Source organism: Magnolia sinica, chromosome 15 (genome assembly GCF_029962835.1).
Source record: "Magnolia sinica isolate HGM2019 chromosome 15, MsV1, whole genome shotgun sequence".
NCBI classification, from domain to species: Eukaryota; Viridiplantae; Streptophyta; class Magnoliopsida; order Magnoliales; family Magnoliaceae; genus Magnolia; species Magnolia sinica.
Window position 1 is genome coordinate 63,276,014 of NC_080587.1, and position 144,179 is coordinate 63,420,192.

Genomic DNA, 144,179 nt, shown 5'->3' on the forward strand with positions numbered 1-144,179 from the left:
TATTTTTCATCCAAACTGTTCATAAGATCACAAAGACATGGATGAATGGAAAAAACAAATATCATCTTGATATAAAACTTCCGTGGGCTCCAAAAACTTTTCAACGGTAGAATTCAATTCACACGGTTTCAGGTGGAATTCAATTCACACGTTTTCAGGTGGTGTGGTCCACTTGATCTTTGGATATGATTAATTTTTGTTGTAAAACCCTAAAATTAGATGATAAAAGAGATGGATGGAGTTGATACAATGCAGGAATGACAATAACGGTGGGCTCCACAGACTTTACTCATTTCGTTTACCGTACTGAGGTACTCAGTGCGCAAACCGCTTCGGTTTAACGTCTCCGTTACGGTTCTTATTAAATGTATTTTTTAATATATTTAAAAATTAATGGCGTGGCACTTACAATAACGTTGACCAATGAAAATGCTGGAGGCAGGGAATTCCTGCCTCCGGGAGGCAGAGGATCCGCACTCCTGTTGAGGACTAACGTAACATGGCTAACTGGATTCACTCATGCAACATGACGCAAGGCTCGGTTGGTAGTCGGCCACCGTTTTAAAAAATGGTAGTGATGCGTCCTCCTTGCACGTGGCATACTCGTGCGGCCATCCAGACCGTCCAAAAATTGTGGGCACGTTATGGATGGAGCGTAACTGGAAAATCATTCCGATTGAGCAACCACAACCATCCGATTGGCGGTCACCAAATGGACTGAAAGAAAGAAAATAGTGCGTGGTCTAAATTTGACCGGAAAAACCACAGTAAGCAGATGATATCGACCGTCTGATTTGAAAGGGCCCCACATTGAGAAGAAAAAGACAAATGGTTTGGATTACCCAACCATCGCCCCGCTCATCAGAATCAAAAATATCTTGAAGTCCAGAAAAAAAAAATTTAAAAATCAGCTTGATCCAAAACTTCTGTGGCCCCGTGAACTTTTCAACGGTAGCCTTTCAATCCTCACCATTTCCTATGGTATGGTTAACTAAAGCTGGGGCTATGCATTAATTTTGAGCTCATGCCCTAAATTGCGCTCGAAAAATGGACGGACAGTGTGAATATAACACAATTATCACGGTGGGCCACACAAAGTCCTGACACCATAGAGGCCCATGTCAGCAGGCAATCTGCCTCGAGAATCGATGGTTAGTATCTAAATGTTTCCTTTTATGTGGCCCACTCAAGTTTAGATTTGCCTCATTTTTGAGTTTATGGTTTAACATGATTTAGAAAATAGATGGATGGGGTGGATTTCTCAAAAACATAATGAAAAGGCCAAGCTATATGTCCAAAAGAGGGCAACGGAATTTAAATGAATAAAGGAAAGATAACACTTTAAACAAATCACTGTACGTAAATGTAAAGCAACCTCAAAGTTCAAGTCTAGAGAGGTTGATACAAATGTTGTTCTAAGGGCGACGGATCTTAGTCCGTCGCTAAATTCCGCGACGTTAGGACCGGATTTTCGATAGAGCTTGGTGATGGACTTTTTCATTAGTGACGGATTAAATTCGTCGTTAAATCCGTCGCAAAAATACATCACAAATTGGCCATTTTGGCGTAGTGGTTGTGGATGTCTCATTTTTGGGCCCATACCGTAAAATGATTTGGCCAAAGTGGTGAACAGAGTGAATTTGTTACAAGTGGGCCCATGAGTTTATTAAAGGATAGAGATTCAAAGGTGGACGTTCAGTGCCCACTTTTTGGTGCCGTGTGGCCCACTAAAGTAGTGGATCTACTTCATTTTAGGCCCACACTTTAAAATAATCTAGCAAGCGTGGTGGACAAGGTAGATTTGTCACAAACATAGCATTGATCCTATGAGTAGGTTTGTCACAAACATCACGTTGAGTCCCATGAGTTTTTCAAGGGAGAAAGTTTCAATGGTGGCTGTTCAATTCTCATTATTTAGGAACGTATGGCCCACTTAAGTTTTGGATCTGCCCAAATTTTGAACTCATATCCTAAACTGATATGACAGAACTAGTGGACAGTATGGGTTTGTCAATTGTCACAAGCATCAAGGTGAGACTCACGAGTTTTCCAGGAAGAGATATTCAGTGGTAGGCTTTCAATATCCACTGTTTCATGTTATGTGGTCTTGCCTTTTAGATTTGCATCATTTTTGGACCCATGCCTTAAAATGATCTAGCGATTTATCACAAACATCACAGTGGGCCCGTGAGTTGTTCAAGGGAGAAAGGGCCTTCATGCATGTGTTGTATCCCTGGAGCATGTGTTGGCACGACTGTGGGGCCCACCATGATGTGTGTGTTTTATCCATTTTATATATTCGTTTTGCTAGCTCATTCAAGGACGAGCCAAAAAATGAGGTAAATCTAAAGCTCAAGTAGACTACATCATAGGAAAGAGTGGGGATAATGACCGCACCCTCCATGAAACCTTCCTGGGGCATACCATGGTGCATGTGTTCCCCAATAAGTTTTCAATAGTAGGGTTTAATCACTACTTTTTCATGTTGTGTGGCCTACCAACATTGCCTTTGTGACATCCACTCCATCCATTGCATTTGCGAGCTCATGGAAGGACATAAGCCCAAAAACTAGGCAAATCCAACATTGGGGTAGGCTACCTCACGCAACAATGATTAATGGTAATTTAAATAGTTTGCATTCAATACCACTAATTTATTTTTGTGGCCACTTAAGTTCTGAATCCTCCACATTGGATGTCACTTGGACACTGCAGTTGCTCCACCAAACTTACCCCGAGGATCACACCAAACAATGCCACACAAACAACGCCTTGAACTGCTATTTGCTGCAAAAGGAAGTCCCAGCATGAAATGAGGTAAAACTGTGGAAAGCCACCGTTATAAAATGTAAAAATGCTATTTTGCCCACCTCTATCTAAAAGAGCTAACCTTCTATCAAAAGTCAACATATCCATAGGTTAAGACGTAGGTTATTTTATGAAAATAGTTTAAAAGTATGAAAATTTTGATTTATATATAACTTTAACAGCAGTTAACTATAAAAAAAAATATCTATTTTTAAAATTTCCTTTAAATTATCGCTAGATTTCCAAACTTAATTATAGAATCACTTTTCAATGTATGATTTTCAAACTTAATTATAGGTGCTTTGAACGGTGGATCTGCTTCATTATTTGGGCTCATATCTTAAAATGATCTAAGAAAAGAGATGTACTCCTGGCTAGAGATGAGTAGGGGTAGGACACAATCCAAAGAGAATGAATCATTATTACATTTGAGGAAGATTATATATTAAAATGTAATACTATAATTAAGTTTGCTAGAACACAACTATAGCCACCCCGGGCTCTAGCTTCAAACCTTTAGATCATTTGACTATTTTCCTTTAAATATGGATAGTCTCCTTAACTTTTAAATAATTCAATGGTTAAAATATTTCATTGTGATTTTTTTATTTGCTCATCTAGGATGAAGCTCATTATATAAATGGTTTGGATCACCAAAAGAGACCCATGTCTAGCAGATACAAGTCCCAACGGCCCTATATTGAACTATCCGGATCTCCTTCGGGCCATTTGGATACCACCAAAAAAGTTACTTTTTCTACTTTTCCAGCAATAGATTGGTAACTAATTTAAGATAAATGAATTTCATTTATGTTCAATTATAAATAACTTTTTTTTTAAATTACTTAATCACATTAATTTAATAAGTAGAAATTAAAATTAGCTACTTAAGGCATAAGCTAACTTATCTTAAATAATTTAAGATCCAAATGCTCTTTACATGTAGTCCATGGTGCATGGCCAATACCATTAAGAAAATGTTAATAAACTGTCACCTGATTTTATTATATTTAAACGAGGACTGGACCAAACGACGACTTCCTTCTCAAGGTATGAGACGGGACCACCTTTTTAGGGTATCCGTACGATCGTGGGCCCCACCCGTACTAGTTTTCAAACCATGATCCAATCACCCCTGGTTTCTTTAGGTCACCTTTATTCCATCTGGCATCTTTAGTTCACCTTTATTCGGTGTCAGCTGTGATGATGGCTATTTCCTTGACTGAAAATTGTGGGGCCCACCTTCCAGGAGAGGTGGCAGCATGTGATGAGGGAGAGACTACGTTCCCACCCTTTTGAAGTTGTGGGGTCCCATCCATCATAGACCATGCATAGGGTGACATGGAATCGCACTGTGGTTGGATAAGAGCCCGAAATTCACACCAATCAGACGATCTTGATCATATGATTCAGATATTAAATTGGACAACTGAGCATGATAACATTAATTGTACAATTGATGGTGAGGATCGTCCGGTCTATTATTTTTTTCCACCGACAGTAATAGGACGAGTAACCTAAATTGGTGTGATGATAGACAGCCATCTTTCTCACATAAGTGGGCCCGCCTAGTGGGGTGGATTGGCTCTTCCTCGCTGGGAACATACAGGGGCTCTGAGGGGCCACCGTGATGTATGGATTTTATCCACCCTCTATCCATTTTGCCATGGTACAATCCCAGAAATGAGGTACATCCAAGGTTCAGATGGATCATGCATGGGAGATTAAACACCTACCAGTGAAAACATCTGGATGGCCATAGTAATTTTGGGTCAAGCTGATATTTGTGTTTTTCCCTTCATCCAAGTCTATATGAACCTATGAATAGTTGATGAAAATAAACCATCGTGGTGGGCTGCTTAAAAAGGTTTTAACCGTGGGTGTCATTAATTATGACTACTGTTTTTTACGGTGTGGTACAATTGAGGCTTGGATCTGCCTCAATTAATTTTAGAATTATAGCCTAAAATAATATGGCAAAAATGAATGGACTGTAGATATAGTGGCACTCATAGCCCGTGTCCGTTCATAACTAGGGAAGGAGGAGTAACCGTTGATTGCATACACATGATTTATATGTCTTATCTATGTCGTCCATCTATGTTATCAACTCATTTTAGAACATGAGCCCACACTTGAAGCATATACTAATTTTAAGTGTACTACATTACCAGGGAAAAGCATGAATTTGTATGAATTTATACGGCTAACATTGAAAACTTTCATAGAGGTTATAGAAGTTTTGGATCAAGTTGAAATTTGTGTTTTTCCTGTACCTCTGCGAGCTTATGAACAAGCTAGATGACAAATAAACATCATTGTAGACCTTACAAAGATTTTAACGGTGAATATTATCATCCCACTCTTCTTTGTGATGTGGCATACTTGTGCTTTGCATATGCTTCAATTTTGAGTTCTCTCCCCAAAATGAGCGGGAAAAACAAATGGATGGCGTGGATAAGGCATATACATCCACGGGGACCCGGAAACAGGTTGGCTACTCCCCCTGCCACCAGCTGTCAAAATGGTTAGTCGGTGTGGATTTAAGGCACATCCAGTGAGCCCCACAGAATCAGGTCACCAAAGGACGCGGATTTCCTGCGAAAGCCTTTCGCAGGTTGTTCCTGCACAAGGTTGCTGGGTGGGGCCCACCACCATGTTTCTAGGAAATATATTCCGTTCATCCATTTGGGGAGCTAATTTTAGTACAAGTGACCAAAAATGAGCTGGATTTAACACTAAAGTGGACCACAGGATAGGAAACAGTGGGAGTTCATTGAGAACCGTTGAAGCATTCTTATGGCCATAAAAGTTTTGTATCAGGCTAGCGTCTCGGTGTTTTCACTTCATCCCATTGGGAATGACCTTATAAACGGTTTGGATAGCATATAAACATCAAGGTGGAGCTCAGGAATATTTCAACGGTGGGAATTTCTTTCCCCAATTTTCCCTTTCGTGTGACCCACATGAGTTTTGTATCCACCTTAATTTTATATTCCTATACTAAAATTATCTCTCAAAACGTAAGGACGGTGTGGATTTCTCACAAAAATATCTGTGGGCCCCACCCAGCATCCTTGCGCAGGAACTTCCTGCGAAAGGCTTTCGCAGGAAATCCATAACTGGTGGGGTGAGATGCACACATTAAAATGGGAGGACTATGGGGGAGCGGATTAGGTGTTACCATTACCGTGGGGCCCACGTAGGCGATGTATTGTATATCCACGCAGTTCATCCATTTCTCCATACCATTTTAGTAAGGTATCCAATAAAAATTTTGTAGATTAAGATATCAGACGGTCCATGACACAGGAAACAGTGGTGATTGGGTGGCTCACCGTTAAAAATTCCAAAGGGCCCATCACGAGGCTTTCTTTAAAAAAATTTTGAAATCTAACATCTTGATAATGCCAAGAATATCTACATGAAGGGAAAATGCAAATAATAATAATAATAATAAAATAAAAAATCTTGATCTAAAACTTTTGTGGCCCACAAAAAGTTTCAATGGTTATTCATCACTCTTTCTATTGATATGGTCCACCTAAGACATGGATCTCCTTAATATTTTGTATTGTGTCCTAAAATAATATCGAAAATAATATGGACGGGGTAGATATTCATAAAATATGTCAAGGTGGCCCCACATGGTTAGAGTAATACCAACTAAGGTGTTACCCGGGTAACACCTAATCCGCTCCCGGACTTTGGTTTACTGGCGTAGACTTTGACAGAAGTGCGCCTCTCGCGAGTAGCCATCAAAAGACCACTCTACCAGTGTACTCGCACGTGCCAATGGCGTACGTGACACAGATCCAGACCGTTAATAAGGTGAACACATCGTACATGCATTACATGCTGATGATCAATAACGTATGAATTGTATATGCGCCTCAAGTATAGGCTCAATGTGAATTGTCGGTCCAATATTCTTAAATACCATATTTTTTACTGTGAAATGGAATAATTTTCTGGCCACGGAATACGTAAGATAGGACCCACGAGATGTACGATCCGGATCTTCCAAATGTGATACATTGGCACGTGCGGAGAGAAGAGGATACGCACATCGGCTTTCGCGAGTAGCGCATGAATTTGTCCGAATAGAAAATAGTGAAAGGTAGAGTCCGCGTCCGTGAGAAACTATATGACGTCAGCATGCGTGATGCGACATACATCCCCTTCCAATCCGTGGGGCCCACTATATTAAGGATAAGTCAAAAGTACACTTGATTCGGTCATCATGAGCATTAATTAGACTGTGGGACTTTCCATTCTGTAGGAGTCGGGTCCCACGTGGACGTCTACCATATTGGAAGGTCTTAGCTGTCCGATGCTTAGCTTGTTAGGTTGAATTATCGTTGATGTTTGTTTTTTTAATCCCTTGAGACTGGCCACCGATTGAAGGTAGGGGTGTACCCGTACCGGGCTAGCTGGGTTAGCTTGCTCAGCTCGACTTGAAAAGGCTCAAATCGTAGCTGAGTTCGGGCCGAGTCAAGTTGATTTTTTGAGGTCAAAAATGAGTTGGAGCCGAGTTCGAGCAACCCTAGCTTGGCTCGGCTCGAATCGAATCTATTTTGAATCGAACTCGGATCTGTATGCACATGTATTTTACTGATTAAAAGAGAGGTAAAATCTGCAATAAACAACGTAATTTTGAATCTAAAATGATTTCTTTACCAGCCATGCATGACTACTGTCTTCTCAAATAAGTAGTTTCTCTGAAACTTCCATTGAATATAAGTGGGAATAATGATAAATACAAGGTAATTACCTGCATTGAACGTAATAATGTCCGCAAGTTAGCATTCTCTGTCATCAGCTCCTACTTCTTTATCTTATATGCATCTGCCTGTTGGATAAGGGGTTTTCTTTTTTCTCTTTATTTTTCTTGATTTTTATGTTGCTTAAAAGGTGTTTGATAAAACACCAGTAAAACCATCGCTCTATTTGTAAAATAGTGAGATTTTAAAGTTGCAGTTCAGAAGTGTGTGGAAATACCTTGATGGCGAACTTGGATGGATCTTGGCTCGAGCTAGCCCAAGCTATTGACTAAACTGAGCTGAGCTGGCTAGTCAGGCTTGAGGACCAAGCCGAGTCGAGTCGAGGTCAGCCAGTGACCGAGCCGAGTCAAGCTGAGGCTAGCTCGAATCGGTTCGACTCAACGTACACCCCTAATTAAAGGGTTGAGATTTACCGGTAAGAAAGATTTTTGATGCATGGGGCCCCTCATATCAACAGTTAGGGGAATGAACCATGGGCCCCACTTGAAACAAGATAAGATGAGCCATCCATGACGAAGGATGGGCCCCACTTGTGTACACTCTCTAGCTGAATGGGCTCATTGATGAGAGCCTAGGAGGACTGAATTTCTTTTTAATTTCCCGCAGCGTACTTAATTATACACTTTTGGAGGGAGCGGATTAGGTGTGGTCCTGAGCGTGGAGCCCACCTGGAAGTATATTTTGTATATCCACACCGTCCATTCGTTTTTCCAGCTCTTCTTGAGGAATGATGCCAAAATTGAAGCAGATATAAATATGAGGTGGACTATACCAAAGGAAACATTAGTGAATAATCATTAAAATAGGCTCGTGGGCCACGAAAATTTTGAATCAAACTGATATTTATTTATTCTTACCTTCATCTACATAAGCTGATATTTATTTATTCCTACCTTCATCTACATATGTCTGTCCTTATTAACAGGTTGGATGTAAAATAAACATTAGGGTGGGTATTTCAGCGGGCCCTAGGAAGTTTTTAATGGTGAGCGTTCAATCCCCGCTGTTTCATATGGTATGGTTCCTTAGATTTGAATCTGCTTCATTTCTCGGACCGTTTACTAAGATGATCTGAAAAAACGGATGAACATTGGATATACAGAATATATATATCAAGGTAGCTCCACATCAGGGCCGCACCGTGTTGGGTGTGGCCGAGCTGCACCGTATCCACTCCCTTCGTGGAAACCCCGTCGTTGTGACGATGAGACGGACTTCGATTGACTTAGACTATGAAAAGCGGATTAAAAATAAAAAATAAAAAAATAAAAAGAAGGGGAAGAAGAAAAATGACAACCACAACAACGACGACGACAACGAAAGTTGCAGCAGCATGGAAACAACAATAATAATAAAAGCCTAAAAATTCGGTACTACAGTTGATAGTCCGAAAGACCACCAAAGTTATCTGATCCCACTGCCCACTAATACAAACAATCCTAGGTGGGTATCTTGAAATATATCAATGGCTAGGTGTATTTTTCTATAGTGGACCCACTTGATGAGTGGATGAGGATGATTTTGGTACAACGTGATCCTAGGCCAACCAATTGGGGTGGGGCTTTCAGACCTCATCTTAAAACACGTGCCTTCCATTATCCATGTAACTTCTATAGATTTGACTGTCCATTAAAATCAAACTAAATAACAGGTACCGTCCATTCCACGGATGAGGGGGTCCCATCATGCCTCCCATTGTTTCCATGGACACAGATTGCAAACTGACCCACGCATATGGCCTGTGAGGTTTTTAATGGTAAGCCTTCCACCACCACTGTTTTCATGTGTTGGATCCTTTTTAAGATTTAGATCGGCTTATTTTTTAGCCCTAAAATAATAATCCAAAATGAATGGGCAACATAGGTAAACATATGCATTATTGTAGCGTCCACATAGCACTGTCTTGTCTTCTGCCCAGTCATTAGCAATCCCCTGGCTCCGGCATATCCCTATTGTTAGAAGTTGTGTGGCCCACAGTAATTCCCGCAACAAAATCACTCCCATCAGTTTTTAAAAGACTACAGTAGGACCAGAAGCTAAAAATAAATTAGATCAGGATTTCAAGTGGGTCACACTACGAAATAGTGGGAACATGACGTAGGGAAGGATGTGAGGTCGAGCACTATCTTCCTCAGGGTAACTGTTCCAAATCCAATCCATGGAACTTCTCTCGACGCCTCACAGAGACTTCAATTCATGAGGAAAACAATAAAATAAATAGGCTCACAACCTTTAAATAAGATACCAAGCAATAATAGAAATTTCAGAACCATATTACAACTAAAACTCTTAGAATTCGCAACCTCCTATAAATAGTAAACTTATTATTTATATACGGTTGTGATGTCTAAATTAGTGGAGTTAGGTGGCTAAAGTAACTCAATTTACTCGACGATTGTATATTTTACGTCATAACTCATTCCGGATTAGGAAATACGTTCGATTTAAGTTTTGACAGTCCAGATCACTTCTATCGTTGATTGGGCGTTTTTTGATCCATCTTGACCATGAAACTATCCGCGACCCGCTCTAAATCAGAACAAAAACATCCACCATTAAAACCATCTTCAAAATGATCATGATGTTTATATGCCATCCAAAACATTCACTAAATAAACGGGAAGCACAAATGTGTCTTTTCAATCCCAGCTGTTACACTGGGCATGGCCTACCTGAGTATCTGATCCGCCTGATTTGTAGATTCTTATCTTATCTTGATACTGTAAAACTGATGAATATCTGATCCGCCTGATTTGTAGATTCTTATCTTATCTTGATACTGCAAAACTGATGAACGGAGTGAATTTATCACAGCCATCCACGTGTGGGCCCACAGCTTCTGACCACCGGGAGTACAGGCAATCCGCTTCTTGGTGGAAACGTAACGCGCATTCCGAATCGGATCACCTGACCTCAGAGCACAGAGATCCACTGTTAAGGTGTGTGGGACCTAAAGAGATGCCCATGATAAATCCACTCCGTCCATCAGTTTTGCAAGACCACAAGATGGAAGATTTTTAAAATTCAGGAGATTCAAACTCAGGTAAGCCACACCAAATGAAACATTAAGAAAGGAAACGTGTGGTATGGCCGTCATGAATTTTAGATCTGTCTGAATTTTAGATTCCTGTCTCACTGTGATCTTCAAAACTGATGGACGGAGTGGATTTTTCAAGGGAAAATCTGCAGGGCCCACACTGCCTCCGACAACAGGTGCACAGGAATATCTCACAGGCAACCCCTTTCCTTTCCACGTTTCTAATTTTTTGCTCGTTTACTTGCGGGCAGAGTCATATGATCCTCGATCGCAGTTTGCCCCGTGATTTACTTAGTCTTTAAGTCATGGAAAGTGGGCCCGCATTCCAATCTTTCAATGATCTACGCCGTTGAATACATGGACCCCACTGTGGATGGGCTATTACCAAAAAAATCTCTTTGATGTCACAATCCAACCCTCGAATCAGTAGTCTAGAAATTGACGGTCCACCAGGAAAAAAAAAAAACAATAATAGTCCACACACGTAGCTAGAGTCCTCCCATTTATGAGTATTCTGATTACAGTCCAACCATAATGAAAAATAAATAAATTAACGATCAGGATTATTACAGAATCATGGCTCCACTTATCAGAGCTAAAACCCGAGTATAATGTAAAAATCCTCTGATCGAGGACCGAAATTCTTCGTATGTATACACATGCTCTGTCGCTTAGAATTAAAACTACCCGCCATAGCTCACGCACACACTCTCTTTCTCTCTCTCAAGCTTCAAAGTAGGAGTAATTTCTCAAGCATAAGGTGAGATCATTGTTTGATTTTGATGTGGATTTGATTTCTTTCAATGCCCATTTGAGATCATTACTTCTGGTTTTATATTTTGAAGGATTTTTTTGGGAGATCATACATTGTTTTTCTTTCGTTGTTGCATAGTAGTGTTCTTCAATCCTTTCAGAAATTTCTCAAGTAAAGTTGAGATTATTTGATTGATTTTGGTGTGTATTTGCTTTCTTTCAATACCCATTTGAGATTTTGTTTTCGTTATTGCTCTCTTTTTCCAAGGATTTCTGGGAGATAACAGAGGTTTTTGCACGGTGATGTTCTTAATTTCTATAGAAATTGAACTGGAATTTCTGCTGGAATTGAGTGGAAGTTCTTATGATTCTTCATAGTATTTATTTGTTTGATTTTTAATTCTTTTTATTCTGCATTAGAGATCATAATTGTAGAAGGTTAATTTGATTTTTCATTAATTGTATTTCATAAAAATGGATTTATTTATTTATTTATTTTTGAAGAATGCTCAAATTGGATATTTTGGTATTATATGGGTGCTGACTATGGTGATAGTCTGTCGTGATTTTCATAATGGTGGTGGTTTGTTCACCGTGAACGTGGCATGGATCTTAACCGTCTTAAATTGTGGAGCAGGTTGTGGATGGTGCATAGCCTCAAAGTCACATTGATCAAACAACCATAACCATTTGATGCCGGCCAGACAATGGCTGGAATCAAATGTTTGGGGCTGTTTGATCAGTGTGATTTTTCAGGCTATGTTGATCCATCCACAATGGGCTTGCCTATTTGGACGGTCTGGATTGTAGTACATGCTGGATCTAACTTCAACAGCCGGAATAAGATGATTGTGGTTGTTTGATTGGTGTGATATGTTGTGTAAGGGCCTATGAGGTCCTCTTGTAGGCAACCATTGGAGGATGGGTCCCACTCAAGTTTCCTTCTAATTAATTTCTCTACTTTATTATTTGTATTTTTGAGTTGAATTTCAGATTCAACATAAATATGATTGGGAAGAGGGAAAGATCGGATGAAATGGGATAATCTCTCGCTCATCGAAAGCCTCCCAGGAGGCAATCCCTCGTATAAGGTATCTAAATTCCAAGAAAAATACCTGAGAGAGATCATACTTATATGTTCATTTGGCCCACCTTTGGATGATCTAAGCCATTGATCATTATCTGGGGGGCATCTCAACCATAGAATCAGAGGGATGATCAAGATCCTCTCTGCTCCTTTAGTGGTTAGGCAGACCTCTAGATGTTTACAGCTCATCTTTGGCTTTATGGAAAGGTCCCAAGATTGTGTAGACTGTTGGATCATGTGGGCCCACCCATCTGAGCCATCTACAATGGGGCCGGCGATTTGGACAGTCCGAAAAGTAGTTCACACAAGCCACATGTATGGTGGATGAGTCACCACTGTTTTTGAGACTGCCAATGTTTCTTCCACCGTTACTGTTCTTGCGAACTTGGCATTCATCAATTCTGAGTTTCTGGTGATAATAATCTTTTGATTTTGCAGAATCATAGTCAACAGTTTTTTAGAATTGATATTACTTCTGTTATGATCTCACTGAATGCTTTTGTTTCTAGTTTTCTTGTCAATGGCTTAATAGGATGTTGATTTGGGTTTTTACGATTAACTCCCTTTTCAGTAGAAAAATCCGTATCTTGTAGTTCTTGGATTTGATAGTATAAGGTAGAGAATAGTTTGACCAAACAATGGCATGGGTGGCCCACTTTTGGTAACTTGAGCCATTGGTATGGTGGCCCCTGTGGTGGTATGAGCTATGGCCTAATATACCCCCTATCAGTTGATCCTTGCGATCCAATTAAAATAGACTCTACACAACGAGGTTTGGGCGAATGGTCTTCACCGTAGGTTTGCTCCCTATAGGTGAAGGTTCGATTCCCTTCGTTGGCTTTACCCGATACACGTGGTTGTGGGTGATTGTGTGTATCCGCAAGGATTAGTCTCACTTCAAAAAAGAGGTGGGGACAACCTGTGTCTTCGAAAAAATAAATAAATTAAAATAGACTCTTAAAATCAATGATCCACATTTAACACAGACCGAATTTATCATCTGATATCTCCATGGGCATTTCAGCGTGGGCCCCACCATGTGGGACCCACATGTACAGTTTACAGTGAAGAACAAAAGCTTGATCGAGCATCCTCTATTCTTATAGGATTTTGCTAGGCTTTGAATTCCATTCTACATCTTCACACCATTCAATGATCTCGAGTTTTCCTTTGTGTGACCCCCTATCAGTTGATCCTTGCGATCCAATCAAAATAGACTCTTAAAATCAATGATCCACATTTAACACGGACTGAATTGGACGATTAGTATCATCTGATATCTCCATGGCCAATCCAGCGTGGGCCCCACCAAGTGGGACCCACATGTACAGTTTACAGGGCAGAACAAAAGCTTGATCGAGCTTCCTCTATTCTTATAGGATTTTGCTAGGCTGTAAATTTCATTCTACATCTTCACACCATTCGATGCTCTCGGGTTTTCCTTTGTGTGACCCCTTATCTGGGTTTTTTTTTTTTTGTGTGTGTGTGTACTCTTTGAAGATTAGTATCTTAATTGTCAAGCTTTCTAATTGTTGTCGGTCTTTATTTTGGATCTTACAATGAAGATACCATAAACAAGACAGTTTGCTTCTTTCTTTTTTTTTCTTTTCCCTAATAATATCAATAACTTGAATGAACTCATTCCTACTAAAGAAGACAAAACCAAGACCATTAAGAAGGAGAATCTATGTATAAAATATCTCTATGGCCGTTGCACCCAGCTGCCACTGGTAGAGTTGTTCCACTGCCGACCATAATGATGGATGGACTGGATTTACCTTACATATCACAGCGGGCCCAAATAGTCTTGTGTGTTTCAACTATTGTGCTCTGCTATGTATAATGTTTTTTTACTCTAATTGATTCGTTTCTCATCTTCTATGTTCTTGAAGACTGCTTTTTTCTTATTTACGGATGCTTATCCTATGAATTGCGTAGGTTATTTTATAGGGCTGAAAGTTGGGCGGGTTCAACCTGCCCGACCCATAAACGACCCAACATTGGGTTGGGATTGGTCACGATATATCGGGTTTGGTCTCGAGATTGGGCTATATAAACACCAACCCTATAAAACTTGGGTTGAGCTTGGATTAAAGTCTCGGGTTGCCCAACCCTATATATATATATATATATATATATATATATATATATATATATATATATATATATATATATATATATATATATATATAAGTTACCTATAAATTATAATTGAGTGTGGATTGTTTGTGTTGAAGGCACATGGAATTTCAGTGCCGTTGTTGGGTCTCATTGGTCCAGACCATTTGCGATGACTCAAGCTACCAAGATGTGCTAGATTTCTCTCCCAAATAGATGGCGTGCTACACAACTTGACTTTTAAAGTAGTTGTTGTCCAATATTTTAGCTTGTTTGTTTAGAAAAAATAAAGTTATTATTATTATTATTATTTACAGTAAATAACTACACATATTATTAATAAAATCATAGGTACAAAAAATAAGACGTGTATTAAAATATAATAGACTAATGTAATAATAAAAATATTAGCATGTATCCACCCGACCAACCTCACTAACCCGACCGAGCCTGCTTGGGTTGGGCTCAGGTTGAGAATTGCCCGCCCGAGGTTGGGTTGGGGTTAAGGTACAGGAACCTTGGTTGGGCTAGGGTTGAGCACCAACCGCCCAACTTTCAGCCCCAGTATTTTACAACTTGAATAGCTTTGGTGGAAAGAGCAGAAGAAAATAACTTTTATGAGATTGTGTTCTTTGTGGTAGTTTCTCAACTTATGCGTGAAATCAAATGACTGTCTGAAGGTCTGTTTGATGCACCCAAAATGATAATGGATTGGAATGTTGCCCAACCCATGTGCATTTTGAGAAGCAGAGTCATTGGGCTCAAAACGCAAACTGCAAAAGCTACTAAAATGAGATGTAGTAAAAGCATGCTTGACCCATTATCTTCCCATTCCCAAATTGGGATGGTGGACATTTCAAACCTCCTCAATCTATATTGTATTTGGATAGCAATGAAGGACCTGTTTAGATGTACGAGAGCCTACCAATATGCATTTTGCAGAAGCGGAGCCATTTTGGTGAGCCTCACTTGGTGTGTGATGTGCTTAACACTCCCATCCAAAAAATCCACCTTGAATGAGAATGAGCTGAAAACAGGTCATCATGATCATGGCCTCACGTTTCCATCAGTATTTGGTTTATGAGCCCTTTTAAGGCTTGATTATCGTAATGGGTACTTTTGGTTGCATGAAATTTCATTATATTTTGCATGAAATTCAGGTTTATTTGGCAGCAGGAAATGGGAAGGATTTGTGGGGATTTATTTATTTTATTGGTCATTTGGTAGCAAGGAATGGGAGAGATTTGGATTTTAGAGGAACCAAAATTCCTCAAAAGAGCCCCCTTTTTTTTCCATTCCCACCTCAAAGCTGATTTGCAAAATCCCCTCGATTCCACAGGATTTAAAATCCATGCTGCCAAATGAGCCTTTAGACTGATAAATCATGAAGTATCATGAAATTCCTTAATTGTAAGAGTTTGAGTATTGTGTGTCTAAAGATTTTTCTAAATCTCTCAAATACTTTTAAGTGGAAGCTTACATTCTACCAGACATTGACTTGTTAACATATATCTTGCTGCTGTAGATTTTTTGTTGTTGCAAGTAAAGATGGGATCAGCGCCATGATCTTGTAATTGCAGAATGGAGAACTGTCCAATTGAGCTATACCATCTCAATCCCAACCTCATTAGATCAATTCAAACAACATGGTAGGTAGGACAATTAAGGTTTCTGGTTTCCCCACGAATGTGTCTGCAGAAACCGTGAAGGAGTTTTTGGAGAGATACACGGGTGGGGGAACTGTCTATGCACTTAAGGTTAGACCGCCAGAGAGTATTGGGCCAAGATCAAAAGCATTCGTGATCGTTCAATTCACGACGAGCAGTTGCGCAGAAGATATAACCTTTATGGCTAATCAGCAGCAGCTGCAGTATGAGGGTTCATATCTTAAAGCTCGAGATGGGGAGCGTGATATTGTGCTGAAGCCAAAGGCCAAAATGTTTAAATTGGAACATGTGATTCTGCATTTTGGTTCTCAGATTACAGATGGAAGTTTTTTAGCTCTTTGGAGGGTCGCTGGTGTTGAAGTGAACTCTGGTTTCGGTCTGAGGAAATTGGAATTCTTACTGTCTAGCCACGAAGTCCACTATAAGCTTGAACTCTTTTATGAGAGCATTTGGCAAATCCAGCTGCGCCGCTCACATGGACAAGCATCTAAGTTTCTTGTGATACAGGTATCCACTGCCAAACCATATTCTATTTTATTTTATTTCTTGATTTTGAGATTAGTAATTTCTCTTTTAGGCATGATTTTATATTTATTTTGTGTATTGAATAAGTAATTGCTCTTAGTTAGTGGGTCTGTTAATGGGCTTGATTTAGATTGGGTATCCTATAGTGTTTGTACCTGGGCTAACCAGGGTTTGGGTACCTGTTGGGTATTTGTTGGGTCTTTACATCCAGGCCTCGAGTTGGGTTCAGGACAAATAAGAGAATTTACATGGTCAGGCCCACCTAATGGATAGACTAGTTGCAGGTGCAAGTGCCACTTTGACATATGCATGGTGTGTAAATGGGCTTTATTAGATGTGTGTGGTTTAAAAAACCTCACTTCTCTGCTAGAACCTCTGTTAGCAAAACAATGGTTTTTTTATTTTTAATTTTTACACCCACACCCACGCACCATACACTCACACACCCACCCACACCACATGAGCACCCGATCCTTGGTCTCAATGTTGAAACAGAATCTATCTACCACTAAGCCATGGAACCGGACCCAACAATGGTTAAACGCTATATTTTCGAAAAAAAAGCTCGTATAATTGATTCATGTGAATTTTACGGATACTACCTCATTAATATACTATTTACATTATGTTGGCATTTTCAACCATGTTTTCAACAAATTACTGCATTAATTTAAGTAATTATCATTGGATTAACTTCCATTAGATTTTATTTTATTTTATTATTATTATTTTTTAACGTATGTTGGGGTTAGGCCATGCAACTAAGGGGTTGGCAGCTTAGGTGGGCACCACCGTGATGTTTATATGAAATCTACCTTGACCACCAAGTGCATCACCCCATCTTAGGCCTAGGGCGCAAAAATCAGCCCCCATCCATGATTCAGGTGGACCACGCAATTGGAAATAGAGTACAATGCAATGCTCACCCTCCAAAATGTTTCCTTAGTGTGACCCACCTGAATTATGGATAGGTACAATTTTTGGACCCTACAAGTAAATTTTAGTGAGGAACCAAATGGTTGGAGTGGATTTCATATAATCATCACAGTGGGCCCTATAAAAATCAAGGTTGGTTGTCCCTCTCGCAATTGTTTCCTTTGGTGTAGCCCACTTGAATCACACTTCAGTTTGATTTTTTTGTCCGCACAACTAATTAATGTGGGATTATACGTCTAATAGTCGGGGTGGATCTCGTATACACGTTAACGTAAGCTCTGTAAAACAATCAAGAGTGGGTGTCCCATGAAGTTATTTTTTCTTTTTTCTCCATTTGATTTGATTCATCAGTGTAAATTTAATAAATGTTGGGAGATGGTTGCTAGCCATTGATTTTTTAACGGGGCCCACCATAATATATATGTGAAATCCACTTCAACCATTAGATGTGTAATCCCATGTTAATCCCTGGGAAAATAAAAATAAAAATTGTGATTCAAGTGGGCCATATCAAAGGAAACAGTGGGGAGAGATGTCCACCCTTGATTTTTACAAGGCTCATTATGATGATTATATGAAATCCACTCCAACCATTTGATGCTACACTATAACTTAGGCCATGGCCCAAAAATCAGACATATATGTGATTCATATGGGCCACACAAAGGGAAACAGTGTAGAGGGTGAGTGTTGCCTTGTACATTGTTTCCAATTGTGTGGTCCACCAGAATTGTGGATGGGGCTGATTTTTTGGGCCTTGGCCCTAACATGGGGTGACGCACTTGGTAGTCGCAGTGGATTTCACATAAACATCATGGTGGGGCCCACTCGAGCCATTGACCCTTGCTTGCACAACCAACCTCAACTTCTGTTAAAGAAACATAGTGGAAGGTAGCCGATGATAATTACTTAAATTAGTGGGGTAGCTTATTGAATTTTTTTTTGAACAAGGTACTGGGATGTAAATACAATATTAATGATGTAGTTTATATATATATATATATATATATATATATATATATATATATATATATATATATATATATATATATAATTCTCTTGATTCATCATCATCATCTAAAGCCTTATCCGGATTAACGGATTAACGGGTTTGGCTGCATGAATCCTTTTCCACCATTCCACTTTATTAAGTGACATAACTTCAGTTAGACTTTAGGTCATCTAGTCTTTTCTTATGACCTCCACCCATGGAATTTTGGGCCTTCTGCTTGCCATTTTAGAGCATTAAACTTGTACCAACTCACTCTAATGGTTGTAGTTTTTTGGTCTCCACTTAACATGACCAAACCATTTAAGTCCACTTTCACTCATCTTATTACTAGGGGTGCATATTTAACCGGTAGAACCGTGGAACCGGACCGGAAACGACCAAACGGTCCGGTTCTAGAGTGCACTGGTTCCGGTTCCGATTCCAAAAATCAAAGAACCGGTGACAATGGTTCGGTTCTTGGTTTGGGGGTATGTAGAACCGAACCGAACCGTGAACTAATCCGTAGAACCAAACCGTGGATCCGATCCATAGAACCGAACCGTGGAACCGAACCATGGAACCAAACCGATGTATTTTATCACACCTTATAATTATTTTCTTTAGAACAATTATTTTCGTAAATGTATTTTTGCACCCCTTATACAATATCTAAACCATTCATCAAATGGACCACAACATGGATGGACATGGGCTTGCAATTGGGCTGGATTCTAAAAAGCCCAGAATCGTGGAACCGATCCGGAACCGAACCGGTTTTAACGGTTCGGTTCCGGTTCGGTTCTAGGGCGCCAACGGTCCAGTTCCAGTTCCGAATTTCCTAGAACCGTTAGGAACGGTTAGGTTCCAGTTTCACCCAGAACCGGACCAAATCGAACCGTGTGCACCCCTACTTATTACCCATCAGTGCTAATCCTAAATTTCCTAAAGTGCATTTATTTTTTATTTTATCCTTCCTTTCCTTGCCACTCATTCATGTCAACATCTTCATTTCAGTTACACGTCCTATGGTGACATGGTGCTCTTTAACTGCCCAACATTTTGTTCCATAAAGCGTGGCTAGATAGTCTTATAGCCATCTATAAAATTTGCCTTTTGAGTTTGAGTGGTACACGATGATCACATGAAACTCCAGAGGCACATCTTCATTTCTTCCACCCTGCTTAAATTTTATGGTTCTTTTACTACCCAACATTCTATTCCATAAAGCATGGCTGGATACTTTTGCAACCATCGTATAAAATTTTCCTTTGATTTTGAGTGGTACACGATGATCACATAAAACTCCAGTTGCACATATCCATTTCTTCCACCCTGCTTAAATTCTATGGGTACCATCCTTCTCAATCTCTCCACTCATGAATTATCGACCCAAGATATTAAAAGTGGTCATTTTGGGTAACTTCTTAGTCATCAATTGTTCACAACCCCAAGTGTAGGGTCGCGATGTAGTAATAATCTCGGTATGACCGAGGTCGAATCCACAGGGACTGAAACTTGTACATATTCTGAAAATAACTAGAGCTAGAACTAGAAGAAGATGAAAATCTAAATCTGGAGAATTTTAGAGAGTAATTGTAAATTATTTAACTAAAATTTGTAAAATTCAAAGGTGGGACACTAGGTGGGTCCTTACTCTTGCTCAGGTGGTAGACTCTCGGGAGTTTCAACACCGAGTCAAGGGTTGGAGTACCCATAGGTGGTGAAATTCCACTAAGGCGTGAGTGTGTGGGGGTGTGTGTGCGTGCGTAAAAAATAAAATAAAATTAAATTTAAAAAAAGGAAGGTGCAACACTAGGGTTTCCAAGGATCCACTTGTAGAGATCAGGGAGATCTATGCTTGATTCACAAACACAACTGGATTTAGAGTCCCATCTTCATCCAATTGGAAGATATTTCATTAAAAATCAATTATGAACTTCCTTTGATCTAGTTCTCAATGGATGAAAGGTATGAGAACTAGAATTGATTCCATCACAAAACCATGCTCATGAGACAGAGTAAACATCAGAATTTACTAATCCATAACCAGTCTGAGAGAATTGTGAGAGTTAGGGAGAATTTTATCATCCAACCATGCCCAAGGGACGATGGTGAACAACATGATTTTCTAAACTCACAATCACAATAATGAAAAGAATATACTCAAAAGCTATCGCAGATCCATTGTAATTTAAGTCACAATAAACCATTAAAAACTAAAATTATTCCTTATAATTAAACTAGAATCAAGGACAGCTCATGTTAAATATGAATTAAAACCATAGGAAACATCCCGTCACGCTACAAGCTTCACCTCTTAGCCCTAGCTAAGAGGTTTAACCTATCATAAACATGATGAACTAAAATCTCTTAAGGAAAGACATAAACAAAACCAAGAAAGGGAAGAAAACTCCTAGCTGGCTGGTCGTCCTCTCTCTTTCTTCCTCTTCCTTGCTCGCACGTCCTCACATCCACGGTCTGATGATCTCTCTCTCTCTCTCTCTCTCTCTCTCTCTCTTATATGCATGGCGCAAGTCTGTCGGTTGGGTTGGAGTCGGTGGTGTGCGTAAGCTTATGCAACAAGCTGTCTTGCGTGCGCAACGAAACTGTAAAAGCTTCTTGCGTTGGTTCGAGTTTTAGGACAAATGATTGTCCCAAACCTTGAATCTAGCTCCATGGTGGGGTTTGAAACCCCCTTTTTCTGCTTGTGGATGGTCCGGATCATCGGTCCGATCACAGCTATGGTCACACAATCGGCCCACAGTGGCCGAGCGGCGTCCGGAAGCTGCTTTCTCACCCACCTACGTAAATTCTTGTGCTGGTACATTCGGTGGGCCCATGATCAACGTCTGTGAGGAAATCCACTCCGTCCATTGGATTCTCCTCGGAATTTCAGTCAGGAATGGACATTTTTGGTTGTCCATTGATGCGGCCCATAGAATCTTTCTTCCTACCGTTCATGGGTGCACATGATCACCATGGTTGCGGTTGGTTACCCCTCCCGAACACGGTGGATGGCTCAGATCATCCATTGAAATGATGGTGGTGGGACACAACACATCACAGCGGACGCCCGTCCACTGTTGCATAAGAAGAGGCTAGGAGTCGGGTCAGCGCACGCTAACTGACTTCCCTGGTTCGATGCAATGCGGGCTCATGTGTGCTGTGTGCGCACCCAACCTAAGGTGGGGACCATCGTGATGTTTTTTGGTCAATCCATCCCATTCATCCGCTTTCTCATCTGATTTAAGGGGTTAAATCCAAAATTGAGGCATATCCAGATATCAGGTGGGCCCCAAATCAGTGATTTATGAATGATCTTTCCGTTAGACCACTTCCACAAAGATCCGAGGGCTGAAATTTTACATGTACGGTTACTTTATAATCCTCAGGCCGGATATAAAGTTTTGTGCCAAATGGATGGTGGGAACCTTGTGATCTTGCATTTATGATGATTTTCAAGCTTCTTTATCTTCAATAACTTGGTTTTCCCGGATCTTTGGCGTGTGAGTTTTTTAATCTCGGTCTCGTAAGATCCGTCCCTTCCCTTGGTGATTCTTGAGCATCAAATCTAAATTTTTAGTAGCTTTTTTCAATCCATGCTCCTAAATTCACCTTGCAACACAAACATGATTAAAATAGAATGTTAAGCATTATCATGTTCATAAAACCAAGTAATAACTAAGGTCTAATATGTAATATTTGACTCTCAACACAATCCCAACTAGCATTTTGCTAGTCCCGAGCAAAGTATGCGAAAAGCAATTCGAGAACCACATGATAATTTTTATAACTTCAAGTGGTTTTTGAAAAACAGACCAGATAATTGGATTCTAAGATACATCAATGTTGGGCATTACCTTCTCCTCAACTCAAGCGCACGGTAAACTTCATGGTTAAGTTCAAAGTATTAATCCCTTAATTAAAACAATTCTAAATATTGAGTTCCATTAGTGCATAGTGTAACCTCGACTTATCACAATTAAGAGTCCAATTGTCGATTTTTATGATAACATTGATAATCAAACAAGAACATTTCGGATATCAAACAATCCATCCCATTCCGGTAATCAAACAATCCATCCCATTCATCTGCTTTCTCATCTAATTTAAGGGGTTGAGTCCAAAATTGAGGCATATCCAGATATCAGGTGGGCCCCAAATCAGTGATTTATGGATGATCTTTCTGTTAGACCACTTCCACAAAGATCCGAGGGCTGAAATTTTACATGTACGATTACTTTATAATCCTTAGGCCGGATATAAAGTTTCGTGCCAAACAGACGGTGGAAACCCTGTGATCTTGCATTCAGGATGATTTTCAGGCTTCTCTATCTTCAATCACTTGGTTTTCTTGGATCTTTGGCGTGTGAATTTTTCAATCTCGGTCTCTTAAGATCCGTCCCTTCCCTTGGTGATTCTTGAGCATCAAATCTAAACTTTTAGTAGCTTTTTTCAATCCATGCTCCAAAATTCACCTTGCAACACAAACATGATTAAAATAGAATGTTAAGCATTATCATGTTCATAAAACCAAGTAATAACTAAGGTCTAATATGCAATATTTGACCCTCAACACAATCCCAACTAGCATTTTGCTAGTCCCGAGCAAAGTATGCGAAAAGCAATTCGAGAATCACATGATAATTTTTATAACCTCAAGTGGTTTTTGAAAAATAGACTAGATAATTGGATTTTAAGATACATCAATGTTGGGCATTACCTTCTCCTAAGCTCAAGCGCATGGTAAACTTCATGGTCAAGTTCAAAGTATTAATCCCATAATTAAAACAGTTCTAAATATTGAGTTCCATTGGTGCATGGTGTAACCTCGACTTACCACAATTAAGGGTCCAATCGTCGATTTTTATGATAACATTGATAATCAAACAAGAGCATTCCGGATAACCCAACCCAAACCGAAACTTGCCTTACAGTTCAACCTTTTTATTCTTCCAGCTTTTGATTTTTCCATCGATGGCTTCATGCTATGTTAACCTCTTTAAAGATCTTTAATAGGTAGTCGTTTTCAATGACAACTGTTTTTTTTTTGTTTTATTTATTTATTTATTTATTTTTAGCTGGGTATTCTGAGTATTTTTTTATATGCTCATTGAATGTGATGGAAAAATTCCCCAGGTTGGTTCCTTCTATGCTTAGTGATAACCAAGTTAACAATTCAATATCAAACGGACACCTTAACGTGTAAGCTAGATGTGACATGTGTGGTCATGACTCAATCAATGCTTAAAATTTCTAATCACGGATTTATAAGTCGAACTTAGCTGTGAAATCTAACAGGTAATTGAATCTAAGAGTCATAAATTACCAACATTAAGTATTTTATACTTCTAAAGCAAGGATGGCCTTCAAAATCACTTGAATTCATAAAATTTTCAGAAAAAATTTTAAAATTTTTTTACAATTTTTGCTCAAGACTGAGAAAACACTGATTAGGTAACTTAGTCTCCCATCCCCAACCAAAAATCTACATTGTTCTCAATGTAAAAGATATAAGCATGCAATGCACATGAGACAACGAAAATAGAGAAGTGATGGAAAGATAGTACCTGAGGAAGGAATCAAGAGGCTTTTTCCAAAGGATCTCAGTGTGATGGTGGTTTACCATAAGAGTTCATCAACCTACAACAAATTATCCTAACATAGCAGAAAACAACCTACCCTAAACAGCATAAAGCCGACTATCCTAAAACGGCATAAAGCAAACTATCCTAGAACAGAAAACAGAAAACCTAACTACACCTCCGTCAAACTAGGAGATCAATCATGATAAACAGGATCATTCAAAGTCATGGACATGTCCTCTAAATCAAATTTCTTAACAAATGGCTTTAATCGATGTCCATTCACTTTGAATTCATTGCCATTATTTGGATTCTATATTTCAACAGCCCCCATAAGGATAAAAATTGATAATAGTGAAAGGGACGGTCCAACGAGATCAGAGTTTGCCTGGAAAGAGATGTAATCGAGAATTATACAATAAGACTTTCTGACCTAATGCAAATGATTTTCGAAGAATATGTTGGTCATGAAATGCCTTCATCCTGTCCTTGTAAATTCTCGAGTTCTCGTACGCATCGTTCCGGATTTCTTTGAGTTCATTCAATTGTAATTTGCATAGCGAGCCAACATTGTCCAGATTGAAATTTAATTTTTTGATCGCCCAGTAGGCTCTATGTTCTCACTTCACAGGCAAGTGGCAAGCTTTCCCATAGACAAGTCTAAAGGGAGACATTCCAATAGGCGTGTTAAATGCAGTACGATAAGCCCATAAGGCATCTGTCAATCGGATTGACCAATCCTTATGGTCAAGTTTAACCGTCTTTTCCAAAATGTTTTTGATCTCCCTAGTGGAAATCTTAGCTTTGTGGGTGGTATGGAGTTCTCACCTTATGAGAGATGCTATATTTCTTCATTAAATTCATGAATAGTCTATTACAAAAATATGAGCCCCCATCACTAATGATGTCTCGAGGCGTTCTGAACCGGGAAAGGATGTTTTCTTTTAAGAATTTAATGATCGTTCGATGGTTATTGTTCCGGCATGGAATCGCTTCCACTCATTTAGTGACATATTCTACGGTGAGCAAAATATATAAATTTCTAAAAGATTGGGGGAATGGTCCCATGAAATCGATGCCTCAGCAATCAAATGCTTCTATAATAAGAATGGGGTTCAAGGGCATCATATTTCGACGAGACAATGCTCTTAACTTCTGACAACGCTTATAAGCCTTGCAAAACTCATGAGTATCCTTGGACATAGTGGTCTAGTAAAACCCACACTGCAGAATCTTGGCCGTGGTTTTTTATCAGAAAAGTGACCACCACAAGTCTGAGAGTGACAAAAGGAGATGACACTTTAATGTTTATTATCTGGCACACATCTCCTTAAGATTTAGTCTAGGCAATATTTAAACAAATACGGATCATCCCAGAAAAATTTGTGCACCTCGGTGAAAATTTTCTTCTTATCTTGCGTAGTCTAATATGACGGTGTGAAACCTATGGCAAGATAGTTAGCAATATCAGCAAACCAGGGTGAATGGGAGACTTTGAACAGTTGTTCGTCACGGAACATGTCATTAATATGTGTTGTCCCAGGGGAATTAGAGAGATTAAGGCAGGAAAGATGGTCAGCCACTATGTTCTTTACTCTTTTTTTTTTATTTTTTTATTTCTAAATCAAATTCTTGGAGTAGGAGGATCCATCTTATCAAGCGGGGCTTAGCATCATTCTTAAAAAGAAGATACTTGAGTGCCGCATGATCTGTGTAAACGACGATCTTGGATTCGATCAAGTAGGACCTAAATTTGTCCAAAGCGAACACTATGGTTAAGAATTCCTTTAACGTAGTCGAGTAGTTCACTTGGGCAGGATTCAGAGTTCTACTTGCGTAGTGAATAACGTAGGACTTCTTTTCTTTTCTCTTGCTTAAAACCACCCCAAGAGCATAGTCAAACACGTCGCATATAAGTTCAAAAGGAAGGCTCCAGTCGAGTGGCTGCACGATAGCTGCAATAGTTAACATGCCCTTAGGCTTAGTGAAAGCTTCCTGACATTGCTCAGTTCACTCGTATGGTACATGTAATGCCCCGACTTTTCAGAACCCGAGTATACAACCCGTTTCCCAAAAACCTGAGTGTTAACTTATAAAGAGCAAAATTCCATATATAATTTTTTTTTCTTCATCAGAGTTAACAGATAAGCATAGAATGGACAAGTCAGTATAAAGAAAAATTTGTATTTTATTTATAATGTACAAGAGGTTGCCCATAATGACTTATACAAACCAAAGTCTCAATATAACAAATACAAGAATTCACATAATTTAATACATGAAAAATAACAGAAGAATGTAACATAAGCCGCAAGACTGCGCACCTCCTCTTAGCAATACAATCGTGCATCCCTGACACTTGTGTCCGGCTCCTCATCAGTTTGAACCTGAAAATCACTTAAGTCACATGTACTACCTGTACGGTTATATATTTGATGGATGAGTAGCCGACTCAGTAAAAATTCCCCTCAAGATTATACACTGCCGTATTATAGAACAAACACATAAAACAATACATGATGCGGGTCTTATTAGATGCATGGATGCGTGAATGCAATCATCGTCCCGGGGATGCTCATCCGTGGGGACAGTGGGCTCGTCACCCATGCAAATCATCGACCTGGGAAAATCATCCAGTCGGAACAATAGATTGATAGTCGGTGGTATTGAAGCTAGCGAAAAGATACCCCGATGATCCTAAGGGCACGTGCTATATCATCCAGAATTAGCCCCCCATCATCACCAATATGCTATGGATGCATGATTAGTCAAACCATTATTAGTCCAGTTACAATCAACCAATTTAAATAAGCTCAAGGTCAGTACGGGGGCTCATCACCAACGTAAGCCAACAGCTCGAGCATAGGTCACATACCACCATCCCCGGCTCATGAGACTACCATCTCAGGATGTTTAATGGAAACCTGTCGACTAGTGGCGAATCATATTACAATATATGAGGCTTACCATCACATGGTTGCACAGTATAAAGCATCGAACCCGTATAGGAAAAAATACCAGAACAAAGCCACATAGGGCGATATCAAAACAAGCCACATGAGGCAATTATTAAAATAGGCCACATAGGGCGAGTAACAAAACCACACGATAAAAGATCATCCATGAAAACCACTTAGACATAACAACTCATTAATGCTAGGCCCACATCAATGATCCATCTAGACCACCGCTCAATAACCACTAGATCGATGGTCTATTACAATCACCGTCAATCGAGTTACATCCCAAGTATGGGTGTACATTTATAAGTGGGGGTTTCCCACTAATGTACCATTTAAATCCCAGAAGCAATCCACAAGTAATCTAATAGCATGAATTAAATATACAGGATAAACATTAAGTATGTGATGTAACAAATCAATTCCAACAAATAACACATGCGGTTATAGAATGGAGACATCATTTATGAATTAAAATAAAACTATAACTTAAGCTAATGGGAAAATGGAAAGCTCAAGGGGAAGAATCATCACCTTATATATCGGATCGCGACTAATGTCACTAGGAAGCACGTGTGCCCTTAAAATCAATTCCTCCCATGAATTGTAAAATTGTATGGTCAGATGCAAGTTTTATATGCTTCCTATGGTTAAGATCATAACCTAGGGTTCAGATAACTTAGATTTAGGGTTTCACCCAAGAGTTTAGGTCTGGACTTATACCTTAGGGTTGGGACCCTAGTTGGTGTGCAATTAGTTAAAAGGTTAATTTAATAGTGCTTATTAATATTAATGATACAAGTAATATTAGCTAATATGGTAATCATAATTATTATGATAAATGTTAATTTAATAGTTACCAGGTACTTACTAATATTAACGATACAATTAGTATTGGCTAATCTAGTAATCATAATCATCATGGTGATGATAATTAGTACAGTCCACTATCAATGATAATATTTAAGGATGGTAATTTAATTTACTACTATTTAATAATTGTGATTAGGCCTATAAGATTTAATATGAGTGTAGATAGTCTACTAATGACTAATTATGATTAATAATCATAATGATTATCGTAATAACAACTAATGGTAATTTGAACCAAATTTTAAAGAGAAAGGTTGACTTACATTAGTCGACTTGGTGGCTTGACTTGACGTAACTGAGTTGTCCCAACTCGACCTTAACATCTGGACGAAGCCCAAGCATAGCCCGACATTGGTGAAGCCCAGACCAGGCCCAAGCATGTTTCGGCCCATCTGGATTCAGTCCCAACTGAATTTGAGTCGGTTTCAACTGAGTTGACTCGACTCAACTCTTCTTCTCCTCTTCTTTCTTCGTCTTTCCTTCCTTCTCCCTTTTCTTTCTCTTTTCTTCCTTTCTCTTTTCTTCCCTCTTCTCCTACTGCTGGAAAATCTCAGTAAGGGGACCGACCGATTTGAGTTGGGATTCAAACTAAGTCGAGTCCAATCGACTCGCCAGCCAACCCCACTCAATCCTCTGTTTTCCTTCTTCTTCTTCTCTCCCTATCTCTCTGTTCTTCCCTTCCCTTTTCCTTTCTTCTTCTTCCTTTCTTTCTTCCTCCTTTCTTCTTCCAGATTCTTTCTTCCTTCTACTTCTTTTCCTCCTATTTGCCTCCAGCTATGCCTGGACGATGCTGGGCAAGGGTTAAAACTACTAGCACCCGCCGTTTTCTCAGTGGAGGAAAGACAGCCATTAATGGCGTCTTGCAAATGAGAGCTTCTCCCTTCCATCTGCTTCTTTCAGACGGTCCATATGGACCCTAGAAAGCTTGTAGATAAGCTTTTTAAAAGCTTTGGAGAGATTGGGTTGGTGGGTTCAGATTTGGGAGGAAGGAGCGGCTGGTTTGATTTTTGTTGTGGAGAAAAGAAGACCTTAGCCACTTAGCTGGAATGAACGGTTGAAAAGGCTCTGTTTGGGACAGCCTAGATGATCCCTTGCTTGCTCACGCGGATCGCCAATGTGTTGCATGGAAGACAGTTTCTGTTTTTGGAAGTTTTATGTTTGTAGGGCCCATTTGCGTCAAGAACCGTGTGCATGCATACGTGTTTCTGCATGTGGGAGAGGTTGGGTTTTGGTTAGAACCTAGCTGTGCACGAGATGGATGGATCAGATCACCCGTCTGATCATATAAATGGTGGGCCATAGTGCGTCCCAAACGGACCTGTCCATTGGCCACTGAAAAATAGAGAGAGAGAGAGAGAGAGAGAGAGAGAGAGAACCTCTTTGTTTTTGGAAAGAACATGGTCAGCCCGTGCTGACGGGTCTCCAAGGACCCGTGTACGGCCAGTGCACGGCCCTCCTGTACACTCGCACCCTAAGGCGGGGTCCACCATGATGTTCGTGACAATCCACTCCGTTCATTAGGTTTGGAGGGTCCAGATGGACAGCCTAGCCAAAGATTAAGCATATCCGAGGTTTAAGTGGGCCAAACTAACGGAACCATGCTCCGTTTCATGGATCCACGTTGATCTGACGATCAGGTCATCCCGAAATCGATCGTCAACGGTTAAAAGGGCTCTAAGAATTCATTTAGGTGACTGGGGCCCTTGTCCTATGAATTTAGAACATTAAATGTTTTTATTAAAATAATTTCAACATTCATTATTATTATTATTATTAGTTTTAGATTAAAATTGTAGGGCCTTATTTTAAGGTGGTCATGTAGATATGTGGGCCACAAAATGATTTAATTAAATTCTCTATTAGTTAATTACATGTCTTTGAAATCCTATAGTCTTTATTGGTCTCAAGTTGTAGGCCCATATAAATCCAATGGTTGGATTGATCCTGATTCGACTATCAATGGCCCTAGGATCCTAACACGTGCTTAGGTGTGATATGGGGATTGGACACGGACTAGAATAATCCGATTGCATTTATTGAATGATGGCCTTACAAAGGTAACCCTGGTGGTTGGTTAGATCTATGTACCAATGGAATTAAAATCCTAAGAATAGGTATTTCTCATGATGTGACGGTCCATCTTGAAGGATAACAGATGGATAGCTTGATATATGAACGGGATCTGTTTAGAATGGCCGGATTTCGACTGTGAATGCTCGCGTTGCTATTAAATTGGATTACATGGTAACCCTCGAGTACTGAAAATTACGAAGTGTTACAATCTACCTCCCTTAAAGAGAATTTCGTCCCCGAAATTCGGTACTTCTACCGTGGTTATGAATGATGACAATCTAATTTACAATGCTCCTAAGCATTCGCCATTTTTCCTTAAAAGTGGCGCATTTGTACAATGTATATAAGTAACTGTAGAAAGTGGGGTTATTACAATCTACCCCCCTTAAAGAAAAATAAATAAAGTCCTACTTCAATATTTAATGATGTACGTATCTATTGTTAATATTACGAGTGGTTCCATTATCCTAAAGATGTACCCTATGAAATCTCAACGAGATTTATTTAAACTTCCCATAACCCTTGGGTTTTCTCGTCTAGCAAATTAACTAAGGTGTCTAAGCCCTACTAAGGTTAGAAATCATTCTAAATCTAACGAATTGTCTTAATGCTTACCAACGTTAGAATCTTCTATAACATTCCATACATTTTTTTATATATATATTTTTAGTGATAATATCCCACTATCTAAAGTATGACACAATCTTCTAGTTTTCAGTGTTCGACTTGTCACAGATAGATGGTTATAGTGGGTTTGAGCCCGATACCTCGACCCTTTGCCTACGTATAGCAGGGGATTTCGGTATCAATTCCTAATCCTGTTAAATCTCGTTCCTTTGCTTAATCAGGGCATTGGAATCATTGAGATCTGCTAGGACTTAGAATTTGAGTCAAACCGTGTACACCTCGCGTAAACATGGTTCCATCAGTCCATGATCCCGATTATTCTAGACTTATGGGGAGCATCCTGTAATCATCTAATGACAGCACCCGAGATTTATGTGAATAGATGCAAGTGACCATCATGCTTCCAGTGCACACTCTGGTCAATGCACTACTCAAAAATTTTCGGATCAAAGTTCCCACATGGAAACTTGAGTTTTGAAATTGCTAAATTTTATCCAAGTTCTTAAACCTAACCCACATAGGCTCAACCTAGGGTTTAAAAACCTACCCAAAATCCTATAAACTTCCCTCTATTTATTCTTAATTATTGGAATTTGCAAAGTCTATTATTTCTAGCTAAAGAGGTGTACTGGGGAATTCAAGTTACACTTCCTGATAAGATTTCTTTAAGTTTAGGGAGTACTTAGATTTGGTTTAAGGTCCAGTACAGTGAGTGGGAGTTACGGTGAGTGAGGAAACTCCCACAGGCCTATGTTCAGTCCATTTGCTGATTATCACAAGAGTGTGATTTCTTACTATGAAATTTTAGGAAAGTTCACGTTCTAGACTTCTAGAAAATTTTCATTCGGAAGTCAAGTATAAGGAACGTCCTTATGTAGTTTTATGTACGTCATAATGAGTATTTGGTACACATTTAATTCCTAAGTTCAAACAACTTATTTTGGCAATTTACAAGGGAAACAAAGTTTTCATTCCTAAGTTTGAATGACTAAACCTAAAATTCTATAACTTCAATTTCTACGTACTAGAATTTATGGGAAGTATTATTTCTAAGTAGGGAGACATATTAGGATTTTCAAGTTGTAATTCCCAAGATGATTTCTTAGGCTTGTTCATTAGGAGCTAAGTTTAAGGGATTCTCGCTTGGTCTTACATACAACAAAATGAGAGTTTGTCCACCCACAGTACCTAAGTTTAATTTCTAAGTTCACACGACTAAACCTGAAATATCTAAAGGGCCTAAGGTTGTAAGTTTCTAAGTTCTCAACCTTAACTCAAGGGAATCTCACATAAGTTTGAATGGTACTCCAACAATTTCAAAGGGAACCTAAGTCCATTTCTAAGTACCATGGTTATCTAAACAACTGTCCAGGGGGCCTAACATTTTGATTTTCTATATTCTCAATTCCCCCTAGATACAGAGGAAATTCTCATAAGTTCAAATAGTTGCTCTAATAATTCTAAGGGAACCTAAGATTTTGGGTCTCTATATTCTCAATATCTCATACTCATAAGGATTCCACATCAGTTCAAATGACTATTTAAATTATTTATGAGAGAACCTAAGTTTGGGTTTCTACATTCCCAATCATTCTTCTAAGTCTAGGGGAAATTCACCTAAGTTCAAATTTCTAGTTTCAAACATCCTAACTTGGGACATTTAAGGCTTGTATAAAATCATTTTCCAAGGCCAAGTTTATCCAAACTATGCTCTGATACCAACTGTAACGCCTCGACTTTTCAGGACCCAAGTATACGACCCGTTTCCCAAAAACCCAAGTATTAACTTATAAAGAGCAAAATCCCATATATAATTTTTTCTTTCTTCATTAGAGTTAACAAATAAGCGTAAAATGGACAAGTCAGTATAAAGAAAAATTTGTATTTTATTTAGAATGTACAAGAGGTTACCCATAATGACTTATACAAACCAAAGTCTCGATATAACAAATACAAGAATTCACATAATTTAATACATGAAAAATAACGGAATAATGTAACATAAGCCGCAAGACCGTGCAGCTCCTCTTAGCAATACGGTCGTGCATCCCTAGCACTTGTGCCCGGCTCCTCATCAGTCTGAACCTGAAAATCACTTAAGCCACCTGTGCTACCTGTACAGTTATATATTTGATGGATGAGTGGTCAACTCAGTGTGAATTCCCCTCAAGATTACACACCGCCACATTAGGTAAGGATAGTTATAGAACAAACACACAAAACAATACATGATGTGGGTCTTATTAGATGCATGAATGCGTGAATGCAATCATCGCCCCGGAGATGCTCATCCGTGTGAATAGTGGGCTCGTCACCCATGCAAATCATCGACCTGGGAAAATCATCCAGTCGGAACAATAGATCGATAATCGGTGGTCTGGGAGCTAGCGAAACGATACCTCGATGATCCTAAGGGCACGTGCCACAACATCCAAAATTAGCCACCCGTCATCGCCAATATGCTATGGATGCATAATTAGCCAAACCATTATTAGTCTAGTTACAATCAGCCAATTTAAATAAGCTCAAGGTCACTACGAGGAGCGTATGATCAGTGTTCGAGTTGTCGGTATCGCTACAAGTTTCACTGGCCGGAGATAAAGATATAATATCGTTATCACCAATAATATCGCCGATAACCGGAAATGCAAGGAAAAATGGGGAAACATGGAGAAAATGATGGAATTTCAGTGAAACTTCAGGATATGCCTAAATACACATATTTACATATTCAGGAATGAAAATTTTGCAAAAAGAATGCATTAAATTAGAAGTTTCCATTTAATGGGGGCCAAAAGTATGCTTTGTCGTAAGAAATTACTCAAATAGTAACCAAAATTAATTTATATAATACAAATGCAAGCTTACAACAATTAAGACGTGCAAAAGTAAATGAATTGAAAAAAATACACATTTTTGGCCATGTTTCATCCCCACATAAAGTGACGAGGTAGCTCATAATCATTGTCCGGATCCCGTGGCAGTTGAGATCAACTTTATGTGGCCTATTGTGATTTATACATACAACATGATGGGTCCATGTAAATAAAGGGTGGATGTTATCTCCCAATTTGTTCCCTCTGGTGTAGCCCATTTAATTAATTGATCATCTTGATTTTTAGAAATTTGGAGTAAAATTCACAGTTTCATAGGATGGACGGGTTGGATTTTACTTTATGAATGCATGTGCATGTGCGGCCCCAGCCTCATCCACGACAGTGCGGTCTTGATTGTGGGGCCCAACTTGATGTATTTATTCTATATCCATGCCGTTCATCTGTTTTTGTATTTAATTATAGAGTACTGGATAAAAAAATGAAACATATAAATTTAAAAGCCCACAGGTGGGGCCACATATCAGCAGAGTGATAGTTTTCGAATGGGGTGACTCATTTCCAAAGATATGGCATTTCTGAATGTTATCCAGACCGTCCAATTTGTTAGGCCCGTGGTGGATGGAGCATTGCCCAAATATCATAAAGATTAAACGATTCTAACTGTTGATTGATGGTTACAAAATGGACAGTTCAAAAATGCATCTGTTATCAGGCAGATATTCAATCAGCAAAATCAGATAGTTAAGATCAAACGTAGTCTTATTTCACTCCATGGTCGATCAACAATGGGGACCACCATTGGGACAGAATCTATGCAACATGTATATTAGAATGTGGATGACCCATCACCACAGGAAAAATGCCATGACCTATTCAAATATCAATTTGGCAAGAGTATGGTGGTAGTTCACCACATTCTCTAAATTGGGGTTGATTCATCCACGGTGGTAACGACCCTAATCCCAAAATGACATTAATGGAATGATCCTAGCCGTCCAAATGGTGTATCCAAGCGAACCGTTAACATTATTGATGATCTTGTCCATTACTCCTTTCACAATTGGCCCACCGTTATACAGAGTGGATAGATCTAAAGTTCAAGTGGACCCACCGCAGAAAACTGTGGGATCAGTCACACCCACCGTTGAAACATATATAAGGCCCACCATTATGTATTTTTTAGATCCAGCCTCTTCATGAGTAAACATAGAGATAGATGACGTGAAAACAAAAATATAAGCTTGATCGGAAACTTCTGCGCCCCTAAGAAGTTTTGAACGTTGCAAGCTTAGGTGGGGCCCACTGTAATGTTTGTGAGAAATCCTCCCCATCCATCCGTTTTTTGAGTTCATTTTAGGACATGTTGCCAAAAAAGAACCATATCTAAAGCTCAAGTGAGCCTCAAACGTGATAATTAAACATCCACAGTTGAAATATTCGTGGGGCACAGAAGTTTTGATTCATGCCAATATATTTGTTTTCAGTTCATCCCAATAGTAATGATGTTATTAACGGTATGGATGGCATCTAAACATCATTATTGAACCCAGGAAGGTTTAAACGGTAGGAATTTTCCAAACTACATTTTCCTTTAGTACGGCTCACTTGAGCTTTGGATACCATTCATTTTTTAAAACAAGTACTAAAATGAAATCACAAAACGGATGGACGGAGAGGATTTCTCACAACCATCACAGTGGGCCCCACCTAAGCTTGCAGCGCAGGAACAATGGGAAAGGCTTCTGCCGTAAATCCGCGTCCCTGGTCCACACACTGCGGAAAGGGATTTGGCTACTCCCCTGCCGTGCTCTGTGGGCCCCACCACGAGGTATGTGTTTCATCCATGTCGTCCATTTATTTTTATAGATAATTTTATAATACAAAACAAAAAGAGATATATCCCAATCTCAATTGGACCACATTACAAGAAACAGTGTTGAATGAACTTTGACCATTAAAATCTTTCTGGGGGCCATACAGGTTTTGGAAAAACCTGATCTTTGTTTTTTCCCTTCATCTGAGTCTTTATGAGCTAATTAACAGATTGGATGTCAAATAAACAGTACAGTGGGCCTTAGCAGGATTTAAATGGTGGATATCCAATCACTACTGTTTTCCCATGGTGTGGTCCACCTGAGTTTTAGATCTAACTCATTTTTTGCATAAAGCTCTAAAATAATATTTCAAAATTAATGGAAAGCATGGATACAACAGATACATCATGGTGGGCCCACGAGCACCGACCTGCACCCTCAGAGCCGTGGTGGGGTGTCTTTTGAAGACCGTCTGCACCGTCAAGGCTCACCTGTGGGATCCACCGTGATTTATATATTCCATCCACTCCATCCATCCATTTTAACAGATAATTTTATATTTTTAATTTAAAAACCAAGCATATCCAAACCTCAAGTAGACCACACGATAAGAAATAGTATGAATTGAACATTTACCGTTGAAAATATCTTAGGGGCCACAGAAGTTTTAGATCAAACTTCTATTTGTTTTTTCCCTTCATCCATGTCTGTGTGATCTTATGAACAGCTTGGATGAGAAATAATCATCACTGTGGGCCCTAGAAAAGTTTTAACGGTGGAAGTTATTATTCAAACTGTTTCCAATGGTGTGGTCCACTTGATCTTTTGGTACACTTAAATTTTGGTCTCAACCCCTAAAATAATATGGAAAAACAAATGGACCGCATGGATATACAAGATACATTCTCTGTGGGCCCAACACAGTGTACTCGGTACAATAAGTCCCTACTGAGTAACCAAGTACGCAATCCCCATTCACGCCCCGATCCCCAAAATCCCTCTCCTGTTCGAAAATTTTCAAAATTTTATCTGTTCCCACCGATTTCTCCTAATTTTCAGCCTGAAAATCCTTTTCCCTCATCCCAAATCAAAAGAACCCTCTAATTTCGAACAAGATCTCCGCCCGCTAGTGGAATCAAGAAGCTGCAGAAGATTTTTGGACGGAAAAAAAAAAGAAGAAATTTTCGGGGTTGATCTTACCGGAAATGCCGATTTGCACTCAACAGTAGCTGAATTCGCGTCTTCCTCCAAATCCGAGCGCAAAAACGGGTATTTTTTTAATCTTTTTTTGTGATTTTCTCGCCGACAACCACCCCTTTTATCGATAAAAGTGGGTTGTTGGCTACAGTTCCCACCCGTGGTTGGTGGGAACAGTAACATATCGGCGTGATATCGAAAATACCGATAATATCGGCGAGATTTCGGCGATACCTGGAAGCGACACGAAATATTGGGGTTTCGGTGTCGTTGCACTGGCGACACCGATATTATCAGCGATATTTCGATAATATCGCCGATAATTTGAACACTGTCACCAGTGTAAGCTGACAGCTCGGGCATAGGTCACATACCACCATCCCCGGCTCATGAGACTACCATCTTAAGATGTTTAATGGAAACCCGACGACTAGTGGCGAATCATATTACAATATATGAGGCTTACCATCACATGGTTGCACAGTATAAAGGATCGAACCCATATAAAGAAAAATACCAGAATAAAGCCACATAGGGCGATATCAAAATGAGCCACATAAGGCAATTATCAAAATAGGCCACATAGGGCGAGTATTAAAACCATGTGATGAAAGACCATCTATGAAAACCACTTAGACATAACAACTCATGGATGCTAGGCCCACATCAATAATCCATCTAGACCACCGCTCAATAACCACTAGATTAAAGGTCCATTACAATCACCATTAATCGAGTTACATCCCAAGTATGGGTGTACATTTATTAGTGGGGGTTTCCCACTAATGTACAAGTTTAAATCTCAGAAGTAATCCACAAGTAATCCAATAGCATGAATTAAATATACAGGATAAACATTAAGTATGTGATGTAGCAAATCAATTCCAATAAATAACACATGCGGTTATAAAATGGAGACATCATTTATGAATTAAAATAAAACTATAACTTAAGCTAATGGGAAAATGGAAAGCTCAAGGGGAAGAATCATCACCTTATAGATCGGATCGCCACTAATGTCGCTAGGAAGCACGTGTGCCCTTAAAATCAATTCCTCCCATGAATTGTAAAATTGTATGGTCAGATGCAAGTTTTATATGCTTCCTATGGTTAAGATTGTAACCTAGGGTTCAGATAACTTAGATTTAGGGTTTCACCCAAGAGTCTAGGTCTGGACTTATACCTTAGGGTTGGGACCCTAGTTGGTGTGCAATTAGTTAAAAGGTTAATTTAATAGTGCTTATTAACATTAATGATACAAGTAATATTAGCTAATATGGTAATCATAATTATTATGATAAATGTTAATTTAATAGTTACCAGGTACTTATTAATATTAACGATACAATTAGTATTAGCTAATCTAGTAATCATAATCATCATGGTGATGATAATTAGTACAGTCCACTATCAATGATAATATTTAAGGATGGTAATTTAATTTACTACTATTTAATAATTGTGATTAGGCCTATAATATTTAATATGAGTGTAGATAGTCTACCAATGGTTAATTATGATTAATAATCGTAATGATTATCGTAATAACAACTAATGGTAATTTGAACCAAATTTTAAAGAGAAAGGTTGACTTACATTAGTCGACTTGGTGGCTTGACTTGATGTAACTGAGTTGTCCCAACTCGACCTTAGCATTTGGATGAGACCCAAGCATAGCCCGACATTAGCGAAGCCCAGACCAGGCCCAAGCATGTTTCGGCCCATCTGGATTCAGTCCCAATTGAATTTGACTCGGTTTCAGCCGAGTTAACTCGGCTCAACTCTTCTTCTCCTCTTCTTTCTTCCTCTTTCCTTCCTTCTCCCTTTTCTTTCTCTTTTCTTCCTTTCTCTTTTCTTCCCTCTTCTCCTACTGCTGAAAAATCCCAGCAAGGGGACCAATCGATTCGAGTTGGGATTCAAATCGAGTCGAGTCCAATCGACTCGCCAGCCAACCCCACTCAATCCTCTGTTTTCCTTCTTCTTCTTCTCTCCCTATCTCTCTATTCTTCCCTTCCCTTTTCCTTTCTTCTTCTTCCTTTCTTTCTCCCTCCTTTCTTCTTCTAGATTCTTTCTTCCTTCTACTTCTTTTCCTACTGTCTGCCTCCAGCTATGCCTGGACGATGCCAGGCAAGGGCTAAAACCACCAGCACCCGCCGGTTTCTCAGTGGAGGAAAGACAACCATTAATGGCGTCTTGCAAATGAGAGCTTCTCCCTTCGATCTGCTTCTTTCAGACTGTCCATATGGACCCTAGAAAGCTTGTAGATAAGCTTTTTAGAAGCTTTGGAGAGATTGGACTGGTGGGTTCGGATTTGGGAGGAAGGAGCGGCTAGTTTGATTTTTGTTGTGGAGAAAAGAAGACCTTAGCCACTTAGCTGGAATGGACGGTTGAAAAGGCTCTGTTTGGGACGGCCTGGATGATCCCTTGCTTGCTCACGCAGATCGCCAACATGTTGCACGAAAGATAGTTTCCGTTTTTGGAAGTTTTGTGTTTGTAGGGCCCATTTGCGTCAAGAACCGTGTGCATGCACACGTGTTTTTGCGTGCGGGAGAGGTTGGGTTCTGGTCAGAACCTAACTGTGCACGAGATGGACAGATCAGATCACCCGTCTGATAATAGATGGTGGGCCATAGTGCGTCCCAAACGGACGCTGTCTGTCAGCCGCTGAAAAACAGAGAGAGAGAACCTCTCTGTTTTTGGAAAGAGCACAGGTCAGCCCGTGCTGACAGGTCTACCAGGACCCATGTACGGCGAGTGCACGACCATCTTGTGCACTCGCACCCCAAGGTGGGGTCCACCATGATGTTCATGACAATCCACTCCATTCATTAGCTTTGAAGGGTCCAGATGGAAGGCTTGGCCAAAGATTAAGCATATCCAAGGTTTAGGTGGGCCAAACTAACGGAACCATGCTCCTTTTCATGGATCCACGTTGATCTAATGATCAGGTCATCCCGAAATTGATCGTCAACGGTTAAAAGGGCCCTAAGAATTCATTTAGGTGACTAGGACCCTTGTCCTATGAATTTAGAACATTAAATGTTTTTATTAAAATAATTTCAACATTCATTATTATTATTCTTCTTCTTATTATTATTAGATTAAAATTGTAGGGCCTTATTTTAAGGTGGTCGTGTAGATATGTGGGCCACAAAATGATTTAATTAAATTCCCTATTAGTTAATTACACGTCTTTGAAATCTTACGATCTTTATTGGTCTCAAGTTGTCGGCCCATATAAATCCAATGGTTGGATTGATCTTGATTCGACTATAAATGGCCCTAAGATCCTAACAGGTGCTTAGGTGTGATATGGGGATTGGACACGGACTAGAATAATCCGATTGCATTTACTAAATGATGGCCTTACAAAGGTAACCCTGGTGGTTGGTTAGATCTGTGTACCAATGGAATTAAAATCCTAAGAATAGGTCTTTCTCATGATTTGACCATCCATCTTGAAGGATAACAGATGGATATCTTGATATATGGACGGGAACTGTTTAGAACGGTCGGATTTTGACTGTGAACACTCGCTTAGTTATTAAATTGGATTACATGGTAACACTCGAGTACTGAAAAGTACGGGGTGTTACAGTGCATCCTTTTAAAGTAGATTACACAAAGGACGAGAGATATGACTAAAGTCCTAAGTCCTTTATGAATCTTCTGTAAAAACCAGCATGTCCTAAGAAGGATCGCACGTCTCATATGTTCTTGGGTGGAGATAGGTTAAAGATAAGATCAATTTTTTCTTTATCTACCTCGATTCCTTTGGATGAGATGATATGTCCAAGGACAATTCCTTTACGAACCATGAAATGACACTTCTCCCAATTGAGTACCAAATTCTTTTCTTTACATCTTTTCAGCACACGTTTAAGATTCTCTAAGCATTCGCTGAAAGATGGACCAAAGAAAGAGAAGTAGTCCATGAAGACCTCTAGATATTGCCCCACCATGTCAGAAAAAAATACTCATCATGCATCGTTGAAAAGTGGTAGGGGCATTATATAGTCCGAATGGCATCCTTCGGTAAGCAAAGTTGCCAAAAGGACATGTGAATGTGGTCTTTTCCAGATCTTCAGGGGTTATCTCTATCTGGTTATAGCTCGAATACCCATCAAGAAAACAGTAATAGGAATGACCTAGTAACCTTTGCAAAATTTGATCGATGAAGGGCAAAGGAAAATGCTCCTTCTTCGTGACGATATTTAACTTCCTGTAGTCAATACAAGTTCTCCAACCAGTAGTAACTCTAGTTGGCATGAGTTCATTGTTGGCATTGGCTACGATGGTGATTCGAGACTTCTTGGGAACCACCTGAGTTGAACTCACCTATTGACTATCGGATATAGGGTATATGATACTCACATCCAATAGTTTAAGAACCTCGACCTTAACCACTTCTTTCATGTTTGAATTTAGTACACATTGTGATTGTCGAGTGGTCTTCGCATTATCCTCGAGATAAATGCAGTGAGTACAAATCGAAGGGTCAATTCCCTTGAGGTTCGCAATCGTCCATCTAAGAGTTCCCTTATGCTCAATAAGAGTAGATATGAGCACTCTCCTGTTCTTGCTCAAGGTGGGAAGAAATCACCACCGGTATGTCTCATCTAACCTAAATAGACATATTTCAAATCAGAGGGAAAAGGTTTTAGGTCAAGCTTCGGTGCCTTAAGCTTAAACGACAGAGGCACTTCATCAATTTGGGGCAACTCTTCAAATTGTAGTCTCCACCAGTTAACTTCAAGTATTAGCACGGTATTAAGCATGGCACCCGTCTCCCTAATCATGTCATCATCAAAATCACAAGAGTGAGCTAGACATGTCTCTAGAGGATCAGAGGATAAAGTCAAAGGTGTTATATCTTCCACGAAAGAGTCAATCATGTTAATGTTGTGAAAATTGTCATCATCCTCTAACCATCTGCAAGTATTGAAAAAGATATTTTACTTTAATGTCATATTCCCGAAAGGCATACTCATAACTCCATTCTTATAATTAATAATTGCGTTTGAAGTGGCAAGGAATGAGCGACCAAGAATGACGAGAATTTGAGTGCTCATGTTGCTGATGGGTTCCGTATCCATGATGATAAAATCTACAGGGTATTAAAATCTATCAACTTGGACTGACACATCCTCAATTATCCCTCTTAGTACATGAACTAAGCGATCAGCAAGTTGTAATATGGTTAGGGTGGGTTTTACTTCACCCAAACCTAATTGTTTATAGATCGAGTAAGGTATTAGATTTGCGCTCGCTCCCAAGTTAAGAAATGCGTGCTTTATTTGGTAGTTCCCAATTACACAAGGTATGGTTGGGCTACCAGGATCTTTAAATTTCTGTGGCATATCTTGCTTTAGGATGGCACTCACTTTCTCAGTTAAGAAGATTTTCTTTTGAATATTTTGCCGTCTTTTGGTCGTACATAAGTCTTTCAGAAATTTGGCATATGAAGGTATTTGTTTAACCGCATCCAGTAGAGGAATATTGACTTTCATATGTTTCAACACCTCTAAAATATCCTGAGAGTTAGAGAGAGATTTTGGTGCAACTAACCGTTGGGGAAATGGAGCAATCGGCTTCCTTTGAGGTTCCGGTTCTAATTCTTGTGAAGTAGTACTAGGTTTATCATCGTTATCCTCTTCCGGGTCCTTAGGCTTTTCAACCCTTATCGGAATATATTTGTCAATGGTCTTCCCACTCCTAAGAGTGGTGATAGATTTAGCTTGCTCCATTTGGTTTGAAGAGCTCGGGTCACTAACTTCATATTGTGGTTTTGGATTGGGAAGAGGTTGAGCTGGAAGGCTCCCCTTATTCCCGGTCGCACTTTTAGTCTCAAGTCCTTGTATGGCCATTGTGAGGTCTTGAAAGGCTTGTAACATACCCTGATTGAAAAGCTCTTGCTTTTGAAGATGTTTTAGAATCAGGTCCTCTTAAGGTTTCTCTTAATGTAGAATTTGATTGAAGAAACCTTGAGGGGTAGTAGTTTGTCCATTCCTCCAACTGAAGTTTGGATGATTTCTCCAACTAGGATTGAATGTATTGGAGGTAGGTCCATTGAAAGGTCTTTGGTAATTGTTTACGGCATTGGATTGCTCATTCAACACCTCTTAAAAGGCAAGTATTGTTGGACAATTTTCAGTTGTGTGAATGTTGCAAGCACAAATACCGCAAACAGTTTCCTTAGCCTTATCCTTCTTTAATTCCATGGCCTCGAGTTTCTTGGTAAGATTAGCCACTTTAGTACTAATATCATCATCCTCTTTCAGGAGATACATTGCACCCATTTCCTTGGATTGAGTCGGCCTAGATATGGTGCTTGGTTTTAGGGAGATGTCCCATGATTGTGTGTTTTCAGCAAGCTTATCAAAATAGTCCCGCACATCGTCAACACCTTTATTCATAAATTCCCCATTATACATTGTCTCGACTAATTGGCGCATGAGAGGTGTCAGCCCATCATAGAAAAAGTTCATGATGCGCCACGTTTCAAAACCGTGTTGTGGGCATGAACTGACAAGATCCTTGAACCGCTCCCAACATTTGAAGAATGTTTCATCTTCCCTTTGGGCGAAGCTCATGATCGACTTTCTAAGGGTGTTCGTCTTATGGTGTGGGAAAATTTTCTTTATGAACTCCCTTGTCATGTTAATGATGTCATTCCATCTACCAATAGATCAAGGACGTAGTGAATGTAACTACATCTTAACTTCCTCTTTCAAAGAAAAGGGAAAGAGTTTCAGCCTGACCGTGTCATCAAACACATTAGGAAAATATAGAGTGGCTATGATCTGATCAAACTATTTTAAGTGTAAATATGGATTTTCAGATTCAAGCCCATGAAATTTTGGAAGGAGTTGGATCACCCCTGGCTTGATATCCATGTGTCCAGTATTTTTTGAAAAAACCATGCATAAGGGTATGCTCACCCCCGCCGGTTGTAAATAATCTTGCAAAGTACGAGGTGGGGGTGCTTGATGCACCTCATTCTCATCCTGGACTTCCCCAACCTAAGGTTGAGGTTGTCATTCTGGTTGATTTGCAGCCATAACCTCAATTAACTCTGGGGATCTCAAGTGGTGTCTAATCCAGCGATGGATAGTTAACCACTCAACCAATCCTCCTTCATTCAAAAGACGTCGAGTGTCGTCACAGACCCACTTGGGCATGAAACACTCTCAGCCCTCAATCTTAGATTCTAACCTAAACCTAAAAAGGAAGAAAGGAAATAGAAATCTAGAATTAGAAAGAGAGAAGGAATTAGAAAGAAGTTACTAAATTGGAAGTTCCTAAGTTAAGTCCTTCAAAACAAAACAAAACAAGTCAGTTTCTAAAATAGGAATTCTAAAATTAGAAAGTTCTAATAGAAAGTAAACTAGTTTCTAAAAAAGGGAAATTTTCTAAAAATAAAAGAAAAGCTAGAATTAGAAAGCTTCTAGAAAACAAACTCTAATCTAGAAATAGAACGAAAAAAATTAGAAGGAGATTACTGAATTAGAGATTCTATATTAGGATCCTATAAAACAGGAAAGTTGGGTTAGTTTCTAAAAATCAAATAGAAAAACCTAATCCTAAAATTAGAAAATATAAAAACCCTAATCTTAAACTAATCCCAAAGCTAGCTAATCTTAGAAAAGTGCAACAGTCAATCCTTGGCTACAGCGCCAAAAACTTGTTTACAACCCCAAGTACAGGGTCGCGATGTAGTAATAATCTCGGTAAGACTGAGGTCGAATCCACAGGAACTGAAACTTGTGTGTATTTTGAAAGTAACTAGAGCTAGAACCAAAAGAAGATGAAAATTTAAATTTGGAGAATTTAAAAGAGTAATTGTAAATTATTTAACTACAATTTGTAAAATTCATAGGTGGGACACTAGGGTTTCTAAGAATCCACTTATAGAGATCAAGGAGATCTATGCTTGATTCACAAACACAACTGGATTTAGAGTCATATCTTCATCCAATTGGAAGATATTTCATTAAAAATCAATTATGAACCTCCTTTGATCTAGCTCTCAATGGATGAGAGGTATGAGAACTATAATTGATTCCATCATAAAACCATGCCCATGAGACAACAGAATTTACTAATCCACAACCAGTCTGAGAGAATTGTGAGAGTTAGGGAGAATTCCATCATCCAACCATGCCCAGGGGACGATGGTGAACAACAGGATTTTCTAAACTCACAATCACAATAATGAAAAAAACATACTCAAAGCTATCGCAAATCCATTGTAATTTAAGTCACAATAAACCATTAAAAAGTAAAAGTATTCCTTATAATCAAACTAGAATCAAGGACAGTTCATCTTAAACATGAATCAAAACCATTGGAAGCATCCCATCATGCTACAAGCTTCACCTCTTAGCCCTAGTTAAGAGGTTTAGCCTATCATAAACATGACGAACTAAAATCTCTTAAGGAAAGACATAAACAAAACCAGAAAAGGGAAGAAAACTCCTAGCTGGCCAGTCGCCCTCTCTCTCTCTCTCTCTCTCTCTCTCTCTCTCTCTCTCTCTCTCTCTCTCTCTCTCTCTCTCTTATAAGCATGGTGTAAGTCGGTAGGCTGGGTCGGAGTCGGTGGTGTGCGTAAGCTTACGTGGCCAGCTGTCTTGCGTGTGTAGTGAAACCACAAAAGCTTCTTGCATTGGTTCGAGTTTTGGGACAGATGATCATCCCAAACCTCGAATCTAGCTCCATGGTGGGCTTCGAAACCCCCTTTTTTTGCTTGTGGATGGTCCGGATCATGGATCCGATCACGGTTATGGTCACACAATCAGCCCACAGCGGCCGAGCGGCGTCCGGATGCTGCTTTCGCACCAACCTGCATAAATTCTTACGTTGGGACATTCGGTGGGCCCGTGATCAGCGTCGTTGAGGAAATCCACTCTGTCCATTGGATTCTCCTCGAAATTTTATTCGGGAATGGACGTTTTTGGCTGTCCATTGATGCGGCCCATAGAATCTTTCTTCTTGTCATTCATCCTGCATTTGAACGTGGCCTTCTTGTGATCACGTGTGTGGTTGCACATGTTCACCATGGTTGTGGTTGGTTCCCCCTCCCGGACATGGTGGACAGCTCGGATCATCCATCTGAATGATGGTGGTGGGCCACAACACATCATAGCGGACGCTTGTCCACTGCTGTGTAAGAAGAGGCTAGGAGTCGGGTCAGCGCACGCTGACCAACTTCCCTGGTTCGGTGCAATGCGGGCTCACGTGCGCTGTGCGCGCACCCAACCCAAGGTGGGGCCCATCGTGATTTTTTTGGTCAATCCATCTCGTTCATCCACTTTCTCATCTAATTTAAGGGGTTGAGTCCAAAATTGAGGCATATCCAGATATTAGGTGGGCCCTAAATCAGTTATTTATGGCTGATCTTTCCATTGGACCACTTCCACAAAGATCCGAAGGCTGAAATTTTACGTGTATGGTTACTTTATGATTCTTAGGCCGGATATAAAGTTTCGTGCCAAATAGATGGTGGGAACCCTGTGATCTTGCATTCAGGACGATTTTCAAGATTCCTTATCTTCAATCACTTGGGTTTCTTGGATCTTTGGGGTGTGAATTCTTCAATCTCGGTCTCATAAGATTCATCCCTTGCCTTGGTGATTCTTGAGTATCAAATCTAAGCTTTTAGTACCTTTATTCAATTCACGCTCCTAAATTCACCTTGCAACACAAACATGATTAAAATAGCATGTTAAGCATTATCATGTTCATAAAACCAAATAGTAACTGGGGTCTAATATGCAATATTTGACCCTCAACAACAATCTTAACTAATTCTTCGTTCCCACTTCTATTGTTACTAAAATTACACTCCATGAACTTTGTTTAGTCTAACTAATTTTAAATCTTGATATTGATTAAACGTTTAAAATTGTATTTTTCAGAAGATAGGCAAAAAAACTTGTTTTCTAGGAAAATTGAATTAAACATGTATTTTTAAATAAAACATTTTTTATTCGTAAAAAAATAGGGAGGGGGAGTGCAATTAGAAAATAAAGATTGGTGGTTGCCAGCCATTAATAAATTGAGTAGTAAGGTGAAAATTTTTAGTAGAGATAGACCGATTTATATGTGGATTACTTGAAAAGGCAGGATTCGAGAGAGGCAAAGAATACCCTTAAACTATCTAGAATACATTATTGTTCATTCGTATGGAATTTCTAATTATTTAGAAACTTTTCTCCTTTAAGCTTATTTATACATAATGATAGACATAAATATACGCATGTAGCCGTTTTTTCACTCTGTTTTGCAGTCTAATCCGTATTAATCCTGAACTTTCCATTCATCAAATTTTTGGTGTTTTCGTTTATATATATATATATATATAATAACAATCAATACCAAATTAAACACAAATATTTCCTGTCCAACTTTTTTTTTTGGGTCATGTGCCGTTTTACTAATTATGTTTAGAATAATCAATATATATTTAATGCACGTAATAGTATCATGAAAACTAACTAGACCCGACTCATAACCAACATGACATGATTTCAACCCGGTCCAAGTTGATGGACCCAACCCGAACCTGACTAGAAATAGTTTTTATCCAGGTTCGAGAAGTTGAGACTTGAACACAAGATGATTTATTAATGGGTCCAAAAAAAGGGGACCCGAACCCATTAAAATCGAGTCAGGTCCATTGGGTAACCGGGTCTGAGTACCCATTGACAGGCCTATTAGTTCTAGTAATCACCTCCTTTTTACTTGTGAAACCTTTGCTACCTTTTTTTTTTTTCTCTCTTAGCAAACTAGAATGCATAAAACATGGTTCAGGAATCCAAGAACATAACTTGATTCAACTCACCATTCCATTGGGTCGAGTAGCCTGGACGACTCATCTAAAAACTTAGAAGTAAATATTCAATAATTAATAGTTATTTTGAATGTAAAAATTCACTATAAACTTCATTAGGAATGTTCTAAGTCGTATAAAATCTTAAGATTGTAAGAGGGCTGAGATAATAAATTGTAAGATCATAAGATTATTATTAATTCGTTTCGTAAAATATAGAAAACTATAAAACAATTTTTTTGAAAGGTAAAAATATAAAATTATATAAAAATATAAAAGTGGGATATAATCATATCTTCTAAATTCTATCATACCACGTTAGGATACATGAAAAAACATCAACATAATACGACAACCATTGTTTTCAATATCAGTATCGATGGGTGTATCGCACCCTTGGGATACGGAAATATATTGGGTATTCCATGGAAAATATCATATATATCATGTATTGTATTGCTATTTTTGGGAAATGTTGGAAATTGGTTGAATTTTTCAATGAAACTTTAGGGGATGTTAATCATTACACAGTTATAAATCAAAAGATCGTAAAAATAAAAAATAAAAAAAAATAAAAAAGTGAAAATGACAAGTTTCCTTTCTATAGGATCCTAGTATATGCACTGTCTGACAGAAGTGATGTAACTATATTTAAAGTTAGTTCATATAATTTATAAATCTAAGAAGATACATATGAAGATATAAGCAATACATTCAAAAGCCAAAGAAGTAAAAAATATATAAGCAATACTTGTGATGTGCTCTTAGGTCGCATGTGTGGTTGTGCCTCAAACCCACATAAAGTTACGCAACGCGGCTTAAAGTTATCATTTCCTTCTCCATGGGGCTGGCCATAGTATTGCCCCTCCATGAACTGACAATACGGTACCCATGTCATAGTAGAATGATACCGATGCATGAACCAACTATCATGTGAGATCAAATAGCAAAATTAAGATAATTAACAAAAAAACACAAACCTTACCATAATCTTCACAAATACCATGAAAACCAAAAGAGCATCATGCATAATCCTTGCCTAAGTTACTAACATCAACACACAAGATCATTAAATAAAAGGAAACTAGGATATAATAGATGTAGGGACATCCAATTAGCATAGGGTATATTCTATCTTAAAGTAAAAGACCTACTACACCCTAGGTGAAATTAGGATTAAAAGAGATTGAGAAATCTAGGAATACATTAGGTGAATTGGTTAAGGGGATTGATGGATTTAGGTATTGGTAAAGGGGAATTAAGGTTTTGGATTAAGGAAAGTTAGGGATTTTGGGGAAAAGATAAAAGGGTTTTGATTTAAGGGTGATGAAAAACCAAAAGGGGCAAGGTGTGTCCGTATGGTCGCACGTGTAATGCGGGATGGATGGGTTTAGGTCGGTTAGGGTTTGGATGGTAGATAGGTAAGGGAAAGATAAGATGGAAGACTTGAAGAACTTGAAGAAAATACATTAATGGAGGGAAGAGAGATGATGACGTGGGGATAAATGGAGACCTCACACCTTCATTGATGAAGATTAGCCTCGCACCAATCTCCCTTATATATCACATGGAAGTATCTTCAAATCTCATAAAGATGGAAGAAGAATAAGAAAAGAGCAAAACCCTCTTTCTTTCTTCTTTTTTTTTTACAAAACTTGATGAGGGAGAGAGTCACACGCCCACCCTCTTTTTATAGCTTCACCAAGTTTCACTAATTACAAACAAGACCGTCTTATGAAATTTTAATAAAATGGCCCTAGTCTAAATAGATCTACTAAATCACTCATAAAGGTGTCCAAACAGAAAATAATCAAAACTAAATCCTAAAAGTTGATAAAATCTAAAAAAACTGATGCGAACGATCCATGATCAATGGCCCAATCATGCGATCCATGCGATCCAACGACCCGATCGTTACATCCCTCCATTCTAATGGTTTAGATCACTCCATACAGCAGCCCATGTGCATCTTTCCAGTGTAGGGTCTTTCAGATGCTTGCACATGCGCATGGAATCTTCAGCACGATCATGGGTACTCGCCTAACCACAGGGAAATCGGTGTCGCTCGCCTCCTCCTCTGATACGTACGTAAAGGTGTACGTGAAGTGATGTCCTCATCAGATACCAATGAAGATACTCTCTGATATATTGTTGATACTTATCCTCTCTGAATTGGATTAGTATGCTTGTCTGTGAATACTGTGTAATTTCCATCATCTGTACTATAGTCGATACGGTCGATGAAGAAGACAAAGCCCTAATTTTGTTAACATCTTTCCCTAAGCCGTTCGAGTATTTGGTTGATACTCTTTGCTATGGTAGGGATACTTTTGACATCAAGACCGTTATCACATCCCTTCAGTCGAAGATGTTGCGACAATAGAACGGCGGTGAAGTACCTTTACGGATGCGTTGTTTACTTGGGGAAGACTGTCTTAGTACGATAAGGGAAAATCGCGATCTAAATCCAAATTAAAAGGTAAATGAAAGTTAAAGTGTTGGAATTGTCAAAGGATGAGACATTTAAAAAAGAACTGTCAGTTTTCCAAAGCCCGGGAGGATGAGAAGTCAGATGATTTGCCGAAGGAAGCTAATTCGGTTGAATTTTGTGAAAGCTCAGATGGTTGTGATGTATTGTCAATGACTAAGATTAGAAATTTCTATCAGGAATGGATCTTGGATATGAGGGCATCGTACCATATGTGTCCTCATCAGTGTTGGTTTACCACATGTAGTAAGTATAATGGTGGGCTGGTTCTTATGGGCAATGATCATGCCTGCAAGATTATTGGAATTGGTTAGGTTTGCATCAGGATGTTTGATGGGATAGAGCATACTTTGACAAATGTGAGGCATGTTCCTGAAAATAAAGAGAAGACAATCCTTCTTTGGTTTTCTTATATTTGAGACAACCCTAAAGGGTTGAATATATAGAGATCTACAATCAACTATACAAGGTAAATGATAAAAACAGAATTATCTATACATGAAAATTAGCTATACAACGCATATGGCCTGTCGAACATGGAAATTAGCTATACAAGGAATGTGGTCTGTCTAACATCCCCCCTCAAACTGATGCTGGTTATCGACCAGTAAGAGTTTGTCAACTATAAATGAGTGAAGTGCAGAAGTGAGGGACTTCGTGAGAATGTCAGCAATCTAATCATGGGATGCGACATGTGGAAGAGAAATAAGCCTAGACTAGAACTTCTCTCAGATGAAGTGACAGTTAACCTCAATATGCTTTGTCCGTTCATGAAAAACAGGGTTAAAGGCAATTTGAATGGCACTGAGATTATATACATGGAGTGGAGTAGGATTCTGTAGATGAGCGCCCAAGTCGAAAAGAAGTCCATGAAATTAGACAATCTCACTACAAGCAGCTGACATCGCTCGATACTCGACTTCCGTGCTTGATTTGGAAACAGTGGCCTGCTTCTTACACTTCCAAGAGATGAGAGAAGTGCCGAGAAAAACACAGTAGCCAGTGGTAGATCATCATGTGAGAGCGCAATCAGCCCAGTCAGCATCCGAATAAGTACGAAAGTCCAGCGTTGCTGTGGAAGAGAAGAACAGTGATCGATCTAGAGTTCCACATAGGTACCGTAGGATGCGCAACACCGCAGTCATATGAAGAGTCCGAGGAGCAGATACAAACTGGCTAACTACTTGGATAGCGTAGGCAATATCAGGGCGAGTCATTATTAAGTAAACCAGACTCTCAACCAAACGGCAGCATAATGTGGGCTGCTCAAGTAGATCACCATCGTCACGGCCATATTGAACATTAAGTTCTAAGGGAGTCTGAACGGTCTTCTGATCCGTCAATGAGGCCAAGGCGAGAAGATCCTTGGTATATTTACACTGGCTAACTAGGATCCCATGTTTAAAATGTGAAAATTCAAGCCCAAGAAAGTAAGTTAGATGGCCAAGGTCCTTCATCTTGAGGATGATTGCAGAACTTCCTTTAATGTCGAGATGCTAGTAGCATCGCTACCAATCAGGAGTAGGTCATCAACATATACGAAAACAATGACAATTTCGTGATCAGTGGTGCGAAAAAATAAGGATGGGTCATGACCACTTTTAGTAAAGCCAACACTCGTAACAACATCGTGAAAGTGTTGGAACCATGCCCGAGGTACCTGTTTGAGGTTGTACAGAGCTTTCTTTAGGCGATATACCTTATTGGCAGGGATTAAAGATCAAGGAGGAGGTTTCAAATATACTATTTTTTGGAGGTCTCCATAAAGAAAAACATTTTTCACGTCCATCTGAACGAGTGGCTTAGAACGAATAGATGTTATTGCCAGAAGAGTGCGAACAGTTTTCATCTTAGCCACATGAGCGAATGTCTCATCATAATCAATTCCATATTCTTGTTTGTAACCCTGAGCAACAAGCCGAGCCTTGTATCGATCCAATGATCCATCAGACTTGAGCTTTACAGAATAAATCCATTTACTAATAATTAATTATTGGTCAGTGGGTCGAGTAACAATGTCCCACATATGGTTATCATCCAATGCTTCAAGTTCTTCTACCATAGCCTTCTTCCAACAATCATGAGTAGTTGCCTAAGGGTATGAAGTAGGAATAGATACAGTATCTAGAGTTGCATTCATAGTAGACATAGAGTATATCAAGCTATCAAGTCGTCGATGTACACGAGTGGAACGGCGTATCAAGGTGGGTTCTGGGTCGGCAACAGGTATAATAGGGAGAGTAACAGGTAGTGGATCTGTACGTGACCGTCGTGAGTAAACCTGCAATGGTCGAGGGAGTATATTTGAGGTAAAAGGAATGTTAAGAAAAGCGGTAAGACTAGGAGAGTATGGTGCATGCGGAGGAGGAACAGATGAATAAAAGGAAATATACTCAAGAAAAACAACATGTGACACCCGAACATGACGAGACACCGGATCATAGCATCGAAAACCCTTCTCAGTTTCTCCAAATCCTAAGTACATATATTTGACTGATTTTGGGGAGAGTTTGTTACGTTCACGTGATGCCAAGTGAACATAACATACACATCCAAAAATACGAAATGTGGAATATGTAGGAAGTAAACCAGTAAGAACAAAGTAGGGAGATTTATCGTTTAGAACTTTAGTTGTTATCCGGTTAATCAAGTAGACTAAATATAACATAACTTCTGCCCAGAAAGAACGAGGAACACTCATAGTTGTCATCAGGGTGTTGGCAGTTTCAACAATATGGTGATTTTTACGTTCAGCCACCCTGTTCTATTGTGGAGTATCAGAACAGGTGGTCTGATGAATAATCACATGACCCTGAAGATATGTACAAAAATTTGTGGAGAGATACTCTCCCCCTGAGTCAGAGCAGAGAGTTTGAATTTTTACCCGAAATTGAGTGTCCATCATAGAGTGAAATATCTTGAATTTTTTAAAAAACTATGACTTAGAGTGCCTAAAAGTAAATCCAGGTGTAACATGTGAAATCATCAATGAATATAATATAGTATCGCAACCCAGAGAGTGACATAATTGGTGAAGGACCCCATATATCCGTATGCACCAGCTCAAACATAGATGACGACTGTGTAGAACTTAGAGGAAAGGGAATACACTTACTTTTTGAAAGACAACAGGAAAAATAAGAATAATCCAAATTACTTTTATTAATAGAAATATTCCATAACATGCTTTAGAATGTGGATGACCCAGGCGAAAGTGTCAAAGTTTTCACATTTTATTTGCCGAACAAATATTTGAGGAAGATGGAGAAAAGAAATAACGAGCCGGAGTGACAGATGGGTCAAAGTCCAGCACATACAGACGACCATGCCGCCTACCCCTCCCAAGTACCTTCCCTGTTGTCATATCCTGCATAAAACAACAGTTTGGAAGAAATATGACTAAGCAGTTATTGGATGTAAGTTGACCAACAGAAATTAAATTTGAGAAGAGTTTAGGGACATGAAACACATCACGAAGGGTGAACTGGCAATGGGCAGAAGGAGAGAAAGTCAATGAACCAACGAACTGAATGGGTAGTCCAGTGTCATCCGCAGTAGAGATAGCCTGATTGCCAATGTAGGGACAAATGTCGTGAATATGTGATACATCACCAGTCATATGATTGGAAGCACCCGAATCGAAGAACCATGTAGAAGATGATGCTATACCTGACATACCGGCAGCAGAAAGGGTCTGCACAAGCTGCTAGAGCATCGCAGGAGTCAAAGGTGAGGAAAGTCCTTCAGTAGAAACAGTAAATGCAGTATCACTAATAGAAGGCTCGGAAGAAATAGTGGCAGAAGTAGTAGAAAGAGCACGAGGCCACGACCTCGACCACCACGTCCACAGCCGAAAGAGGATGTATAAGCACGTGAATGGCAGTCCTGAATACCATGACTAGTCCGTTGACAATAAGCGAACCAATTTTTGCACTGAGCGATGAGATGTGGCAGCCGTGACAAGTTAGAGTGGAACCACGGTTTAGTGCAGAGATGGATAGAGCAAGTACCAGATTAGATGATCTCGGAGTTGGGGAAGTGGAAGAGAGAACTTTCAGTCGTTGTTCCTCAGCTAACAAATCATTAATAACCGAATTCAATGAAGGAGTGGGGCTAAGGTTCAGGAGAGCAGCCCTATAATACTCAAATTCCGGACGCAGCTTCATAAGAAACTGTTGAACTTGCGCACTATCACGCAATGTTTGGAATATCTTAAAGTTATGAGGAAATACCAGATCCATCATAGCCATCTCTGTCCAAATTACAACAATTTTAGAGTATAACGTTTGAATACTTTCATCACCCTGAGTAAGGCGAACCAGATTTTGTTCCAGGCAGTATAACCGAGCTGCATTACTCTGTTGATAAATTATTTGGAGATGTTCCCATATCGCCTTAGTAGTGCGGTATGGCGTGAGGCCAACGGCAATTGACCGATCGATCGAATCAAGAGTCCAATTTTTATTTCCCACTCAGCTAATTTGTTCGCATCTGTGGAAGTGGGGACAGGAATAGATCCATTAATTAGTCCCCACAAACCACGACCCTGGAGAAAAATCTGAAAGTGGATGGCCCATAGATTGTAGTTGGTACCATCGAAACCACATCGTGGGGCCTCTATACGGGAGGAGTCTTTGTCTATAAAACTGAAGTGATGTAAAGGCTAGTGATGTACCTCCAACAGCAGCAACAAGGGCTGGGAGAAAATCTGTTCGTAGTAACAGCAACAACAACAACAAGATCTGATCACAGCAACAGCAACAGGAAATTAGGGGGTGTTCGGACGAGGCTAGGGGGTGGTCGGACGAGGCTAAGGGGTGGATGACGATGCTAAGGTTGGTCAGATGAGGCTAGGGGTGGTCAGTCGAGGCTAGGGGGTGGTCAGACGAGGCTAGGAGGAGGTTAACGCAGCAGAGGTGGTCGGACGAGGCTAGGGGGTGATCGGATGGCGGTCCGGATTTGTCAGGAGATGGTGTCGGAATAGGGTATGCTGATGCAAGAGGGGCCGGATCTGTTAAGAGGTGGTGCCACAGGGGTTTGCTGATGTAGGAGAGGCCAGATTTATCAGGTGGTGGTGCCAGTGATGAGGGAGGTGCCAGATCAGGATGTGCAGCTGAAGATGGTGGAGTAGGGTTGGATTGCTGGAGATCGGTATGGCTCTGATACCATGAAAACAAAGAGAAGACAATCTTTCTTTAGTTTTCTTGTATTTGAGACAACCCTAAAGGGTTGAATATATAGAGATCTACAATCAGCTATACAAGGTAAATGATAAAAACAGAATCATCTATACATGGAAATTAGCTATACCACGCATGTGGCCTATCGAACATGAAAATTAGCTATACAATGAATGTGGCCTGTCTAACAGTTCCAGACTTGAAGAAGAATCCGATCTCTCTAGGAGCTCTAAATGCAATTGGTTGCAAGTTCACTGGTTATGATGGTGTCTTAAAGTTTTTAAAGGGAGCTTTTACAATAATGAAGGCACAATGGAGCAATAATCTTTATCAGTTGATTGGAAATACTATATCTGGTGGAGCTACAATATCTGTAGCGAATTCCACATTAAAACATTTGTGGCATGTGCGAATAGGCTACATGAGCAAGCGGGGTATGAAGGTATTTCACAATCACAAGTTAATTCCTAGTTTTAAAAGCTTTAATTTAAATGTATGTGAGTATTGTATATATGGGAAACAATTGAGGCTGCATTTTAAAACCAAGAAACATGTTAGTAAATGGCAGTTTGATTACATGCATTCTGATGTGTGGGAGTTATCGCCCGTTGTTTCTAGAGGAGGATCGACTTACTTTGTCACATTTATAGACTTTTTTTTCTAGGAAGGTTTGAGTATATTTTGAAACATAATTCCGTTGTGTTTGTCACTTTTAAGATATGGAAAGCGATTGTTGAAAAATAGACAAGGCAGAAAGTAAAAGTTCTGAGGACAGATAACGGTGGGGAATTTACTTCAAGAGAATTTGACCAGTATTGTAAGAATGGGAGAATAGTTAAGTACAACATAGTGAAGCATACGTCAGAGCAGAATGGTGTGGCAAAACGTATGAATCTGAATCTTTTGGAAAGGGCTCAAAGTATGTTGAGGAATTATGGGTTGGACAAAGAACTTTGGGTTGAAGCTGTTTTTACAGCTTATTATATAGTGAATAGGTCTCCTTCTACAATTATTGATTGTAAAATACCTGAGGAAGTATGGAGTGGTCAAGTAGTTGATTGCTCGAGTTTAAGGATTTTTTGTTGTGATACCTATTCTCATGTACCGTTTGTTGGCTATGGTGATGGGATGAAAGGTTATAGGTTGTTAGATCATACTTCAAGGAAGATAATTATTAGCTAGGACGTCAATTTTGATGAGGGTTCATTATTTCACAAAGATGAGCAAAAGGAAATGAAAAAGTCAGTTATTGATGTGGAATTAAATACGGGTGAGACACTTAAGGAACCTGAGACGCGGGTTGGGGTACAGGAAGAGGCGGAGCCACCACTTGTCAAGAGAAATCCATCGAGGGATGTCAAGTTATTGTTGAGATACATGGATGACTCTAATGTTGCATTTTCCCTCATAACAGATGATGGGGATCTATCTACTTTTCAGGTAGCTTTAGACAATAAATATGAATAAAAGTGGATGGAAGCTATGCATGAAGAGCTGAATTCTCTATATAAAAATCAAACATGTGAACTAGTTGAGTTACCCATTGGGAGGAAGGTGATCAGGTGCAAGTGGATATTCCAGAAGAAACTGGTTACGTACAAGGCCAAATTGGTAGCGAAGGGATATACTCAGAAGAAATGTGTCGACATCAGTCAGATTTTTACACTATTGGTAAAGCAAGTATCTATTAGATTTGTATTAGCTCTGGTTACCCAATGCAACTTAGAATTGGAATAGTTGGATGTTAAAACTGTGTTTCTACATGGAGAATTAGAAGAATAGATTTACATGAAGCAACCAGAAGGGTTCTATATGCAGGGAAAGAAGGATCTTGTTTGTTGGTTAAAGAGATCTTTGCACGGCCTGAAACAATCGCTTAGGCAATGGTATAAGAAGTTTGATTCTTTCATGTTGAGCCAGAATTTTACTAGAAATGAATTTGATCATTGTGTTTATTTTAAAGCACTGAGTAGCAGGAATTCATCATTATAGTGTTATATGTTGATGACATGCTTATTTCTAGCCATAACATGTCTGAAATCAGCATGTTGAAGGCTCAATTATCCCGGATGTTTGAAATGAAAGATATGGGAGCTGCAAAGAAGATTCTTGACATTGATATACACAGAGACAAGGAGATAGCAACTTATGGTTGTCAAAGGAGTATCTTAAGAAGGTTCTAGTCAAGTTCGGATTGGAAAAGGCGAAACCAATTAACACTCCCCATGCTGCTCACCTTCAGCTTTTTTCAAAACTATCCTACTTCAGATGAAGAAAAGCAGTATATGTCTCGTGTGTCCTATTTGAGCGTAGTTGGTAGTCTTACGTATGTCATGGTTTGTACAAGACTAGATATTTCACATGCTGTTGGTGTTGTGAACAAGTACATGTCATAACAGGTGGAGCTATTAGTTGGATGTTTAAGCTTCAATCCGTGGTTGCTCTTTCCACTACCAAAGCTGAATACATGGTAGTAACAAAGGCATGTTAGAATTTTTTTTTTGTTGAAAGGGATGATAAATGAGTTGGGGCTTCAGCAAGAAGTCATGGTTATGCATTGCGACAGTGGGAGCGTGATTAATTTGGTGAATAACTCGCTATATCACTCCCGGATTAAGCACTTTGATATTCGTCATCACTTTATCCTGCAGATAATAGAATAATGAGATGTTGCTCTTGAGAAGATTCACACTAGTGAGAATCCGGTGGACATGCTTACAATGGTAATTCTTACAGAGAAGTTCAAGTTTTGCTCGACTTCTCTGAGCTTGGCAAGAAAGGAATGGATAGGGAGTGTGCACGAAGCGATGATAGTGATGCTTAGAAGAAGATTGGCAAGACAAGAAAGTGATTTTGCTATCAAGGTAGAGATTGTTAAAATTGTGACACCAAAATCATTATGTGTTTATTCACTTTTATGAGCCCATATAACCCATATTTCACATGCTAATAAGGCCCAAGTTTTAGTGGACCCTTGGAGGGGTATTTTTGACATTTTCCTCTTGAAAGGGCGACTTTTAGGGTTAGTTATGTTAGGGTTAAGAGAGAATTATGATTTGTGGTTGTTTTAAGAGACTCCAAGGAGAGATAACTAGGGTTTTTGCTGTAAGTTCACTCCATCCCCGCAATCTTCTCTGAATACTAGATTGATCGTCGCTTTATGCTTTGGTTTTTTTTTCCCACAAGGGTTTTCCATGTAAAAAATTGTGTGTTCTCTGTGTGGTTGCTTGGATTTTTTTTTCGTTTTTTCTTATTTGTTTCAATCTAGATTAAGGTGCTTCTGCAGGGTCAGTTCTCCAGCAAATACTGATATAAAGAAACTAAAAAAGAAGACTTCAAATCTCACCAAACTTTATGTACTGACTAGGGATTTTGGACATAGCTCGATAGTTTATAGGGATTATGCAACTATAAAAAGATCTAGAATACCATACAATTTATTCATAAACTTTTTATAGTCATCCGGTTGAATTTGTGCGCCCCACAAGTCAATCAGTCCATTAGACGGGCCATCAAATTGGATCTATGGGTCCCACATTCCAATTGGTCTATTGATCTAGTACAAAATAGCTATCACATCATTTCATCTCCAAATGATGTGGTTCCAATCTTTTAGTTTGATGGTTGGAAGGCTCTCTTCAAGTTGGGACCTTAGGTGGTTAAATAGGCTTGATCTGTGCGTTGGATTGTTGGATGGGTCTGATCTGCTCTTTTCTGCTCTACAGTCTAAACCCTTAAATGGATTGATCACATATTGGAAATATCTTGGCCTCTCTAGGATGATTGAGTGGTTCAGTTGCATTAATTCATAATTTCATATTTAGATACCAAAGTACTTAGTTTTTGCTAACGGAGATTTGTTATTTTCTATTACTTCATTTTGTTGAGTTTTTTATTGGACAAATGCACCATGGATACCCATATAAAAGGTGACGCAAGGGAGGACGTGAGGTCGAGCACCGTCTTCCTCAGGAGGATAACTATTCCGAATTCACGGAACTTCTCTGGACTCCTCACAGAGACTTCTCGAATCCACGAGGAAAGAAAGTAGGAAATAAAAATAAATTCTAATAAATTCGAATTTAATTAATGAATGAATAAAAACGAGTTCACAACCCTTTAAATAGGGGTACCAAGCAATGGGAAAGAAATCAGAATCAAACTACAACTAAAGCTCCTAGAATCCGTGACTTACTATAAATAGTAAACTTACTATTTATAGATGGTCGTGACTACTAGTGCGCAAGGTTTTCGGCCAAAAATAGTAAGTGTCCTATTTGGCTTCACCAAACCGTTCTCCTAATTATTCTAAGCTCTTTTCACGTTGGGCGCAACTCCTAAAGCCCGACGGATGAAGAGTTATAATCAAACTAAAAATTACTATTTATAGTAAAAATGAAATTAAAACAGGGAAATGACCGTCGATCCAGCGGTTTTTCGCAATTTCGGGCTACATAACCCGGCGTAGCGGGGTTGGTTGGCTAAAATAGCTTGTTCTACCCCAAAATTATATATTTTACGTCAGATAACTCATTTCGGATTGTGAGATATGCCCGATCTAAGGTCCGACGGTCCGGATCACTTTTGTCGTCGACCGGGCCTTTTCTAATCTACCTTGGCCTTGAAACTGTCCGCGACCCGCTTTACATCAGTCCCCTCCACTTCAAAAGAACTGGTCCTCGAGTTCTCATCCTGCGCTGGTTCATGATACTCGGTCAGGTCCGCAATGTTGAAAGTCCGTGAGATTGCCATGTCATCTAGAAGATCAACAACATAAGCGTTGTCATTAATCTTTTGGATGATTGGTACTGGTCTAATCTTTTTATTTTTTAACTTGTTGTACGTTCTGGTCGGAAATCGTTCTTTGCTCAGATGGACCATTACTTGGTCGCTCACCTCGAACACTTTTTGTCGCCGATGCTTGTCCGCTTGCTCCTTGTACTTTTTGTTTGAGGCATGTAGCTTGGTTTGTACCTCCGCATGAATGCCCATGATCTTGTCAGCCATATGTTCTGCTGCAATGTTCATACCTGGGAGCTTGGGTAGAGGGACCAAGTCTAGTGTGTGGCGAGGTACTCGTTCATAAATAACCTGGAACGGGGATTTCCCTATCGAGCGATTCACCATGTTGTTGAATGGAAACTCCACTTGAGACAAGGCTAAATTCCACTGCTTCAGTTTTTCTCCTGAAATACATCGAAGGAGGTTTCCCAACGTGCGATTCACAACCTCAGTTTGATCGTCAGTCTGTGGGTGGTAGGCGCTGTTAAACTGAAGTCGTGTATCGAATCGAGTCCACAAAGTCCGCCAAAATTGGCTTATGAACTTCGTGTCACGGTCAGAAGTAATAGTCTTGGGAACTCCGTGTAGCTGCACAATTTCTCTGAAGAATAGATTCGCCACGTGTGTTGCATCGAGAGTCTTCTTGCATGGAATAAAGTGCGCCATCTTGGAGAAACGATCTACTACCATGAACACCGAATCCATGCCGCGTTGTGTTCGTGGGAGACCAAGCACGAAGTCCATAGATAAATCTTCCCAAGGGCCGTCAGGTACGGGTAACGAGGTGTAAAGGCCCATATTATGAGATTGCCCCTTGGAGGTCTGACAAATAAAACAACGTTGGACTGTCTTTCCCACATCACGTACCAATTGCGGCCAGTAATATCGTTCTTCCACAAGAGCTCGCGTCTTGTCTCGCCCAAGGTGTCCACTAAGGCCACCTCCATGTAGCTCTTGGATTATCTGTTCCCTTAGCGAACTGTTCGAGATGCATAGTCGATTTCCCTTGAAAAGGAACCCGTCTTGCATATGTAAGTCGCTGGGGTAACCTTCTTGGCATCTAACCCATGCGTCTTTGAAGTCGTCATCATCGGCATATATGTCTTTGAGGCACTCGAACCCGACAACCTCATTGCTCATAGTGACTAACAAAGTTGCACGGCGACTCAGTGCATCAGCTACTTTGTTCTGTTGCCCTGACTTGTGTTTTAGTATGAATGTGAATTCCTGCAAAAACGAGATCCATCTAGCATGCACACGGTTAATGTTAGCTTGACTATTAATGAATTTGAGAGCTTGATGGTCCATGTAAAGTATGAATTCCCTTTGAATCAAATAATGTCCCCAGTGTCGCAGTGCCTAAACTACCGCGTATAACTCGATCTCATATGTAGACCACTTCTTGTGTGCATCGCTAAGTTTCTCACTGTAGAAGGCTACCGGCCTACCTTCTTGAGACAAAACTCCTCCAATTCTGACATATGAGGCATCACATTCGACTTCAAACAGTTTGTCAAAGTTGGGAAGTACAAGAACCAGGGTCGTGGATAATCTACGCTTGATTTCGGCAAAGCTCCTGTCAGCTTCGTCAGTCCACTGAAACTGCCCTTTCTTCATGCAATCTATGATTGGTGACACAATGGTACTGAAATTTTTCACGAATCGACGATAGAATGTTGCCAGTCCATGAAAACTTCACACTTCGTGAATATTTGTAGGAACCGGCCATTCTCTGATTGCCTTCACCTTTTCCTCATCCACCCGAATGCCCGTGGATGTTACGACAAAACCCAGAAACAATAGGTTATCAGTCATGAAGCTGCACTTTTTTAAATTAAGATACAGTTTATTTTTAGTGAGCACTTGAAGGACCTTCTTGAGGTGTATGGGTGGTTTCGTCTTAACTGTATATCAAAATATCATCGAAATAAACCACAACGAACCGCCCAATGAAAGGTTTCAAAACTTGGTTCATCAATCTCATAAATGTACTAGGCACACTCGAAAGACTAAAGGGCATGACCATCCATTTGTATAATCCTTCCTTGGTCTTAAAGGCCGTTTTCTACTCATCACCCGGCTGTATTCGAATCTGATGGTACCGCTCCTTAAGTCCAATTTAGAGAATATTTTTACACCCTCTAGCATGTCCAGCATATCATCCAACCGTGGAATAGGAAACCTGTATTTTATGGGATTTTGTTGATGGCTCGGCTGTCGACACACATGTGCCAACTCCCATCTTCTTTGGAGTTAATAGAGCTGGTACAGCACATGGACTCATGCTTTCTCGAATAAGACCCTTACGGATCAACTCCTCTACTTGTCCCTGCAGAATCTCACACTCATTCGGACTCATTCGATAATGAGGACGATTAGGTAAACTGGATCCAGGGACAAAGTCGATATAGTATTGGATATCCCGCATGAGGGGAAACCCATCGGGAAGGTCATCGGGCCAGATTTCTTTGAATTCATGTAGCAGGGGCCTTAGTCTTTCAGGGATGATGGTAGGCTCGAGTTCTTCCCCTTTTACAATTAATGCATAAGTCTGTCTTGTTTCTTTGGATTCTTCCACGAAGTCCCGTATGGTTAAAAGAAAACGGCCCTCCACTTTAGAAGTTTCAGGTGGTCCCTCGGGATCCATAAGGGCCAATATAGTCTTCCCGCCGTCCTTGATGAAGATATATATGTTATCTCGCCCTTTATGAGTGCCATCATGGTCAGATTGCCAGGGCCGACCGAGCAGTATGTGACATGCTTCCATGTCAACCACATCGCATACTACTTCATCTTTATAATGTTTGCCAATTGAAAAGGATATGGTGCACCGTTCAGTTACCTTTGTTTCGCTGACCTTCTTAATCCAACCAATTGTATATAGAGAGGGATGACGCTCCGCTTTTAATTGTAATTTTTCCACCATGACCTTGGAGACGATGTTCTCGCTGCTTCCGCTATCAATGATTATGTCACAAACCTTTCGATTCACCGTACACCTAGTGTGGAAGATGTTATGCCGCTGTGGATGCACTTCTTTTCTTTGCGCATATAATAGTCGCCTCACGACGAGCGACTCGCCGTGATCTTGCTGAACCCAACCTGAGTCATCTGCCTCGTTCTTGGTGGTATGCTCCTATTCTTCAATATCTAGATCTTCATAAGCGTTATCAGCACTACCATCATTGATGGCGAGATTTGCCACTTTTCACTGGGGACAAGTATTTGATAGGTAGCCCGGTTGGCCACAACGATAGCAGTTATCAGGCTTTGGCCAAGCATAGGGGTTCGGGATTCTACTTGGACCAGCAGCAGTCGATACGCTCCTTTGGGGTCTAGCTTGCCCGCTTCCCTGATATCGGTTCTCAAACGTAGGAGGTTGAGTGCGTGCTCCTACGGGCTCCTTCCCCTTGGGTTGTGCAATTCCCTGGGGTGGACCTGCCACAGGGATCCTTGCAATAGGATAGGTCCGTATGTTAGGACGTTCAAGTTGCGCTTCTACACGAGTAGCCAACTTGATCGCATCATTCATCATCCAGACGGACTACATCTGGACCTGATCCTAGATAGTCATACACAATCCACCGTTGAATCAGGCAACTTGCTGCGATTCAGTCTCGACCAAATCGTTACGCGCCGCCAGGCGGTAAAATTCTTCTGCGTATTCTCTCACTGACCGACTACCCTGTCGACAAATTTGGTATTGTTGGAATAATACCTGATCATAATCGCTAGGGAGGAATCGGGCACGTAGTAGCTACTTCATCAACTGCCAGGTGCGGATTGGTGCTTTCGTCTGCCTGGTTTGCGCAAGTTGCAGTTGTTCCCACTAAGCTGAAGCTCCTCTTTTCAACTTGTAGACTACAAGCTTGACCTTCTTTGCTTCAGGGACGTCCATATAGTCGAAAAATCGCTCAACTTCAGAAAGCCAATCGAGGAAATCCTCAATGTCTAGTTGACCATTGAAGCTAGGAATATCAACCCGCATCTTGAATTCTCCATCCGTTCGATCTACTCGATCGCCACCATGTCTAAGGTGTTGGAAGATTATGTCGTCGATTTCCTCGTCACTGGAGCCCCCTTCTTCAGGAATGACCTTGGATGCACTGCCGGTACTATCCTGCGATCAGGGCGATTACGAGTTTCAGCAATTGGCGGTGGAGGATTACCACCAGGAACACTGAGTTGCCTTAGGTTTTCCACCAAGAGATCCGCTATGCGGTCGATGGAAGTTGGCACCGACATCAACAGCAATCAGTGTAAAGCCACTGGTCGGTGGACATTTAAGTCTAGAGAGCAGGTTACTTAGCCATAGATAGGGCCCACCAAGATGTTTGTGATAAATCCCTATGTCCATCTGTTTTGCGACGCAGGGGAGGACGTGAGGTCGAGCACCGTCTTCCTCAAGAGGATAACTATTCCGAATCCACGGAACTTCTCTGGACTCCTCACAGAGACTTCTCGAATCCACGAGGAAAGAAAGCAGGAAATATAAATAAATTCTAATACATTTGAATTTGATTAATGAATGAATAAAAACGAGTTCACAACCCTTTAAATAGGGGTACCAAGCAATGGGAAAGAAATCAGAATCAAACTACAACTAAAACTCCTAGTATCTGCGACTTACTATAAATAGTAAACTTACTATTTATAGACAGTCGTGATGTCTACTAGTGCGCAAGGTTTTCGGCCAAAAATAGTAAGTGTCCTATTTGGCTTCACCAAACCGTTCTCCTAATTATTCTAAGCTCTTTCCACGTTGGGCGCAACTCCTAAAGCCCGACGGATGAAGAGTTATAATCAAACTAAAACTTACTATTTATAGTAAAAACGAAATTAAAACAGGGAAATGACCGTCTATCCAGGGATTTTTCGCAATTCCGGGCTGCGAAACCCGGCATAGCGGGGTTGGTTGGCTAAAGTAGCTCGTTCTACCCCAAAATCATATATTTTACGTCAGATAACTCATTCCGGATTGTGAGATACGCCCGATCCAAGGTCCGACGGTCCGGATCACTTCTGTCGTCGACTGGGCCTTTTCTGATCTATCTTGGCCATGAAACTGTCCGTGACACACTCTACATCAAAAGGAGAAAAACAAAATGCTTTTATAAACAGTTCAAGATTGTCTTCAGCATAAACAATGATTCTAAAACTTGAAAACATAACTGATTCAGAAGTCTATCGAATTCGGTGGTATTGAAGACTCAATGGACAACTTGAAAACAATCGAAACAAAATAATCATAATTAAATAATTAGTTATATACATTAGGGGGTGGAGAGAGGGAGGAGAGAGATCGGCGGAGAAGGGAGTGGCTAGGTGTGGGCTACACACACAAATACAGAGGAAGGATGCCTGTATTGGTTTCAACATTTGGCTAGGTGTGGACTACACGGATTGATTTGGTCCACTTGAGTTTTAAATATGCCTTGCTTTTGGGCTCACATCATAGCATGAATTGCCTTAGCTGATGGTGAGTGGATGTCACAAGGACTTCATGGTGGGCTCCACAGAGTTTTTTGTTGCAAGAAGAAAGAAAAAGGTAAGGTTATGGGCTACTCTCATTAGAAACGACAGAACTACCCCAGTTAAAGGGCCAGACACATCAATATTATTTTGTTTTGAAATTCTTTCGATGACGATTTGTGGAGAAAAAATTGCCCAAATGCTACTCACATTATTTATAGTAGAGATATATTTCAAGTGTATAATTTAGTATAATCAAGGAAAAAACTTAGAAAATCTAAGAAAAATCTATAAAGTCTTGGAAACAAAATGAAGAAACTTAAGGCGACTTGGTAGGAACTTGAATGAATCGAGTTTCTGTCGAGAGACTTGAAATCCAATCGAGCCAACTCGGTCGAGTTTCAAGTTGACATGTCGAGTTTTTAAACTACTGTCCAATTAAAATAGCTTTGTAAACATTCATGAATATGGATCTGCTTCTCAGCTAGGATAATCGACATTTCAACAATATTTCTTTGGTGGGCTTATATGCTAGCAAGGAAAGTGAGATTTTTGGATCTCTTCTTGTTTGGAAATGAGTATTCTTTTAATCCCTGTACTGTTGAGCCATACTAGAACTAGTGTTCGAAATTTCGGTATCACGTTACGTATCGCATCCTTGGGATATAGATTATAGATACATATCATTTATTGCACTAGATATATAGTTTGTACTGGGTAATTTATTGGACTTTTTGGGAAACATGGGAAAACATTGTGAAATTTGTTGAATTTTCAATGAAACTTCATGGATTGTTAAAAAAGACCTTAATACACACTTTTAAATCATAACATCTCAAAAAAGAAGTGCACATAATAGGTTTCTTTTGTATAGGATCTTAAACTATGCATTGTCTAACTAAACTAATGCAACTATATTCAAATTGAATGCATAACATTTATGTATGTGAAGATCATTTCATCAAACACTCCTAAATACATAGAAATTATTAATTGACAGCTGGTAGAAAGGAATTTTTTTTTTTAAATAATAATTTCTTTTAATTAATTTTTAATTAAAAATGATTTTTATTTTCCGAAAATTGACAAGGACTTGACAAATCAGTAGATCAGCCCTAATGCATGCTCGATTTCATGTTTGGAGTGCAACATTGCAAGCAATTTGCATAAAAATTGCAGAAATTTTATTTTTCCCCAAATCAGACCACCTACACTCAAATTTCGAAATTAGAGTGTATGTGATAATCATTTCATCAAATACTCCTAAAAACTTCGAAATTAGTCTCAATTGACATGAAGAACCAATGGATATTGAAATCAAAGCTCTATCTGTATGATTTTCATGCAAAACATGAAGAACAAATGGATTTGGAACCATTTGACACGATTTAACATAATTTCAAAAAAAAAAAAAAAAGAAGAAGAAGAAGAAGATCGGAAATTGAAAATGATCACTGGATCGAATACGTGGGATATATCAGCACTACTTGTGTGTTTTGTATCGCATAGGTAGGATACAAGCTATATCGTGGGATATATCGGCCGATATCGTTGATATTTAAAACATTGACTAGAGCAAATATTGCATTCCGTTTCCCTTCCGATGCTCTGGTTCCTTCCTCATTCTAACTGTGTTTGTTTCAGCAGCTGTCTTTTCCTTTTTTCCCAAGATAAGTTTCTTTAATGTTGGCATTTAATGTTGGGAAATCAAATCTGAGATCTGATCTGTTCATTGGGTGGATTGCAGAGTGGATAGATCACACTCCCAAATTCCATGGATTGGATGGTCCTACCCTTCCGATGACTGGGAGTCTGGGACATTTTCTTGTTCAGTTTTGACCATTGCCAGAATTCTTTTCTAATGCCCATTTGTCAGTCACTGACAGCATGGTTAAGATCATCTGATCAGTGAGGTTTTTCTACCATGCTGATGCATGGTGGGACCCACCCAATTGCTGGTTTGGGTTATTAACTGTCATTAACTGATTTGGGCCATTAACAAAATGCAGTGCACCAAACAGTAACCTCTTCAATGTTTCCCGTTGTTTCTTGTAGCAGAAATTTAAATGGCAATGGTTGATATGTTTTCCTAATTTCTAGGTGCAAGCTTCTCCTCGGATTTACAAGAAGCCTCCAATCAGTCCACAAGCTATATATGAAGATCCGATTTTAAACTACTACAAGGACATATCAGATGATCAATGGGTCAGAGCAATCGATTTCACTCCCTCTTCTTCAATCGGCCAATCTTCTGCATTGTGTTTGGAGGTTCCATACAGCTGCAAGCTTCCTGATATCCGTGAGAACTTCGTACATTTTAAAGAAATTAAAGGTCAATTCATCGTGGAGAGTGGTCCTTCTTTCTCTCGTGGTTTGGATCTTGTCCCCATCGTCGGGCCTCGCCAAAGGACTCAAATACCATATAAGATTCTGTTTAAGATAAACAGTTTAGTTCAGAATGGGATCATCATGGGCCCCACACTCGATGATGATTTCTTTAGGTTGGTTGATCCTTGTTTGGTACCTAATCACTACGTAGAACATGCCTTGGAGACTCTCTCTCAATTAAAGGATTCCAACTTCAAACCTGCAAATTGGCTTCGTGAACAGTACAGAAAATACCGCTCATCTCAGCATCCTCCAAAATCCACCACTATTTCATTGGATCCTGGTTTGGTCTATGTCCATAGAGTTCAAATCACTCCCACTAAAGTGTACTTTTGTGGGCCAGAGATCAATGTCTCGAACCGCGTATTACGCCACTATGCTGAAGATATAGATAATTTCCTTCGTGTTACTTTTGTCGATGAGGAGTGGGACAAAATGCGGTCGGCCGACTTGGTACAACGGGCAGTTCCGGAAAATGGTGAAAAACATACTGATATTTATAAAAGGATACTCACCACTTTGAGAAATGGAATAGTTATTGGCAGTAAGAAGTTTGAATTTCTTGCATTCTCCTCAAGTCAATTGCGGGAGAATTCTGCATGGATGTTCGCAGCAAGAAGAGGACTCAATGCAGCTGGAATAAGGAGGTGGATGGGTGACTTTAGTCAGATAAGGAACGTGGCGAAATATGCGGCCCGACTGGGTCAATCGTTTGGGTCGTCCAAAGAAACTTCGAGTGTTGATAGGTTTGACATTGAACGTATTCCTGATATAGAGATCAGAAACAAGAAATATAATTTCTCAGACGGAATTGGAAAAATTTCAGCCGATTTAGCTAAAAGAGTGGCAATTAAGTGCGATATCAGAGGTTTAACGCCGTCTGCTTATCAAATTAGATATGGTGGATACAAAGGTGTTGTAGCTGTGGACCCCATGTCTCAATTTAAGTTGTCCTTGAGAAAAAGCATGCACAAGTATAAATCGGACAACACAAAACTGGATGTTTTGGGGTGGAGTAAATATCAACCTTGTTACCTCAATCGGCAGTTGATTACTCTTTTGTCGACGCTCGGAGTTAGAGATTGTGTGTTTGAAACGAAGCAAAAAGAATCTGTAGATCAACTGGACATGATTTTAACGGATCCAACGAGAGCACAGGAGGTGCTTGAAGTCATGTCACCGGGAGAAAACAATCGGGTCCTTAGAGAGATGCTGATGTGTGGTTATAAGCCAGATGCTGAGCCATTCCTCTCAATGATGCTCCAAACTTTTCGGGCATCAAAGCTATCAGAACTGAGGACTAAGTCACGGATTTTTGTTCCAGAAGGAAGATCAATGATGGGATGCCTAGATGAAACTAGGACTCTTGAATATGGGCAGGTGTTTGTGCAAATATCTGGTGTTGGGCGTAAGCAGTTTTTTGATAAGGATTCATTTAAATTTGGGGGAAATGAGTCAGATCAGCAGCCTATTGTGATCGAGGGCAGAGTATTCGTTGCCAAAAACCCATGTCTCCACCCAGGTGACATTCGTGTGTTGCAGGCCATCAACGTCCCAGCCTTACACCATATGGTTGATTGCGTTGTTTTTCCACAGAAAGGAAAAAGGTCAGACATTCATGCAACTTACATTTAGAATTTAATTTCGAGACTTCAAATGCTTCTGTGGTTTTTGCATTATCACTTCTAATCTGTATATTATTCAATTTACTATAACCTTGCACTGAATGATTATAACAATATATTAGATGCTTGTGCTGAATCCTGTGAGTGGTAGTTACATCTTCTGTCCTAATAACCTGTTTAATGTTTTGAGTATGTGAATCTGCATGAATTTCTTGCTTTTGAGCTTCAGTGGAACTTATGTAATTGCTTGACCATGAACCTCTGTTAAGGACATATCCTTTCATATGGGACATGAAAGAAAACTCATCATGCAAACTCACCCTTGTAACTTATTTTAGCTCTGGCAAGGGATGTTTTGGAGAAGCCAAGTGGGTAAGATTGTACATGTATCAGGAGTTGTTGTTGGTTATATTATCATCATAATCTAGGCCTTATACCAACTAATCGGGGTCGGCTATGCGAATCCTGTTTCGGCATTGCACTCTATCAGGGGGCATACCTTCAGTTAGGGCCCATTTGGACGCATCTGCAAAATGGGTTTATGCTGCTGAAACATTGTTGAGCTAGACATTGTTTGGCTTCAGCATTTGGATGCACATCTGCAAGTGTGGCTAATGCCCCAATTGACAAAATCAGCACTAAAAGCCTACTTGCTGAAAGCCAATCAGATTGGTTTTCAGTGAGTCGACGAATAAGTTGACCAATGAAGTCAACAAAAAAGGCATTTGTCAGAAAAAGGGGTTTCTGGAAGTTGCGTCGAAACAGGGCCTCAACCATAGATCATCAAGTCCTTTTTCACTACCTCCACCTGCATTCTTTTGGGCCTTTCCCTTGCCCTTTTAGAGCCTTCAGTGCACTGACTTGCTCCTAACCATTGCAATTCTTGGTTTCTGTTGCACATGACTAAATTATCTATGACTACTTTCCCTTATCTTATTGCCTAGGTGCTACTCTTAAGTTTCCTTAAATGCATTCATTTCTAATTCTATCCTTGGCTTTCCATTTATCCATCTCAACATCCTCATGTCCAGCTATGCTGGGAACACAACAAGTCTTAACATGACTTGTCAGGCACAATAGCAACCTCAGATAGAATCAAACAACACAATAGAGAAGAAAAATTCAAGCAGCTACAGAGAACACGCAAAATTTACATGGAAAAACTCTTTCGAAAAAAAACCACGGCACCGAGCGATGAACAATCTGCTATAATTAGAAAGTTACAAGAGATGGAATAACTTATTGATTTGAAAACCCTAGCTTTCTCCCTCTCAAAACCCGTGGCTCTCAAACTCTCACAATTTCATTAACCCTAATCCCATATTAACATGGTATTTATAACCCCCGTATAGAATTGGAAACAAAACCGTGCACTTACACATAAGTTGCACAAACCGTCGATCGAATCACCTCCCATCGACACACCATCGATCAAATCGACAATGCCCAAAAGTGTACAAAGAGTAAACATGTATTTGTGGGATTTTCTTGATCAAATCAACGCTGCTGTCAATTGAATTGAAAACCTGTTTCAACAACAAATTGAAGGCACCCGATCAACAAGCCACACATTCTATGAATATGTTATTCCTTTACTGCCCAAAATTGTCCCATAAAGCGTGGCTGGTCATGTAGCTATCATACAACGATCATTTCCTTCTTATTCTCATGGAGGGTTTAATGTAGTTAGTTGTATATTCACATGCCTCTACTTTTGTAACACCCCGAGTTTTCAGAACCCGAGTATATAACTCGTATTCCAAAAACCCGAGTGTTAATCTTTAAGGATAGCCAAATTCCACACATATATATTTTTTTCCTTATTTTCTTTTTCAGAGTAAGCAGTTTAACGGAATAGGAATAAACCAAACATAAAGAGAATCTCGTATATATTTGAAATATTCGAGCGGCTACTCATAACGACTTCTACAAACCAATGTCTCAATACTTACAATTACTAAATGAAATAATATCGCATGTGAAACAAAGTAAATTATAACAAATCTTGAGCTGTAAAATCACGTTGCAACTCTTGGCAAATATAATCATGCATCCTTGACAATTGTACCCCGCTCCTCATAAATATGAATACGAATATCATGTAGGCCACCTGCACTACCTATACGGTTATATATTCGATAAATGAGTGGCCAGTTCAGTGTGAATTCTCCTCAAGATTACACACCGTCGCATTAGGTAAGCATAGTTATAAATGAAAAGGCATTCAAAATAATACATAATGCATTCTTATTAAATGCATGGATGCATGAGTGCACATCAACTGAGGATACTCATCTAGTTGACTTTTGGGCAAAACCCATGCATGTGGCTAGTCACTAGCAAAAGTACATCGTACATGCGTAGTGCCAAGCTCACCCAAAGTGGGTCGATAGTCGATGGTCTGGGAGTTAACAAAATGTTACCACGACTAAGGGCACATGCTACAACATCCAGAATTAGCCACCTGTCATCGCCCGTATACTATGAATGCCATTATTATTCCGATTACAACCAGCTAATTTAAAAAAGCTCAAAGGTCACGACGAGGGGTTCATAACCCAGTCTAGGCCGACAACTCGGGCATAGTGTCCCATTCTACCATCCCCGACTCATGAGACCTCCTCCTCAGGATGTTTAATGGAAGCTCATCGACTAGTGGTCAATTATAATTCAGTATATGGGGCTTACCATCGCATGGCTGCACAAAAATAATACATCGAGCCCACATAGGGCAAATACCAAAACAAAGCCACATAGGGCAAATATCAAAACCAAGTAACATAGGGCAAATATCAAAACTATGCGATAAAAGATCATTCTTAAAAACAACTTAAACACAACAACCCATGGATGGTAGGCCCACATCAATATTCCATTTAAACCATCATTCAAGTAAGTCGAATGTCTATTATAATCACAATCAATCAAGTTAAATCCCAAGTCTGGATGTACATCTATAAGTGGGATTTCCGCACGATGTACCAATTCAAGTTTCACAAGCAATCTACAAGCTTGAGAAAATATACAAGTGCAACATATAGATATTCATGCAGGATAAATATTGAGCACATAATCTAGAATTCAATTCCAACAACTGGTATAAATAATTATGGGATAGAGATATCAATTATCAAGCAAAATTGAAGCATAAACTATCACTTAAGCTAATAGGAAAATGGAAAACTTAAGGGCAATAAATCATCATCTTATGTTTTGAACCGTCTATATTATCGCTAGGAAGAGAGTGCTCATAGAATCAAATTCTCCGGAGTGGGACTTGACCCAAACCCGAGCCCGATCACCCCAACTAGGTTTAATCTGAACCAGATCGATTCAATCTAATTCAAGTCCCATATATTCCATAATAAGCCTAATAGGTGGTAACTATTGGGGTGATTTTGGGGAATCCCTTAACAAACCTGATTTGAATTCAATTTGAACCATCATAGTCAATCTCATATATGGAAGATCCTACACATGGGAAATTTAAGATTTCTCATGCCCTTATAATAGAAATAACTTCTAATTAAACTCAAATTAGCATTATAATAAGTTGGGTCAACTTACCTACCAAAGTGAGTCACTCAACTTGGATTTATCTTGCTAAGGGGCAATTCGGCTAGAATAACACGGTTCAGGCGTGGAGTCAAACTTCACTACCAAGCTGATATAACTGGATTCGACTGAGTTCACCAGAACTTGACAACCCAATGAAAGTTCATCGAGTCAACTCAGCTGATGCATCTCAGTTGAGGCCTCTTCTTGGCAAAATGCATCACAATCAACGAATAGGGCTTGAGTCCCTTGTCATTGGTCGTCCACAAGTTGAACTCAACTTCCCTACCACACCTAACATTGGAGATTACTTAGACATTCTCCGCAATTGCTAGAAGCGAGTCAAGTCGACCCAAGCGGCATTTGGATTCAAGCCGGTCCAGACGCTGGGATATAACTTCTGGATCGAAGCTCATTTTAAATGGATGGAGGGGACCTCAAGTCATCCAGCACTAAGTCGATCAAGAGGGCTTGCCTGGCCAACTCGGCATCAACCAGTGGCTCTGCAGCAGTCCATTCAATCTATTGAGTGGCTGCAACAATGGGTTGCACCATGTCAGCTGCCTTCAGGTCCTTATTCGAGTTCTGATGATGGCACGACTTGTGCAATAGCTTGACGACAGAGGGAGAGGATTCACGTTGACGGTACCCAGCGAAGCAGTAACTCATCCTCTCTCTCTCTCTCTCTCTCTCTCTCTCTCTCTCTCTCTCTCTCTCTCCTAGAGCCCACAGTGTTTGGACTCGACTCAAACGCGGCCCGAGCTCCGAAAACTCGGTCTTACTCGACTAGAACTCAGATGAGAGTGCAACAAGCGCACCCATCCTCTCACTCTCTTTCTCGCACTCTCTCTCTCTCTCTCCCTTTCTTCCTTCTTTCTCTCTTGGGACCCCTAGTTGCACTCCGACTCAGTCTGAGTTGGTCTAGCCAATTAGACTCGGATAGGTCTTGCGTGGTGTGGCACCACAGCCCGCTCGATTCTCACTCCTCCCTCTCTCTCTCTCTCCCCCTCTAATTTTCTCTTTCCTTTCCTAGATATTTGGTGAGGATCCTAAGAATAGCTCCCCCTTTTTAAAGAGTTAGGGCAGGCCATCTAGCAGCCGAAAGTTTATGCCACATTACTCGGACATGGTGGGTCACACGCGCTGATTTAAGTTGCATGGTATTGGCCCATTACATTTACGTGGGATGAGTTTCCTTCACCGTGACCCACCGATGGAACGTCTCTGATCGAGAAATGGGCCACACCTCATCATGATGAGTTTTTTAGTTGGACGGGGAAGATGATGGCATCATTCATGGCAGGTTTCCATCCATGGTCTAAGATGGTCATCCAAGACATCTGAATGGATCGGATGTGTCCAAAAACGGCTGTGGGGCCCACTAATATTGCCCCTGATCGAGATGCCCTAGCATCTCACGAGTTTTTCGGCCGCAACCATCTTCTTGTGGGATAGAGGCTTCCTTCAGAAAGAGAAGTTAGGGTTGTTGCTACCCTAGCGTGGATGATTGAGATGGTCTATGAACTCGGGCGAAGGGCTTGGATTGCGCCAGGGAGACTTTCCCAAAGTGGAAATGTCTCCCACGCCGGCTCATCTAGCAGGCATTTGCTTGCCCATTTTCGGCACTAAAGGAGAGGCATGGATTGTTTCTCAGAAGAACGGTTGGGATGGAGAGGATGTGATCGCATGCGGATCGCCAAGCTGGCACGAGGATGATTTCTATTTCTGGAAAAACATCTCACTCATAGCTCTATTGTGCCTATTGTAGCGCTCATGCACGTGTGCATGAACTCGCATAGACAACGAGGTTTTGGTAAGATGAGGACTCTCCATCAGATGGACGGTTTGGATCATCCATATGGCAAGTGTAGGTGGGCCACCAATCAGAACAGACGGACGTTGTCTGTTTGTCAAGGTGCGGGCAGAAAACAAAAGAGAGAGAGGGAAATTCTCTCTTTTTAAAGAAATTGCGGGTGAGCCCGCTTTGACCGGGCTCCCCGGACCCGTGAACAGCGAGTGCACCTCCTCTTGTGCACACACGAAATGACCGTGGGGCCCACAGAGATGTTTGGATGAAATCCACTCCATTCATTCAATTCATCTACCTATTTAAGGCCATGATCTCAAGAATGGGGCTGACCTAAATCTTAAGTGAGCCAGACTCTTAAATTGCTAGTTCTAATGGTGGATTTCAGTCGATCTAATGGTTGGATCATTCTAAATTTGAATATCAGCTGTTAAAATGGTCTTAGGGACCGCTTAGTTGAGAATCAGTGGTTGAGTTAGGGAATAGATGACCTAATATGCATTTAGAATGTTGAATATTATTATTACAATATTATTACTATCATTTATATATATTACCATTATTTTATTTTATTTTCCTCTAAATTGTTGTTGTGAGTCATGCCTATTCATTCATCCACTCAACACCCATAGAGCTTGGATAAAAATAAATAAATAAGTAAATTATTTTAGTTTGTAAGTGGGTCACAGTTTAAATTAACGGTTATATTTAAAAATTCATTGTCTCGAATATTGAAACTAAGTGGTGGGTCACCCCACGGGAAATTGGGAACCTAATGGATGGTTTGATTCATCTATCAAAGTAACTGAGATCTTAAAATATACGTCTCTACTATGATGGACTATTTTGAAAATCAATCAGATGGATGGCTTGTTGTTCACTCCCCAAGTATAGGGTTGTGATGTAGTAATAAACTCGGTAAGACCGAGGTCGAATCCACAGGGACTGAAACTTGTACGTTTCCTGAAACTAGATAGAAATAGAACTAGCCTAAGATGCAATCTAAATCAAATAGAATTTCAGAATAATTGTGGAATAATTATCTAAAACTTTAAACAATTCAAGGAAGGGAAACTAGGGATTCAGAGGATCCACTTGTAGAGATCAGGGAGATCTTATGCTTGCATCAAGGATTATGGAATTAAGTTGAACTTACTTGATCTGGTTTTCAAAAGATGAAAGGTATATGAATTAGAATGGATTCCATCATCTAACCATGCCCAGGCGACAAAGCAAACAACAGGATTAAACTAATTACCAACCAATCAACAGTGCATGAAAGTTAGGAAGGGTACTATCATCCAACCATGCCCAGGAGACGATGGTGAACAACAGGGCCTCCTGACGTCATAAACATTAAAAGAGAAAAAGAAATATTCAAAGCCATTGCAAACCCATTGTAATTTCAGTCACAACAGACCATTAAAGACTGAAAAAATATTCCTTTAATAATCAACTTAAAATCAAATCTAGTCCATGAATTTACATTGAAAGCATAGAATAGACTCTCCCATCTCGCTACAGGCTTTACCTCTTAGCCCTAGTTAAGAGGTTTAGCCACACATGAATGGCCCGAACAAATCAAATGAAAATAGAAATAAAAAGAGAAAGAAAAGAACAAGAAGGAGAGAAAAGAAGAACAGCCTTACGTCCAGCAGCCAACCTCCATTCCCACGACTGCCTTGTACTCAGCCAAGTCTCTCTCTCTCATTCCAGCCAAAACTGTTCCACGTTCAGCCCTCCTGCTCCAGCGCTCTCCCTTCACTGTTAACCTCTTGCTCCCGTGCCACCTTCCTCTACAGCCGCACTCTCCTCATGTCCTTTTCTTCCTTTTTCTTCCAGTTTCTTTCTCTTTCTTATAGGCTGATACAGCCGGCCCCCAGCTCTCTCTCCTAGCAGAGGACGTGTTGGAGACGTTCCTCAATGGCTTCCGCAACTGCAGCCGCTTAACACCTTTACGCAGCAAAATTTGGGGATTCAAAAACTCCTTATTTCCTTGAATTTCGTCCGTGAAATCCACGTTTCCTGGGACTTCTCTGGCTGAACTTTACGATGGACGGTTCAGATCATCCGTCAGATGGCCTCCAAGGATGTACAGCATGCCGCAGAAGTCGGACAGCGTCCGGCTGCGAAACAGGACGTCCTCCAATTGCGCGGCGCTGACGGTGGGGTCCACTACATCGTTTTATGAGAAAATCTACTCCGATAATCAGATCATTCACGAGATTTTAGGTTGGCAAGAGTTGATTTCGAATCAGATTCGGCGTGACTCATAGGGGAGACAAGCTGCGGAATTTTATAAAGCAATCTGTTTGTGACCGTTGAGATCAGCACGTGTGCCTGCATGAGTGCACACGGTCAGCATGGAGTCAACCAATTCGAGCCCCTCTGCATGATGGACCGCTTGGATCGTTTGCATGGGCCATGATGAAGGCCCACTAATGACCAAACGGCGCCCCTGTTTCACGCCAGCAGAAACGGAGTTTTCTGTTTTATCTTTTATTCGATTTGAGAGTCGGTGGGGTCCACACGCTTGGTGTCTCAGAAATCCACTACGTCCATTATTTTCTCCTCATAAAACTGTTTTGAGATGGTCGATTTTGGAATGGGTTGAGTGTGGCCCATTGAATTTTGAACCGACCGTCCGTAAGATGTAGTAGCTCTGGTTCCATTCATATCCGTGTATGGGTCTGAAAAACCACTCTTTTGTACGGTCGTTTTAGTCTTTTAGAATGAATGGACGGTCCAGATCGGAATTATCTGTGACGATGGTGGCCCACCCGACTTCAACCACAACTCCCTGTTGCGCTAGAAGGAAACGGAAACTCCGTGTTAGGCAGGGAGTCGGGTCAGCACTCCCTGACCGTCTTGGTTCGTTTGGCGCGCGGCGGGTGCTCATTTGCACCGTACACATTCCACACTAGGCGGGGTCCATTGCAATGTTTCTGAAAAATCCGATTTGATCATCTGATTTATCTCCTCATGTAATGGGTTGACACCAACTTTGAGGCATATCCAAAGACCATGTGGGCCCCACTTAAGGAATTAATGAGCTGATCAGTCCGTTGGGCCACTTCCAGAGGTATCCAATGGATGAAATTTAATATGTACGGATAATTTATGGCCCCCATCACATGTATGAAGTTTTGAGTCAATCAGATGACAGGAACCCCGTGATCTTGCATTCTGGACCATTTTCGAGCCTCTTTAACATGAACGGTCTGATTTTCTCGGATCTCTGGCATGTAAATTCGTTGATCTCAGTCCTCTAGAGTTCGTCCCTTGCCTTTAGTGTCATTAGAGCATTAAATCCATACTTTAAGCTCCCTTTTTAGTCCATGCTCGTAAATACACTCTGCATCACAAATATGATTAAAGCGGCCATTAAACGGTATCATGTTCGTAAATCCAAGCAATAACTGGGGTCTAATATGCAGTATTTGATCCTCAACACTTGTTATATGAATGAATGTTGTACTAGATGATTGAGATGGATGAATTGAGGATCATTGGATGTTGATGTGTAAGGAAAGCTACGTGTGTTTCCACACACGTGTAAATTGATTTAGATTTTCATGGTAACACCCGAGTACTGAAAAGTATGGGGTGTTACAACTTCTATACAACTGTCATGTTTGGAATGTATGCTTCGGTTAGGAACATTGATGGATATGCAGTGAATCGAGTGATTCCCATGATGTTCAGTTAAAATATGTAACAATATCCATTATAGTAAGAATCAACAATCAACCAAAGATTTCTAATTCTCAAATGTAAAAGGCTAAAAATCCCGGTTTTTAGTAGGTCAGGCTGACACAACGTTCTTACAAAACCATAATCCGATACACCATTGAATACATGTCAAAAACCACTTATAAATGCTAGATTCTCATGTTCCCAAAATTTCCTTTTTTCTGATATTTTTATGTTTTTGTTAAAAAACATGCAGATACTGTCCAATACAAGTTCAATGAACAATCCAGTTTGTATTGTTTTTTGGCATGGCCACACTCTTTAATATTGATATTCAGAACCTTGTCTCTATCTGCTCCGGTCTTTCTAGAGCCTCCTTCTTTGCTAAGGGTGCATTTGCTTGCACCAAATATCATGATATTTTGCACCAACCACCCTAAATAAAATTCTTCCTCTTGATCCACTTCTTTGAGAGTCTTCTCCTCTTGCTTCAGCCAAATTTCCACTCATGCTCTTGAGTAATCCTCCCTGCTTGCAGAACCAGTATCTAGTTACCTTTTTTTCTTTTTCTTTTTTAGCAGTGATAGTAGAAATATCCAGTTCTAGCACCACAATCACTAGCATTGCCATGGATGCTAGGGTCTCGACCTCCCGCGCATGGGGATACCGGCGAGCCAAGCCCATCACATGATACAACAATGAGCTAAGGAAAAGACCTCTTTTTTATTTGACAATCCTTATTGTCTCCCTAGCCGAATGGACTAGAAATAGAATCCTGTTTTGATCCAACTTCCATGGAAATGCTGTTTTCCATCTCTACTATACCCAATTAACCCAACCAGCTAGACAAACCTTGATAGTCCTTTTCAAAGAATTCAAATTTCATCCTTCCATTCAAACAAACTTTGAGAAATTTGGAATTTTCTCAACTCTCTATTCACCGGCAACAACCTATGTTTCCTCATTTTCCCATCTCCAAAGCCTTTTGTTTCTAAGTCCCCGAGCTCAGATAAAGCACCTCTATATGATTTGCAGCTACCATGGCCCATCCCCCATTGGATCCCTGGCAACTCCTCAAATTCACCACTGACTCTCTAATCTCCAATTTATGGGTGGCAATGGTCTGTGTTTGGGCCAGGCTTGGCTTGCGCCCAGCCCACGCCTAGCACAGCAGGCCCAAGCCTGACCCCGAGAAAAGTTGGTTGGGCCTGGACCTGACCCAAAAAACTGATTAAATCTCTATTTCTCACTTGAATTTATCTAATCTATCCATTGATCAAGCGGCCCACACATGCACAAAGAAATGGACATTTTAGAGGAATGAAACCATTGGTCTACATTCAAGATGGATGGATTGCCTAACTGAGGATTGGAATGGCATGTTCTTGGGATATAACAAGTATGTATAAAGTCGGGCGGGCTGGGCCGAGTCAGGTCTGGTTAAAATGAGTTGAGCACAAGCAAGACAAGAAAATTGATCACGCCATAAGCATTAAAGATCCTCTTCTAATCATCCTTCCTAGTGTTATAGGCAGAGTGTGAGAGATGATACTCAGGTGCTTAAATGTTACGTAGAAATTGCATATGCAACATAGTAAATCAAACTGAACTGTCCGAATTATGCATCCCAGTTTATGTGCATCAAGAACCAAAATTACATTTATTCGATTATCTGACTATCAGATTGTCATTCATTTATAGGACGGTTAAGAATGAAAAATATCGAACATTCCTATTTCAACAAACAAGTGTTCAGAAATCAAATGTTAGGATTGTTCGACGAGCCAGATTTTGGTACTGTGATTTTCATACAGTGAGTTGCACAGTTTAGACGGCTTAATTTGAGTTAATGTATGGCTTCTGCATGATTTATGAATGCCTGTGTATCAAGCGTCATACGCAGCTGGAATATCAAATAACTCCCCATAAAGCCCCTTATGTTAAGCTCAAGAGGAGAACAGATTGGCTTGAATCTAACACATCAGCACATGAGATAAGTTCGGTACATGCAAGAGAGAAGTGTTGTCAACCTAATTGCTTTGCATTGCTACCGTTTTCTTCTCCTTTTGGTGAACATACATCTTCATTCATTTTGCCATCTCAAATGCTTATAACTGTCCGTCAATTCATTATTTTAGACCGCACCCAAACGAATGCTCGGGGAGTGATTTGGATGGAGATGTGTACTTTGTGAGCTGGGACCCTGAACTTATTCCGCCTTGTCAAATCCCGCCCATGGAATATGATGCTGAACCGCCTGTTGTACTAGATCATGATGTTGAAATTGAGGTATGAGTCTTACACACTGCAATCTTCCGTAACAAAAATGTAATTCATTTCTATTCAATTCATGTTTTGATGCTTGTTTTTCAATGAGGTGGCAATGCCATGTGAACCTCTCTTTTTTTTTAAATCATTTTTACAAGTTTCTCTTGTTAAAATCTTACAGACTAGTGCCAATTTGTTAGTTGTCGTGATTGAACTGCACGTTTGGATGCACTACTGAAATGAAATGCAGCTACACATTGAGGTTATGGGCTCCAAAATGCAGTTATGTTACTGTCAAGTCAGACATAAGATGAATGTCACTGTAATTTGAAGGTAATAATAACAGGAATGGTTATTAATACTTTCCACATCCTTCAATTAACTGAATGTTCACAATTTAATTCACTTGGACATCCAAACGCGCCCTGTATTCATAATTTTACTACAAATGTTAGATCATTTGGGAGAAACTCAATAATTGCTGCATTGTTTTATTGAAACATATGAACCATATTTTGTAAAATAAAAATTAAAAAAAATAAATAAATAATAAAAAAGGAACTATATACACAGAAATTGAATATTATGGTATACTATGAGATTATGACAATTCTATCAGCGTGTCAGATATCATAAATAAAAGTAGTATCTATGCCCACCATTTTTCTGGCACTTTTACCCTGAAATAGGTGCTTTCCTGCTCCAAATTTCCATCCGGATAACTTCAGGTGAGTCACAAACCATCGGGACAGAAAATGGAGTACATTCAATCCACCTCAGAAAATAAAAATTCCAAAACTCTGGTCCTCTGTCCTACCCCGAGCGATTGGGAGCTGGGCACAGCTCCCCTACTGTATATGGGTCATGTACCAAAAATCCAAACCGCCCAAATAGTCGGACCCACCATATTTTTGTCATATACATTAAAATTCAGATCAATAGAATTCTTGATCTCTGATTAATGGAAGTTTGTTTATTCAATTCAGATGATTTACTTTGTTTTTACTGCCCATTAGTTGCCAATTATTTATAAAGTTAGGATCATACTTCCAGTGTAGTTTTTTGGGTTTTGATCCATCTATATTGGGACCTGCTCTTTGGGTGTGTTTGTATCTGAGCTACAAGCTACATTTGAAAATCTTTCTCCAATCACTTCCATGAATGGCATTTGTGCTCACAATGCAGGAAGTAGAAGAATACTTCACCAATTACATGGTCAACGACAGCTTAGGTGTCATCGCAAATGCCCACACCGTCTTTGCCGACAAGGAGCCGTTAATGGCCAACAGCGAGGCCTGCATAGAGCTTGCAAAGCTCTTCTCGATCGCTGTTGATTTCCCCAAGACCGGTGTCCCGGCCGAAATCCCGCCAAATCTCCTTGTCAAGGAATACCCTGACTTCATGGAAAAGCCCGAGAAGCCTACCTATGAATCAACCCGAGTGATTGGGAAGCTCTTCAGAGCAATAAAGGGCATTTCCCCAGAAACCAACCACATCAGATCCTTCACAAGGGAGATAGCCCGACAGTCATATGATACTGACATGGAAGTCGATGGTTTCAAGCACTACATTGACGACGCGTGCTGGTACAAGGACCAGTATGACTTCAAGCTCGGTATGCTGATGGAGCATTATGGGATTCAGACAGAGGCAGAGATCATCAGTGGCAGTATCATGAAGCTGGAGAAATCCTTCATGAAGAACAGGGATGCCGCCGAGGCAATCAGCCTAGCTGTGCGGTCCTTGAAGAAGGAAGTGAGGGGGTGGTTCGATGAAAAGGACAGCGAGGTGGGCCCACCCACAGATGGTGAGGCATTAGCAAAGGCATCTGCATGGTACCATGTAACGTATCATCCTCGCTACTTTGGAACTTACAATGAAGGCCTGAACCGAGCTCACTTCATCAGTTTCCCATGGTGTGTCTATGACAAGCTGATTCAAATCAAGAAGAGGGTGCGGATGAGAAGGACGGCCGGGCCGTCGTCGCTGCAGCATAGTTTCAGGCGGAATCTGAGGGTGGGTTGAGAATCTGAATCCGTTCTCTTTTTAATGTTTTGAATTTCAGTTATATGAGTGTTGGCTTAGTTAATTAAAATGCTACCTACAGACTGCATGTTGTGCTTGTGACATAAACCATTCATATGGTGGGTTGCATGGTGAGCCTGTGTTGAATGTGGACAATTGGCTTTAAAGTCTGTTTTCATCAGATGGCTAGGATCATTTGATGGGGGGAGATTTTTGGTACTGTTCCATCCCATATTACATTAGCTCTGTAAATATATGTGTGGTTGTGTTTGCTTGATGTATGCTTTGATAGACTGACAGTGGCTTTATTTAGCTGCTTTGTTTCTTGATGTTTATATTAATGTGTATAAATAATGCAAACTGATTTCTGTGTACCAAGTGGATATCTAAAATCTGTGTATCTCTATTTTTATATGAGGTCTCAGGTCCAACCGGTTGGACCACATCTTATAGTCCATCCAGTGGATAACTTTCGACCTTTCATGTGCATGCAACATCAAACCTGTCTAACCTTTCATGTGATTGATTTTTGTTGTTGATGTCTCAAATATTTCGGCATGGCATCAGGGTTTGTCGATGCCATCGAGAAATTCCGGAAATCCCATGTTGGTTCCTGGATACTTTGGGGTGTTTTGCTCGATGCCATCGAAGGGGGTTGGTTCGATGACATTGACAGGCCGTCGATGCCATCAAAGTCTCATTGAAGATCAATCGGAAAAATCTGAATAATCCAAATTTTATCTCTAGAACATTTTAGTGTTTACTCGATGACATCAAAGGAGATTGATGCCATTGAGCACGTGCTTAGAATTGCACAAATGCGGCATTTGTTTCCGATTTCGATTGTGATTCTCCCACGCTTATATAAAATCGGGATTTGGGAGATATAGATGGCTTTCTAATTTGTTCCTAGGGTTTAAGGGTATAGCTTGGGCCTGTAAGGTAGATTCGAGGCTTATTCAAATCAGGTGATCTCTATCTCTTGTAAAATTTTGCTTTCATAGTGCATCACGGTCACTTTATGCTGAAGTTTTTCCCCACATGGATTTTTTCCACATTAAATTCGGTTTGTTTATGTTTAAATTTGGTTATTGCGATTGGAGTAGTTTGCTTGATTCATCTCTATGTGCTTCCATGGTTCCCCAACAATTTTTGCACAAGGTGATCTTGGTGGTGGGGAAAACCCGTTGAAAGAGTTGGATGTCGCATGCACTTAATATGTTGGGAGTTATTTGGCCCATTGTTGAAGATCAAATATTGCATATTAGACCCCAATAATTACCTGATTTTACGAACATGATATTATTTAACGGCCTGCTTTAATCATGTTTATGTTGTAAGGTGGATTTATAAGCGTGGACTGAAAAAGATGTTAAATGCATGGAATTAACGCTACAGAATCACCAAGGCAAGGTACAACTCCAGGGGGACCGAAATCAACAAATTTATATGCTAAATACCTGAGAAAATCAAGTTAGTCACATTAAAGAGGCCTGAAAATCATCCAGAATGCAAGATTACAGGGTTCCCACTATCCATTCGGCTCAAAACTTTATCTATGGCCTCAAGACTATAAATTAACCGTACATGTCAAATTTCAGCCATTGGATCCCTATGAAAGTGGCCCAACGGACAGATCAGCCCCTGAAAACCTGATTTGGGGCCCACCTGATATCTGGATATGCTTCAATTTTGGTCGTAACTGTTAAAATAATTTGAGAAAAGAGATGGACGGAACAGATTTGTCACAAACATCTCAGTGGACCCCACATATATATTGCATGTACATAGGGTACATGTGCACAAGAGATGCACCGGACGAAGAATCCCGTCAAACAGAGGGTTGACCGAGCTTGGTTTAGGTTTAGGTTTAAGTCAAGGTTATAGGTTTTGGTTTAGGTTAATTAAGGTTATAGGTTTTGTTTTAGGTTTAAGTTTAGGTTTTAGGTTTAGGTTATAGGTTTTGGATTAGGTTATAGGTTTTGGTTTTGGTTTAGGTTTAGGTTTAGGTTTTAGGTTTAGGTTAAGGTTATAGGTTTAGGTTATATGTTTAGGTTAGGTTTAGGTTTAGGTTTAGGTTATAGGTTATAGGTTATAGGTTAAGGTTTAGGTTTAGGTTATAGGTTATAGGTTTAGGTTACAGGTTTAGGTTTAGGTTTAGGTTTAGGTTAGTGAGTTGAGATTAAGATTAGGCGTAGGTTTAGGTTTAAAGATTTGAGAATACATTTAGGTTTTAGGTTTAGGTTTAGGTTAAGATTATATGTTTAGGTTAGGTTTAGGTTTAGGTTATAAGTTATAGGTTATGGCTTTAGGGAATTGCGAATAGGTTAAGGTTTAGGTTTAGGAAATCGGGTTTGGGTTCGGGATCGGGTTTAGGTTTGGGTTTTTAAGTTTAGGTTTAGGTTTAGATTGGGGAGTTGAGATTAGGATTAGGTGTATGTTTAGGTTTAGGGATTTGTGAATACATTTAGGTTTTAGGTTTAGGTTTAGGTTTTAGGTTATAGGTTTAGGTTTAGGTTTTAGGTTTAGGTTTAGGTTAAGGTTAGGTTATAGGTTATAAGTTTAGGTTATAGGTTATAGGTTTTGGTTTAGGTTTAGGTTTAGGTTTTAGGTTTAGGTTTAGGTTATAGGTTATAGGTTATAGGTTTAGGTTAGGTTTAGGTTTAGGTTATATGTTATAGGTTATAGCTTTAGGGAATTGAGAATAGGTTAAGGTTTAGGTTTAGGAAATCGGGTTCGGGTTCGGGATCGGGTTTAGGTTTGGGTTTTCAAGTTTAGGTTTAGGTTTAGGTTTAGGTTAGGGAGTTGAGATTAGGATTAGGTGTAGGTTTAGGTTTAGGGATTTGAGAATACATTTAGGTTTTACGTTTAGGTTTTGGTTTTAGGTTTTAGGTTAAGGTTTAGGTTAAGGTTAAGGTTAGGTTATAGGTTATAAGTTTAGGTTATAGGTTATAGGTTATAGGTTAAGGTTTAGGTCATAGGTTTTGGTTTAGGTTAAGGTTATAGGTTTAGGTTTAGGTTATAAGTTATAGCTTTAGGGAATTGAGAATAGGTTAAGGTTTAGGTTTAGGAAATCGGGTTCGGGTTCGGGATCGGGTTTAGGTTTGGGTTTTCAAGTTTAGGTTTAGGTTTAGGTTAGGGAGTTGAGATTAGGATTAGGTGTAGGTTTAGGTTTAGGGATTTGAGAATACATTTAGGTTTTACGTTTAGGTTTAGGTTATAGGTTATAGCTTTAGGGAATTGAGAATAGGTTAAAGTTTAGGTTTAGGAAATCGGGTTTGGGTTTGGGATTGGGTTTAGGTTTGAGTTTTCAAGTTTAGGTTTAGGTTTAGGTTAGGGAGTTGAGATTAGGGTTAGGTGTAGGTTTAGGTTAGGGATTTGAGAATACATTTAGGCTTTAGGTTTAGGTTTAGGTTTTAGGTTAAGGTTTAGGTTTTACATTTAGGTTAAGGTTAAGGTTAAGGTTAGGTTATAGGTTATAAGTTTAGGTTATAGGTTATAGGTTAAGGTTTAGGTCATAGGTTTTGGTTTAGGTTAAGGTTATAGGTTTAGGTTTAGGTTTAGGGTTAAGGTTAGGTTTAGGTTATAAACTATAGGTTTAGGGAATTAAGAATAGGTTAAGGTTTAGGTTTAGGAAATTGGATTCGGGTTCGGGATCGGGTTTAGGTTTGGGTTTTCAAGTTTCGGTTTAGGTTTAGGTTTGGGACTTAAGATTAGGATTAGGTGTAGGTTTAGGTTTAGGGCTTTGAGAATACATTTAGGTTTTAGGTTTAAGTTTAGGTTCAGGTAATTGGTTGTAGGTTTAGGTTTAGGTTTTGGTTTATGTTAAGGTTAAGGTTAAGGTTTAGGTTTAGGATTAGGTTAGGGAGTTGAGATTAGGATTAGGTGTAGTTTTTGGTTTAGGGATTTGAGAATCCATTTAGGTTATAGCTTTAGGGAATTGAGAATAGGTTAAGGTTTAGGTTTAGGAAATCGGGTTTGGGTTCGGGTTCGAGATCGGGTTTAGGTTTGGGTTTTCAAGTTTAGGTTTAGGTTTAGGTTAGGGAGTTGAGATTAGGATTAGGTGTAGGTTTAGGTTTAGGGATTTGAGAATACATTTAAGTTTTAGGTTTAGGTTTAGGTTTTAGGTTTAGGTTATAGGTTTAGGTTTAGGTTATAAGTGTAGGTTATAGGTTTAGGTTTAGGTTAGGTTATAGGTTAAGGTTTAGGGAATTGAGTTTAGGTTATAGGTTAAGGTTTAGGTTTAGGTTATAGGTTTTGGGATTTGAGAATAGGTTTAGGTTTAGGTTTAGGTTTAGGTTTAGGTTATAGGTATAGGTTTTGGGATTTGAGAATAGGTTTAGGTTAAGGTTATAAGTTTAGGTTTAGGTTTAGGTTTAGGGATTTGAGTTTAGGTTTAAGTTATAATAACAGTTCCCACCTTTCAGGGACCCCCGCTCAACATCCGGATAGATCTGACGCACATCCGCATCTACTTCATCAATTTCGAGCTAATACATAAACACGGCCTGTCCAAATGGCTAGGCCACTCCGATGTTGTCCATAAGAAATGGATAGCTTCATCATGGTCATAACAATGGTTCCCACCTTCCAAGGACCCCCTATCTAATCCGGATAGCTCCGACGCACATCCGGGTCTGCTCCATCAATTTCAAGCTAATGCATTTAAAAACAATCTAGGCATCTATTTTTTTGTGAATGAGAACCATCATGGTCATAACAACAGTTCTAACCTTCTAGGGACCCTCGCTCAACATTCGGATAGCTCCAACTCTAATCCGGGTCTGCTTCAACAAATTTCATGAAGAGAGGTTATATTATATACATTGTATTAATTTCATTGTTGAATATACATTGTACATTATTGTCCCACTCATGTACTATTTCATGTTATATATATTGTATTATATACATCATTAAATATATATTGTACAAGGTTTACAATAATCTTGGAGTGCAAAAAATTTCCAAGTCTGTGCATTTCAGTCCGAGTGCTTTCTCTAATCACGATATCCTTGGGGGGTAGATCCGAGGGATGGGTTGACTACATAAGGGTTGATTAAAACTATATTGGGTTATCTTACTGGTCCTGAAATCATTATACTAGCAAGATAACCCAATATAGTTTTAATCGGTCCTTTTGTAATCAACTTATCCCTCGGATCAACCCTCTCAAGGCTATCGTGATTAGAGAAAGAACTCGAACTGAAATGCATATACTTGGAAATTTTCTACATTACAAGATTACTGTAAACCTCGTACAATTTACGTGACAATTTTCTTCATTCATAAGTCATCTAGTATAAAGAGCTTGTCCTTCTCTACTAACCAAACATAAAACACAAATTCAATGGCAAATTTTTAGCCTACGAAACAAGGTGTTGTAATAAAGCTAATTGTAAACTGACATTTTACGTATAAGCAGTCCATCATTCCTTTCTCCAAGTCCAACTACAAGCAAATGCGACTCATTAGTCACACAGAATAACTACTATCTAGATAGCTCTGATGCACATTCGGGTTTGTTCATAAGGTTTGCAAGGACCATTTTAGGCAACAGAAGGCAATGGAACAATATACACATTTTATCTTCATACTGAGAACAGAAATACAATACTAAGTAAATAAATTCCGATGACTTCTAGGAAAAAATGTCTACCCAGTCACAAATGCAATCTTTAAGGCATAATTTAAAAGAGAAGGGGTTGCATGTGTAAGAGACAAAAAATCTTTCAAAAAAGTGTTAACGGGATCTCCTATGATCCATTAATATAAACAGGGTTAATAAGAGGAAAACAAATGGCAAATCACTTCAAAAAGGATACAAACATGGGTTACTAGCTAAAAAATTTTCAGGGTCATTACATGTAAGCAAACCTCTGAACTAAAAAACAATCTAATAACTGATAACATACAACTGGTTGTACTAAATCCATTTTTTTTTTTTTTTGCTTCAAAATTTTAATCCCACTATTTTCAAGGGCACAATACTTGTGAAAACAGGATGTAGTCTAAGTTAGCCTATAGCCAGTTATAGGTGATCAGTCCTCAAACAATCCATATTACCAACTCAATATCTTTTGGTGATGATAGACAACAACTGGATTGTTGATCATCAGGTGGGTGCTCCCTGATAGATTCTGGGAGGAGAGTTGTGCAAATTGGTTTTCAAGTTCTCTTTTATAATTAAGATTTGTGGTTGCGGACTAGCAGAAAAGAACATCCTCAAGTCGCTGAAGGCAGAGGGAATCATCATCGGGTATGCTCACTAGAATGTACTTTCTTGGCCAAAAAATCTCAAGCAAATGAAATTTTAAAACACTTACAGGCATGCCAAGCTTGGTCCTGAAATCAGAATTTTGAAAACAGTTCAAAATCCAGGCTAAGACCTACCCAGCCCAGCCTATTGACAACCCTAATTTTATCAGCTGATATTTGTTTTTTTTCATTCATCCAAGTATATTTCACCTTCTGGCAAATAAACATTGTAGAATGGCCCTTTGAAGATTTTAACAGTGGGACTTTTTATCACTACTGTTTCTTATAGTATGGTCCACCTGAGATTTGCAAAGCCTTAATTAGGGAATGAACTTGAATACCCCTAATTAGGGATTTGAACTTTAATACCCCTAATCAGGGATTTCGATATTTAAATATGCAAAGCCTTAATTAGGGATTAAAAAAAGAAACTCCCCAAAAACATGCAACATTGGAAAATCCTAATTAGGGATTAAAAAACAGAAATCCCTAAATACATACACCATTGGAAAACCCTAGTTAGGGTTTGGATATTCGACGTTGAAGAGAGAGGAGAGGAGAGGAGAGGAGAGAAATACCTGCTGCAATGGCCCCTCGCTGCTGAAATGGCCGCCGATGTGTAGATCGGTTCGGCTCCCTCCCTTTCTTGGATCAAACAGAGAGAGAGAGAGAGCGAGAGAGAGAGAGAGAGAGAGAGAGAGAGGGGATGGAGAGGATTAGAGAGAGAGAGAGAGAGGATGGAGAGGATTAGGGCACAAGAGAGAGAGAGAGAGGGTCGAGAGAGCGCTGACGCTCCTCGAGCTCCGAGTTGTATGAATGGTTTAAAGGATATCAAAGTTAAATGGGCCCCACTGTGATGTGTGTCGACCATCAACATCGTGCATTTGATGGGCCCCCTTTAAATTATGGGATATCCCAAAAATCAGCCGTATACAGAACTTAGGTGGGCCATACCATCTAAAATCATGCGAAGAAATGCCTAAAACATATAAAAGCACTTGGTGGGGCCCACCTAAAATTTTGATGCATATGAAACTTAGTCTAACTCCTCATCCAATTGGGAAAAACATAATGGATGGGCTGGATTTGTGAGCCACATCTTTGTGTGCCCAACAAATGATTATGAATGTTTCAATAAGAGGGCAACCCCTATCAACTTTTGTATGTGGTGTGGCCCAAAAAGTCATGGATTACCTTGATTTTTAAGCCTGAGGCACCATGGAATGGTGCTTCTGACTGATGGGGTAGATTTTCGACACACATTAAAGTGGGGCCCACACAGCCCAACTTCATGGAAAGTTCCCATGAGATGAAGGGGAAAAACAAAAATCAGGTTGATCCAGAACTTTTATGGCCCCAAAATGTTTTTTAATGGTTGACGCTCATTCAACACTGTTTCCTGGAATGTGGTCCACTTAAGATTTGGATATATCTCATTTTTGGTCTCATACCATAAGATGATCTTTAAAAATAAAAAAAATGGTTTGTGGGGCCATACATCATGGTAGGGCTGACAGAGCACCAACCACCAGCCATTGGATGGTGTCAGGGGGAGTGGCCAATCTGTTCCCCTTATTTGTGGTGTGGTCCATTTAATCTTTGGATATGATTCATTTTTTTAGATAATTCTCTAAATTATCTCAAGAAATGGATGAACGGTGTGGGTTGATCCCAAATTTTCAGTAAATCCAAAACTCAAGTTACCATGCCCTATATTTCTCCATAAATTATCAAAGTAGGATAATAGCTCTAGTGGTATATATTCTTAACATGAAACCAAAATAATTTTCTAATAGATTCTTCTCATACATTACTCTTAGTCTTTACTCGAACACTGTTTTTTAAAGTTTTTTTAAATATGATTTGTAAGTTTAATCTCACAATAGTTAGTGAAGCTCTGCATGTCTCCTTTATTCATATAAATATGTACCACGGTACCTTTCGTCTGTACGTTTGGCCTTTTCTTCAATCTTAAAAATCTTGGTGAATAACTTTGTGGACCAAAATAACTTAGTACAAACACTTCCAAACTTCTATTAAATACCATCTTGTCCAAGGGTCTTTCTTATTTGTATATTTCTCAAAGCTTCTTTTTTACTTCAGGTATTCTATTCCTGTGAAAGTATCTATATACTCTAATGTCTTTTGAGTTTATGGTTTCTTTTATTCTATGCTCTAAAAGTGATTGTCATTTAGCAAGCTTTGAAAATAGCTTTTCTACATTACATTGAACTTGTTATCCCGGACTAGTACCCTCTTTTGATAGCTCTTAACACATTTAATATGATCTTACTACTTTTTTAGTAGCCTTTTTGGCACAATTGATCCAAGATTCAATCCATCCATCATAACAACACCATGCTAATGATGCCATACCACAAGAATTATGTTGATCCATTGGTCAAGTGGGCAACAATTTGCAAAACATTGTATGGCTTTGAAAAACTTGATTGAAGCCTTCTAACCCATCCACCCATTCCAACATTGGAGTCCACATGTTGATTGGACCAAAATTTATTTTTGGAAAAATATGTTAAAAAAAAAAAAAAACTGATGTATGGATTGGACCTAGCCACATCAAGCACTAGCACCCTGACACTGCAAACAAACGTATTAACGGCCGAATTTCAAGCCAAACACCTTCTTTAATCATGTAATTACCTGTTAACAATATAAAGATTACTTTAATCTAATAAAGGCCATTTATTGGGTATGATCCATCCATGATGGGGAATAAGTCCAATGGTCTGGATCAACAAACCATTAGGCCCATATGTACAAAATTTTAGCACAATAAGGAATTCCATGTTATACACTAATTGAGAAATTGGACTCTTAGGAGCCCGTTTGTGTGCCAATTAAAAATGAGTTCAACTCATTCTATTTAATTATCATTTTTAAGTGGCCACGAACCATTGAATTTAATTACAATAGACAACTTGTTGCATCAAAAACTATTGTGAATTTAATTACAATAGACATAGATTTTTATATTTTTAAAATTATATATATATATATATATATATATATATATATATATATATATATATATATATATATATATATAGGAAGGGGTTCTATACGGTCGAGGTCATGGGAACTCCCCATGAGATTGAGCTGTTTGGGCCGCACCATGATGTGGGTCGAACATCAACACCTTACATTTGATGGGTCCCCTTTAAAATATAGGATATCCCAAAAATCAGTCATATGCTCCAGTGAGCCATACCATCTAAAATCATGTGAAGACATGCCTAAAACAATAAAAGCACTTGGTGGGGCCCCACCTGAAATTTGGATGCATCTGAAACTTGGTATGACCCCTCATCGAAGTGGCACACACATAATGGATGGGCTGGATTTGTGAACCACATTTCGGTGGGCCCAAAAGATAATGGATGGGCATTAAGATAGTTTCGATGGTGGGAATCACTCTCCCTGCTGTTTTTTGTGGTGGGGTCCACTACAGATTTTTATCTCCCTCATTCTTTGGCTGATGACTTAAAATGATATTTCAAAATGGATGGATGGTGTGGATATAACACATCGTCATAGTGGAGCCCACGGAGCTGTGTGTAAATGAAATCCCCAAATTCATTTTCCCGGTCTCGCGCCTCTCATTTCTTCCCCCTTTCTCCCTCTCATTTTTGGATTCCCGAAACCCTAAAACCCGATTCCAGCTCTCATTTTCTCCCTCTCTTGCTCTCATTTTCTGATTCAAGAAACCCCAAAACTCGATCTCCAATTCGGGCGAGATTACTTTTCCATTGGGTGTTCGTTTCAGAGGTTTTATTTTATCAGATTTCGCATCGGAATGTATGCGATTCTCACCCTCTCCTCTCACTATCTCTCTCTCTCTCTCTCTCTCTCTGTCTATCTCTCTCGTACCCTCTCCCTCTCTCCCTGTCTCTCTCTCTCTGTCTGTCTCTCTCGCACCCTCTCCCTCTCTCTCCATCTCTCTCTTCCTCTCTCTCTTTCTCCCTCCATCATGTCGAGGTAGACCACACCACAGGAGACAGTAGCGATTGAACGCTGACCATTAAAAACTTCCTAAGGCCCACTGTAATGTTTGTTTGCCATCCAGCCTGTTGATTAGTCACACAGACCTGGATGAAGGGAAAACCCAAATATCAACTTGATCCAAAACTCCTGTAGCTTGGAAAAGTTTTTACTAGTGGGCATTCAATCAGCACTGTTTCCTATGGTGTGGTCTGCCTCAGTTTTGGGCTTAGATGGCCTGTGTGGATAAAACACAGACATCATTTGTAATACCTAAAACACATACATACTTATAATGTATTTTTTGTCAGGAAGATAATATGTCATGTGTCTCTACAGATAGAGCTTTGCTAAGCCCACACAAGTGTGGAATAAAGCTAATATGACCAGGAAAGAAGGCTCAGTTATTGTTGACTCTATAATGCCAATGTGGTAGTCACTACATAGTTAGATGGGGACACTCTTTTTGTTAAAATCTGGTAGATCAGGCCATTCATCAAGTTGTTTTTATTGGTACTAATACTCAAAATATTTTAAATATTTGTATGAGTGTTTTCAACCATTGATCTTAACAGTTAAATTATTTTTATCATACTTAATGGTAATTTCAACAATTAAGATCTTATAATCCATTACTTAACTTACATGAGAATTAGATTAAGGAAGAATTAGTGTTCATTAGAGGGGTGCGGTAGATATAGGTAGACGGTTATGCAGAATTATAGATTTAGACTTCAAAAGTTTAAATGCTACTGCTTTTCAAAAGATTCTAATATACACTGTGAACATGGCTTAGACCAAAAGGTACTTGTATGTGAATAATAGGCAATTAGGAAAAATAAAAAATAAAAAATCAAGTGGTGTAGATTAAACATACATGTTTATTACACTGATTTCTTATGTTTACGTTGAGCATTAATTATTAAATAATGCATATAATTACATGTCCATCCAAATGGTGGTAAGTGGTCACCAGTGGAGATTAGGTAAAACTATAGTGATCTATGCACTCCTCTAAATATACACTAGATGATCTTGAAAGAAAAATATAGTAGAGATCCACATTCATTATCATTGTCATTGTATCACCATCATCATAGCTTGTTAGAAATGGTGTGTTTGACTATAGTGATCTATGCACTCCTCCAATTGAAGTCTTTTATTTGAGTTTATGTATATTGTTTCATTGCCTTCTGTTGCCTAAAATTGTCCTTACAAACCTTAATGAGCTTGTATATTACATTTTTTTATCTTAAATTATTATTATGATTAGTTAGTTTATAGTTGTGACATGTAATTGTGATTTGTAAGTTAGATAATTAGTTACTCATTTGAGGATTTCTATAGGGCCATACATAGATATGGTGTGTTCTTGGTGGCATTAAAATCGCTCAAATTGTCCCATTTTGGACAGTTCAAAGTTAGATGGATAGTATGCTTTCATATAATCTATTTAAATGTTCATGCCTAATCCGCCGTCCATCTCCTCATTTCTCTCTGGATATGTTTCTTCCGTTCCGTATTCAATGCCAAATATCTTTACATTGCTTTAGATATTTGGCATCGGAATGTAATGTAAGATCAACTTATCTGGAGAGGCATGGGGAGATGCTGCCGGATTTTCAGCATGAATGTTCAAATGGGAATATGAAAGTATTACAATCTATCCAACCTTAGATGAGTAACTAATTTAGGATTTAATTGTATTAGCTTAGAATTGATGGAGCAGACCCGGATGTGCGTCGGATCTATTCGGATGTTGAGTGGGGGTCCCTGAAAGGTGGGAACTGCTGTTATGACCATGATGAAGCTGTCCATTTCCTATGGTCAGCATTGGAGTGGACTAGCCATTTGGACAGGTCGTGTTTATGTATTTGCTTGAAATTAATGAAGCATACCCGGATGTACGTCAGAGCTATCCGGATGAGCGGGAGTCCCTGAAAGGCACCACCGTTTATGTTCGGGTAAGATAAGATACATGATTTTTCTTTTCAATTGTTAGTCATAGAGTGACTACTTGTTTCAATTTTCTTGGATGGATGATGAATGTATTTAAGAATGTAAATGAAAATAAAGAACTTATAATATATATATATATATGTTATCAATGGAGGATGCCTTGTTTAAGGGGATATGAAATTCTTATAGCTTATGTTATGGTACCCCAATATTGGTTGTATATTACTAGTATGTAGTAGATAATACTAAGAGAATACCTAAACCCGATCCAAACCTGAAACCGAACCTGATTCCCTAAACCTAGACCTAAACCTATAACCTAAACATAAACCTATGACCTAAACCTATAACCTAAACTTGTAACCTAAACCTAAACCAATAACCTAAACATAAACCTAAACCTAAACCTATAACCTAAACCTAAAACTTAAACTTATAACCTAAAACCTAAATGTATTCTCAAATCACTAAACCAATAACCTATAACCTATACCCAAACTTAAACCTATAACCTTAACATAAACCTAAAACCTAAACCTAAACCTAAAACCTAAATGTATTCTCAAATCCCTAAACCTAAACCTATAACCTAAACCTTAACCTTAACCCATAACCTAAACTTATACTTATAACCTTAACCTAAACTAATAACCTTAACCTAAACCTATTCTCAAATTCCAAAATTTATACTTATAACATAAACCTTAACCTTAACCTATAACCTAAACCTATAATTATAACATTAACATAAACTTATTCTCAAATACACCTAGTCCTAATCTCAACTCCCTAACCTAAACCTAAACCTAAACTTGAAAACCAAAACCTAAACCCAAACCTAAACCCGAGCCCGAACCTGATTTCCTAAACCTAAACCTACACCTATTCTCAACTTCCTAAACCTTAACCTATAACCTAACCTAAACCTAAACCTATAACCTATACTTATAACCTAAACCTAAACCTTAACCTAAACCTAAACCTATATTTATAACCTTAACCTAAACCTATTCTCAAATCTCAAAACCTATACATATAACCTAAACCTAAACCTTAACCTAAACTTATAACGTTAACCTAAACCTATTCTCAAATCCCAAAAGCTATACTTATAACCTAAACCTAAACCTTAACCTATAACCTAAACCTATACTTATAACCTTAACCTAAACTTATAACCTTAACCTAAACATATTCTCAAATCCCAAAACCTATACTTATAACCTAAACCTTAACCTAAACCTGTACTTATAACCTTAACCTAAACCTATTTTCAATTCCCAAAACCTATACTTATAGCCGAAACCTAAACCTTAACCTTTACCTATAGCCTATACTTATAACCTTAACCTAAACCTATTACCTACACTTATAACCTAAACCTATAACCTTAAGCTAAACTTAAAACCTAACCTAAACCTTAACATATAACCTATAACCTAAACCTAAACCTAAACCTTAACCTAAACCTATAACCTAAACCTATAACCTAAACTTATAACCTTAACCTAAACCTATTCTCAAATCCCAAAACCTATACTTATAACCTAAACCTAAATGTTAACCTAAACCCTAAACCTAAACTTATAACCTTAACCTAAACCTATTCTCAAATCCAAAACCTATACTTATAACCTTAACCTATAACCTAAACCTATACCGATAACCTTAACCTACACATATTCCCAAATCCCAAAACCTATACTTATAACCTAAACCTAAACCTTAACCTATAACCTAAACCTAAACCTCTATAACCTAAACCTAAACTTAAACCTACACCTATTCTCAATTCCCTAACCCTTAACCTATAACCTAACCTAAACCTTAACCTATAACCTACACTTATAACCTAAACCTAAACCCTAACCTCGTAACCTAAACCTAAACTTATAACCTTAACCTAGACCTATTCTCAAATACTAAAACATATACTTATAACCTAAACCTAAACCTAAACCTAAACCTATACTTATAACCTTAACCTAAACTTACAACCTTAACCTAAGCATATTCTCAAATCCCAAAACCTATAACTTTAACCTAAACCTAAACCTTAACCTATAACCTAAGCCTATACTTATAACCCAAACCTAAATGTAAACCCGAACCCAATTTCCTAAACCTAAACCTATACCTATTCTTAATTCCTTAAACCTTAACCTATAACCTAACCTAAACCTAAACCTATAACCTACACTTATAACCTAAACCTACAACCTGAACCTAAACATAAAACCTAACCTAAACCATAACCTATAACCTATAACCAAAACCTAAACCTCTATAATATAAACCTAAACCTTAACCTATAACCTAAACTTTTAACCTTAACCTAAACTTATTCTCAAATTCCAAAAACTATACTTATAACCTAAACCTAAACCTTAACCTATAACCTAAACCTATACTTATAACCTTAACCTAAACTTATAACCTTAACCTAAACCTATTCTCAAATCCCAAAACCTAAACCTTAACATATAACCTTAACCTAAACTTATAACCTTAACTAAACCTATTCTCAAATCTCAAAACCTATACTTATAGCCGAAACCTAAACCTTAGCCTATACTTATAACCCAAACCTAAACCCGAACCCAAACCCGATTTCCTAAACCTAAACCTACACCTATTCTCAATTCCCTAAACATTAACCTATACCCTAACCTAAACCTAAACATATAACCTATACTCATAACCTAAACCTAAACCATAACCTATAACCTTAACCTAAACTTATAACCATAACCTACACCTATTCTCAAATCCCAAAACCTATACTTATAACCTAAACCTATACTTATAACCTTAACCTAAACTTATAACCTTAACCTAAACCTATAACCTACACTAATAACCTAAACTTAAACCTAAAACTATACTTATAACCTAAACTTATTCTCAAATCCCAAAACCTATAACCTAAACCTAAACCTAAACCCGAACCCGATTTCCTAAACCTAAACCTACACCTATTCTCAATTCCCTAAACCTTAACCTATAACCTATAACCTAAACCTATAACCTATAACCTAAACTCAATTCCCTAAACCTTAACCTATAACCTTAACCTAAACTTAAAACCAAACCTAAACCTTAACCTATAACCTATAACCTAAACCTAAACCTCTATAACCTAAACCTATTCTCAAATCCTAAAACCTACACTTATAGCCGAAACCTAAACCTATTTTCAAATCCTAAAATCTATACTTTTAACCTAAACCTTAACCTTAAAATATAACTTAAACCTAGACTTATAACCTTAACCTAAACTTATAACCTTAACATAAACCTATTCTCAAATCCCAAAACATATACTTATAATCTAAACCTAAACCTTAACCTATAACATAAACCTATACTTATAACATTAACCTAAACTTATTCTCAAATACCAAAACCTATAATTATAACCTAAACCTAAACCTTAACCTATAACCTAAACCTAAACTTGAAAACCCAAACGTAAACCCGAACCCAAACCCAATTTCCTAAACCTAAACCTACACCTATTCTCAATTCCCTAAACATTAACCTATAACCTAACCTAAACCTAAACCTATAACCTTAACCTAAACTTAAAACCTAACATAAACCTTAACCTAAACCTATAACCTAACCTAAACATTAACATATAACCTATAACCTAAACCTTAACCTATAACCTAAACTTATAACCTTAACCTAAACTTATAACCTAAACCTAAACCTTAACATATAACCTAAACCTAAACCTAAACCTATAACCTACACTTATAACCTAAACCTATAACCTTAACCTTAACCTCTTCTCAAATCCCAAAACCTATACTTATAACCGAACTCTAAACCTTAACCTATAACCTAAACCTATACTTATAACCTTAACCTAAACTTATAACCTTAACCTAAACCTATTCTCAAATCCCAAAACCTATACTTATACCCTAAACCTAAACCTTAACCTATAACCTAAACTTATACTTATAACCCAAACCTAAACCCAAACCCAAACCGAACCCGATTTCCTAAACCTAAACTTACACCTATTCTCAATTTCCTAACCCCTAACCTATAACCTAACCTAAACCTAAACCTATAACCTACACCTATAACCTAAACTTATAACCTTAACCTAATCTTATAACTTTAACCTAAATATATTCTCAAATCCCAAAACCTATACTTATAACCTAAACCTAAATCTAAACCTATACGTATAACCTTAACCTAAACTTATAACCATAACCTAAACATATTCTCAAATTCCTAAACCTATACTTATAACCTAAACTTAAACCTTAACTTATAACCTAAACCTAAACTTATAACCTTAACCTAAAAATTTAATTTAAAAAAAAAAAAAAAAAAAAAAAACCTTAACCTAAACTTATAACCTTAACCTAAACATATTCTCAAATCCCAAAACCTATACTTTTAACCTAAACCTAAACTTTAACCTATAACCTAAACCTATACTTATAACCCAAACCTAAACCCAAACTCAAACTGATTTCCTAAACCTAAACCTACACCTATTCTTAATTCCCTAAACCTTAACCTTAACCTATAGCCTATAACCTAAACTCAATTCCCTAAACCTTAACTTATAACCTATAACCTATAACCTAAACTCAATTCCATAAACCTTAACCCATAACCTAACCTAAACCTAAACCTATAACCTACACTTATAACCTAACTATAATCTAAACCTAAAACCTAAGCCTAAAACCCAAACGTAAACCCGATCCCAAACCCAAACCCGATTTCCTAAACCTAAATCTTAACATATTCTCAAATCCCTAAACCTAAACCTACACCTAATCCTAATCTCAACTCCCTAACCTAAACCTAAACTTGAACTTGAAAACCTAATCTCTATTCCCTAAACCTAAACATATAACATAAACCTATAACCTAGCCTAATCTTAAAGCTATTTCCGTAAATCGACTCTAGTCTTATCATTATAGAGATAGATAAGATTTGGATGCAAGCTAGGAACAGTTTGGCCCGAATAAACATGGGGTTCAAGAGTTCATGAAATTTGCGTGAGAAATCGGGTAGATTCAGGGAATAGGATTAGGTATCCATGTCGAAAATGCATGAACATGATATATAAGACTTTAGATAAAGTAGAGGATGATCTGTTCATAGTTGGGATTGACCAGGGTTACGCTTGGTGGATCCATCATGATGAAGATATCTGTCATAGATTTGAGACCACTGAAGTCTTCGCTGACCCAATTGTGTCAGATGACGAGGATGAAGACGTTGACAAAATGCAAGATATCATAGGGATGTATTCAGGGGAACAATTTCAGATACTGATTTTGTTGCAACAAGCAGTAGCCAAGATATTCCTCCTATGGATGATGTCGAATTAGAGAAGTTTAGCAAGTTGTTGAGGGATGCGCAACGTCCACTTTATCCGATGTGTGAGAACTTCTCCAAGATGAATTTTCTTACAAGGTTACTTCATTTGAAGACAATAAATCATTGGAGTAACAAATCGTTTGACATGTTGCTTAACTTGTTGAGCGAAGCATTACTGGATGGTGAGACATTGCCTAAGTCTCATTACAAGGTAAAATTCTTGATGCGAGACTTGGGCCTTAGTTACATCCTCATACATGCATGTATAAATGATTGTTTATGGTATTCGAAAGAACATAAAAATGTTGAAAAGTGTTCAAAATGTGGAGAGTCTAGGTGAAAGTATGACGAAGCCAAGCGTAAGAAAATCTTGCAAAAGGTGTTAAGGTACATCCCATTAAAACTCAGATTGCAAAGATTGTTTATGTCTTGCAAGATGGCTGAAAATATGAGGAGGCATAAGGAGAAACACGTTCATGATGATAGTACACTAAGGCACCCTGCGGACTCTAAAGCTTAGCAAAATTTTGACAAGTTATATGACTAGTTTGAAGATGATTCTCACAATATTCGACTAGGTCTTGTAAGTGATGGTTTTAATTCATTTGATAATATGAGTAGCTCGTACAATATGTGGCCAGTGGAACTTATGCCCTACAATTTACCTCCTTTGTTATGTATGAAGGAGTCATTTTTTATGATGTCATTGTTTATTCCTGGACCCAGGTTACCTGGGAATGACGTTGATGTGTATTTGCGACCGTTAGTAGATGAGTTAAACAACTTGTGGAGTCAAGGTGTACAGATGTATGACACATTTGCAGGATAGACATTTCGATTGTATGCAGCGGTCTTGTGGACAATAAATGACTTCCCCGCGTATGAAAATTTATCTGGTGGAGCACGAAGGGAAAGTTGGCGTGTCCTACATGTAATGTCTCGAAAAAATCCGTACAGGGACCCAAATACCACCTCAGACAGAAATCACTCAGGACCGAGACCTTTAGAAATTAGGTTAATATTAGCAAGATCTAAACTAGAGTACTTATGAAATTAGCACTGATCACTTTAAATATGATTTGTAAGACCCAAATCGTGTAGAATCATTGACGCTACATTACCCTGAAATCTAGAATCCATCCCTAAACCCGGTTGCTCTCGGGAGCACACCGAAACTCCGTATCGGACCTGGACCGCACGTCGAAAGTCCGATGACCGCGAAACTATACTGTTATGACCGCATTGCTAGACTTGACAACTCCTTCGAAAATGAAGTCTTAATTGTGTCTAGAAATACACAACTTGAGCCTGGAGCAAAGTGTGTGAGAAACGTGAATATATTTAGAAGTAAATTCTGAATTTAAGCAATCTGAGTCGTGTCGCTTGCGGGCCAAATATAAAGATTCAGACCATCAGAATCTGACCCAAATACACCCTCGGATCAGGAGAAATGTCCCACACATGGCAATGTACTTGTGGCCCTGATCGAGTGCCCGTGGCCGTTGAATCAAATCGGTCCGCCACGGTCAATCAGTAAACCCGATCGTAGCGAAACTCGGCTGACCTAGATCCATGGTCGGGAGTTTAAGTCCGACCGCACGGGAAAAAAGGGGCACCAGAAGTGCTCCGATGGGCTAAACAGACGCCATTTAGATATAACCTAAGTATACCTTGGCCATAGGGCCATTTCCATCAAACTTGGGCCTATATAAGGGCCTTAAACTCTCTCTCTCATATTCCATACGAATTCTAAAATCCTAAGAAAGAGAGTAGAGGAAAAGGAAAGGAATGAGAGAGAAAGTGAGAGAGTGAGTTGGAGATTCCTCCTGGGATTCGATCTCATTGCTCCTCGGGTTTAACTACCACTTCTACATCGCTATTCCAATGATTCCGACTCCGTACTTAGGTAAGAAAACCTAACCCTAACCTGTTATAGGGTTTCAACCATTGTAAGTAATGGAATAGCTAACCTAATTTATGTTATAGGTTGCCAATCTGTCGTAGACAAAGACTTAGCTTTTAAACTGAGTTTGTTACGAGTCTACCGGTGAAAGGTGCGGACTATAAACGTATAGGTTATAGTTTTTAAGGCTTTCAATGTTGGCTAATGATTTATTATTGACATGGGTGCCATTTCACATGCCTAATGCATTGTCTGTTTCGCCTTATATGTACATATGAACTATGTCGAAGTAGTGCAATTCATGTGTTTGTTAAAATGTTTGTATGAGTATAGAATCTAGATTTGAGTTTACCATGATTAACTGTTGTAGACATATGGTTGAAGTATACGTGACAATTCCTTAGTGAAAGGATTTGTCCTAATACGTGCTATCACCAACATGCGTCATGTATGTTGGAATATGTAGTCTACGTGTTTGTTGAAATGTCTGAATGAATATGGAATTATAATTAGTACCTGTTATGATGGATGTTTGGTAATACATGATCGTTGTATGTGTTGCAACTCCTATGTGAAAGGATTTGCTATAATATATGTTTTAAGTAAATTAATCTATGTATGTGATATGTGTAGTGTAAGTGTTTGATAAAATGCCTGTATGAGGAAATGCTTGTTTAAATGTTTGAAATGAGAGTTTGAGATAGAATTCTCAATCCCCTTCTCTATAACTATAGTTTCCTTTATGTAACCTATCTTCCTACTATGTGATTTATGGAAGTAATGCCTAGGTAAGATAACATGTGTACTATGTGTTTCATAAAATGCTAAATGCTTGAAATGGTTGAATTGTTGTGTAATGCTGCTATGCATGTCATATGTGATACATAAACTGCAACTGAGTGTGATTGGGACTATGACTTAGTCCAGGTAATCGGCAACAGATCTCGATTAGGTGGCTGAGGTTGTTTTCACCACACAAGACGCATTCGATGAACCCAAGTTGTACTTTGGTTATTAGCAGTGGTTACGCCACACAGAGTGCTTACGCCCTTAATGTCGATCAACTCGAGATGCGCTCGTACTAGTCGAGCTCATCAAGTAACCCGATTGACCCGATGTATGTTGACCATGTATGGACGCTACTGCTTGAATCTAAGGTACCAAACTCACCAGTAAAAATCCCTTTAACCTTGGTACCTCGATCCGCTAAGACTCATGAGCAAGGCAAGGTGGTATGGGACACCATGGTCGAGCTATCGGCCTACGCTGGGGTGACGAGCACCCCCCATCCCGTAGTGTCCAGTGAGCAATACAGCCTCGTGAGTCGAATACGATGGTATGGGACACTGTATTCGAGCTGTCGGCCTACGTCTAGGTGATGAGCCATTCGTAGTGACCTCGAATATACTCTAAGACTCTGCATTGAGGCGACAAGTCTTTCCGTAGTAATTAGAGTATAAACTAGGTCTCACCGATAAGGTGACGAGCCCTTTGCAATGACCTAGAATCGCACCATCGTATGAGATTTACTAGGATTGACGACCCTAGAATGGATCATTGTTTGGGAACCGATATAAGGGAGGTACCTTAGCTTCTCAATCCTACCGTATGAAAAGGACTAATAAGAACTTGGTAATCATGTTCATGCACCTTATTACATGTCCGTTTGGCGTTGAGTAGAGAGCACGAGGAAGTGATTGACATGCGCGACCGTTGGATGAAGATCGCAGAGGGAGTGCAGAGGCATGCATCATTTATACATACCATTCTTGCATTAATCGAGTACTTAGGGATGTTTGATTGCATTGTTTTATCATTCTGCTTAACTGAATTGAGAAATTGTTAACCTTTGATTTATTGTTCCACTGAGTTGATCACTAACTCCCACGTTACGGGATGGTGTTTTAAACACCAACCAGACTTTGTCTTAGTTGCAGATGCCGACCGATGAGGCAGAGACGGACTTCGCAGACGATGAGGATGCTTTCTTATATATGCGTATTCGGGAGGGTTTATATAGATCATTCTAATCGGCGGAGCTTGAGGTTATACTTATAGTGGACTATTACATTTTTGACATTTTATATTTTGAAACAGTACTTGTAATTATTTACCTGGCAATGCATACATACTTTGGGGGACCTATATTGGCTTATAAAGTTATACATATTCATTTCAGTCTTCCGCTTGCATACTACAATTGTCCCTGGATTATGTTTTGTTGTTTTGGCTTAATCTCATTCATGTTTTATGCACTAATACAGACAACATACAATCATCATTAAATATGTTGCATAAGTGATGTGTTGGAACTCGGGAGTTGGGTTTCTACTCGACCCCCGATTTTTAGGGCGTTACAAGTTGGCATCAAAGCATGATTTGGATTGAAGCATGGTAGGAAAACATGTTATATGGGCCATCGTCGCTTCCTTCCAAGCGATCATAGTTAGCATATGAAGACGATGATCTTTGATGGCAAACAAGATCATAGGCCACCTCCGAAAGAGCTATCTGGAGAATACGTGATGCAGCAACTGAGTAACATTGGAGAAGTTAGATTTGGTAAGGCATCACACTTGAAGAAGAGGAAATGTACAGTATTGGACTATAACTGGAGAAAGAAGAGTATCTTTTTTGAATTGCCCTATTAGAGTGATCTGAAATTGCGACACAACTTGGATGTCATACATATTGGGAAAAATATATGTGACAATGTCTTTGGAACATTGATGAACATAGAGAAGAAAATAAAAGACAGTTTCAAGGCTCGATTGGATCTACAAGAAATGGGTTTAAGGAAAGAGTTGCACTTGTAACCACATGAAAATTCGTATGCTATACCAGCAGCCTGCTACACATTGACAAAACTAGAGAGAGTGTTTATGTGAATGGTTGAGATTGGTGAAGTTTCTCGATGGGTATACATCAAATATATCTCGGCATGTAAACATTACGGACTGTGAGGTAACATGAATGAAAAGTCATGATTGTCACGTTATTCTGCAATGTCTACTACCGGTTATGATTTGTAGATTCCTGAGCAAGGATATCAGTACGACGCTGATTGAGTTGGGGATATTCTTTAAGGATTTGTGTTTGAAATCGTTGAATGTAGATGTTATTAAATGACTAGAGAGGGACATTGTCGTAATTCTTTGCAAACTTGAAAGAATATTTTCACCTGCATTTTTCGATGTCATAATACACCTAGTGATTCACTTACTGCACGAGGCGAAGCTATCAGGCCCAATACAATATCGTTGGATGTATCGGATCGAAAGGTTTTAGAACCTATTAAAAATTTTATTCATTCCATAAATTACATATATCCGTGTTTTCACATACTAAAACGATTTGTGAGTAATAAGGCACATTTAGAGGGATCCATTGCTGAAGCATACATTGATAATGAGTGCCTAACATTTTTCTCCTTGTATCTTCATGGCATAAAGACTAGATTCAACCGAGAAGATCGGAATGCCGATGAAGGGCAGGAGCATGAATAATGACTCATATCTGTATTCGCACATAACGTTCATCCTTTAAAATTCTCGATGTTTCAGGATATAGACCTTGGGGATTAAACAAACGCGCAGTGGTATGTGTTATATAATTGTGAAGAAATAGAGTTGTACTTAGAGTAAGTCTTCCCTCGATAATTGTACCTCTACATATGATGATCTTAATATTTCTTATTGATGACGTGCCAATTATGTGTAACGAACACATCGAGATGAAGTCCCAATACCCGATAAATTATGATTGAAAACATCACGATCAGTTTTCAGAATGGTTCACAAAACATGTAAGATTTCATATTGTATCTTACCACACTTAGAATTTTTGTTATATTACACATTATTTGAACCTAAGAAAATCCATAAACAATTACATTCTGTACATGATAATAGATGAAGACGTTACGCATGAGCAACTCTGCGGATACGTCAGATGCACTATACTCACTGGCGTGTGGCCCTGATAGACGTGTATCTAGATATACAGGTTGTTTTGTAAATAGAATTTGGTTCCACACCAAAGAACGTGAGAAGTATAGGACCACACAAAATAGTGGGGTGGTTGTGAAGGGAACGAATGAGGAGGATGAAATTGACTTTTATGGCATTTTGACAGATATTATTGAGCTGAGTTATTGTATGAGAAAGCGGGTGTACTTATTTAAATGTGCTTAGTTGGACATTGGAAATAAGAAGTCGGGAATATAGACTGACAACTACTTTACGAGTATAAATTTATCTCGAAAGTGGTTTAAGGATGACCCATTTGTCCTTGCCAGCCAATTCGAACACGTATTTTACCTTGTTGACACCAAGTTAGGCGGCTCTTGGCACGTGGTGAGAAAATAAAGCCCAGGAACGTATTTGACGTTCCCGAACCAGACGTTGAAGATAGCGAGGACAGAAAAAATGAAACGTCTAGGGTTGAACAAGCATATCAAGAAGACATGCCATCTGGGGATAGAGGGACTGATCCAAATGTTGATATTGATGTGGTGCAATTGGACAGAGATGATGTGCCACCTGATCATGTTGATGCCTCAATAATACATGACATTGTTAGAGATGATAGCGGTTTCATTGATGACGACGTTGTAGACAATGAAGAGGAAATACTGATCAGTGATAGTGATGGTGAAGAAATAACCCTAAGTGATAGTGATACAGATGACGATTATTAAATGTACACATGATTTACATGTCATTTTTTAATTTGAATAATTTATGTATTCCATGTATACGTGAAAATTACAAGTCATGATTAATTCTTTTTATTGACTTGTTTATAATCTTATTATATTCTGCTTGCATTATAGTGTAATGGTCTAATCATATTTTAATCATCTCTCTAAGCATAAGCACAAATGCATTGTACCGTCAATATTACTTATATAATGTTTTAATATATTGACATTGTTTAAATTTATAATTTTATAGCTCGCACATATTCAGTGATGGCACCAAGTGGGAGAGCACGTCGTTCGTGTACTAGATCTACCCCTTCTACCCGTGATATGACGAAGACAGCATCGCCGTCACATGTTGCATCGCAGGCGTCTGATCCCTCAATTGCGCATACACCGGACACTGCATGTAAGTCTAGACATATATTTCTTTTAATGATTTCTGTTTATGTTTAGACTTATATATTTCTTTTGTAACAGCGTTGTCGACCAGCCAACGAGGATATGGACCCATGCGTGGGTTGCTTTTAGAGTGACTTACGCATGAGGGTAGGGTGATAGTAGAGTTCCTACAGGACTCCATTAGACCTGTTGGGAACAATCTTAGGTTGTTTACGTCGGAGCTCGGTGTCTTATGCCGATCTCTGATCCCCCAACCATCACCCATTGGGCAGACGTAACAGATGATGTGTGGTAGCTCATCCGTCAGCGCCTTCAGGTAAATTTTAGTAAATTAAAATTTATTTTATAAAAGTTTATTTACGGTTGAGTTATTTTCTTAATAAGTTTATTGCCTTAATCTATTATTTACGAAACTGCAGGATAAATTTGACTTGGATTTGAGTATTCCACACATTTTCTATGTCGTCGATGACAAGATCAAGGAACGGTTCAAGGAGTACTGCAGTGAATTACACAAGCAGTACAAGCGGTGCATGAGCCACAAGGAGGGCGCACTGTCCTCACCTCCGCACATGACCCATGATGACTAGCGGATACTCTGCAATAGATTTTCATCTGATTCTTTTCAAGTAATATTTACATAATTACGATATCTTAAGGTAACAATTAAATTCGTAATTAATAACAATGTATTATGAATAATGTGTTCAGAAGATGAGCAGAATAAATTTCGCGAACAAGGGAAAGAAGTGAACCACGTAGCTGGTTCAAAGTCATTTGTACGACTTCGTCACGACATGATGAAAGTACTGGTAATTATTATGTTTATATATTCTTTTCAAGCATTTATATTAATTCTATTGTCTTTTCGATTGCGCAGCGAGATTCCGTCACTGGCCAGGAGCCCAGACCAGTAGACTTCTACAAAGGGACTCACTGTCGACAGACGACAGGATTACATCCCAGAGCCAGTGAGATTTGGGTAAAGATCCTTACATTGTAAAATTTATTTGCATTAAATTATAATAATGTCATTTATTATGAAAATTTATATGTTTTCATTATAGGAAGAGATGGACACCTTACGCAGTCAACCCACTCCCGATGTTACTTAGCGGAGTGAGCTAGAGATCCTGAGCCAGGTGCTTGGCACCCGTTCTGGATATGTGCGTGGGTTTAGCCATGGTGCCAAGCTCATGGCACCCGCTAGAGCTGCCTCCAGCCGATCCATCATTGTTGGTGACAGCACCGTACGCCGAGCTGATATCGTAGAGAGAGGTTCAGCAACTACGGGTCATCGTCAATGACATCAAAGATCAGCTTGATAGGCAGAGGGAGGAGCAGGAGAGGAGGATGGAGGAGGAGCCGGCGAGGCAGAGGGAGGAGTAGGAGAGGAGGATGGATGATCATCTGGTGAGGCAGAGGGAGGAGCAGGAGAGGAGGATGGAGGAGATGCGGGTGGAGCATGAGCGACAGATGATGGAGATGTTTCAGGTTGTTGCTGCACGCTTACACACCGATGCCCCACCATCTCCGCCTTCATCTTTGTAATTTTTTGTATATTTGTTTATGATATTAAGTTTATATGTATTTATGCATGAATGAATATCATGTGGATGGATGTAGTTTATGTTTGAATGGATTTACGTACTTTGGGTTTAAATGGATGTCAATGTGAATGTGAATATGATAAAATATATTACATAACAAGTGTATATCAGGAAGAATATGATGAAATATATTGTAACAACTTTTACCTACGAAATATTTCGTAGGTAAACGTCTCATCCATGTTTTTTACCTACATAAATTTTCGGTAAAAGTTTGGTAAATATTTTTACCTATGAAACAATTCGTAGGTAAAAGTTTTGTAAATATTTTTAGCTATGAAAATATTCGTAGGTATATGTTTTGTAAATATTTTTACCTATGGAAATATTCGTAGGTAAAAGTTTTGTAAATATTTTTAGCTACGAAAATATTCGTAGGTAAAAGTTTTGTAAATATAAAACTTGTAGGTATATGTTTTGATTCGAAAGTTTTGTAAAATTTTTAACTGCGAAAACATTCGCGGGTAAACGTTTTGTAATAATTTTTACCTACGAATAAAAGTTTTGTAAATATTTTTAGCTACGAAAATATTCATAGGTAAACATTTTGTAAATATTTTTACCTACGAAATTTTCGTAGGTAAAAGTTTTGCAAATATTTTTAGTTACAAAAATATTCGTAGGTAAAAGTTTTGTAATAATTTTCTAACCAAAAAAAAAAAATTCAAATCTTATATTTCTAAAGTGCTCCCTAGACGTCAAGTTCATGGAATGTTTTTGTCAGACCTTAGATATATCATAATTGGAATTTGTTTTCCCCTGGTACCTAGGTAGCTTCCAAATTCAACTATTCTAGAAATTTTTCATGGAATTTAAAGTTCTTGTCCGAATTTTCAAATAACTCATTCTAAAATTTTAAAGGAGATCAAGGTTTCAACTTCCCATGGAATTTATCATAAATCCCAAAGGCATTTCTAATAAATTTTGTAAGGGGCCTTGGTGTTTAGTTTCTAAGTTCAAACAAGTAATAGTTCATAATGGGAATCTAAATTCAATTTCTATGTTTAAACAGCTAAACTTGAACTTTCCTATGGGGCCTAAGGTTTTGTGTTTCTATGTTCACAATTTCCCAAGTGATTCCAATCAAGTTTGAATGGCTACCCTAATGAGTTCAAGGGAACTTAAATTTAGGTTTCTATGTTCTCAAACTCTCTCTAAATCTAGAGAATTTCTATATAAGTTTGAGTGGTTAGCCAAACAATTTTTTAAGGGAATCTAAGTTTGGTTTCTAAGTTCCAATAAATAAATCTAAAATTTTCAAAGGAACTTAAAATTTTCCTCTCTATTTTCAAAATTGTTCCTAACTTTAAGGGAATTCTAAATGAATTCAAATGGCTATCTTATCAATTCCACAGGAAACTTAAGTTTGGGTATCTACCTTCTCAAACATTCCTAAGTCTAAGGGAGATTCACCTAGGTTCAAATTTCTAATTTCAACATCCTAACTTGAGACATTTAAGTTTTGTATAAGTATGTTTCCCCAAAGGCAAGGTTTGTCTAAACTCTCTCTCTGATACCATCTTGCAACACCCTGGTTTTCATAATCCGAAGATAGCCGCTCCTCATTGAGAACCTGAGTATTACGTTACGAAGTGGACTAACATACGTTTACTTAGTAGCAAATTTCATAATATGAAGTAAAGCAATCTCTACATAAGGTAGGAATATCAAGAGTAATTATAAGGAAGTTTAATACATGTAAATGGAAGCCAAAATGAAATCCCACAATGGGAATTATTATTACAAATCAAGCAGAACACAAAGTTTGAATATGAAAGCAATAAATCCTAAGATATAAATTGAGCTCCAATGGCTCAACCACATCGGAATAAAGGTCCTCCTTGCCGAACACCTACTCAGTCATCCCTGGAAACTCATCGTAGAGGTCTCCACCTGTCTTCATTCCTATGTCTATTTGGTGCAACTGCATGATTGAGTGAGTGAAAACTCAGTGGGAATTTCCCGCAAGGATTCATGCATTTCAATTTATTCCAGAATAGTTTTAACCAACATGGTACATCATAATGAAAATAATGTGAACTCCAATGTAAATGTATGGATGTATGAATGTATGCTCAAGTCACAGTCTAGGGATGCACATCCAACTGTCAAAATAAAAGGTCGACCAAGGCAAACTAGTCATTTAGAAAAATACTAATAGGTACGCCCAAGGAAAACTAGCCATCCGAAAAAGACCATGTAGGTGAGTGCGCCCAAGGATATCTCCTGAAAAAATACACGGGGTATGCCCGAGGAGTGTCTAATCTTAGAAAAGCCTCATGCAAAGGAAAGCGCCCAAAGTGACCCAAATGCACAGGTTCTGTGAGTTAAACTAAAGTGTTGGAACTTTCAGTAAATCGAAGAGAATGTGGCTTACATTGAGCACCCGAAAAATCTTATATATCATGCGTGAATGTCATGTACCATGATGCTCATGCACATTCCATAGGATTAACAAGATTACTCTCACAAGCATGATCAAGACTTGTAGTCCTTTAATAAGATATCCAGCATTCAAATATGAACTCAATATAAATTCATTTACTTTCCCAAGGTCCAAAGGAGGGCCCACATGTGATATATCAAGTGTAATTAGATTTGAGACAAGTTCATTCAACATCTTATAAAAGGTGACATTCTACACTTAGTCTTCAATGTGCAACATGTGGAATGAGATGGATTAAGGCATCAAGATTCTTATCATTATTAAGTAGAGCTATGCCCATAATTTGGGCAATTATTAGAATAACTTAGAAGGTGCAAGATCATCTAGTTACTACATATGGGTAATAGGTATTTATATTTTAACTCATGTTCAACACAACCACATGGGAAGAGGAGAATCATATCATTCAGTTGTATTATTCTAGGACTTTAATAGATTCAAGTTATAACGAATCTAACATATGTAAAGAGTTAATAGAGCAAACTAACTATAAGATTTTCTATTATTTAATACAACTGGTAGAAGTATACGTGTACATAAGTGATCTCAATGTGGCATAACGTGTGTAATGCAAGATTTAAAAACCATTCTACATGATTATAAATTTCAATTTAGGATTCAAGGAAACAAGAGTAACATTTACGCCATCACAATGTCTTCATGCTAATAAACTTAAACTATCTTGAAATTCCATAAAATGAAGAAGCCCCGTGGGATATCCCTCACCTAGCTTGAAAGTTCTTCTTGTTTTGAGATGTCCTTATGAGGTGAATGTAAGGATCTTGATGGGATAGGTTGAAGGAAGAAGTGCCTTCTAAGGTAATTACTAATTAGTTGTTGATTGTACCCGGATGACCTGCTACAAGGTACAAGTGAGTCACGACCGAGTCGACTCGGTCGGGGTTTTTAACTAACAACTAGTTGAGTTAGTTTTAAGAGTTTTACTAAGTACAAGGTCAGATTAGTGTCCCATTGAATCCAATGCTTCCCAAATCGTCCACGTATGATTGAAGTCAGCTTGACTCAGTCGGGAAACAGACCGAGTCATCCCGTTACTGAGCGCTGAGTTGACTCAGTGGTGAATCCACTTGGTTGATTCGTTCGACTAGCAGCGTGCAGCGCTGAGAATGCATTTGAGATAGGTTGGAGGCGTTGATCCTTGCTCGGGGCAAACCGACCACAGTCATGGATTCAGATCAGGGTTTTCACCCCGAAATGCGAAGCTGAGTCACTCAACTCGTGACCGAGTTGGGGTGAATCAGACCCGGTTTTGCAGGGCATTGGGATGGGTCATTAGCGAATTTGATGTAGAACTGAGACAGGGGGTTTCGGTTTGGTTTAGTTACCTGAACTGGGGCTGGGGACGAGTAGCTCCTACCGTGAGATGGGTCGGCCACAGATGGACGGTTGGAACTCACACAGCCGAACTTCTTCTCCCTTTCTCTCTTCTCCTTACTCTCCCACTATCTTCTTTCTCCCTCTCGATCTTACTTCTCTCTCTCTCTCTCTGTGGAACGCCCGAATGGGAGGCTGGACTCGGTCGCAACTCGAATTGCGTCGACCGATCCAGGTGCGGCAACGGCGCCTATTCTCTCTCTCTTTCTCTTTCCTTTCTTTTTATTTTTCTCTTTTCTCTCTTTTTCAATCCGTTGCCCTAAAATGAAAGAGGGTCATTTATACCCTCATAGATGTCTAGAAGGACCGGCAACTAATCCACCGATTAGTTACAAGCTTTGTCCATTAATCACAATTAACAAGGAGAGATTGTTGATGATATCGTTAAGAACTAATTGCGTGGCTGAGATCGGATGTTATAGATGGATATCTGAGACCATGAGCCACCAGATGGACAGCTTAGATTAAGGAATGGGGTCCACAATCAGACGGTGGTTAGGCTGGCTAGACAGTGAAGATGACTCCACCATCAATGGCGATTTCAAAATAGGTGGATGATCTTATGATCAGACGTGTTTGGAAGGTTCAGATAGGTCACAGAGACCTTGTGGGACCCACCATTTGGATGGACAACTACGAAAACTCAAAGGGTTCTTCATTTCTCGGTTGCGGCAGTTTTTCCATTGCGATGGAAGCCCTGAGTTACGTGGAGAGAATGGAGAGCTGGGATTGATTGAGGTGGAGGGTCGAGATGGAGGGAGAGATTTCCACTTCGGTTGCCAGCTAGCAGACAGCGAAGTTTCCGCATTCGGAAAACGCCCGAGCGCACCTTCCTCTTGTGCCTGAGATCGTGCACGTGTAAATGAGTGGTCACGTGTGGTAGTGATGGGGATTTGGTCTAAATTTCATCTTGAACATGATGAACGGTTTGAATCATCCGAGATTATCATGATGGTGGCCCTAATTTTAAACGGACAGACGTCGTTCGTCCCTTGCAGAAAAGAAGGAAAGGAGAGAGAAAACTCTCTTTTTCTCGTAAAACTCGGGTAAGCTCTGTTTGACCGAGCTGACTGGTCCAGTGTTGCGTGGGTATACTCGCTGGTATACACTCACACTGTGAGTGTGGGGTCCACAATGATGTGTTGAAAGATCCAAGCCGTTCAGTGGACTCTACTAGTCCTATTAGGGTCCCAGTTCACAGATGGGACAGATCTATAGATAAGGTGGGCCATACTTCTAACTTTTAACTTAAATCATGGGTTTCTTTTGGTTTGATGGTCAGATTATTCTCAGTTTTTCATATCAACGGTTAAAAAGGTCTTAGGGACCTGGAGGAATGCTCGGGAGTGATACAGGAGTTGATCTAAAACTTAGGTGAGCCACAATCCCCTATATATTCGATAATCTGATAATTACATGTAGTTTAATGATCGTATTTCACCATGGTCGATCATCTACCAATTTATATGTCCTCAATGTCTTTTGGGTCGATCTAAACGATGGGTCCCGAGTAGATTAGTTGTACATTCTAGTTTAGGAGTTGATTTACTACTAGGCTATTTAGAACGTGATTTATGGTGGATTTGCTGGTTCATGCTTCGCAACTAAAATGGACAGTCGAATTTACTCTAATTCGATTTAGGATGGTTGTAGGGTCATGAACAAGTTTAGGTGCATCTAAATAGTCAGTTTCGCATGATTCTTTAGTCATTTAATTCACAAACTATGATGTATCTAACCTGTTCAATCAAGTTATTTCGAGCAACTGTGCATCCTCGCGGTTATATGCTCAACTACAACATTCGCTCTAATAAGCAATGGCCAGATAGTTTGGTCTAAGGATGAAAACTTCTTCAAATAATAAACTGAATGCTAGGACGAAGGTGAACGTTCTATTTAATTGGATTTGTGTTTATACGAATCCAAGTCTTCTTGGTGAAACCAGAGTATTGAAAAGTACGGAGTGTTACAATCTACCCCCCTTAAAGAGAATTTCGTCCCTAAAATTTAGTTCTTCTACCGCAAGTAGGAATAATCTAATTTGTGGTGTTTCTAAGAATTCACTATTTTTCATCAAGGTTGTGTATCTGCCTAAATGTATATGACTAACTAAAACTAAAATGGGGTTGTTACATCTATGGAATCGGTTTCTGAATTATGGAAGGTGACTCATCAAGGATGATCAGCCTCAATGGTTCTAACTGGACCATATAGAAAGCTAAGATGGAGGACTTGCTTTATTATAAGGACTTGTATTCTCCAATCCAAGGCATATCAGCAAAGTCAAAGGATACGACGGATGATGATTGGAAAAAGTTGGACCAGAAGGTGGTGGAGTTTATTAAACAATGGTTGGATGATTCTATGTTCTACCATGTGTCTACGGAGACCTTAGCCGCTAGCCTATTGCTGAAACTGCAAGGGCTGTATGAAAGGAAGACAGCCGGCAATAAAATTTTCCTGATAAGACGACTTGTGAATCTCAAGTTCAAAGATGGTGGTTCTGTGGCTGAGCACATGAATGAGGTCAGCAATATTTTGAATCAGCTCTCCGCTATGAAGATGGTCCTAGATTATGAATTATAAGCTTTGCTATTGCTTAGCTCATTGCCTGACAGTTGGGAGACATTGGTGGTGTCTCTAAGTAACTCCGCGCCAGACGAAAATGTGTCCATGGAATAGGTAACTAGCTGTCTCTTTAATAAGGAGACAAGGAGGAAGTCTCAGGGGTCCACTCAGTAAGAGGCCCTTTTGACACAAGAACGGGGGAGAGGAAAGAACAGAAAGGGAGGGAAGGCCCGAGATAAATCAATAGGCAAGTCGAGCACTAGGAAGGATGTTAAATGCTGGCATAGTGGCAAGAATGACCACTATAAGCATGAATGTCGTAAGAATAAGAACGACAAGAAAGGAAAATGAAAGGAGAAGGAAAGTGAATCAGATTCCACTGCGGTCGCTTCAGATGGAGATATTGTAGTTATTCTTTTAGCAGATCATGATATTTGTCTCACGGCTATGAGTCAGGATATCGACTGGGTGATAGACTCAGGAGTTTCATTTCATACGACTCCACGTAGGGACTTCTTCACAAGCTACAAGTCAGGTGACTTTGAGACTGTGAAGATGAGAAATTCTGGCATTTTGAAGATCGTAGGGGTCGGTGATATTTATGTGAAGACCGATGTAGGCTGTACATTGGTTCTTAGGGATGTGAGGCATATCCCAGACATTCGCCTCAACTTGATGTCGATGGGAAGATTGGTTAATGATGACTATGAAAGCCGATTTGTTGGTGGGCGCTGGAAGTTCATCAAGGGTTCATTGATCGCAGCTAGAGGAAAGAAGTGTTGCACTCTGAACAAGGCAAGTGTCAGTGTATGCAAGGGTAAGTTAAACGCTGCGGAAGATTCAGCTATTAACATGTGGCATAGGCGACTAGGCGACATGAGTGAAAAAGGGCTTCAGCTACTAACGAGGAAGTGGCTCCTTCCAGACATGACAGGTATACCTCTCAAAACTTGTATTGATTTTTTATCAAGAAAACAGCATAGAGTTTCATTTGTTAAATATGTTTCTCATGTTAATAAAGTGCATGCATTAGATTTAGTTTATTCTGATGTTTGTGGTCCTATGAGGACAAAAACCTTGGGTAAGGCATTGTATTTTGTCACTTTTATACATGATGCATTTAGGAGGGTTTGAATTTTTGCTTTGAAATCCAAGGATGAGGTCTTTGGTGTGTTTTAATTGTTTCATGCTATGCTTGAGAGAGAGACAGGCAGATCATTGAAGTGCATCCGCACTGACAATGGTGGTGAATACATTGGTGACTTTCATGAGTATTGTAAGTCCCTGGGTATACGGCATGAATAGATAGTTCCCAAGACCCCCCGGCATATTGGTGTGGCTGAGCGAATGAATCGCACCATTGTTAAGAGAATCAAATGCATGTTATCTCATGCGAAGTTGCCCAAGACGTTCTGCTGAGAAGCGATGCACACAGCAATGTATTTGATAAACAGGTCTCCATCAGCCCCGTTGAATGGAGAAGTACCTGAGAATGTGTAGACTGGACAGGATCCATCGTACAATTATCTCAGGGTATTTGGATGCAGGGCATCCATTCACGTACCAAAGGACAAGAGGTCCAAACTCGATATGAAGATCAGGCAGTGTGTGTTCTTGGGGTATGGTGATGAAAAGTTCAGCTACAGATTATACGATCTGACTGATAAAAAGCTCGTCAGGAGCAGAGATGTAGTATTCTTTGAAGATCAGTGTATAGAAGACATTGGTAAGCCAGAGAAGAACTGGCCTAGTTTAGGTGAGCTAGAGGATATGGATCCGGTTACTCCTCCCGTGGTGCCTGATGATAGGGGAGTACAGCAAGGTGCAGAGGATGAGGGAGTTCCTATAGCAGATGGACTGGGGGAGTAGTTCCCACTTGATCCACCTGTTGAGCCACAGGTGAGGAGGTCATCTAGGGACAAACAGTCATCCAAGAGGTACTCGATGCATGAGTACATTATGTTCACTGATGGGGGAGAGCTAGAAGATTATTCTGAGGCCCTAGCCGACGAGCATAAGGTGGAGTGGTTGAAAGCTATGCAAGAGGAGATGGAATCCTTACATCAGAACCACACCGATGATATGGTGAAACTGCCTAAGGGCAAGAAAGCGCTGTGATACTAATTGAAATTACGGTGAAGACCGCTTTAGTCGAAGTAGAAATATGTTAATATGTTAATATGTCCTAGAGGGGGGGTGAATAGGACTTTTTAAATTTTTTATGTTTTATTTGAAAATCCTATCACACTGATCCTAACAACAAGCATACATTAGGATTACTTAAAATTAACTCTACAGGCTTCCAAGCCATGTAAGGGATCCACTCACAAACTAACTGAAGGATGAACAATATGCAAACTAGTTTATGATGGATGTGACTATGTGTGTGTATGAAGTATGATCTCAGATAATTAGATATGAAAGTATGTCAAGGAAATCACATGAAAGACAATAGCAATCTCAAACACAGTCATTTTTATAGTGGTTCGACTACTTGTCTACTCCACTCCCGGTAACCGCACTCAACCCTTGAGTGTACCAGATTTCACTAAGGAGGTTTCATAGCCGTTCACCTCAAACCTAAGGTTTTAAATCAGGTTCACCTTCAACCTTTACAACCTACACTGAGGCTGACTGTTTATGCTCTCCACAGAGCAAGGGTCAACACAACGCACCCACCACGTACACTCCCGCCGGAGGCCTCCTATGAGGGCTTCACTGTTTATGCTCTCCACAGAGCAAGGGTCAACACAACGCACCCACCACATACACTCCCGCCGGAGGCCTCCTACGAGGGCTTCAAAGGGTGAGAAACACCTAAGACCCAATCCTAAAAATGAATGATCACAAGTGTCCTCTGGACTCTAGATACTTACAAATAAGTGGATGAGTCCCATTTAGAACGACGACGAAGATCGCCTCTTCCTTGTTGATGAAGAGTCTTCTGCTCCCTTGATCCGCAACATAGATGATGTACCAATATACGGCGTCGGGTTGGGTCAAGGTCAAGACGGAATCTCACTCTCTTAAATATTTTCCTATAAGGAAGATAGAGTGATTCCGGTCATCTATGCATTCAAGGCATCCCAGCTTAATGATTTGTCATTAAGGTAGTAGCTGGAGGATCCTTGAATGCGGAAGTTCATTCCCCAATCCACTCTATTGATGAGGGTGGATTAAAGGATAAACTCCCATGAGAGAAAGGGCTTTGGATAAATGATCTAAAGCTTAAAATACTTAAAAGCACTCTCTTCTTTCTCTACCAGCAATAAAGACAAGTCTCTCTTTAAATAGGCAAAAGGTTCTAAAAGATATAAAATGATCACATTTATGATAAAATTCGATATTATCAAGCAGTGTCGATATCATCGAGCATATACTCTCGATAGCATCGACGGTCCGCTCGCTGACATAAACTCAAATGTCATACGCTTTTGAAACCCTTTGCCAGCTGGTCGATGGAATCAAAACAGGTGTCGATGTCATCGAATTTTGAACTCCAATTATATCGATACTGGGATCAATCTATCGACATTTAAAGCATGAGAGAGACACTAGCTTTGAAATATTTCAGGTTTCTTGGATATGATCGGGGGACAGTCGATATCATCGGAATTTGCATATCGATGATATCGAAGGCAGTGTTGATGCATCGATATATCTCATGGATTTTCCAATAAGCTTGCTCGACAGATTGTGTCCAATCTCGATGCAATCGATTCCGCCGCGATATCATCGACATATGAATATCGATTTCCTCGAGACGCCCCTGATCAAGGATAAAAAGCACCCTGAAAATTTTACTGGAAGACATGCGCGCCCACGATCGATATCATTAATGGTCTTCCGATATCATCGAGATTTGAGTTAAGATCGTATCGAGAAGAGCATCATATATCGAAGAACTTTGTGATTTTCTTTAAAAAACAGGTGCGCCGAAGAACCGCCTGTCGATATTATCGAGCCACCTTCGATGGACTCGAGATTTGTATATCGATTGGTATATCGATATATCAATAATTTTGTCCAGATGAGCATGTAGTTGTTGGACACTTTTAGTCCTCATATCGATGATATTGTTAAGGTATCGAGGATATCGACAGCGCAGATCGATCATATCGAAGGTGTTTCGATAAAATCGACACAGCAATAAAACTTAGAGAATTTTCTATTTAAAAAAGTTTTCTTACCTTAAAACCCTATGATGTTCTAACTTGTTTTTAAGGGTTTTAGATACCTGGTGTTTTGGGACATATGATGTGAGGCCTAGATTTACCTATGGCTAGTTCAGGCACACATCCGGTTGAGGCAGACGCTTGATTGATCTTCCTATAGAGCTCTTCTGTCTGACAGACTCAACACACACGCTAATTGACAAACCAGGGCACTTTCAATGAGTGGGTGTTCTGAAAGAAAATTGAGCAGAAGAATTCACAAACGTAGTTCAAGGCCAGGCTTGTGGTGAAAGGGTTTGGTCAGAGGAAAGGTATAGATTTCGAGGAGATATTCTCACCAGTGGTCTACTCCCCCTAACTTCAAACTCCCCTTGTCTTGGTGCAGCTGCTCCCCCTGACACCTGCAACACCATTCAAGCAGATACACAATTTTCCATTTGGGGTGTTTGAACTATTCTCCCCCTTTTTGTCAGTCATTGGCAAAGGTATAACAGGTGATATTAACTGAAGTGTGTAATACTTGAGAGAACATGCATACATATAGTGAAGATAGATGAAAAAAAAATGAGTAAATCAGTTTAAGCAGATATCTTTGTCAAAAACTAAGGATGTATATCAGATCAAGTAAAACAGTGATAGAAGCAGATCAAATAATCATCAAAAACATTACATGTATTCTATATCAGAAACCAGGGGATCCTAACTCATAATCATGGCAGAAAAGATAGTGAATTATACTCAGCCATATTTAAAATTATCAAAAAAAAACATATCTACACTGCCCAAGGTTGGCAGTAGATTAACAGTTATCTAAACAAAAGTTACCAAGCCCATTTGAGGGCACACAAAAATAACCACCAGTATTTGGCCCAACCGTGGGCATATACAACCAAGGAAAGAAAAAAAAAAGTCAGCCTATGCAAGTTTAGAGAGAGAGCTATCGCATACACCCAAGGAAGCGTAAAACATCCAAAAAGATACCAATGTTCATACGCTGAGTTAAGAGTGAGGTGTGTGTGACAGCATTCATGGATCAGTACTACGGAGCCGAGTAAGATGGAGTCATGTCATCCCATCGGCAAGTCATCAGATCGACCAACTGTTGTACAGACTGTTGTACTCTATGGACTAGTCGCTCCAAGACTGTAAGTCGTTCATGCATCGAGTGGACATCCCTCTAAATTGCCCCAATCCTATCCAACTTAAATCGTTTGGCATACCCAGGTGTTGACGTTAATGGTGCTGGATCGGGTCCAGAGGGTTCATTTCCGGCCATCTCAGTTTCTTCTGTGCGAGGGTCACCAGCACCTTCTACTCCTCCTTGAATGCCTTCTTCTGCTTCCTCTGGGTACTTGTGGAACTTCAGGTCCATTTTGTGAATGTTCTTTATATTGAATACTTGAAGTGGAAGTACCGGATCAGTGGTAGATGGGAAACCAATGGCATTGCATACCCTGCTTATGATCCAGGGATATGGGAGATGAAGATCCCTGGAGGTATGAACAGCATATACCAACTGATTGACAAGTAAAGTTGGGAGGCAGATCTTTATCCCCTTGGCAATTGAGTAAACTATCATGGCCATAAACCCTGTGAGATCGGATCGGTTGGTACTTCTAGGATATATATTTGTGGTGAAGATACCATGCAGAACCCGAAACTGAGGTTCCATGAACCTGGACTTCAACGCATTCCCTTGATGCCAGGGTATGTCTCTATTATGGCATAGGTACTTGGTTACCATGGATGGAACTTTAGGATGTTCAAGATCCATTTCAGGGATTCCTTGTGGTGCCATTGTCAGATCGAGGATATTAGCTATTGTGGCAGGGGTGATCAGCACATCATCATCATCCAGAGAGACCATGATTGAAGGAGGATCAGATACAAGAGAGTGACACATTGTAAGGAAGTTGCGTGTTTGTTCGAGTTGACATGGCCCTCCGAAATCTAGGATGGGCAGCCAATCGACTGCATCGAACAGGGGTTCCAGATTGTATGGTGTTAAGCAATCCCTGTCTACTTTTCACTCATGGATAAGCTTCCTACCGGTGTATTTCACTGGGCGTGTATGTTGGCTAGCTAGAGGAGGAGGTGCTGGTGGTTTGGACTGGGACTCGCCACATGAGGTTCGTCGAGTTCTTTGCCGAGTGGGGGTCCCTCATTCTGGGGTCCTTGCCCTTTCTTTTGAGGCAAGCACTTTTTGTCGGGTAGTTCTTGAAGATTCCCCCGGACCGGATGCTACTCCTTTGTCTTTTCCCATATGGACAAAAGGATTTGGAAAGAAAAAGAAAAACCTGACAAAACCAAAAATACCTGAAAGAGGAATGGACTCTTGATGTGTTAGAAGGGTATTACCCGATTTGTGGAGCGATTTGAGTAGTCCGACGTGGCTCCTAATGGTTGGGTCGAGAGGATTGAGTAGAGAAGATGACCAAAACCCTTGAGAAATAAACCCCTTTTTTTTCACTCCGCTGTCTTTTATCGGGTGGCATCTGTCGATGTCATCGATCATTGTTTCGATGATATCGTGAATCTGCTGATCGATTCTATCGAGCCTGTCTTCGATGTCATCCACGGTCAATGGCTATTCATATTCTTGAGGGACGTCGATGACATTGATCCTTGATCGATTAATCAAGAATGACATATGAGACATTAATTTTAAACATTGTTCATTCATTTTTAGTCTGACAGCCATCAAAGAAGAAAAGTTCCATCCTTATATTTACAGTACCCATACCAAAATTTTATACAGATTTTGTATAACACAAAATTTATAAACATAATAAAAAAATTTTGAGGAGAAGAACCTCAAATATAACATTGAGAGCTCAACCAAAAAAAAAATTCTCATATTAGCACATGTTCAAATCTTGATGCATGATCTGAACTAATTCTTCCTTACCCATTTTTCTTTGATAATTGATTTGGGTGGTCATACAAGGGCATTTCTTCCATCTCTATATTTCTCTGGTTAATAATTTGTTAACATGATTCTGACCAGAGCTAGGTTAAGTCCTCCTTGTTGTTATGCATTCAAACTTATAATGATCCGAATCACTACACAAATGACACACTGGAGTTGTTCTGGTTTTGCTTCCAGAAGCAGCAGATTGTTCAATTCTAGGTGCTGCATTTCCAGATTTCGGCTTAAATTTCTCATATCCTAAACCACTTTTATCTTTTCCAGGTCTCCCATTCCTAATAGTTTTTTTAGCTTTTCACCACTATAGGAGAACTTATAATTTATCTTAGCCATTTTTCTGGATTCTTTTAGATTAACCAAGAGTGTATGATTTTCATTTTGAAGAAGCATGTTTTCATCTATTAGCAGTTCAACTTGTTTGTTTAATTTTTCAGATTTAGATTTTAAAAAGGTATTGACTTTTTCCAACCTATTATTATCTGAATGATACTGCTGCAGATCATTTGTTACTTGTGTGTTAATTTCCAATGCTTTATCTAAGTCTATCTGCAGCAGCTTACTTTTGTTCTCTGTTTTTCCAAGTCTTTTAAGGATATTTATGCTATGAATATAAAGTTGATTATTGGCATCTTGCAGTCTATCCTTCTCTTCTTCTTCTTCTTCTTCAAATTCCTCATTATCAGACGAAAGTGATTCAGTGGCTTGCTGTTCTTCCTTGTTTTCATATTCAGTGGGAATGATTAAAGCAGTGGAGACCATAAGTATTTTCAAGGATTTTTGGTCTCCATCGCTCTCTGAGTCACTAGATTCTGAGTTCGACTCCTCTGTATCATCACATGTGGTTGCCATTGCTTTACCCTTTGTTTTTCTGTTTGGGCATTCAGTAGATATATAGGTGTTCGTACTTCTGACAAGCATAACATTGTGGTTCTTTGGTCTTTTTACTAAATTTGCTCGCAGAAGGTTTGTTGTCCATCCATCTTCCTTTTGAAGGACGGCCACGATTCTTCTGAAAGAATTTTCTGAATCTTTGTGCCAGTAAAGCCACTTCCTCATCTTCATCATCTTTTTCACTTTCACTGTTCTCATTAGTTGTTTTCTTTGAAGTTTTAAGAACAGTAGTTTTGGATTTTTGGGTTTGTTTGAAGTGTAGTTCAAAAGTTTGTAGGGAACCTACCAGTTCTTTTACTATCATTTCATCAATATTCCTACACTCTTCAATGGTTGTAACCTTAGGGTTAAAACGTTCCGGCAGTGATCTTAGAATTTTTCTGCAAATTTTTGGAACCGGAACCTTCTCACCTAATCCACCCATGGAGTTATAAATGATATTCAACTATGTAAAGAACTCCATGAAAGTCTCATGCTCTTCCATTCTGAGACTTTCGAACTGTGAGGTCAGTAGTTGTAATTTGGACCTCTTCACAGTACTTGTGCCTTCATGGGTTGTTTCCAATAGGTCCCATGCTTCTTTGGATATCCCACACATACTTATCTGATTGAAAATATCTTGGGACATGGCACAGTAGATAGCATTCATAGCTTTGGCCTCAGATGTTTGCCTTTCTTTGTCGAATGCTGTCCACATTTCTTTGGATTTGGGTTTTGTGATGGTTGTGCCACTGTCAAGTACAATTTGATCAGTTGGTGGCACATATCCACTTTCAACTATATCTCAAACATCATGATCCAAAGATCTTCGAAAGTAGTGCATTCTAGCCTTCTAGTATGCGTAATTGGAACCATTAAATACTGGAGGCCTAGTGACTAATGAGCCCTCTCCTTTGGCCATATTCCTAACTTCTGTCAAGATCACTCTCTAGGCGGTGAAACCCTTAAAGAGAGACCTGCTCTGATACCAATTGAAATTGCGATGAAGACCACTTTAGTCGAAGTAGCAATATGTCAATATGTCCTAAAGGGGGGTGAATAGGACTTTTTAAATTTTTTATATTTTATTTGAAAATCCTATCACACTAATCCTAACAACAAGCATACATTAGGATTACTCAAAATTAACTCTACAGGCTTCCAAGCCATGTAAGGGATCCACTCACAAACTAAATGAAGGATGAACAATATGCAAACTAGTTTATGATGGATGTGACTATGTATGTGTATGAAGTATGATCTCAGATAATTAGATATGAAAGTATGTCAAGGAAATCACATGAAAGACAATAGCAATCTCAAACACAGTCATTTTTATAGTGGTTCGACTACTTGTCTACTCCACTCCTGGTAACCGCACTCAACCCTTGAATGTACCGGATTTCACTAAGGAGGTTTCACAGCGGTTCACCTCAAACCTAAGGTTTTAAATCAGGTTCACATTCAACCTTTACAACCTACACTGAGGCTGACTGTTTATGCTCTCCACAAGTAAGGGTCAACACGGTTCACCTCTAACCTAAGGTTTTAGACAGGTTCACCTTCCACCATATGTTTATGCTCTCCATAGAGCAAGGGTCAATATAATGCACCCACCACATACACTCCCACCGGAGGCCTCCTACGAGGGCTTCAATGGGTGAAAAACACCTAAGACTCAATCCTAAAAAGGAATGATCACAAGTGTCCTCTGGATTCTAGATACTTACAAATAAGTAGATGAGTCTCATTTAGCACGATGACAAAGATCTCCTCCTCCTTGTTGATGAAGAGTCTTCTACTCCCTTAATCCGCAACACAGATGATGTACCAATATACGGCGTTGGGTTGGGTCAAGGTCAAGACGGAATCTCACTCTCTTAAATATTTTCCTATAAGGAAGATAGAGTGATTCCGGTCATCTATGCATTCAAGGCATCCCAGCTTAATGATTTGCCATTAAGGTAGTAGCTGGAGGATCCTTGAATATGAAAGTTCATTCCCCAATCCACTCTATTAATGAGGGTGGATTGGAGGATGAACTCCCATGAGAGAAAGGGCTTTAGGTAAATGATCTAAAGCTTAAAACACTCAAAAGCACTCTCTTCTTTCTCTACCAACAATAAAGACAAGTCTCTCTTTAACTAGGCAAAAGGTTCAAACAGATATAAAACGGTCACATTTATGACAGAGTTCGATGTCATCGGATTTTGAACTCCGATTCTATCGATACTGGGATCGATCTATCGACATTTGAAGCATGAGAGAGAAACTAGATTTGAAATATTTCAGGTTTCTTGGATATAATCGGGGGACAATCGATATCATCGGAATTTGCATATCGATGATATTGAAGGCAGTGTCGATGCATCGATAAATCTCATGGATTTTCCAGTAAGTTTGCTGGACAGATTGTGTCCAATCTCGATGTAATCGATTCCGCCTTGATATCATCGACATATGAATATCGATTTCCTCGAGAGGCCCCCGATCAAGGATAAAAAGCACCCTGAAAATTTTGCTAGAAGACATGTGCACCCACGATCGATATCATCGATGGTCTTCCGATATTGTCGAGATTTGAGTTAAGATCGTATCGAGAAGAGCATCGATATATCAAAGAACTTTGTGATTTTCTTTAAAAAATAGGGGCTTCGGAGAACTGCCAGTCGATATTATCGAGCCACCTTCGTTGGACTCGAGATTTGTATATCGATGATATCGATTGGTACATCGATATATCGATAATTCCGTCCAGATGAGTATGTGGTTGCTGGACACTTTTAGTCCTCATATCGATGATATCGTTAAGGTATCGAGGATATCGACAGTGCAGGTCGATCATATCGAAGGTGTTTCAATAAAATCGACACAACAAGAAAACTTAGAGAATTTTCTATTTGAAAAAGTTTTCTTACCTTAAAACCCTATGATGTTCTAACTTGTTTTTAAGTGTTTTAGATACCTGGTGTTTTGGGACATGTGATGTGAGGCTTAGATTTTCCTGTGGCTAGTTCAAGCACACATCCGGTTGAGGCAGACACTTAATTGATCTTCCTATGGATCTCTTCTATCTGACTGACTCAATACACATGCTAATTGACAAACCAGGGCACTTTCAATAAGTGGGTGTTCAGAAAGAAGATTGAACAGAAGAATTCACAAACATGGTTTAAGGCCAGACTTGTGGTGAAAGGGTTTGATCAGAGGAAAGGTATAGACATCAATAAGATATTCTCACCAGTGGTAAAGATGACATGTATACGAGTGTTACTTGGGTTGGCGGCTAGCATGGATCTGGAGATAGAGTAGTTAGATGTTAAAACTGTCTTGCTCCATAATGACTTGGAAGAAGAGATCTACATGCAACAATCAGGGGGGTTCAAAGTCAAGAGCAAAGAGAACATGGTGTGTAGGCTGAGAAAGAGCTTGTATGAGCTGAAACATGCTCCAAGACAATGGTATAAGAAGTTCGACTGGTTCATGTTACAACATGGGTATGACAGAACGAAGTCGGACCATTATGTGTTCACGCGCAAGTTATCAGATGGTGATTTCTTAGTTCTGCTGTTATACGTTGATGACATGCTCATCATGGGAAAAGACATCAAGAAGATCGACAGGCTAAAACAGGAGTTGGGCAAGTCGTTTACGATGAAAGACTTGGGCCCGGCTAAACAGATCATAGGAATGGAGATAACCCGTGACAGAAATAGTAAGAAGCTTTAGCTATCACAAGAGCGGTATATTGAGAAAGTCCTAAAACAGTTCAATATGAATGCAGCGAAGCCGGTCAGTACTCCACTGGATGGTCACTTGATCGAGCTCTTCGATCTTCTCGGTGAAGGCAGAGGTAGATGAGATGCAGAAGATACCCTATCATCAGCAGGAGGAAGTTTGATGTATGCTATGGTATGTACGCGCCCAGATATAGCATATGCGGTTGGTGTTGTAAGCCGGTATCTTGCCAATCCTGGCAAAGAACATTGGGCAGCAGTGAAGTGAATACTAAGGTATCTAAGAGGCTTATCCAAGTTGAGCCTATGCTATGGTGACAGAAAACCTGTGTTAGAGGGCTACACAGATGCAGATATGGCAGGTAACATAGACTCCAGGAAGTCTACATTGGGGTTCATGTTCACGTTTGCAGGGGGAGAGGTCTCTTGGCAGAGCAAGCTACAGAAGGTTGTAGCATTGTCGATGATAGAAGCCGAGTATATTGCGATCACAAAAGCATATAAAAAGATACTTTGGATGAAGAGGTTCTTAGAGGAACTTAGCCTGAAGCAGGAGCAGCACGTCGTCTATTGCGATAGTCAAAGTGCTATACACTTGAGCAAGAATCCAAGTCAGCATTCCAAGTTAAAGCACATAAAGATTCGGTATCATTGGATCAGGGATACTTTAGAACAGAAGGTGTTACAACTGAGAAGGTCCACACGGACTATAATGGGTCAGACATGATGACCAAAACTTTGCTCAAGGGCAAGTTTAAGATTTGTAGAAACCAGGTTGGCTTGAAGAAGATAAATTCCTCTTGAGTCGGAAAGGGAGAGATTTTATAGAATTTTTCTCCTCAGTTCAGAGGAGAGATAGTGCAGCGAGTTAAAAGTCGGAGTGTTTCACCGCGTTACTCGACCGGTCGAGGGTGGTGATCGACCAGTCGAGTGGGGCTCGACTCAAAGTCCAGCGACCAATTGAATTAATTCCTCCGAGGTGCTTGACTAGTCGAGGGAGGTACTTGACTGGTCGAGTGGGCCGCTCGACCGGTCGAGGACTCTACTTGACAAGTCGAGGTTACGCAGATTCATCTCCGGATCTTGTGCGGACTGCAAAAATTTGAGGCGGTTCTCTCATAAGTGCGGAAAGGAGTTGCCTAAACTATAAATAGGGGTTCCTAGGACTTTTCTAGATAATGCAAGAGGGTTTCCTAAAGCTTTGTAAGGGTTTGCTAAAGGGTTTAGGGCTATCAAAGGTGAGAGAGAGAAAAAAAAAAGCTTGTGGAAGGGAGGTTATACTCGTGGAGGTGATCTACTGTGCAATCAACATCTCAGCGCTTCTACGTCCTCGTGATCGGTGAGATCTCTCCGTTTTTCTTTATTCTCTTATTGTTTATCCACTCCTGCGTGAGTGAAGAAGGTTTGATCCAAGTGGTGTGTGTTGTGATCGGTTGTAACGTTCTACTTCATAGTGGATTGTTGATCTGGACGAGGTCCCGTGATTTTTACCTCTTTGAGGGTTTTCCACGTAAAAATCTCGTGTCGTGTGGTTTATGATTTGATTTATTTCATTGTTTTATTATCCCATACTTCTAGTTTACTTTGGGGGCTAGATCCTAAGGTTTTATGCAAGGCCCCCAACACTTTCATATAAAGGAATATTAAAATTTTATGTTCATGTAGAGGAGAGTTTTTTTGGTGAGTAGCATTTTCATCGATTTCTAACTATTGGCAAAGGAAGTAATGAAAAATGGGTATTTTCAATAATAGTAAATTAACAATATGATTAGTTGCAAGCCATATCTTTTAATGTGGGGTATTGAGGAATACTCACCTCCCCCACGAGCACTCGTGAGAACTTTTTGAGAACTCATCTCCCGTGATATGAGCCCAAGATCTGAACTATTCACTTGATGCAATACCCTATAAAACCCTCAAGACCCAACTTTTACCCTGATCCGAAACTCTAGTGGGTCATGAAAAAATGAAATAGTTTCCTCCTTTGATTTGCCTCTCTCCCGTAGCTCATCAAAGTATTAAATCAAGGTAAAAGTTGGCCTTGCAGGATTCACGAGGTGCTGCATCACATGGATGGTTCAAATCTTGGGCTTATATCATGGAAAATGAGTTCTCAAAAAGTTCTCACGAATTATAACATGAATTAGTGCGGAGAGCATTCCTGATATTTGCAAATGCCCGTTATTGACGTGGGAATATGCAAAAATCCCTTCTTCTTTTTTTCTTTCATATGTCCATATACGATATATAACTATTGCCCATGTGATGAGTGAACCACCCTGAACTTTTGGCCAGGGCATGTAAATACAGGTGCCCACATGATGAACGGTTTGGATTTCATGCCCTAACGACACTTTCTATCTTTTTCCTCTTAAATTTTTAGTCTGGTCTAAGGACCAAAGTTGCACTCCAGATAATATACTCTAAATAATTGTTTAGAAACTTGGCTGCTTGAAATTAACCAGAGTTGAGTTGACTCATCGACTTAGCCGAGTTGACTCACTGAATTAATTGGGTCGCATATCGTTTGGACGACTTCCGTGAATCGGTCATGGTTAGTAAAACTCCATATTAAACTTTGTATTCATGATAACGCTCAATGTTTGAAACTCCATATATTTTAAAAGATACACGAATCAGACAAACCGAGTTAAACATGTTTTTTTTCTAACAAAACACATTTTATAAAAGCTTTTGTGAGGAATTAAAAAATAGAAATGGGTGGTCACCAACTTGTAATAAAATAGAGTAGAATGTGAAATTTATTAATAAAGACAGACTAACTTATATGAGAATTACTTGAAATCCGAGCCCCTTATAATTCCGAGGGCCGACGTCATCGAACAGATAACTACTCCCTGCGACGCCCACAACTGAAGGATTCATCAATGAGGCGCAGAGGTACCTCGGACTTGAGACTAATTACCAAGAGGAAACTCGACTTAATAAAGTAGGCCCGACGCTTCGCCTCGGACCTCGTGAAAGAAGTCTTTCGGAACGCATAACTGGCGAGAGGCTAAGTCCACCAGCTCGGCTCAGACTGTAAACGCGGCTACTGTTCAATGAAGGCTTGTAATCACTCTGACTGAAGCCTCATCTGCCAAAAGGGCCGAGCCGAGGCCGGATCCCGAAGTAGGCGCTCCATGAGCTAAGCTCAGAAACTACCATAAGTAGACGTGGCTGGTTACTTCGTTCGCAAATATGCATGATGTGCATAATATCTTACACGATCCTCGAATTGTGCACAATATCCCCACGATCCGAAAATCTCACTGATTGAGTGAATCGCACCGAGATTGACAGACCTCGATGGTCTGACAGTCAGATATAAATATAATAAGACCCCATTGCTACAGGGGGGAAGAAAAAGGTATTCTCTCTCTACTTGTCAGCTTAGACCCTGATTCTCTTGACCTGACTTAGGCATCGGAGGGTCCCCAGGCTTAGCCAGGGTCTCCTTTGCTCACCCTTTATGTAGGACCAGGGTTCATTCGAGGAGCACGAAGTGGAGGGTGATCCAGATTTTGTCATCAACATTTTTTGGCGCTGTTTGTGGGAAGCTGATATAAAAAGTCAGGTTCCTATTCTCAAGAGTAACGGTTAAAGGGAAGAAGAAAGCGATAGCTGCCGAACCGGAGCCGAATGAGCAAACTCGTTCCTCCTCACTATTTCATGCAGAATCAGCCTCGGGGCCTTCCCAGCGTTCTCGCAATCGGGCAAGTAAATATCGCGCCATGCATGGCGAGATACAAGCCTTACGTGATGAGGTGAATAGGATGAGGCAACAACAGGAGCCACAACCGCGCTCAGCTCAGGAGAATCCTGTTCTTGAAGCAGTCGATCTGGTCGTGGAAACTCACTTTGTGCCGAGAAGTATGAGACCCGAGGCACCTCAGCGTCCTCAGATGCCGGTTTCGGGACAGAGTCCTCTTCCGACCCAAATCTGAGACTCGGCTCGGAAAGATGTCACTCGAGCTCCAACTAACGCTTCAGTCACTTCAGCCCTGGTGCCGACAGATCTCCGCCATCGGCTAGAACGGAGGAGGGGAGAGAGAACTCTGGAGACAGAAAATGCCCAAGAAATCATGACAGAAAATAAGGATCTGTGGGAGAAACGGTTCGCGGAGCTCAACGACAAATTCTTAGCCCTAGAAAAGAAACAACAGCCGACATCAATTCCTGCCGCCGTTCAGGCAATAATGGAAGAGACCGAGCCTCCCTTAACCTCGAAAATCATGAGCGAGGTGATGCCCCAAAGGTTCCATATACCTCCCGTCATCCAATATTCTGGGTCTGAAGACCCATTCGAGCATGTGGAAGCCTATTGCTCATGGATGTAGATCCAGACAGCGACGGATGCCATGATGTGCTGGGGTTCTCGATCACGCTTACAGGTTTCGCTCGGAGTTGATACCGGCAGCTCAAACCAAATTCCATTAGTTCCTTCGCAGAGTTGAGCCGACTATTCCTTACCCAATTCATAAGTGGTAAGAGAAGTCAGAAGCCAAACACTCACCTATTTGCTATCAAATAAGAGCCAAAGGAGTCGTTGAAAGATTACATTGATCGCTTCAATGAGGAAGCACTATTAATAGAAGATTACGACGATAAGCTGACAGTTGCAACTATGTTCAGCGGCCTAAAGATAGGAAAATTCACCTTCTCCTTTAGAAAGAACCCACTAAAGATGTTGATAGAACTCGTTGCCAGAGCTCAGAAATACACTAACGCTGAAGAATTCTCTAATGCCTGTAAAAATGTCCAAGTGGCAGAGCCGAATAGTAAAGGGAAGAGCCATAGGAATGAGGAATCCCAGCCGTCCAACAAAAGGCCTGATGACCACGCTCCTCGCGATCGTCGTCCGAATAGAAGGCCGGAAGGAAAATTCCGTTCCTACACCCCCTTAACATGTCTGCCGAGCAGATTTTACTAGACATCCGGGGAGAAAAACTGTTAAATTGGCCTATTTGTATGAGGGCTGACCTGGATCACAGAGACAAGCGTAAGTACTGCCGGTTCCACCGAAATCTCGGCCACGATACGACCGATTATGTGGATCTCAAGGATGAGATAGAAGCCCTTATTCAGAAGGGACACCTGCGTCGATACGCCAAAGAGGGAAAAGCGGCTTAAAAAGAAGGAAGAGAGTAAGAACGGCCGAATAATATCACGAAAGTGCCTGCTGAAATCCGTACCATCTTCGGAGGTTTGTCTGGTGGAGGAGACTCCAATAGGGCGCGGAAAGCCCATTCCCGGAAGCCTAATCCAGAACATTACGTTCATTTAACCAAGCGACCCAGTAAGGAACTCCGTGTTAGCCCATGCACTCTGACCTTCACAGAAGAAGACGCACGCGGAATCCAGCATCCACACGACGATGCCCTAGTGGTTACTATGACCATAGCGAACCGTAAGGTATATCGCATCTTGGTTGACACCGGGAGCTCAGCCAACGTGATTTATTCCGAAGCCTTTGAAAGAATGGGAATTTTGAGGTCTCATCTTAGGCCTATAAAGACCCCACTACAAGGCTTTGCCAGGGAAAGAGTGATCTCCGAAGGAGTCATCTCCCTCTCGGTGACTACGGGAGAAGGACAACATCAAGTCACACTCATGATGGACTTCCTAATTGTCAATGTATCATCAATACACAACGTCATTCTAGGCAGACCTTCTCTCAACGCGATGAGAGCAGTCATCTCCACATATCATCTGATGATGCAATTCCCCGCCAAGGGCAGAATAGGCTACCTTCAAGGCGATCAGTGAGAAGCTCGGAGATGTTATGCAATGGCAGTAAAGAAAGGTTCAATTAAGCAAGCACTCACCATCAATATACTGGATCCCAGAGGGTCTGCAGAAGGGTCGTCTGTGGAAGACCTAGAGAAGGTACCGCTGGATGACGGCGATCCAAACAGAACCGTTTATCTCAGGACAGCGTTGAACTCTGAACAGCAGCTCGAAATACTAGCCTTCCTATGACAACATAGGGATGTCTTCGCATGGTCCCACCAAGATATGTCCAAAATTTCTCCGGATGTCATAGTGCACAGGCCGAACGTGGATCCGAATCACAGACTTGTCAAGCAGAAGAGAAGGTCGTTTGACGCCAAATGATATGACGCAATAACTAACGAGGTCTCTGTTCTGCTCGACGCCGGATTCATAGAAGAAGTGCATTATCCCAACTGGATCGCGAATGTGGTCCTTGTGAAGAAAGCCAACGGGAAGTGGCGGGTCCACGTAGACTACTCATATTTGAACAAAGCTTGTCCGAAAGACAGTTTCCCGTTGCCGCGGATCGATCAGCTAGTGGACAGCACGACCGATCATGAATTACTCTCTTTTTTGGATGCATATTCCGGGTATAACCAGATTGCAATGCACCCCCCAGACAGGCATAAAACTTCCTTTGTCACAGATAAGGGACATTACTCCTACCGGGTCATGTCATTTGGCCTGAAAAATGCTGGGGCCACGTATCAAAGACTGATCAATCAAATGTTCTCCAAATAGATCGGGTGCACAATGGAAGTATACGTTGATGATATGTTGGTAAAAAGCATCAAGGCAGCGGATCACCTGATGGACCTCAGAGAAACGTTCGCCGTTCTCCGAGAATACTAGATGAAGCTGAATCCCATGAAGTGCGCTTTCAGAGTCGGCTCAAAAAAATTTCTTGGGTTTCAAGTCAGTCAGAGAGGCATTGAGGCAGATCCCGATAAGATCAAGGCTCTCCTCAACATGAGCTCGCCTCGAACTCTAAAGAAAATACAATGCCTCACAGGGCGAATCGCGACACTCAGACGCTTCATATCCCGAGCTACAGATAAATGCCTCCCCTTCTTCTAATAGTTGAGGGGTAATAAGAAGGCAGAGCGGACGACGAAATGCGAACAAGCCTTCCAACAGCTGAAGCAGTATCTGGGCTCACCCCCCTTGCTATCTAAACCTGAAGAAGGCGAACCACTGTTCCTCTATCTCGCAGTCTCGGCCTCGGCAGTCAGCTCGGCCCTGATTAGGGAGGTCGAGGGCAAGCAACACCCCGTATATTATGTGAGCAAAGCTATGGTACCTGCTGAGACGAGATATTCACCCTTGGAAAAGTTGGCGCTCAGCCTCATTATTTCAGCTCGAAGGTTACGTCCATATTTCCAAGCTCATTCTGTAGTGGTATTAACGGACTCCCCTTTCAAACAAGTTCTTCAGAGGCTCGAGGTGTTAAGTCGGATGACCAAGTGGGCCATCAAACTTGGTGAGTTTGACATCCAGTTTCGTCCAAAGACAGCAATCAAGGGCCAAGTGGTGGCCGATTTCATTGCCGAATTCACTGCTCCGAGCACAGGAGAGATTAATGTGGAGGTTGAAATAAGTCTACATGTCCCCCCAGGAGACCAAAAGGAGGTATCGGACCCGGGATGGGTCCTCTATGTGGACGGGTCATCCAATATCAAAGGGGTCGGCGCCGGAATCGTCCTGATCGCGCCTGATTCCACGACTATCTAATATGCGATCAGGCTCGAATTCAAGACCTCAAACAATGTGGCTGAATACGAGGCTTTGCTAGCCGAACTCAGGTTGGCGGCAAGTCTAGGTGTTCAATCTCTTCAGGTCCGATGTGACTCTCAGTTGGTGGTAAACCACATTTCCACCGAGTATGAAGCTAAGGAAACAAGGATGATCGCTTATCTTGATGAGGTGAAGAAATTGATCGAAAAATTTTGGAGTTGCACTATCTGTCAAATTCCGAGAGAAGAAAATTTATGGGCCGACGCCCTAGCACGTCTCGCCTCGGCCGCGGAAGGGAAAATCCCACCAGTCATCCCCATTGAATTCATGGAGCACCCAAGCATCGACAAGGCTAAGAAAAATGAGGTCAATCTGAGTCATGCCAATCCGAGCTGGATGGACCCAATCTCCAACTACCTTGCGAGTGGTGAAGTCCCCTCAGATAAGTTGGAAGCCAGATGACTGAGAGTCCAAGTAGCTCGATATACCATTATGGATGGTATCCTATACAAAAAAGGCATTCTCAGCCCTACCTCAGGTTTTCCGGCCCGATGAGGCTGAATATGTCATTTGAGAGGTTCACGAAGGAATCTACGGGAACCATTCTGGCAGCCGAGACTTGGCTCTGACAATACTCGACAGGGATATTTTTGGCCGACCATCAAAGAGGACACTAAAGACTGTTCAAAAATGTGACAAATGCCAGTGTTTTGCGGCCGTGCCGAGACAACCCGCAGAAGAAATGACTCTCATGAGCGGTCCCTGGCCATTCGCCCAGTGGGGAGTCGACATCATCAGCCCTTTACCCATAAGGAAAGGACAAGTCAAGTTCACTATCATTGTTGTCGACTACTTCACCAAGTGGGCCGAGGCCGAGCCTGTCGCCAAGATCACAGAACAAAAGGTGATTAACTTTGTCTAAAAAAATATTATCTGCCGATTCGGAATTCCACGTACCATCGTATCAGACAATGGCCGGCAGTTTGACAACAACAAATTTCGAAGCATGTGTCAAGGACTCGGTATCACAAATGCATACTCTTTTCCTCCACATCCCTAGTCTTAGAAACCGGGCTCACAAAATTCACGATCGTCGAATCCGGCGCCGACCTCTGTAGTACCCCATTCTTGGCTCCGGCACCCATAACCAGGTTCCGATCTGGGATGCTACAAGGAGGATTTCTAATTATCAATTTGATTTGTAATGAACATAACTCATGAACAATAACCACAAGAACACCATCACAAAATCCATTATGATGAAAAAACTTTTAAGTACAATGCGTCAAAGGAAATACAAGATAATGCAAATAACGAAAACTTGAAGCTCGATTGCACGCTCCAACTCTGACGAAGCTACGGTGCGTCCTGGCGTCACTTGCACGCATCGATTGTGCATAAGCTTGTAGAAAGCTTATAGGGTGGTGTAAGTGTGTGCGCAATATGAGCGTGCTCAGGATGCAAGGTCAGAGTAATGTGAAATCATGGTGATGAATACATGAATGCAATCAGCCATACCAAGGCTATGCGGTGCAAGATATGAATGCTATCTGTCATAACACAGCCATGCGATGCGAGATGCAACTCAAGTATGTCAATCCTTATCATATATCAGTACAGTTCTCATTCTGAATAATCATCGGGGTTCAATACACTCCAAATGGCATTGTCGCCCTCCTAGCCGTACAGTCCAAGTGAGCATAAGAAACCTCACTATCCGCCTGGCCAATAGTCTGCCAATACCTATCTGGCACGTCGATAGCGGACCCATTCGCGAGCTGGTCAAACTCAGCCTAGATTGCCCCTTACCCTCGGGTGAGTAAGGCCATACCCCTTTTCAACCGACCACGACACAGTGGGAGACGCGGCCTCCTGGTATTCGGCCCTCATGCGCTCATATATCCACTCGGTCTCGATGTTGGAGTCATCCTCTGGTACCATCGGGTTTAGAAATTTTCACCCAGGGACATCTATGGCGCCCGTATGCTAGAACCAAACATTTTCGGTATCCAACCCAGCCACCCATGATGTGTTTGTGGAGGCTATGGCCCTGATGTTGCTAGGACATACAATAATCATGATCACACAAATGCAAGTGCATGAATTACCCTACCAAACATGCAACAATCCTGCCCGTATCGAGCGCTCATGTGGGGCGACTTTGCTTATCAGGGAGCCCATAAACGATCTGCCCAAAGGCATATGCTATGATCAGTCACTTCTCATATCAGGCATACATATGATGCATATGATCATGAATCATAGATCTATGCTATACATGTTATGTGGGGATGTACTCTGATCAAAATAAAGATGGGCCTAGACGGCCTATATGCTAGAGGTATGGGCCTATTAATGGGCCTTAGGGAGAGTCGTAATGCGAACATTTAACCAACATTATCCTTACAATGTGGACATCAAACCAACATTGCTCCCAAGGCACGGCCTGCCATGAATCACACATTGCAATGGGCCTTTTGTACATCCTATTGGGCCTCGACCCAAGGACCCAAATACATCAAATGGGTTACACAGCATGAGCCCCATATCTATATCAAGGTGGGCCTCAATGGGCCTCATATATGTATATCGAATAGGCCGCGCCAATTGGGCCTTACATACACTGCAATGGCCATAACCCATGGGCCTTGCATGCATCACAGTGGGCCTCATAACCTGGCCATAAACATGGTAAATGGGCCAACCCAAATCTAATTGGTGATAATGATTCCCACCATTAAAATTCCCTAGGCTTGCCATAACATTTATTTCCCATTCAATCTGATCATAAGGTCCCAAGGGATTTTAATGGTAGCCGTTCAATCCTCACCATGCTTCGTGGTCCACATGATAACTAGATCTATCTTATTTTTTTATCTCAAGTCTTAAAAATGATCCTTTAAAAATGATTGGACAATTTGAATGCAACACATGTATCACGGCGGTCCATATGGGAAGGATGGACGGCATGGATGAGGTACATACCTCGTGGTGGCGCACATGTTATGGAAGGTGTGGATTATAACACATACATCAGTGGGTCCCATGTGGGGCCCACCTTAATGTTTATTTTCCACCCACTGGGTCCACTATAATGTCTATTTTCCACCCAACAGGGCCCACCGTAGTGTTTATTTTCCTTCCAAAATGGGCCCACTTTGTAATGTTTATTTTCCATCAAATCTGTTCATATGGTCACGTGGACTGGGCCCACCGTGATATGTATTGTCATCCAACGTATACATGGGGCCCACCATGATATTTATCTGGCAACCTGTTTAAAAGGTCACGTGGACCCGGAAAAATGGGGGCCCATTGGGATGTTTATTTGCCACCTAAAGCTGTTCATAGGGTCACGGTCAGGGCCCATTGTAATGTGGTTCGCCAATCCAGTCCACCCATTATGTGTGTCCCACTTAGCGAGGGTTCGGACCAAGTTTCAGCCACATCCAAATTTTAGGTAGGCCCCACCAAGTGTTTTTATATGTTTAGGCATGTCTTCACATGATTTTAAATGGTGTGGCCCACTCGAGTTCCGTATACAGCTGATTTTTGGGGTGGTCTCCTGGTCCGAGGGGACCCATCAAATGCATGGTGTTGATGGTCGACACACATCATGGTGGGTCCCACGGCTAGGACCGTGGGTCCCTGCCTAGCCGACCGTCCACCAGCACCTACGCGCCTCTACAGCAGCAGCGGCGGCTGCTGCCTCTTTTGTTTTTTTTTTTAAATCTATTTTTCCACGGATTTTCTTAGGTGGGGCCCACATCGGGCAGATCCACTCCATCCATTGGATTCCACGGTCCAAGACCAACCAAATGAGTCCAATATATGGCCTGTTTTTGGCGAATAGAAGAATCAGTGCGTTTCAATGGTAATACCGCTATTTCCTATGGTATGGCCCGCCAGAAAATGGGATCAGTTTCATTTTTCGGCTCAACACCTAAAATGAGCCGAAGAATGGAATGGACGGCGTGGGGCTTGCATAAGTGGCCCACTCCAAAAGCACCTTTTTCTTCTCTCTTTTTTTTGTTAGCTTGTAAGTACACACCTTGTCAGTACACGCACTCCATGTTAGCTACCCCTACCACATGTCCAGCGTCCAGAGACGCTGGACGGCTGGGATAGACACAACATCATGGTGGGTCCCACATGTACGTGGCCCACCTACACCTATATACATAATATATATATATATATATCTTATATTATATATAATATATATATTATATTATATATCATATATATATTATATAAAATATAACATATAACAAGAAGGGCATTGGGTCCATTTTAACAATGGATGGTGTGGATCTTCACCTACAATAGGGTGGGCCACACCGTCTGATATTGATGAATAGAGTAGATATCACACATTTTGGTGAGATCCACACTATCACAATGGAAAGAGAGAGAGAGAGAAAGAAAGAAAGTAATAGAGAGGAGGGACCCCGCCACTATGAGCCCTCCATTGATACAACACATACATCAAGTGGGTCCCACAACAAGTGGACCCTAAATTTTGAAATTAACGGTGGATCACCCACCTCTAGGCCTCCTCCTTACTCCCTTAGCCTTCTATGCTCCTTGCCTTGCCTTTTGATGGTGGTTGATGAAAGATGAATGGTTGAGATGGGAGATGAGAGGGTGGGCCACACTTGTTGCTTTAGGATAGTTTTGGACGTTGGAATTTTGGGTTGCTTGAGAGATTTGAGAAATAAGAGAGAGGGAGTGAGGTGATGGGAATAATATAGATTGGGTGATGTAAGGAAGGGTATGGGTTGGTTTGAAAATTTGTAAAAGAGTTATGGTTGTTGTTGAAATTGTGTAAAGGGGAATGGTGAGGTGGAGAGAGAGTGGACTTTTGAAAAAAGTAGGGATGGGTTGTTGTACTTGGGGTAAGGCTTGTACTTGACATCATCGGCCCTTTGCCCATAGGGAAAGGACAAATTAAGTTTGTCATCGTTGCGGTCGACTACTTCACCAAGTGGGCCGAGGCCGAACCTGTCGCCAAGATCACTGAACAGAAGGTGATTAACTTTATCTAGAAAAATATTATCTGCCAGTTCGGAATTCCGTGCACCATCGTATCAGACAATAGCCGGCAGTTTGACAACGACAAATTTTGAAGCATGTGTCAAGGACTCGGCATCACAAATGCATACTCTTCTCCTCGACATCCTCAGTCTAATGGACAGGTGGAAGCCGTTAATAAAGTTATCAAGCATCATCTCAAGACAAAGTTGGAGAAAGCGAAAGGCAACTGGGCAGAGGAATTTTCATTCGTTCTCTGGGCCTACAGGACCACGGCTCAGTCTTCAACAGGAGAAACTTCGTTCTCACTCTCTTACGGCTCAGAGGCGATGGTGCCAGTCGAAATCGGCCTCCCTACGGCTCGGGTTAAGAATTATCATAAAAATCAGAACTCCGAGCAGATCGCGGCCAATCTGGGTTTGCTTGAAGAAATCAGAGATATTTCAAGGATCCGAGTCGCAGCTCATCATCAACAAGTTGCACGATTCTACAATTCAAAAGTCAAGACTAGGCGGTTCTGTCCGGGGGACTTGGTCCTTTGCCGGGTGTTCTAGAACACCACTGAGTTGGGGGATAGAGCACTCGTGCTTAACTGGGAAGGGCCTTACAGTGTTGCCCGATCGACCAAACCAGGTTCTTACCACTTAGAAGATCTCGAGGGCCGTCCGCTCCCCCACCCCTGGAATGCCGAGCATCTAAAGATTTACTACCCGTGACGTCAAGCCTTTAAGGCTCTCGATAAATGTACGCCTCCGAGCGACGGGCCTTTAAGGCTCTTAATAAAGTTCACCTCTTCTTATCCACAAGCGAATTATCTACTAAGAAAAAGTTGCCTCTCATATGCAGGGGCAGACTCAATGAATTAATCCCTTAAAGAAGGGGTTAATACATTATCCCACAAAAATTCTACATAGCATCCCCTCTAAGTCAGGGGGAAAGCCAAAAAGGTGACCCGACCCCTCCAACATAGGAGTCGGCCCACTGACTAACGAATGAAGCAGAACCAACCTATCAACGAATCAGTTCGACACTCAACAATCGACTATCGACATCTAAAAATTAACTATGGAAGAACACAAAATAAAAATCGTCATTCATGTGCCCTCTCCTGAGGGTCAAACATCTTCATTCATGAAAAGTTTTGACAAGTTCTAGAAAAAAAGGAAAGGCAAATGGTCCAATCTAGGCGATCGAGGGAGGGGGAGCTTGAGCATCGGGGGTTTGATCCGGGCTAACATCTTCAGTAGGCACCTCTCCGACGTCTTCGGACATCAAAGGTTCGAGGTTAAGGTCCGGATACAGATCCTGGACCGCCTCAATGCAATCATCGAAGCCGCGGTTGTAAAATTTAGCGGCTTCAGCGTCCATTTCCTTTGAAGTTTTGAAGATATCCACCACTGCAGCCACCGCCGCAGCCAGAGAAGCCTCGTCCACAACCCGTTGAGTTTCCCTCGCTTAAGAGACAGCTCGGCTCCGTTCTTCTGTCGCTTCGGCTCTGGTCCGATCTAGGACTTCGCCTAGTCGAGTAATCTCCTTAGCCAATGAATCCACATGAGCCCTAGCTCGTGCTAGCTCAGCCGCTGCCGCACTGCAACGGGCCTCGAGATCACTCACGACCCCTTGCAGCTGGAGCTCTCTAGCCTGCCCATCCCGCTCTCTAGCCTTCCCTTCCTCAAGCTGCCGACGCAGCTCGCCCTGCTCAAGTCGGAGGAATTTGGCTTCGTCCCGCAAGATCCCCACTTCGGTCTTAAGGGCCTCCGCCTCGACCTCTCTCTTTTTCAACTCCCGCGCCCTCTCCCGAGCCGAAAGGAGCTTTGGGACAGACTGAATGAAAACAGAGATATAAACATACGGGTGTGAAAGAAATGGAAACTAAGAAGCAGAAAGGCGACGAAAAATACCGTGTAAAAAAGGAAGCCATGTCATTCAAAAAGGAGTTATCCGATCTGTTGAGAAGGCGGGCTATATCCTCCTCTGGGGCATGTTTGGCAACCCAAGGCATTAGGCAAGACAAGTGGTAGCCCGGTTCAAACCTCCTGCCACTCGTCCCCACCTGGGCCTAGCCCATGGCTTCCTCAGCTCTGGTCTGACTACTCGCCGAGACTTGGACCTCGGCCTTAAGATCATTCCCGTCATCGGGAGGAGAAAGCATGTTATCAGTTATCTAGATAGCCTCCTCCTGCTCGGAGGAAGAAGGGACAGCAATACAAGGCTCGGGGGCTGGAAGAGGAACCTCCACCGCAGGAGGGCTGCGGTAGGTAGAGGTGGAAGGGGAATTATAGTCGCAGGAGTCGAAACAATGATTGCTGGAACGTGGGGTCCAGCAGATGTTGCGACTGGTGTCGCAACAAGAATTGGAGCAGCGGCTGGAGCTACAAAAAAGGGAGCGGGGCCAGAGGGAGGAATGACCTGCCTCTTTCGAGCGTGGTCTTCGCCCGGGGCTCGGCTCTCAACATTTCTTCAGCCATCGGAGCGGCTTTCCTCCTCCGAGAACCAGATGCCTCAACCATACCTGTTAAAAGTGACAGGTCAAATAATCAGGTCTGAGAGTTCAATCTTTACTGAAAAAAAACTTACTAAAAGATGTCGGAAGAGGTTGGGTCTTGCACAGCCCGCAACAGTGAAGGTTGGTTGTGGTAATCAGGTCTGACTAGGAACGGAGCTCTCCCGATCGCGCCCTGGCCTTAGCTATTCGAATTTTCTAGGCTGAATCAAGGAGAGGCGTGCCCCTTGAAAAATCTACAAAGATGAATATAACTTCAGTTTGACCGGCGTAACAAAGAAGAATATGAAGACAGGAGGGAATGACTGGTCCGACCTGGTTTTGAAAATCGGGTGGGAACCCGTGTTGTTAAGGTTTTGGGCTCAGTCACCGGCGCCTCCCATTCACTAGCGGCCCAGAACCATTTATTCTTCCAATCCTTATTGGAGGACGAAAGGTTTATTACGAGACTCGACCCCTTGCTGCCTCGAGTCGCGAAGTAGTACCATGGTTCCTGACTGTCATGTTTAACCAAGTACAAACTTATCAACTCCTCAGGGGTCAGCTCTGGGTTCCCGACTTAATGCCAGATAATATAAGAAGAAATTAGCACCCTCCAAGCATTGGGGGTGAATTGCCCAGGAGCTAAGCCGAGGTAGGCTGTCACGGCTCGAATGAAGGGATGCAGAGGAAGTCGGAGCCCGCATTGCAATGCACAGAGGAAAATGGCAACCTCTCCCTCAGCAGGTGCACCAGCGGTGTCAAGGGGCCCTAGGGCTCTTATCTGGACGAAATCGGCGATCTGAAACTCCGAGTGGATCCATTCCATCTGAGACTCAGAGAGCACGGAACCTCCTGGGACTACCTCCGAGGCCCGTCCACTTGCTGGCATCCCTGTGGCCTCGGTAGTTGTAACCCAGGGGGCTTGAGCAGTCTTCTTAACAACCCTTCGAGTCCGAGCCCCTGCTTCTTTCTATCTTCGGGGCGGAGGGTATAAAGGTACAACTTCATAGGGACCTTCAGAAGCTCCTCTCCTGTTATCAGAACTCCCCGACTCGGAATCGTCGTCATTATCCTGAGCGGTCTCCAAGTCGGACAACATCTCAAGAGAAAGGAAGGCAGAGAAGCACAAGGAAGAAGACTCACCGGATGATCACCGAAAATCACTTTTGTCAAAAATACGTGGTCGGTCGGAATCGCCCTTCGGAAAACCCTGATCGGCCAGAATCGCCCTCATCGGAAATCGCCTCCTCCGGTATCAACTCAAACACAAAGTGCAGAAGTGAACAAAAATTTTCAAAGGGAGCTTATATAGACCTTACCAAATCTTTGTATTAATGACAAGAAATGATGGCCGCAGCCGAATCGTCGCGAGCCGACTTTGGAGCTTACGTGGCCACACACTATTGGCTCAGGCTTTGTCGAACAGTACGCCTTTGACATCGAGCGGCGTGCTCCAGATAAACGAAACGACGCCCGAATAATGAAAACTCTGCCCGAAATGCTACTCGGGGTATACGTAGCAATCAGCTATAGGCAGACGATGATTCGAAATCTTAACCGTTGCCAGTTTATCGGTTTATTTCTTAAAAAAATAAGCTCTTAAGCTGTTTAGTAAAAGTTTAATCAAAATGCTTATTTGTTTATGCAACAGCAAATAAGTTCCCATTTTATAAGTTGGGAAGAAAATACTTTTTGAAATGGAGTTTGTTATGGGAAGATCCGAGCCCCTTATAATTCCGAGGGCCGACGTCATCAAACAGATAACTAATCCCTGCGATGCCCACAACTGAAGGATTCATCAATGAGGCGCAAAGGTGCCTCGGCCTTGAGACTAACGACCAGGAGGAAACTCGACTTAATAAAGTAGGCCCGACACTTCGCCTCGGACCTCATAAAAGAAGTCATTCGGAACGCACAATTGACGAGAGGCTAAGTCCACCAGCTTGGCTCAGACTGTAAATGCGGCCACTGTTCAACGAAGGCCGGTAATCACTCTGACTGAAGCCTTATCTGTCAAAAGGGTCGAGCCGAGGCAGGATCCCGAAGTAGG

At 40.2% G+C, this 144,179-nt stretch overlaps 1 protein-coding gene and 1 non-coding gene across 2 annotated transcripts; both read left to right on the plus strand.

Annotated features, from left to right (window-relative positions):
- Positions 1 to 11,305: 11,305 nt before the first annotated feature.
- LOC131227618 (probable RNA-dependent RNA polymerase 1) lies at positions 11,306 to 83,160 on the plus strand. The gene is made up of 5 exons (XM_058223424.1): positions 11,306 to 11,389; positions 16,113 to 16,761; positions 67,526 to 69,420; positions 80,632 to 80,782; positions 81,947 to 83,160. Exons 2-5 carry the CDS (start codon positions 16,234 to 16,236, stop codon positions 82,784 to 82,786), a joined length of 3,414 nt encoding a protein of 1,137 aa, XP_058079407.1. The 5' UTR covers positions 11,306 to 11,389; positions 16,113 to 16,233; the 3' UTR covers positions 82,787 to 83,160.
- Positions 43,177 to 43,283, plus strand: LOC131228334 (small nucleolar RNA R71). The gene has a single exon (XR_009162841.1). It is a non-coding gene; the product is annotated as a small nucleolar RNA R71 (small nucleolar RNA).
- Positions 83,161 to 144,179: the final 61,019 nt, after the last annotated feature.

What these genes read in the sequence shown, in the direction of transcription:
- LOC131227618 (XM_058223424.1), top strand. Translation starts at nt 16,234, where the DNA reads ATGGTAGGTAGGACAATTAAGGTTTCTGGTTTCCCCACGAATGTGTCT. An exon ending in CTAAGTTTCTTGTGATACAG is followed by an intron (nt 16,762 to 67,525) that starts GTATCCACTGCC and finishes CCTAATTTCTAG; the next exon opens with GTGCAAGCTTCTCCTCGGAT. An exon ending in ATCATGATGTTGAAATTGAG is followed by an intron (nt 80,783 to 81,946) that starts GTATGAGTCTTA and finishes CTCACAATGCAG; the next exon opens with GAAGTAGAAGAATACTTCAC.